Source organism: Ornithorhynchus anatinus, chromosome 11, assembly GCF_004115215.2.
Source record: "Ornithorhynchus anatinus isolate Pmale09 chromosome 11, mOrnAna1.pri.v4, whole genome shotgun sequence".
NCBI classification, from domain to species: Eukaryota; Metazoa; Chordata; class Mammalia; order Monotremata; family Ornithorhynchidae; genus Ornithorhynchus; species Ornithorhynchus anatinus.
This window is the reverse complement of record NC_041738.1, coordinates 30,659,327-30,803,505: the sequence shown is the minus strand read 5'-3', so window position 1 is coordinate 30,803,505 and position 144,179 is coordinate 30,659,327. Positions and strand designations below refer to the sequence as shown.

Here is a 144,179-nt window from a genome sequence, read left to right as displayed (position 1 = left end):
TTTCCACTGGATGTGTCAAAGACTCAGAGAGCTAGAAGAAATCTGGAGAGATGATTTAGTCCACCCCTCTGTCTCCAGGCCAGAGAGGCCTAAACAATCTCTAAATCATGCCAGCCTTACAGAAATATTTAAGAAAATCTCAGTCCCCTTCCTACAAATGTGCTTAATTATAATTGTGGCATTCAATGAGTGTACCAAGCACTATACTGGCCTCTGTTCTGTTCCCCAGCCCATCTCATATTTAGCAATGTCACTAGGTTTAGTACACCTCCTATCAGAGGTCAGTAACAATTTAAAGGACATGGAACCAGAGTTTTAGGTCTTATTTTACATTTTTATTAGAATTTTCTCTTGTCCACACATACTTTCTCTTAAGCTATAGGTCTGTATGTGAGGCCTATTTTGCCAGGTCGGTCTATCCAGTTTCCAAAGATCTCCAAGGAGAAAGAAGTCACAGTCTTCCTTGAAAACCTATTCCTGTGCTGAATGTCCTGAGGCGTCCCTAACCAGAGTGCTGCCCTAGGCCAGAGAACAGTGGGAGAAGGGAGAATTCAAAAACAAGCTGACATGCTGAGTTTTGGTTGGTTTTTTTTTCTGTTGAGAGGTTTTTTTTCCACTTTTCACACAGAATCAAGGCTTAATTCGGAATGAGTCTTCTGTGACAGGTTTAAGAAGAGGATTTTTTTTAGCAAAATGCTAACAGCGATTTCATTCATCATGCTTTGGAAAGGGAAATTTTCTGACTTCTCCTCCCTTCTGGGGTAGAAGATAGGCTGTGGTCTGTACTTCACCCTGAGTGTTACAGGAATGGATAGGGAGGGACAGTGGCTTAGTAGAAAGAGTACAGGCCTGGAGTCAGAGGACCTGGGTTCTAATCTCTGCTACACCATTTACCTGCTTTGTGACCTTCAGCAATCACTTAATTTCTCTGTGCCTCAGTTTCCTCATCTGAGAATGGGGATTCATGAGCTGTTCTCCCTCCCATTTAGATTTTGAGCCCCAGGTAGGACCTGATTAACTTGTATCTACCCCAGTGATTAGTACAGTTCTTGGAACATAGTAAGTGCTTAACAAATACCACAATCACTATTATTATGGTTTGGAGCAGGTCTCTAGGAGATGACCTGGGATCTTTACCACAATAATTTTCAAAAATGTACTAGTCACTCTGAGGAATTACAAACAGTTGAGGAAGGTCCTTTAGGAGAGGACAGAGAGGAACAGTAATCATGACTTCTCTAAGGCAGCGTGGAGAAGCAGCGTGGCGCAGTGGAAAGAGCACGGGCTTTGGAGTCAGGGCTCATGAGTTCGAATCCCAGCTCTGCCACTTGTCAGCTGTGTGACTGTGGGCAAGTCACTTAACTTCTCTGTGCCTCAGTTTCCTCATCTGTAAAATGGGGATTAAGACTGTGAGCCCCACGTGGGACAACATGATTTCCCTATGTCTACCCCAGCGCTTAGAACAGTGCTCTGCACATAGTAAGCGCTTAACAAATACCAACATTATTATTATTATTAAGGCAGAGTTCCCAGGGATGGGGGAAGGAAATGATTTATTCTGGAAACTCTGGCTAAACTTCTCTTCCATTATTTGCATACAATTAAATGAATAGCTTATCTGCAGGTAGGGGGAGAGGTAGGAAAACTCAGAATAAGGTTTGAGGGTCAGGCTGCCTACTTGGTTATCATGAAAATGCCAGTCTGGCTGGTACCCCCTTGGGCTGACTTGGGTCTTACCTCCCTCCAAATATCTCCCCATTAGCTCTGAGCTCACAGCCAGAAAGGGGTGAGAAGCCCTTGGTTTCCTCCAATCACTCTCTACCCCCTCCTCCAGGTCTGAAGCCTTCTTGCCACTACCTGATCAGTCTGGTCTTGCTCCAGTCAATGAGAGGAGCAGGGCTCAGAAACCTCAATTTCCTTCCAGTGTCACCCTGATAGGGAATTGCCAATTAGTCCTCAGCCTCAGTTTCTCCTCCTGTGAAATGGGGCTAATAATACTTATCACCTACTTCCAGCTTAGAGGTGTCAGAAAGATTTTATGAGCTTCCATTTCTGAAGCACTGGAGACCCCACCTTGGTAGATGTTCTTGGGGGACCAGTGTGTAATAAATAAATTTTATGACCAACACAGCTATCAAAGTATGCTCAGTTCTTTTGCAGTGAGGAAGCTGAGGGAATGGGGTGGCGGGACTTGGGGAGGGAGGGAGGAGAGGGAAGAGTCCTGGTTGAAAGCTGGGGTTTAAGTGATTGAGGATGAGACAATCTAAGAACACGCCAATCTCTCCGTGGATCTGTGGGCCTGGTGAGTGTAGATAATCCTCTGGAATGAATGCTGCTGAGGATGGGGAATTGAAAGGTTCAGCAGCGAGGCTGCAGATTCATTGTGGTGAGGATTTGTGGGCCTGAGTGATTGCTGATAAGATAGCTCCTTTGCAAGGTGGGGCACTGCCAAGCTCCAGATAAGGATCAATTCGGTAAGAAGTTAAACTTCATGGCCGAGGTAGCTTTATGCTAAAGCAGCACCTTGCATACAAATGAGGGAAGAGTCATTTATGGTCCTGAAAGGGAAGCTAAAAAGAGTTTTGATTGATTCAAATTTTATTTTCTCTTCTCAATAGACATCCTCACCCTTAGGCGGGGTGGGAAAAATGGATGCTATAGAGACTTGGGACTTTCCCTCTTGCGCCTTCCTCTCTCAACTTCTTCTGTTGAATCTCAGGACCCAGGGCCACAACTCTGAGTCAATCTGGAACTTCTCCCCCAAGCTCTCTCGGTGGCCTTGCTCTGCATTTCTGGTTAGCAGGGAAGGGGGCGGCAGGCCGGGGGGTAGGAGTGGGGGCGAGGGGAGGAGAAGGGGGTGGGTGTGCTCACGAGATTGCATCACTCATTTTTTTCTTCTGAGGTTTGACCAGAGATTAATTTAGAGGTCAAAATAAAAATGATTGGTGCCCACAGATTCAGCTTTAGCTTGGCTGGAATGGCTTCCCTCCATCCCCTCTCCCCCTCTCAGGCCAAGCAGCGTGGCTCAGTGGAAAGAGCACGGGCTTTGAAGTCAGGGCTCATGAGTTCAAATCCCAGCTCTGCCCCTTGTCGGCTGTGTGACTGTGGGCAAGTCACTTAACTTCTCTGTGCCTCAGTTCCCTCATCTGTAAAATGGGGATTAAGACTGTGAGCCCCACGTGGGACAACCTGATTCCCCTGTGTCTACCCCAGCGCTTAGAACAGTGCTCGGCACATAGTAAGTGCTTAACAAATACCAACATTATTATTATTATTATTATGTTCCTCAGATCAGTTGGACTGTGCAGGACCAACCCAACAAAAACTCTCCTACTCTTCCCCCTCCAGCTAAAATCCCCAGTGACCACTGGGTTCCCAGAGCCCTTGGTCTAGCTCTGGAGAAGCAACATGGCCTAATGGATAGGGCACAGGCCTAGAAGTTAGAAGGACCTGACCTGCTTTCTGGTCCTAGCTCCTCTGCTTGTCTGCTGTGTGACATTGGGCAAGTGACTTAACTTCTCTGTGCCTCAATTGCCTCATCTGTAAAATGGGGATTAAGACTGTGAGCCCTATGTGGGACAGGGACTGTGTCCAATCTGATGACCCTGTATCTACCCCAGTGCTCATAATAGTACCCTTAGTAAGCACTTAACAAATTACCATTCTAAAAAAGGGCCACTAAACACCACTTGTCCACTCCTCTTTACAAAGCATTATCGTCACTATCATCAGTGGTATTTATTGAGAGCTTACTGTGTGCAGAGCACTGTGCAGTGTTTGGGACAATACAACAGAGTTAGTAGACATGTTCCCTGCCCACAGTGAGTTTACAGACTAGAGGGCCTTCTTCAAAACTTCTTGAAAACCCAACTGCTCCATGAAGCTCTTCCTGATTAGCCCCATCTAGCTTCCACCACTCATCACTCCTGGAAGCTTGCTAGCATGCTGCCTAACTCTGCAAATCCCATTTACATGTTTCATTTCTGTGTTTTAATGTTCTGCCATCCTTTTTTGATATTTCTTGGTGTGTTCATGTCTCTGGGCTTATCCTGTTTTCTCCTCTATTGAGCTATAGGCTCCTCTGAAGACAGGGCCATATCGTCTCCTTGGCCTCTGGCCACTGAAGGTAGAAAGGTTCTTTGCACACAGTTGGCTTTCAGAATGTGCTGCTGCCTCTCTGACTTGAGTACAAGGCTGCTGTATCCTGCTCACTGGATCAGGTCCTTTGGCCTAGTGGAGAGAGCACAGGCCTAAGACTCAGACTGTAAGCTCATTGTGGGCAGGGAATGTATCTAGTATATTATTGTGTTGTACTCTCCCAAGCGCTTAGTAGAGTGTTCTGCACACAGTAAGTTCTCAATAAATATGACTGACTGACTGACTTGGATTTTAATCCCAGCTCTGCCAATTGTTTGTTGTTTGACCTTGGACAAGTCACTTAACTTCTCTGTGCCTCGGTTTCCTCAACTGTAAAATGAGGAAACTATAAACTGTTCTCCCTCCTACTTAGACTATGAGCCTCATCTGGGACAGAACTGTGTCCGACCTAATTAACTTGTACCTACCCCAGTGCCTAGAACAGTGTTTGACACATAGTGAGCACTTAAATACCATAAAATAAAAAAGGAGTCCAGGAAGCCTGAACCCACCTGAATCATCTCCAGAATCTAAATCCTGGCCAGAACAAAGTTCTAGGTTCCCTTGGGTGTGGGGGTCCCTGGGGGGGCTGCTGCCCAGAGGGCTCAGATTCTTGTGGAAGCTACTGCTGACTCAATCTTAGCATTAAGGCCACCCTGGGATCTCAGGAATGAATGCAGCCTCACTATCAATCATATTTACTGAGTGCTTACTGTGTACAGAGCACTGTACTAAGCCCTTGGGAGAGTACTATACAACAGACTTTATAGATACATTCAGTGCCCACAATGAGCTTTCAGAGACACCCCAAGCCTGCATCTACTCTAGCAAAGTATAAGATTGGTTCTGATCTCCCAAAATATCCCAATAATTGGTACCAAAGTATATTTTTAGGGCCTAAGTTAACTGGCTTTTTTGCTCATCTGCCCTGAGATGGGGTCACTGGGAAGGACGGCCCCAGAAAAGAAGGCCCGAGAACTGCTGTAAATGCAAGTTGAGCTTTTTTTATTCAACCATCCTGACTCCCTTCTGCCAGTAGATAAAGTCAGCAGTCAGGCACGAAACTGATGTCTCATCTCTCCTAAGGTGGGGAAACCTCTTCATTTCATAAACCCAGTTGGAAGACATGGAACGCAGCTTTAAACCACAATATTTCACTCATACTTTTTTCTAAACAGGTCTCAATCTTCTCACTGATGAGTGTGCGGACGGATCCCATCAACCTGCTTTGACTCTGGGCAGGTTATGACATCACTTGGCTGGGGCCTCATTTTCCCTTGTCGAGTCATTAATCTTCGGGGGGGATTTCTGATCTCTCAGGGAGTTTCAGGTCACACGCTCAGCACAGACTCCTGGCCACAAAGCAGTGTGGCCTAGTGGAAAGAGCCTGGGAGTCAGGGGACCAGGGCTCGAATCCCGGATCTACCCCTTGCCCAAAGTCACAAACTACTCTGTGCCTCACTTTCCTCATCAGTAAAAAGTGGGTTCAATACCTATTTGCCCTCCTCCTTAGGCTATGAGCCTTTATGTGGGGCAGAGACCACATCTGTCCTGATTATCCTGTATCTACACCAACACAAAGTACAGTGTTTGGCTACTGAATGAATAAATGGCACATAGTAAGAATTGCCAAAATTATTATTATTTAGGGGCTTGCTTGATACCAACTCCTCCTCACCTGCACAGAAAAGAAGCAGTAAAAGAAGCAGTGTGGCCTTGTGGATAGAGCATGGGACTGGGTGTCTGAAGGACCTGGGTTCTAAGCCTGGCTCCGCTACTTGTCTGCTGTGTGACCTTGGGCAAGACACTTAACTTCTCTGTGCCTCAGTTACCTCATCTTTAAAATGGGGACTAAAATTGTGAGCCCCATGTGTCCAACCTGATTAGCTATTATCTACTCCAATGCTTAGTACAGTGCCTGGCAAATAGTAAATACTTAAAAATATCTTAAAAAAAAAAATTAAAAAAGAGATTAGTCCAGTCAGCATCCTCACCTGATCAGAGACTCTAAAAGTGTAAAAAAATGCTGCTTGTCAGATTGTAGACACTGTCCTCCTGAAAAGTTTTCACGTGAGCTTGTCCATCCCCCAGCTCATTGCTAAACTCATGCCGGAATGGGCCAAACTGAAACCCCCGAAGGTCACCAGATGAAGAACACCTTTGGCCCACCTCCGATTAGGAAGATGACTTCCATTTTCTTATTGAATCTTTCTTCCAGGTTTTTCTTTTTCCTTTTAAATCAATGAGTTCGGGTTTCTTAAGTCTTTAAGGATGATGTTTTTTGAAGGGGTAAGTAGAGAAGCCAAGACGGTTTCTGTTTAATCAGTTTGAATTTTACTATGGGATCAGTTCAGAGTTTCACTTTGAGTCCATGGCCCGTCTGACAGCGAGCCTGAAGTGTGGGTTACCAGCAGCACGTTTCTCAGCTCCACTCACTGCTGCCCACGGCAGGCAGAGGGTCATAGCAAAACGGGCCAGGTTGTTTCCACTGGAGGGGAAATTCAGACAAAATAGCATTATGCTTAATGAGAACTTTATCAGCTGTTTGCCATCTCGAGTGAGGACAGCCAAAGAGGAAATGGGCTTAAGTTTTAACAGGAGAAATACGGGTAAGACCAGAGGAAGAACTTCCAGAATAGGAGAGTTTCTAAACATTAGAATGAGTTACCACAGGAAGGTGTAGAAGCTCCTTTTTGGGATAATCCCAGTACTCTACCAGTCTCTACTACCGGAGGTAGAGCCAGTCAGAGGCATATCCATTCCATTCCTAGCTTGGACAGGGGCTAGCAAGTGGAAGGCAATCTGCTACAAGTCAAAACTCACCTGGTCTGGGGAGCAGAGGCATGGGAGAGAATCAAGGATGAAGATTCAAATTTACTGTGCAGAAGGCGGCGGTGGTAAACCAATTCCATATTTTTACCAAGAAAACTGTGTGGATACACTATCAGAACAATTGCAGGTGGAGGTGGGGCGCTGTGGGAGAGATGTGTCCATGGCGTTGTTATGGGTCGAAGATGACTCGAGGGCATAAGACAAGTCCTGTTAGGGGGCATGACTGTGGACTAGATGACCTCTCAAGGTGCTTTTCATTTTTAAAACTCAACTAAAGCCCTCCACTTGTATTTATGTGAAGAGTTTTCTCTTTCAAGTTTCAAGAGGAAATTTAAAAAAAAATCAGTTGGGATTAAAGAATGATTTTCATCAGCAGAGGAGAAAGGATGACCAGCCACTTCAGCTTCTGGTCTGTCTAAAAAGCCCAGTGGTGTTGGTCAGTTTGTACTGTGTCCTTCTGGTGTGCTGGTCACCAGACCCAGATACCCCATTCTGGCTCAATTCCAGAGCACAGGTTGGGTGGCCTAAAGGGTGCCTTTCTTGTCCCCTGCTTGAAGCTATTGTGGTTTCAGGGGCTCACCTCAAGATAGCTTCCCATCTCCCAGACAGGCCCCAAACCTTATAGAACTATTTCCCAGGACTGGCAGGCCCGTGCTCTGTGTCCTTTCACCAGACTTCCATTCCCCATTGCTACCCTCGTCACTCTCCACTGAGCCTCACTCCTTCCCCTCTCCAGCAACCAGGATGATGAACTTGTCATTCCATCCTAGGGCTCACTTGCCAGCAGCCTTCTGGCTCCCTGGCCTAGATGCCCCTGACCTGGGTCCTTCTTGCTCTTTCCTGCGGGTTGTAACTGGGATACTGCTCCACTTGGAGCCTAGCTCCAATCCAAGATTCCTCCCGGCCCCTTTGCCCACCCCCCCACTCCACTCCTACTTGAGTTCTTCAGGCACTCCTACCCCCAAGCTATTGCACCCACTGTTCATCTCACCAACAATTATCTCCACATCCTTTTGGCCAAACCCAACCCCTCTCCTCCTGTGGGATGACTTCAAAAGCTTATCCTTCCATGAAGTCTTCCCAAGTTCACCTCACCTGCTCCGGTCGCACCAATCCCTCCAGCTCCCTCCCCCCATCCAGGGGTGGGGGCGTGGGTAGCACCTCTCAACTGCCCTCCCTGTTCACAGACTGTCTATTGTCAGGGGGGATGTGTCATCAGCACTAATCCACCTGTAGGCTAAATGAACTTCAAAAGAAAAAAAAAAAAGAAACAACTCAAAAGCCTCTATGCCATGTGAATTGAGGCCCCATCCTACACAGATGGAGGAAACTCCTGCCAGCCCCACAAAGCCTTCCTCCATGGAACACCCCCATCAAAATATGAAGATGCCACACCCATCCCCTGAAACAAGTGTCTGTTGACTGAATTGGCTGGAAACAAGCCTGCCAAAGATGGTGGTGCCACCTTCCCCCAGGGCAAGGACCGAGCACTCCACTGGAACTTGATGGGAGAGATAACGGCAACTGCGTCAATCTGGGGTTGGAATCGAGGCCCGTGGCAGCCCACGCTGGGGCTGAGATGCTTCTCCTGCCAGGGTCAGATCTTACCCTCTAGGGCCCTAGGTGAAATCAGATCTTTTCCCAGGCTAGCGGAATGGGGTTCTGCCTGCTAGTAGAATTAAGCAGTTCCAGACACCAGTATGCTGGAGCTTTAAAGAAATGCTCATCACACTGCTTATCCACCTACGGGGACAAACCCCAGTTAAATTCTCCACTCCTCCCATGTGACAAACCCCAGGTGCCAGTTCTATCTTCAGACCCCAGACCGCAAAGGAGGTGGGAATGTTAGGAGGGAGGAGGACCAGCCGGGGACAGGCTTCAGATTCAATAGGGTGGAAAAAATCACTATTTGGGGGACTTTCCAGACTGGATTGAAAATTCTGAGGACTTGACAGGGATGAACATGTCTTGGAGTTCAGCTCAAAAGGCTATAGGGGCCATGACTCCATCACCCATATAGAGATGGCACATGTGCTATAGGACTGTCAAACTGAGCTCCCTTTAGGCTGGGATAGCTGGGACAGGCAGCCCTGGAGAAATGCCCTCTGGAACACATTGTCCTCTCCACCTTGCTCATTTGTGCTCTTCCACCTTCCTTGGAGATCGTGTCGAAAAGGAGAGTTTGATCACCAACTTCTTGCAAAGGGTAACTAGTACTGATGTAGAAACTAGTTTGGTAAAAGTTCTGATTGAGTTATTATCTGATTTCTATAGCTAGATCTGTTAGCTCAGCTACACAAATCATCTATCAACAAAAACGCTCAGTTCACATCACTCCAATCCTCAAGAACCTCCAAGGGCTGCCCAACCACCTTCGTATCGAACAGGAACTACTTACCATTTGCTTTACAACACTCATTCAGCTTGCCCCCACCCTACTTCACCTCACTAATCTTCTAATGCAGCCCAGCCCGCACACTCCACTCCTCTAACACCAGTTTAATCACTGTGCCCCAATCTCATCTATCTAGCCACCAACCCTTCTCCCAAATCATCCCCTAGCCCGGAATTTCCTCCCCCTCCATATATGCCAGACCACCACTCTCTCCACCTTCAAAGCATTTCTAAGATCACATCTCCTCCAAGAGGCCTTCGCGATTAAGCCCTCTTTTCCCCACCTTGTTCTCCCTTCTTCCTCATCTCTGCACCTCAACCTGTGACCTTTGGACACTTGATATTCTCCCTGCCCCCAACTCCACAGCATTTATGTACATGTCTTTAAATTACAGATTATAAATTACTTATTTAAATTAATGTTAGTCTCCCCATCTAGAGTATGAGCTCTTTATGGGCAGGGAACATGTCTGCTAATTCCTGTACTCTCCCAAGTGCTTAGTACAGTACTCTGCACATACTAAGCACTCAATAATGTGATTGATTGATTGATTGATTGATTGATGGATAGGTCTGTCTGTCCTTTGGCTTCAAAGATGGTGCTAGTGGTGCCCAACTTGATCAGGCACACAGATGTGGCTCAAAGCCCACGAGGGACTCTGGCAGTTCCAGAATCCCTTGCACAAAAAACAGCCTCTTCCCAGCTCTCTGCCACAGGAAGAACCTGGTGCTGTTTTTGACTCTGCCCCTTGGTACACATCCTTCCAGAAGTGTCTGCTTGAGGAGAGTCACCCCTTCCCTAAAAACCACACCCCAGGCTGATCTCTCTGCTTTGATTCCCTCCCACAATAATACCGTATACTTCTGCGGTTGTCTTCCTATTAAAATAAGAATTGGAAACACTGAAGTGCTTTTGCCAACTTTGTTGCACTCTCCCAAGCACTTAGTACAATGCTTTGCATATAATAAGCATTATATATCAATAATATCATTGACTGATTGGTTTTGGAAAGCAAAGGCTTCCATGGGTTGGCCTGTAAAAGTAAAATACCTCGGTAATTCAAAAGAAAATATTTGGGGGTGAATTATCTCTATAATTTACTAGTGTTGATCTGACCTTTGGATGCTCCAACTTAGATTTGCTTTGCCTTTTCTGACTTGTTGACTTAGAGAGTACCCATTTAGAGTTCGAGTTTGGTATGTTTCGTTTTGTTTAGCTTTTCCTTTTTTCCAAATATTCTATTTAGGAGGGAACTCTTCCTCTTTTAGTCTTTCCCAGGCTCCTTTTCCTCATATCCAGTCCTTGTAAAATCCCCCAGGCTCACCCCCCTCCCCTGCCAATCTCCACCTTGCTATCCCCTTTTACAGAGCAACATAGGTAGTTGGCCACCCACACTAACTTAAAAAAAGCATTCTATATAAGCAAAGTCTTGTATCAATTATTATTGCAATATTTTTGTTCTTCTATTTTTATTGCTCAGATTAATCTGCTCTTCATGCCTTAGTACAATTTGGACATTAGTACTTAATATTCTCATATATACATATATATATAATAACACGATAATAGTAGTAATAGTTATTGTAGTAGTAGTGTTTTCTAAGCAATTACCAGGTATAGAACAAGTGAATTAAATTCTGGGAGAGAACACATTGGGAATTAGTCACAGTCCCTGTCCCTTCAGAGGCTCACAATCTAAGAATGAGCTTTTGAGGAGTACCACTGCTCTGGCCTCTCTCATTCAGTTTTCAGAAACCAAAGCAGCCCACTTCTGATGGTCTTCCTGAGAGAGTGTCAAAAGGAGTCTGCAAGGGACCCTTTCCCACTCTCCCCGGCATCTGTGAGTGGGATGGCTCAGCTGAAACTCAGAGAGGCCGGTGGGTTCAGTGTGGGGAGCTGTGCATTCTTCCTCACTGCCAGTTCCCAAGGGTGATGGGGTTGTTTCCCATTAAGACAGGGGCAAAAAGGGAGCCTGGAAAAATCAGCCTCAGGAAGGAGAATGGGATTGATCAATGGTATTTATTGAGCCCTTAATATGCACAGAGCACTGTAGTAAACACTTAAAAGGAGCATGGCCCAGTGGAAAGAGCACAGGCCTGGAAGTCAGAGGACCTGAGCGCTAATCCCGGCTCCACCCTGTGCCTGCTGTGTCCCTCTAGACAAGTCACTTACTTTCTCTGTGTCTCAGTTACCTCATCTGCAAAATGGGGATTCGATACCTGTTCTCCTTTCTACTTAGACTGTGAGTCTCAAGTGGGACCTGATTATCTTGTATCTATCCCAGTGATTAGTAGAGTGCTTATCACATAAGTGTTTAATAAATACCACAATTATTATTCATTATTATTGTTGGGAGAATAGAATATAAAACATTTGGGTGACATGATCTTTCATAGGCTTGAGAAGGGGCAGAGTTGGGAGGAAGTCTTGGCCTGGGCTTTATTCCAGCTCTGTCAAATGAGGACCTTGCAAGGGCATTCCCTTCAGTTAACTTTAGGACTGTGTCAAATGCTGATCTTGGGGCCAACACCCAACCAGACCACTCCCACCAGGCCCTGAGTCAGGGAGTGATGAAGGGAATGGGCTTTGAAAATAGCCCAGAAGCAGCGTGCCTCAGTGGAAAGAGCCTGGGCTTCGGAGTCAGAGGTCATGGGTTCGACTCCCAGCTCTGCTACTTGTCAGCTGTGTGACTGTGGGCAAGTCACTTCACTTCTCTGTGCCTCAGTTACCTCATCTGTAAAATGGGGATTAACTGTGAGCCTCATGTGGGGCAACCTGATTACCCTCTATCTCCCCCAGCGCTTAGAACAGTGCTCTGCACATAGTAAGCGCTTAATAAATACCAACATTATTATTATTAGTGGGTGGCCGAGGCTGCGGGGAATCCAGTTATACCCCCACCTTTCTAAACAGCATACTCAAAAGCAGCCTCATTTTAATTCAACAAAAGTGATGTTTCCAGTTTGTTCATTGACTTACGGTATCTGGATCTGCTGAGAGCCATTTGTTTGACCCTGGAAGAAATGGATTTTTGATCGGGTGATGCATGGTGTGTGCCCTCCTGATTGGCTTCTGATCCTGGTTCTGTCCAGCAACACTTCTATGTGGCAGGTTGACTCTCTAGCCAGATTATTTCGTGCAGCTTTCTATGAATGACCCCAAAACCCCACCATCCACCCCAGTGCAATGAAACTGGGAAAGTCTTATGATTATTTTGGCATCTTTCTTCAGAGGACCTCATTGCACCTATATTTTTTGTAATCACAGTGTCTCTGAGAAGCAAATTAAGTAATAATGTCCCCACTTTACAGATGTGGAAACAGGCACAGAGAGGTAAAGTGACATTCCCAAGGTCACACAGCAATTCAGTGGCAGACCTGGGATTAGAGCTCAGGAGTGCTGTTTCTCAACCCAGCTCATTCCACTAGAATTCACCACCTAATTCACCACCTAACTGACTCAATCCTTCAGTCTTTTCGACAAGCATAACTTGGAGATTCCTCGATGTGGGATGTTTGATGGGGAGGCTTGTCATGTGCACCAGTCAGTCATATTTCCTGCATGTAGGACACTGTACTAAGTGCTTGGGAGAGTATTTACTGACTCCCAACTTTGTAAAAACCCACAATTTCTGCTCCTCCTTGGTGGATTTCTGCATTGGGAAGATACAAGCAATTGGGTGATTGTTTTTCCAGACCTTGTCTTTCCTTCCATCTCCTCCAGTCACCCCAGAGAAGCAGTGTGGCCTAGAGAAAAGAGCATGGGTCTGGGAGTCAGAAGGATCTGGGCTGTAATTCTGGCTCAGCCATATGTCTGATGTGTGATCTTGGGCAAGTCACTTCACTTCTCTGGGCCTCAGTCACTTTACCTCATCTGTAAAATGGGAAGTAAGAGTGTGAGCTCCATGTAGGATAGTGACTGTGCCCACTTGGTTAACTTGTATCTACCCCAGCACTTAGAACAGTGCTTGGCACATAGTAAGCACTTAACAGGTACCATTTTTAATTATTAAGGAAATAAGTGTGAGCAAATGTTTTCCCAATTACCCATTTACCCATCTTCTTTATTGTCTCCTTTCTCTGATGGCTGTGTTGGTCCGATGCTGACTTTAAGCCCGTCACGATTAGACTGTAAGCCCGTCATAGGGCAGGGACTGTCTCTATCTGTTACCGATTTGTACATTCCAAGGGCTTAGTACAGTGCTCTGCACATAATAAGCACTCAATAAATGCTTTTGAATGAATGAAATTGATCTGCCATATCTCTCAGAGCTCTTCTTTGCTCTGCTGGGCTTTCCTTGCCTGTGGCATGCGAGTCTACTTACTTGCTTGCAGTGAAGCAGAAAATGACTAATGATAGGCTAACTCCAGAGAAAGAAATCATCTGAAAATGTGTGCCTTCCTCAGTGAGTTAATGAACAGGTCATCATTCTGGGACACGCCATGCTTTATTAAACACCACCTAATACATTAGTGAGGTCTATAAACAGCAACCTGATGCCTTGGTGATGTATGAATGAAGAAGAGGACATTTAGCGTAGCACAGGAGGGATATTACTGACAACCTGCTAGAGAATCAGATACCAGCAACTGCCTTGATCATGTGAATCAGTACTAGTAAGGCTAGTAAGGATTGGCCACAGGGTCGGGGGTGCTTTTCCTGGGGTGTTTTAGATTTCTGGAGCCCCTACAAAAGAACAGGAGACAGGAGATAGTACCCCCTGGGTTTCAGGGATTAAACTAGGAAGCATTCAAAATAGGAATTTTTCCTTTCCTGGCAAACATTGTACCCTCTTATTTTGGATGAGAAGATGTCCCTTGGCTGGAATGGCAGGATCTGGCACTTTAAGGAAAGAAAAAGGGAAAAAAAGAAAAAAAAACATGTTTAGCCTCCTAATCCAAAGCATTACCTCAGTGAGGCCCCTTTCAAGCATGAGACTCTGGGATTGGGGTCAGAGGTAGGAGGCTTATTCTGCTCCCCAGTCCTCTGGGTACAAAGAGGACATCAGGTTCTTGGCCTATCCCCCTGGCATCTCCTGCCACCTACCCAGAGATAATCCTGAGGAGGAGGGAAAGGGCTTATCGCACCGCCACTCCTGGTCTACAGCCTTTCTCTGGTTTCCAGCAGGAGATTTTTGTGGCTAGGGAACAATGCTGGAAGAGCAGTCCAAAGAACCCAAGGCCTCTGAGCAGGATCTGGCTGGGGCAGCCAGAGAGCAGGTGTCCCAGGTCAATCCTGCCAAAGCGAACTCTGGGAGAGGGCCTAAGGGGGAGGAGGAAGCTTGAGCTCTATCTCATTTCCCACAATCCTCAGACTCCTGCAGAGGGGAACTGGAGAAGAGGCAAGGGAAAGGGTAATGGCCAGAAAGAACAGGATCAGCCCTCCTGGGAGCCCCCAACCTATAATGATAATGATAATTGTGGTATTTGTTAAATGCCTACTACGTGTCAAGTACTGTACCTAGCCTTGGGATAGATACAAGATAATCAGACCCCACTTGGGGTTCACAATCTAAGTAGGAGGGAGAACAGGCATTGAAGCCCCATTTCGCAGGTGAGGGAATTGAGGCACAGAGAAGTTAAGCGACTTGCCCAAGATCACACTGCAGATAAATGGAGGAGTCTGGATTAGAACCCAGATCCTCTTACTCCCAGGCCCATGCTCTTTTCACTAGGTGACACTGCTTCTCTGCTCCATGATCGTTCCGCTTAGGTCACCCCACCTGAACTGGAGAGAAACAGGCAATCTAGAGGCAGCTCTCCTTTCTCCCACACAGATGGCCCCTGATCCTTGGCATTCCCAGATGTCTTTTCTCTCAGGGGGATCCTCCCTCTAGGGGCTGACACAGTCCAGCTGACTCTCCATTTTCCAGGGCTGATGGCCTCATTTGTGGATTATCCAGATCTTTATTCCTCCTTTCCCTACTTTTTGGTTCTCTCATTAATTCATCCGAAACCCCACCCAAAGTTGAGCAGGGGAAATATGAGGAGTGAAACTAGCCCCATTCATTTTGCTCCTCGTGGGCGGCTCAGGTGAAAATTAGAGGGGGAGAAGCGGGGGAGGAAGGAAAAATTGAAATTATTGTTTTAAAGGAGGTTTCTGGGTGCAATGTAGGTTTCCACTATTCAGGCCTACCCTCAGCCCCTCACGATCCCAGGTAACCCAAGAGCAGGCATGTGTGTCGGAGGCCTCGACTATAGGTTTTTCAGAGCCACAGGAAGATCGGAAAATCTGTCCACCTGATTCCTACTGCTCCCCACCGCTGCCCCACAGTAGGGTGACTAGGACTGGCCTCTCCTCCCCTTTCCAGCACTACCAAAGGGGGGCATCGCTGTGTGGAGACTCTCCATCGGTGCTGCAGACCCCAGAAATGTCATTCGCCCCTCTGACACTCAGCCAGGCACTTAGAGAAGGGGAGAGCCCCCTGCAGCCAGGCCTTCTGCCTCTGGCCCTAACTAATTGCAGGCAGCCACTCTCCTTCTCAGCTGCAATTCAGGTGTCATGAAGTTGGGATTGCCAGACTCTTCCAGTTCTGAAAGAAAACCTCCCTAATTATACCCTCCCAGACAAATGGGTGGCAGTGTCGTTGCCAGCGATTAGCTGCTGGCTGAAAAGGATTCTCAGAGGATCAGACTAGAATGCAGACACGCATACATACACACACAAAAAATCTCTCTCTCTATTCATCTCTCCAAAATCCCATTTGGAAGAAGAGAAGCTGCTCCTCTAACTTGGTTTATGATTTTTCTCCCCTTTTATGAATATGTAATTCTGGGTGTTGTATCGAAAGCATGAGTCACAGAAAAATAAAAGTTTTACAATTAAAAGGCAGGGAATCTGTAGGTGGGTCAAGGATAAGGGAAGGGAGAGAAACCTGGGAATTGTATTGTAGAAAGAGCATAAAACTTTGAAATTTAGGGAGTTGAAATGCCAGCGGTCTCCAATAGTTCATCCAGGAAAACTCTAATCAAAGTTTGCAATGGAGCTTTCTACAGGCAGTGTCAAGCACTGTTGTAAGCACTGGGATAGATCTGCGCTAGTCAGATCTATCCCAAACGGCTACCTTACTATTACGGGCTCTCGTTATATCCCGGCTAGACTACTGTGTCAGCCTTCTCTCTGACCTCCCTTCCTCCTCTCTCGCCCCGCTCCGGTCTATTCTTCACTCCGCTGCCCGGCTCATCTTCCTGCAGAAACGATCTGGGCATGTCACTCCCCTTCTTAAACAACTCCAGTGGTTGCCTATCGACCTCCGCTCCAAACAAAAACTCCTCACTCTAGGCTTCAAGGCTCTCCATCATCTTGCCCCTTCCTACCTCTCCTCCCTTCTCTCTTTCTACCGCCCACCCCGCATGCTCCGCTCCTCTGCCGCCCACCTCCTCGCCGTCCCTCGGTCTCGCCTATCCCGCCGTCGACCCCTGGGTCACGTCCTCCCGCGGTCCTGGAACGCCCTCCCTCCTCACCTCCGCCAAACTGATTCTCTTTCCCTCTTCAAAACCTTACTTAAAAATCACCTCCTCCAAGAGGCCTTCCCAGACTGAGCTCCTCTTCCCCCTCTACTCCCTCTGCCATCCCCCCTTTACCTCTCCGCAGCTAAAGCCTCATTTTCCCCTTTTCCCTCTGCTCCTCCACCTCTCCCTTCCCATCCCCACAGCACTGTACCCGTCCGCTCAACTGTATATATTTTCGTTACCCTATTTATTTTGTTAATGAATTGTACATCGCCTTGATTCTATTTAGTTGCCATTGTTTTTACGAGATGTTCTTCCCCTTGACGCTGTTTAGTGCCATTGTTCTTGTCTGTCCGTCTCCCCCGATTAGACCGTAAGCCCGTCAAACGGCAGGGACTGTCTCTATCTGTTGCCGACTTGTTCATCCCAAGCGCTTAGTACAGTGCTCTGCACATAGTAAGCGCTCAATAAATACTATTGAATGAATGAATGAATGAATGAATGAAAGGTTGGACATAGTCCCTGTCTCAAATGGAGCTCTCAGTTTTAATCCCCTTTTTACAGATGACAACTGTGGAACAGAGAAGTGAAGTAACTTGCCCAAGGTCACACAGCAGATGAGTGGGGAAGGCTGTGGACTCCCAGGCCCTTGCTCTATTCACAAGGTCAAAGGGAGAGAAGGCTGGAGCCCAAGAGCGCAGTTACATGGAGGCTTCGGGGGTCCTAGGGCTGGACCAGAGGGGTGCTCCTCTAGGAGTGGTGATGGAAGAGTTAACTCTTTGGCCTCCAGCCCTGGGATCCCTCACCCGGGCCCTGGCCCTCTGAAATTCCCTTGATGTTGCTTCCCTAGGGAGATGCAAGGCCCTGATAAAATCTTGCGCCTGGTTTTGACTTGCACGGGTGCCCTGAGACTTCCTGAGTGATGGGCCCATGTTGGCAGGGGCGACGATTGCCCAACTGACTGTCATCTGCCAGGGTGCAGGGCCGGGGCCACCGCCATGGGACCGCCAGCGCCTCCCCAGCCCGGATGACCTCGCCCTGCTCCGGCCACAGCTTCCGGGGAAACCGAGCTTCCTGCTTGACGCCGGGGGCTCCTCTGCCCTCTTGCCCTCTTGGTAACCCCCCGCAGGAGGATGCAGGCAGAACACTCCACCGCACCCCTTCCGCCTCTCAAAGTTAGTGTCCAGCCAACACCCAAGGGCCTAGCCTTCCTCTGGAGAGGAGCAGAAGAAGGGGGAAGAGGAAGAGGAAGAGGAGGAGGAAAAGGAGGAAGATTAGGAGGAGGAATAGGAGGAAGAATAGGAGGAGGAGGAGGAGGAGGAAGAGAAGGAAGAAGAGGAGGAAGAAGAAGAGGAGGGAAAGGAGGAGGGAAAGGAGGAGGAGCAGGAGGAGCAGGAGAAAGAGGAGGCGGATGAAGAGGAGGAGGAAGATAAAATTAAAAAAGATGGTATTTGTTAAGGGCTTACTATGTGCAAAGTACTGTTCTAAGCGCTGGGGGGCGAATACAAGGTGATCAGGTTGTCCCAAGTGGGGGTCACAGTCTTAATCCCCATTTTACAGATGAGGGAACTGAGGCCCAGAGAAGTGAAGTGACTCGCCCAAAATCGCACAGCTGACAAGTGGAGCCTAGATGAGAACCCATGACCTCTGAGTCCCAAGGCCGGGATCTTTCCACTGAGCCACGCCGCTTCTCTAAGACGAGGAGAAAGAGGAGAAGGCAGAGGAAGGAGGATGCGTGCGACCTATAGTTCCCCGGCGGGCAAATGGGCAAATTCCGGGAATTTTCCCAGACGCGCGTTTGGGTGGCTGGGGCAGCGGGGTCTCCGCAGCCCCGTCCCGCCCAGCTGCCGCTTACTGAGGTGGGGATGGCGACCCGCTGGTTCATTCAGCATCCCGACCCGGCCTTGGGGTGGAGGGTCCCGCCCGCCCCCAAGACGAGCCCTCCGCAGCGCCCCGCACCCCGGGAGAGGCCCAGCCACGGCTACAGGGCGCCATCTCCTGCACAGATGCTAGAACGCCCGCTCAGGACCCGTCATTGACCCCGGGAAAGCCGCAGGACCAATCTCATCGGATTTGGGGGGGTTTTTTAATGCTATTTGTTAAGCGCTTACTATAGGCCCGGTGCTCTGCCGAGAGCTGGGAGAGGGACCGGCTAATCAAGTTGGAGACGGTCCATGTCCCACACGGGGCTCTTGAAGTAACCGAGGCACAGGGAAGCAGCGTGGCTCAGTGGAAAGAGCCCGGGCTTGGGTTCGAATCCCGACTCTGTCATTTGTCCGCTGTGTGATTGTGGGCAAGTCACTTAACTTCTCTGTGCCTCAGTGACCTCCTCTGCAAAATGGGGATGAAGACTGTGGACCTCGCGTGGGACAACCTGATGACCCTGTATCTACCCCAGCTCTTAGAACAGTGCTCCGCACATAGTAAGCACTTAACAAATATCAACATTGTTATTTTTATTATTATTGTTATTACAGAGACGGTAAATGACTTGCCCAAGGTCAAACAGCAAAGTGGCTAGAGCTGGGATTAGAATCTAAGTCTTTCTGACTACTAGATCCGTCTGTTTTCGATCCAGATCTAACGGTGATTTTTTTAATGGTATTCGTTAAGTGCTTACAGTGGGCCAGGCACTGCGCTAACCGCTGGGGTAGATATACAGGCTAATCGGATTGGACAAAGGCCCTGCTCGGCAGGGGTTTCACGGTCTCAAACTCCATTTTACAGATGAGGTAACTGAGGCACAGACAAATTAAGTGACTTATCCAAGCTCACACGGCAGACAAGCGGCTAGAGCGAGGATAGAGAAGCAGCGTGGCTTAGTGGAAAGAGCATGGGCTTGGAAGTCAGAGAACGTGGATTCTAATCCCGGCTCCGCCACTTGTCTGCTGGGTGACCTTGGGCAAGCCACTTAACTTCTCTGGCCTCAGTTACCTCATCAGTAAAATGGGGATGAAGAACTGTGAGCCCTACGTGGGACAACCTGATTACCTTGTATCTTCCCCAGCGCTGAGAACAGTGCTTGGCACATAGTAAGCACTTAACAAATACCAACATTATTATTATTATTATTATTAATAACCTGGGTCCTCCTGACTCCCAGAGCTGTACTCTATCCACTAGACCTCACCGATTTTTACATTGCTTGGGTTCGAGTGGCACCGGACCTCTTTCCACCTCCAAGAAGGGAGCAGAAACTGCCAAAGATGGAACTAGATTTTTCCCTAAGGAATTGGGATCATTTTGATCCATAGCAGACCAAAGAGATATTATACTTTAATGAATGCTTTAGTCAATCAATCAACCCTTGGAAGGTGTGAATTGTGGAAAGCAGTAGTAGTTTATGGAGGGCTCACTGGGTATAAATCACTATAATAAACACTTGGAAAAGTACCATAGAAGACACACTCCCTGTGCACAAGGAGTTTACACTCTAACAGAGGAGATGGTCAAAAAAATGATGACCTATCATCAAGCACAATAAGTGCTCTTATAATCACAGACCAAAAATGAATGGGGATAATTGCTTGGTAGAAGACTATCAGCTTAGTAAACCCACTTGGAAAATATACATGTATAGGAAATGGGAAGCCCCAAATTAAAAAGAGTGAATTGGGAAATGTGCTACCTGTGAGACCTTGAGCAAGTCACTTATTTTCTTTGTGCATCAGTTATCTCATCTGTAAAATGAGAATTGACACTGTGAGCCTTATGCCGTACATGGACTGTGATTAGTTTGTATCTATCCCGGCACTTAGTACAGTGACTGGCACATAGCAAGTGCTTAACATGTAGCATAAAAAAAAAAGGTAGCAGGAAACCAAGGTCCTCTGATGTCCTTTCTGGATGCTCGATGAAAGATTTTTATCTGTAAACTATAAACTTGTGTGTACCAACTCTGATATATCATACTCTCCTAAGAACTTAGTAGAGTACTCCACACATAGGAAGTGCTCAATAAATTTCACTGACTGACTCATAAACAGATCTTCTCTCAGTGGAATCGTTACATTGCAACGGTACACTCTGTCTGTACATCCCACTTTAATCAAGGGAGTCCTAGATTTTGCAGGATATCCCAAATAATTTTAGAAAAAAAAATGCACTTGGATTTCTACCCTTTATTCACCTCCTCCTCAGCCCCCCAGCACTTATGTACATATGTACATATTCACAATTTATTTTGTGAATAAATGTAAGCTCCAAGCCACAGTGAAAATCTAAGCTCCATGTGGACAGAGCAAGTCTACCAATTCTGTTTCATTGTACTCTCCCAAGCACTTAGTATAGTGCTCTGCACACAGTAGGTGGTCAATGAATACCAATGATTGATTGATTGAAATATCCCAGAACTGGTCCTCCTTTGACAAACCTGGGCAACCTTCCTTGAACCAGCCCCCAGCTGCTCTTGTTCACTTTAAAGGCTTTAATTTCCATGACTGAATAGGAGCATTAATAGCCCATGCTAGGTTAGGAAATAGTCGCAACTGTGGTATGTGTTAAGAACTAACCTTGTGCCAAGCACTGCACTAAATCAGGTTAGACATTTTCCCTGTCCCTCATGGAGCTCACAGCTTAAAGGGGAGGGAGTCTTGGTATTTTATCCCCATTTTACAGATGAGGTAACTGAGACTAAGAGAAGTTAAGTGACTTTCCCAGGGTCATACAACAACCAAGTGGTGGAACTGGATTAGAACCCAGGCCCCATGACTCACAGCCCATGTGATGTCCACTAGACCAGGTTGCTTCCCACAGCATACTGAGACTTGTAGTATAGACATCTCAAAAGGCAAAATAATAATTTTTGCATTAAATTACATTTTCTTCTCTTCCCCCACAGTAAGTCTTCAGGAGTTTATACCTTTGCATCCTCTTATGCCCAAAGTGGTCCAGGAAATACCACCCTCTTCTCATTACAATAGAAATCCCAGGATTTATTCTCAATGAGGACCCAGGAGAAAAGGAATTCAAAGGACCATCCCATGTGCTTCTTAATGAGGCAGCCCAACACCCAGGCACTGAACTTAGACCACCCAGTTAGAGACTCTCCTCTGTGGCATCTGCAAGATGATTGGGAAGCCACCTCCATGTACAGTTTGAGCTCATTATGATTTTTGTTAAGTGCTTAAGGTATGTGCCAGACACTGCACTAAGCACTGAGGTAAATACAAGATAACTAGGTTGGACAGAGTACATGACCCACATGGGGCTCACAGTATTAATCTCCATTTTACAGATGAGGTTACTGAGGCACAGAGAAGTGAAGTGACTTGCCTAGAGTCACATAACAGACAAATGTTGGAGCCTGGATTAGAATTTAGGTCCTTATGAGTCTCAGGCCCATGCTTTTCCCACTGGTCAATGCTGCTTTGCCTAATGAACCTGACCAGCCAAAGCTTAAGTCATTCAAATTCCCAGTTAGGTCCACTCACCCGCTAGAGCAGGTCTTGGAGGACATAGACTAGCCTCCATTTTTCCTCATCTCCCACTGTCTTCCACATCACCCCAAATTGCTCCCTTTGCTCTTCCCCTCTCTCCCCGCCCCACAGCACTTATGTACGTATCTGTAATTTTATTTTCTTATACTGATGCCTGTTTACTTGTTTTGATGTTTCTTCCCCCCGCCCACCGCCCCCCATCCTGGCCCCCACACTGTGAGGTCATTGTGGGCAGGGATTGTCTCTCTTTATTGCTATATTGTACTTTCCCAAGCACTTAGTACAGTGGTATGTGAACAGTAAACGCTCAATAAATATGAATGAATGAATGAATGAATGAATGAATGAATGAATGAATGAATGAATGACACAGGTTGTGGTCCTTCTGATTTAGGGAAGGGTGCAGGGGAGGAGGATTCATTCATTCATTCAATAGTATTTATTGAGCGCTTACTATGTACAGAGCACTGTACTAAGTGCTTGGAGTGTACAATTTGGCAACAGATGGAGACAATCCCTGTCCAATAACGGGCTCAAGCATAGGCTCTATATGGGTCACACTTTCTGCTTCAAAAAAGGCGTGTTTAGCAAAGATCGATATCCTTGAGCATCTCTCTCATTGCTGTAGTGGTCATTATTCTTTGAAGACATTGTGAATATAGGCTTGTTCTTGTCTGTCCGTCTCCCCCGACTAGACTGTAAGCCCGTCAAACGGCAGGGACTGTCTCTATCTGTTGCCGACTTGTTCATTCCAAGCGCTTAGTACAGTGCTCTGCACATAGTAAGCGCTCAATAAATACTATTGAATTTTTATAGGCTGGGGCTTCTTTTGCTTTGTAGTGCTTCCTGCTCCAGCTTCTATTCTTCAGGTTTATGAGTCCTATTCCTGATATCATTATTATCATTATTATTACTATATATTTTTGGTTTTGCTGCCTGTCTCCCCCTTTTAGACTATGAGCCCACTGCTGGGGAGGAATTGTCTCTATCTGTTGCCAAATTGTACATTCCAAGTGCTTAGTACAGTGCTCTGCACACAGTAAGCGCTCAGTAAATACAATTGAATGAATGAGGATCCCCAAACCCATCCATCACATCCCTCACTGTTCAGGAAGAATGAAGCTGGAGGACATCACCTAGGGGTGAGGGCAGGGAAAGTCCTGGGCTCTGGAGCAGCAACAGTGGCAATGCAGATCTCAAAGCACGTAGTAAATATTTTTGATGATAGCCGAGAAATAAGTGGCACAGGACCCAACAAAGGCAGCAGCAATCCGTGGTGGGCAAGCCAGAGGAAATCGTAGCCAGGCCAAGAATTGCCAACTCCTGTAGCGCACAGTATACACCCTAGGGGCTTTCATTGCAGTCTGTACCTACCCCCGCCAACCCCACACACACTCATACCCCTGCCACACACATTCTGCTCGACCAGTTTAGTGGAACATTTTCCAAACTGCTTCCCCATCCCCTCCACCACCTTTTCCACAAAATGCCATCATCTTACCTGTTAAGATCTTAGGGTAAATGAAACCCTAGCCACTGAAGCATAGTTTAGTCAGAAAATTTAGTTGGAAAATATTTGCCAATTTATCATCAAATCCAGATCTTAGCCAAAATCCTCGGCATTTCATCCCTTAAAATGGGATCTCTACATCTCAGCCCCCTCCCCCTGGGAGGGCTGGGGTAATTTTAGAAATCACTGTACCTTAATCAGTTCATGGTTCTCTGACCAAAGGGGCAGGCTATTAGAAGAGAAATTCACAGAGAAAGAACGTTTGTCACCTCACAAAGCATAGCTTTGATTCTCTCTTTTGGGCATTAACTTCCTTCCAGAGACAATCCAATAAAAGAATTGTACTTTACACTTTCTGAGTTGGATTAGTCCTAGTTCACTTTGCATTATTCTCTAATGCCATTTTGGCTGGAGAGGAGCCAGTCAGCCTTAACTCCTGTGAAATAATTGCTAGTGACTGAGACCATTAAAACCACTTTCTTTGTGTCTTCACCAATTCTATTTCTTGTTCAGGAAGGTAACTTCACAACAACTGCATTTCAGCACTAGGAACCAGTTTCAGATAGCTGGGGTCCCACTGAAACACCACTGACTTTATTCATCCCCCCCTCCCAGCCCCTCAGCACTTATGTATGTATCTGTAATTTATTTATTTATACTAATGTCTTTCTCCCCCTCTAGACTGTAAGCTCATTGTAGGCAGGGACTTGCTCCCTTCATTCATCCCCCTCCCAACCTCACAGCACTAATGTATATATCCGTCATTTATTTATTTATATTAATGTCTGTCTCCCCCTCTAGACTCCCTGCTCATTGTGGGCAGGGAGTATTAATACAGGGCTCAATAAGTGCAGTAAGCACTCAATAAATATGATTGACTGAGTGATTAACTTGTATCTACCCCAGTGCTTAGAACAGTGCATTTAAAAAAAAGGAAGAAAGGAAGAAATACCAGACTGGAGAACAGGGGAGAGGTCAGAGTCAAAGGTAGTAATTTAAACTATGTAGTAATAGTGTTTGTGAACTTGTGTCTCAGTAACCTTTTAGCATGAGATCTGCCATTTGGTTATTCAGCCTTGTCAGAACAGACCAGGGAGAAATGTGCTAGTGAAAGTTGGCTTTAAGTCCTATAAAGCCACCACACGTGTACAGTCTTCAGTCCGCCATTTGCCTCAAGCCCTGTGTACCTTGGTTACACCAGCAGTGACAGGATCAAGGCTTGCTTGTCAGTTTTGATGAGATACTTCATCTATCAGAGTGGTGGTAGTAGTAGTCATGAAATTTACTAAGCTCAGGGACCCACGCTAAATAAGAGAGAGGATGCCAGCAGATGCACCTCCAAAATTGTGAATGTAAAGAGAAAGGAGCAAAGTACTGAGCCTCAAAGGTGAGAAAAGGAGGAGTCAGTAAGGAAGGTGAAGAGGGAGTCAGAAAGGTAGAAGGAGAACCTGGATTGAAACAAAAAGCCCTGGGGTGGAGAGGGGCATTTCTGGAACCAGAGTGCCCAGGCAGGTAGAAGGGATTGGAAGATGTCATTGCCCTAAGCCCCCACCCTTCCCCTATTCCAGTCAGCGCCCACTGGAGATGATTTTACATTGCAGCTCTTCTAATTGATTTCACCGGCCAGCCAGGTAAGCATTTTTTTAATATATTCCTTTACTCCACCCACCCACTCCTCTCCACCCTTCCCTGCCTCTCTACTCGACCCACACCTCCTGCAGCTCTTTGAAATCACCATCCTTGGGGTTTCCCTGAAATCCTTGTACCCTGTAACCTTGGGGTCCTGGACAGGAGATAAAAAGGCTTTCCTGGGGCATCAGGGGACAATTTCAACCAGGATGCATACAGGAAACCTTTGAAACCAAGATCAGAAAGATCAAGAGTTGCAGGTGCTTCATGCATCAGAGGCTAAAGAGAGATCCAGAAGAAAACCATTAGAAAACCATTAAATACCCAAAATAGATATTAATGTCTATCTCTCACTGTAGGCTGTAAACTCTGAGTGGGCAGGAATGTGTCTGTTATATTGTTATATTGTATTCGCCAAAGCACTTAATACAATGTTCTGCACACAGTAAGTGCTCAATAAATATGATCGACTGACTGACAAAGAACTGGAAGAGCCTGGCTGTGTTAAGTGGGGGAAGAGAGGAAGGACAGGAACCAATGGGAATTTTGGGAATATATAAGAAGGAGCATATCTAGTAAAACAAATACAATCCTGGATGTCAGAGGACCAAGGTTCTAATTCTGGCTTTGTCACTTGTTGGGTGTGTGACCTTGAACAAGTCCCTTAAATTTCTGGGCCACATCTGTAAAATAGGGATTAAATGTCTGTTTTCTCACCCTCTGAGACTGTGAACCCATTACAGGACAGGGACGGTTTCCACCCTGTTTATCTTGTGTCTTCCCAACCACCATAACTAATACCATAATTATTATTACATCTAGCAATCCCTTCTCCCAGCCTAGGCACTTCAATTTCAGGGTACCCCCAGGGCTTTCTTGAGAATGTTGCTGTCCAGTTGGGAGGGAACATCACCAAGGGTTTATTTGGGGAAAGGGAAGTGGAAAGGGCCACCTGAGAGTGAAGTTGACCTGTGTCCCCACCACCACTTCGGGCTAGTCCTGCTCCCTGTTGCAGAGCTCTTGTGCAGGAGGGGCCTTTTGTACCCCTTAAAGCAAGGAGCCTACGGACAAAGCAACAGTTCGAATACTTTTGGCAAGGAAGGTGAAATGAGTCAAATCTGGATGCATATTCTTGGAGGGGAGTGGGATTGGAAACACCTGGTGAAGGTACCCTGTTCAAAGGATTTAGGTGGGAGAGACTTTTTTTAGAATGGAGGAAGAGGAGGCTTGTGAATGTATAAAGGCAAAAGGGAGGGAGCCAGAAACAAGGTATCTGTATCTGTACCCTTTGGGCACTTGATATTCATCCCACCCTCAGCCCCACAACAGTTATGTACATATTTGTAACTTATTTTAATGTCTGCCTCCCCCTCTAGGCTGTAAACTCACTATACATTATACTCACTATAGATAGGAAATGTGCTACTTCTGTTGTATTGTACTCTCCCAAATGCTTAGTACAGTGCTCTGTACATAGTAAGTGCTCAATAAGTATCATTGATTGATTGATTCCAAGGACTTAGTATAGTATTCTGCTCACAGTAAGCACTTAATAAATACCATTGATTGACTGAAAGATAGATGCCGACGAAATTGCTTATCTTCCTCTCCCTGGTGACAGACATTTTTTAGGTTCCAACCTTGATTTTAGACCACATGAGACTTTTTATTTTTCAGGTGTATCCAGTAGTATGACCATGATGTGCTCCTTGAAAATGTGTCTCTATAATGAGGAGCTATACTGAGGGGTTTACTTTCCATTCCAAAACCTCTGAGAAAATACTATGAAATTTAGTTATGTGCAATATATTAGTTCATCAAGCATCACTAGATTATTGTTCAATTGTTATTAAAGTAATTTAAAGTGTAAGAATACAACATTAATTCATTAGAGGTTTTAGTTTTACCATGAGTCCTTGTTCTGTTGACTGTGTAGGGATTTTTCAACTTTGTTGAAGAATTTGTCTTCAAGAAAAATAGAGAAGCAGTGTTTCCTAATTGACAGAGCCCAGGTCAGGGAGTGAAAAGGACCTGGATTCTGATCCTGACTCTGCCACTTATCTGTTGTTTGACCTTGGACAAGTCATTTCACATCTCTCTACCTCAATTCTCTCATCTGTAAATGGGGATTAAGACTGTGACCCTCATGTGGGAGTTAGACTGGGTCCAACTTGATAAGCTTGTATCTACCCCAGTGCTTAGTACAATGCCTGGCATATAATAAGCACTTAACAAATACCATAAAAAATTGTCCAGTTTAGATTAAACAACCTTTTTCTTATCTTCATAAAGTACCTTATCACTAGTTAACTCCCACCCACTATCCCTTCCCATTTCTGAATTCCTCTTTCCAACAGGGTCTTATTCAATCATTTCTGTAATTTTACCTGCTGTCTTTAAGATTGGTGCAAGATTCCTTAATCCCAAATCTTAGCTGGTGGTGAAGAGACCATATCTGCTTCAATTGTTTTGGCATCGTGTAATGATGCACTGGATTGTGGAGATGAGGAACCATAATGGCAGCGTCTCCAGATTGTATGTACCATGGGGGTGACTGTAATCAATCAATCAATCAATCGTTTTATTGAGTGTTTACTGTGTGCAGAGCACTTTACTAAGCACGTGGGAGAGTTCAATACAACTCAGCTGATAGACGTGTTCCCTGCCCACACGAGCTGTAAACTGGTGTATGCCTGCATTTATTTTTCATTACTCAACTCTTCCTCCTCCCCACCTCCTACTCCCCTTTCCCACTCACTCTAGTCTCCCCAGGACTCTTTCATACCCCACACAGCTCCTCTGTGCCTCAAAACCTGAACCCTTTCCCATGAGCCCCCTGAGTTCCTCACCACCCCTCTTTTTTAACCTTGTATCCTTGTAGTTACCCCAATCCTTACTTGCCTCATGGAACAACTCCAGTCCCCACATCTAGCACCTCCTAAACTATGAGATTGGGGTGACAGTGGTCAGCAGTCTCCTCCTAGACTTCCTCCTCTGCCTGATCCTGTCTCATCCTAAAGACTTTAGGGTTCTCCAGTGGAGGGTAGGAGCAGTATAAGGTCCATCTGGAAGGAAGGGGCAGGGCAGTTGTGACTGGCCACCATTAAAGCACCCAGAACCTGTCCCTGCCCAAGAAGAGATGCGGGAATTTCCTCCTTTACATACTGGTGTCTTCTAGTTTACTGGACTGGGCAGGGTTGATGGACTGAGGAAGAGAAAGACCAGAGGGGCTGCTTGGAGTAAATTTGCCAAATAGCCTAGAGCACCTCATCCAGCTACACCTGCTCCCCTCACTCCTTTTTTAATGATATTTGTTAGCGCGTCCTCTAGACTATAAACTCATTGTGTGCAGGGAATGTGTCTGTTTATTGTTATAATGTACTCTCCCAAGCACTTAGTACAGTGTTCTGCACACAGTCAGTGCTCAATAAATATGATTGGAAGTGCATACTATGTGCTAGGCACTGTTCTAAGTGCTGGGGAAGATTCAAGGTAATCAGATTGGACACAATCCATTTCTCACGTGGGGCTCACTGCCTTAATCCCCATTTTACAGATGAGGTAACTGAGGCAAAGAGAAGTGCCACAGAACAGACCAATGGCAGAGCTGGGATTAGAACCCAGGTCCTTCTAATCCCAGGCCTGTGCTTGATCCAGTAGGCCATGCTACTTCTCAAATTGAGGCCTAATGGGGGCCAGAGTGGAGCCAAGATGTTGACTCTATTTTCTGTCCTCTGTCAGGAGGTAGTGCTTTCCCCGGGCCAGGCTGGACACTGCCAGGACCCCTGTCTCCCCTCTTTGGGCTCAGGGCCAAGCTAGAAGTGGTCTCAGGATAAGAATAATAGTAATAATTATGGTATCTGTTAAGCGCTTACTATATGGCCAAGCACTGAACTAAGTGCAGAGGCAGTTACAAGATAATCAGGTCCCACAGGATCACAGCTGGAGAGTTTCAAGTACTCTACCAGTCTCGACTATGGAAGGGAGAATCCAGCAGAGGCATATCCATTCCATTCCTAGCTTGGGCACCTGTGCTGGGCAGCAGCAGCGTGGGAGAGAGTCGAGGGTGGAGAATCAAGTTTACTGTGTGGAAGTAGGCAAGGTAAACCACTTCCATATTTTACTAAAAGCACTGTGAATACACAACCAGAACAAGTGCTGATGGAGGTGGGGCTTTCTGGGAAAGATATGTCCACAGTGTCGCTATGGGTCAGAAACAACTCGACAGCATAAGACAAGACATGGAGATCACAGTCTAAGTAGGAGGGAGAAGAGGTATTGAAACCCCATTATCCAGCTGAAGGACCCTAGACACAGAGAAGTAAGTAACTTCTCAAGGTCAGGTAAGTGGCAGAATTAGGATTAGGACCCAGGTCCTCTGATTCCCAGGCCCATGCTCTTTCCACTCGATCACACTGCTCCCCTAAAGATAAGGAAGGTTGAAGTTACACCAACTAGTAACCACATCACCTCACAGCCACGCCTTTTCACAATCACACTTTCTAAAAGCTCTGCCCCAAATTCTCACTCAAAATGAAAATTTGCTCCCTGTGAGTGGCACTTGATTACTTGTTATACTTTTTTTATCTTTGTGTCCCTTTTCCTAAACTATATTCCCTCACCAGCCTGGTAGCTCCTTGTGGGCGGAGATTGTCTTTAATTGAATTTTTCTCTGTATATTGCAAGCACCTAGTATAGGGTCCCACACATTGTAGGTGCTCAATTAATATTACTGATGATGATGATATTCAATGTAATATATACAGGTGACTCTTGTGAGAATTCTAATTCTCTACCTCAGCTCAAAAACTTGGGAAGGAATTGAATAAAAATTTCTCAACAGGAATCAAGTAGGTCTAATATATTGCAAAATGGATTCCTTAATAGAATTGTTTCCGTTTTGCTTCGAAAAATGTTTCATTTCCTCCTTGCCATTCATAATCCTATTTATTCATGTTACTAAACTAGATGCTTTCTCTTCAGTACCCAGCATTTATTTTGATATTTCAAAGTTATTTAAATGCTACTCTACTATCACTGAAGACTTTTTTGTAAAAAAAGATGATTGTACTTATAAATTTGCAATGGAGAGGTGGTAAGAGAAGTAGCAAAAATTCCATGTAATTTGGTACAAGGGAAGAAAGTAAATTTTAGGTCTCTCAGATTCAGCCAAATTCTTTATTTGAACCCAATAACGAAAACATAGTTTTTAATTTGTTCTCTCTCTCTCTCTCTCTCTCTCTCTCTCTCTCTCTCTACCTCCCACTCAGCACCCCATCCCTCTCTCCCTCCCTCCGTGTAGACAAACACACACTGCATGGAACCAATCCACAAAATCATGTTTAATTCAGACCACATAGTCTTCGTCTCTGCCCAGCTATGGAGTTTATCCATTTCTTCCAATATGTTGGTGTATAAAGGGACCCATAAATAAAAAGGAAAACAAAAACCCAGCACCTAACCAGAATAATCATTTAGGGAAATTTCAAAGAACTGAGAAAACAGGGATAGAAATAGAAATTGAAAAAAACAACATACAAACTTCTTCAGATACAAACTTCTCTTTTTCAGTTGCTATGCAGCGTTTGCCTTCCAACAAAGACTTTGGCTTTTTTTGCTTACTAACATTTCGTCATTCAAGTAGATACAGTATGTTCAGACCAGAGATTCTCTCAAACAGCTCTCTCCTCAGGAGCACAACCTCAGATAACTATTAATTGGAAATAGACAAGATTCGGTGTTTGCGCATTTTTCCATAATGATATGAACTATTAGCCAATGGGGCAACCTGAAGGAGAAAATAACAAAGGGAGCTTCATCCTAATGCAGAATGCCCACTGAAACTTAGGCACTGGGCCTAAAGGGGGCGGGAAAAAAGAACATTTTTTTGGCAGATACTGTGGGGAAACCTCTCTGAGCTTTTGTGGCTGCTGCCTTTTCCAGCAGCTCTACGCCAGGGTTTCTGACCCTCTGAGTCTCCACTCATGTTTCTCAATGGAACATCATATCCAAAGCAGGGGTGGAGAGCTACCACCTATGAGCATTTATTCTCTTTTAGAAATAGGCTTGGGGGGTTTAAAATGGTTTGGTCATTAACCATCTGGCCAAATCCGACTATTCACAGATTTATTTATAATAGGTCGTGTTGTGTCCTCCCTTTAACTGGAAGCTTCCGTGAGGGCTGGGACCATGTTTGCACTCTAATATGGAACCCCAAGACCTAGGACAGATGGTTGATGAGGATGAAGAAAGATGACCTCTTCGTCAGAGCATGGATATTTCTGACAATTACTCATATAGTCAAAACAGAAGCAGAATGGCGTAGTGGATAGGGCATGGGCCTGGGAGTCAGAAGGGTAAGGGTGGATATAAGCCAATCAGGTTGGACATAGTCCCTGTCCCACATAGGACTCACAGTCTCAATCCCCATTTTATAGATGAGATAAATGAGACACAGAGAAGTGAAAGGACTTGTCCAAGATCACACGGCAGACAAGTGGCAGAGCTGGGATTAGAATCCAGGTCCTCCTGACTCCCAGGTCCATACTATATCCACTAGGTAACATTGCTTCTCTAGAATTAATTTTTAGAATTAGAATGGTTTAGAATTAATTCCAAATTCCAATTTTTGCAGTATTTCTAGTAACTTAAGAAGTGAGATATGAGTTTCATCTTGAATTTTGTCCTCTCCATTCATTAATTTATTCATTCATTTAACTCCATTGAACAAGGCTAACTCTGAATGATACAGGGCATTGTTCTAGGTGCTGAGGGGATTAAAAAGAAATTCTAATAAGGACTCTGTCCTGTCTTTAGGGAACTCTACAATCCAATGGAAGGAGAGATAGGACAACACAAAAAAAATAGGTAGGCATAATGTCCCCACTCAGGGTCGCACCTGGAGAGTATCTAGTACTCTACCAGTCTTGCCTTTGGGAGGGAGAGTCAAGCAGAGACATAACCATTCCATTCCTAGCTTGGGCAGTACCTAGTGAGTGGAAGGCAATCTGCTACAAATCAAAACTCACCTATGCTGGGCAGCAGTGGCATGGGAGAGAGTCAAGGGCAGAGACTCAAGCTTAACTGCACAGAAGGAGGCAATGGTAAACCACTTCTGTATTTTTCCTAAGAAAACTCTATGGATACACTACCAGAACAATTGCAGATGGAGGCGGGGTGTTCTGGGAGAGATGTGTCCATGATGTCACTCTGGGTCAGAGATGACTTGACAGCATAAGAGAAGACAAGCCATAATGTGCAAGCAGTAGAAGCCTGATCGGGGAGGAATAGTTGTGATCCCACTCACTTGGGATAACCTGGGAAGGTTTCCTGGGGAATGCTGGCTTTGACTGGTGTTTGAGTAGAGGTTGACAAAGAGAAGAGAAGATGCCCCCTGCAGGGGAATGGCTGAGAAGCAGGAGCATCACGTGGAAGGGACTCCTAACTAGATTACTTCAATTGGAGAGGCGAGCACAAATCAGGGAGTAGGAAGAATCTATCGGTGGAGAATTTTGAAGTGTAATATTAGGCATTTTGGTTTTGATTTGATCGGCTCCAAAGGTAAATTTCTTAGTTTTCAACTGTCATCGAGTTGCTTCCAATCCATGGAGACTCCATGGATTCACCCTTTTCCGAACGTCCCATCTTCGGTCATAGAGTTGTTCCGGTATGTGCATCCATAGAGTTTTCTTGGTATAGATGCGGAAGTGGTTTACCCTTACCTTCCTCCATGCAGTAAAAACTTGAGTCTCTGCCATTGTCTGATCAACATTTTGATCATCTGCCTTTGAGCCTTTCCCATGCCACTGCTGCCCAGCTCAGGTCAATAGACTTTGCCTGATGCTTTGCCTTAGACCTTTCCTTATGGGTAATCCTATATAAGAATAATTATTATTGTGGCCTAGCTCTTAGCTTCATCAGTGATTGCAAACTCTCTTGCCAAGATAAGGTGTCGATTCATAGAAGAGAAAGGTAAGTTAGCTGCATTCAAGTCCCAAACATTTCAAGAAAATATTCAAACCATCTGCATTGTGCTGAAATATCAAATAAAAATGTGATTTGAAAATGTTTGAATTGACCTAATTTACAAGTTAAGAAGACTATAGATGCAAAACCATTCTTCTGAGTCTTCTTTCTCTACAAAGACACACATACACATACACACACAAAATTTACAAATAAAACACAAAAAAGTTTGGATGTGTGATTTTGTGACACCCAAAATAGTTAGTGATCCCAAGTTCCTTCAGAGATCTAGATGCTTTTCAGAGCCATGTCAAGGATGGCTGAAGGTTACATAGAGACTAGAAGGCATTAAGGTTCCATATTTACCTGTCCTTGAGCCAAAGGACTATATTGGTTTCTAAACAAAACAAGCCCCACAGCTTTCTAAATGGGCATGCGAATGGCAGGGGTGGGGAGGAACCATTCAGCATTGAAATGCATTGCAAAAAAATAAACATTGTTTTACCATTTTTTTCCCAACATGGTATTATGACTAATCTCAGGATGAGCCAGTTTTCTCTGTCCTCTGATTCAAATCGACTTCAAGCTAGTGGTATGCCTAGTGCTTATATTGTAGTACAAAGTGACTGTGGTTATCTCTTTAAATCAGTTCTTCAAGGTACTTTTTGCAAAGCTTAGATTGCTGCTGATTTTGTTAAAGTTTCACTAGTTCAGATGTTTAAATATTAAGCTGAACCTAGGAAAGTCAATATTTTTTTCATATTTTGCTTATTTTGCATGAAAAGGAAAACTCAGTATGCTTTTAACATTTCATAACTCAAAAACTAACATTTTAACAAACCATATAAACTTGAATAAACTTGAATAATTTCACTCTCCTAGTCATCAGAATGGATAGATGAGCGTGTAATAGTCCTGAACCCAGAACAAGAGTGTACTGTTTACTTACCCTTTCCTCCTCATGCCCTCCCCTTCTCCCCCCCCCACCCCCCCCTTAGCTTCCTTGGACATCTGGGCTGTCTTAGCCAACCCCTCTGCTAACTTTGCTCCAGTAATATGCATCTCCACTGCTATCAGAGTGGCAAAGTATCATCCAATATTTCCCATGTGAAGTGCTACTGACTCCCGAGAAAATTCCAAGACATGTAAACACATCTGACTCCCTTAATTGCTTTAAAGGATGCCCTGCACAAGCATTTTCTGGTCCCTTCATGCACTGCCCTTGACACTTGTGTTTAGGCAAGTGTCTTCAAACATTACATGTTGACAAAGCTGCCCTGTTCCATAGCAGAAAATCAAGAGTGAACTTTTCTGGCTGTCATTTTTTACTACTCAGTAGCTCCCTGAAGGATCACTCCAGGTAAATAATAATAATAATAATAATTGTGGTGTTGGTTAAGTGCCTATTATTTGCCAGGCACTGTACTAAGCACCGCGGGGGGGTGGGGGGATGCCAGCAAATCGTGTTTGACACAGTCCCTACCCTCCATGGGGCTCACAGTCTCAATCCCCATTTTATAGATGAGGTACCTGAAGCACAGAGAAGTGAAGTGACTTGCCCAAGGTCACACAGAAGACAAGTGGTGGAGCCGGGATCAGAATCCATGACCTTCTGACTCCCAGGCCTATGGTCTATCCAATATGCCATGGTGCTTCCCCAGTGTGCCTCGGTTTCTCTCCAAGATCACCTAAGCACTTTAAAGGGTCCCTGGTTGATTGTCACATACTGGACCAAAAGCTCTAATTAGGGTTAGAGTTAGCCAACTCTTGCTGATGTAGCCTGCTACCTATAATTGCAGTTCTAAGTGCTTCCCTGTCAACCACTTCCCAATCCAAATCAAAGTCATCAGCAGGTAGAGACTGATTGAATTTGACTACCAAAGGCTTAGGTGACATTGATGACCATACTTACACTTTTGAAGTGCTTGATTTTATTTCAGTACGCTTGAGGGAAATAATGAAGGGGAAATAATGAAGAGCAAATATTGTATTATGGGGAAACTGAGGTTGGAAAGGTTAAATGAAGTACACCAGGTTAGTGATAACACAAGGCTTAAACTTGGTCATCCAGACTCTCAGTTTTGCATCCTTAGTCGTTTTAGCCCAAACTGTAGTCCCCCTCCATGCAGATCCTGCTGGGGCTGCTCTCCTGCTTGGCAGCATGGTCTCCATCTCTGACACGAAGCTGTCCCTCTGTGTTCCAGAATTTCTTGGAAAATAAAGGGAAGTGGGAGGGCAGGAGCGGTGGGGGGATGACACGGAGGTGGGAAGGATCTTAGGTACAGAAAATGAAAACTCTCCAAAGGTTTCCTGGAATCCCAGCGCTGGAAGAGTCATCCACACATCCTTTAAATCCAAACAGGTGATGACTGCTCAGCCCATCCCATTCAGGCGGGTATCACACTTGGGGCCGTGAGGGAACTCCCCAAAGTCTGACCTTAGTCCTTACCCATTCCCACCCCCCAAAAAATGGATATCATGGGTCATGGATTCTAATCCCATCTCTGCCACTTGCTTGCTGTGTGGCCTTGAGCAAGACATTTCACTTCTCTGTGCCTCGGTCATCTCATCTGTAAACTTGGGAAGAAGACTGTGAACACTTTGCAAAACAGGGACTGTGCCCAACCTGACTTGCTTGGATCCGCCCCAGAGCTCAATACAGCACCTGTCACATTGTAAGTACTTAACAAATATTATTGTTATTATTATTATGAGGTGGGGGAATGAAAGTGGGAAGGCAGAGAAGGAGCATAACCTAGTGGAAAGAACACGGGCTTGGGAGTCAGAGGACGTGGGTTCTAATCCTGCCTCCACCACTTGTCTGCTATGTGACCTTGCGCTAGCCACTTCAGTGCTCTGTGCCCCTGTTCCCTCAACTGGAAAATGGGGATTGAAACTGTGAGCCCCACGTGGGACGGGGCTGTGTCCAACCCAATTTGCCTGTATCCACCCCAGCCACATTAGTACAGTGCCTGGCACATAGTAAGGGCTTAACACATACCACAATTATTATTCTTATTGCCTGCCGTGCGACTTTGGCCAAGTTACCTAACCTCTCTTAGCCTCAGTTACCTCGATTGGAAAATGGGGGTTAAGATTGTGAGCGTATGAGGGACCACCTGATTAGCTTGTCTCTACACCGGTGTTTAGTACAGTGCTTGGCACATAGTGAGCACTGAGCCAACACCATCATTATGATTATTGGCGGAGAGGAGGAAGGGGAGAGGTCCATCCCTGCCTCCTCCCCGCTTCAGGCCTCATGGGCAGCCCCGCCCCCAGCTCCAGGTGCGCCGGTGGGCACTCCGGCTGGGGCAGCTGCGGCGGCACCAGTGCAGCAGCACCGGTGCAGCCTGCAAAGCGGCCGGAGGGAGGGCGGCGGCGCATGCGCTGGCGCTGGGGGCTGCGAAGAGCGCAGCGCTTTCATCGCCGGGGCGCAGACGGGACGCGGGGAAGCGGCGGCGAAGCCATGGCCGGAGAGACCCAGGAGTCCGGGCCGAGCCGCGCCTCGCCCAGCCCGCCCAGCCCGCCCGGCCCCGACAGGGTGACGCTCAAAAAGGAGATCGGGCTGGTGAGCGCCTGTGCCATCATCATAGGTGAGAGGGACCGGGCGACGGGGAGGGGTTGCGGGCCACCAGCCCCCGGCCTGCCTGGAGGCGGGAGAGGCTGGGTGGGAATAGTGGGCCTGGGGGGCAGGGGGTCGTGGGTTCTAATCCCGCCTCGGCCACTCGTCTGCTGGGTGGCCTTGGGCAAGTCGCTTTACTTCCGTGGAAAGAGCCCGGGCTTGGGAGTCAGAGGTCGTGGGTTCTAATCTCGGCTCTGCCACTTGTCACCTGTGTGACTTGGGACGAGTCACTTCACTTCTCTGTGCCTCAGTTACCTCATCTGTAAAACGGGGATGAAGACTGTGAGCCCTACGAGGGACAACCTGATTACCCTGTATCTACCCCAGCGCTTAGAACAGTGCTTGGCACAAAGTAAGCGCTTAACAAGTACCAATATTAGTATTAGTATTATTCTCTGGGCCTCAGTTACCTCATCTGAAAAATGGGGAGTGAAACTGTCAGCCCCAGGTGGGACAGCGACTGAGTCCAACCCGATTTGCTTCTATCCGCCCCGGCGCCTAGTACAGAGCCTGGCACACAGCGCTTAACGAATACCACAATTATTTGGTAATAAAAATAACCCCACATGACGCCGGGTGGCCCAGGTGAGCCAGGTTGGTTTTCCCTGCTGCCAGGGAGAGGAATGGACACTCTGGACGGACCCGCCGCCTCCGGACCGGTCCTTGCATGGCGTGGTTTACTGGCAAGAGCCTGCTTGGGAGTCAGCGGTCGTGGGTTCTAATCCCGGCTTCGCCACTTGTTTGCTGTGCGATCGTGGGCAAACCTCTTCACTTCTCTGTGCCTCAGTTACCTCATCTGGCAAATGGGGATTAAGCCTGTGAGCCCCACGTGGGACAACCTGATTACCTTGTTTCTACCCCAGTGCTTAGAACAGTGCTTGACACATAGTAAGCGCTTAACAAATGCCATCATTATTATCATTTATTATTATATCTTCCTCGCCTGCACCTGTTCACGCCCCTCCTCCTCCCCTGCCCCGCGCCTGGAGCGTTTGGATTTCACCCCGCTCCCTTTTTCTGATCTGGTTGACAGGAGGAGAGACAGATGAGCTGGGCGAAATAGGACTCCGGGGTCCTTAGGAGGAGCAGAACACCCCGCTCCGGTTGTCGCGAACTGAGGGATGTGGTTTGAACCGCTAACCAGACCGACAGTGTCAGGATCATTTAAGAACGGGGATTAGGGAAAGTGGGAAATTCTAATCGTTCAACCGGGTTACGCGGCGACTCCATCATCATCAATGGTATTTATTGAGCGCCTGTTGTGTGCAGAGCACTGTTCTAAGCGCTCGGGAGAGTATACTACAACTGAGGTGCCTGACACGTTCCCTGCCCTCGACGAGTTTACAGTGTAGAGCTTCTGTAAACTCGAGAAAGCAGAGCTAATTAGACTTAGTCCCGTAGGAAACAGAGACTCTGTCCTATCTGATTACCCTGCGCTGAGTACAGTACTTGATATGTAGTAAGCGCTTAACAAAATACGACAGCTACGGGAACCCAGAGTGTGGGGGTGGCAAATTCGGAATCGGAAGAGGACCAAGCTCCCGCCGGAGAATTGTTCCTCTCCAGCCCTTCAGCAGCTCTTCCCGAAAACGGCTTTTAGCAGCTCTAATCTCTACCATCTAGATGTGAAAAGCCAGAGGAGGAGTATTTCCAAGCACAATGCCTTTCCAAGATTAAAGGCTGGCAAATCAGCTATTAGAATCAAGGCTCAGCCCCCGGGGGCCTTGATGCTAGAGATGGGTTTTGCCCCCATTAAGGACAACAGTGTCTGTGAAGGTCATCTGAACCAGATTCTCCAGTGCTGATAGTGTTTGCAGCAAGTGAGAATGCCTTCCAAGTCCAAATGCAATTCATTGCAATGGGTTCTGGAGAAGAAAGGAAAGGAGTTGCCATTTAATGGGGGATTTAAAAAAAAAATCCCAATGATTGTCACCCCCTGCAAAATTTGGAACTTCTAATGTGATCCCAATGAAATAATACAGACAGCAGCAGACCACACAACCCGGGAATCACTGAAAAAATCCTTTTCAACTTTTTTCCCTTTGGCAGTCAGAATTTAAAAATCCTACTCCCTGTGGAAGTACCAACAGAACTGATCTTGAAATCTGGAAAAAAACAATTTTCAACACTTGTATAATGTCATGGTTGCAACCAATCCCTTTTCTGCTTTTGCTAAGTTCGTTAGACTTCGAAACACATCCTGGCTCCTGTTGCCCTCAAGTTCTGCTGATGGAACAGTCTCTGTCCACCCATCCCAATCATGTGAAGCCCTCTTGGAATGTTTTTCAAGGGACATATCCCCTAGAAATTCTTAATAGGGAAAACTCCCTAGAAAGGAAACTAAAAGTTATGGGTACATCAGTGGAACCTGGAAATGACAGCACTCTAAATAGGAATATCTTGAAGAGGATTTTTCTGCAAATGTTGCAGGAATATTGCATCCTAGTAACAGTGTAGCATTTTGAATTGAGCAAAGGTATGGACTTCCTGACTCCTGAGACTTTCTGACAGCACCAGGCAAAGACTCATATCCATACCCAAAGGTTACACCTATTAGAGATAGGGAGAAGGTTGTGTTCCTAGGAATGACAACTGAAGAGTCTGCATGGACCTGGGAGTCAGAAGGACTTGGGTTCTAATCCCGACTCTGCCACTTGTCTGCTGGGTGACCTTGGGCATGGCACTTAACTTCTCTGGGCCTCTGTTCTGTCATCTGTAAAATGTGGATTAAGACTGAGTCCCATTTGGGGCATGGAATGGGGCCAACCTGATTAATTTTTATGTACCCCAGTGCTTAGTACAGTGCCTGGCACATAGTGCTTAACAAATAGCATAAAAAATAAAAATTAAAACAATCAAGCACAGAAAGTTATAGTCCCAAAAGCTAGAATCCAAATTTTATACTGCTTTTAAAATCATTCATCTGGGAGGAGGCGGGGAAGAAGGGAATATGAAGGAGCTGTGACCCAAACAATGTAGGGGGGAAAGGAAACAGGATTTAGTACCTTTGCTTCTATTCATTGTACACCTGAAATGACCTGACCCAGAGAATGGAGCAAAATGCCCCACTTCTATTGGTTTTCTTCATCTTCTCAGAGAGCTTTTTTTTTCCTTTGTCTCTGGGTTCAGCAGCGTTTCTAGTACTTCCCCTACTGAAACACTGGCCATCTACAAGGAGCTGACAGCCCCAAGGGGCAGCCAAAGGAGATATGGGCTAGCTGTGAAGCAACAGCATCATGGCTATGTGGAAGAAGAGGATAGAATCTTTAAGGAAGCCTCTAAAGAAAAAGGAGAGGTAGTCCTCAAGACCCTGGAACAAAAGGGACCTATTTGTTTCTAACAAGAACAGCGAGAGAAATAAAAAGGGTTTTTACCCTTAGATGGGTCCTCAGTACTGTGACAGGTGGAAGAACTTGACAGGGTAGCCAGAAAGGAGAACCCAGAGGTGAAAAGAGGTGAGTGCAGAACCTCACTTCCATGGAAGAACTCGAGTCAGAAGCGAGGCAGGCAGGCAAGCAAGCAGGTTTGGAGAAGAGAAGGAAAATCCAGAGGGACAAATAGCCAGGAAGGAGAAAGTGAAGTTGACCACAGGAGGGGGTTGGAAGGAGGGGAATCTAATATGGAAATAGAAGCAAAAAAGAGAGACGGGGTGGGGGGGGGTGTGGGAAAGGTGATTGAAAGCATCAGAGAAGCAGAATACAGTGGGCAGGACAATAGTCTGCTAGAAGGAGAATTCATTTAACAAATTGATTTGTGGAATCAGTTAAGAGTTCTCCTGGGTTCTCAAATCAGCTTCTTTGCAATTACTTCCCATAACAAGCTTCTCTATACCTCAGTTTTTCCAACTGTGAAATGAGAGTAAGGATACTAAAATTATACCAAGTAAAAGGTGTGACAAATAAAGAACCATCAAGTGGGACACTGGGGTTGGAGTCCCATAAGACAAATAGACCGGGGAGTGAGAGAGAGGAGGAGTCATGTGAGGAAGCTTGACATAGTGAGTTTGGGAGCATATAATAAAGTGCTCTGCACCCAGTAAGCCATCAATACTATTGATTGATTCTGTCCCTCAGGATAGTAGTGACACTGGCAAGAGAGGCAGGAGAGGGAGTATGATTGAACATGTCAGGGGAGGCACAGGTGGATTTGGGAATCCTCAACAGAGAGGTGAAAATGATAGTGGAATTCATTTCCTGAGAGTTGGGTCCTTCATGAACTACTATGCTTTGTTAACCCAGGTGCCTCAAATGATAGCAAATGAGCTCTGTATGCTCCCTGTCCTTCCCCACTTCAGCCTTAACCCTCATTCCAAGCAGGGGAGGCGGTAGGGAAACCCCGAGATAGAGTTGCCAGATTTTGCCCTGATGCATTAGCCTTCTAAGTTTCTCATTTGGGGTCAAGTCCAAAACTAATTCCAGCTTTCCCTATCCAACTCCATTTCCTCTGTAACAGCAAATGAATACAATTTTTGGTGATTCAGGGCTACTCATACCACCAATAATAATTGATAATAATAATTATGGTATTGGTTAAGCGCTTAACTATGTGCCAGGCACTGTACTAAGTGCTGGGGTGGACACAAGCAGATCGGGTTGGACACAGTCCCTGTCCAACGTGGAGCTCACAGTCTCAATCCCCATTTTACAGATGAGGTAACTGAGGCCCAGAGAATTTAAGTGACTGGCTTGAAGTCACATGGCTGACAAGTGGTGGAGTCGGAATTAGAACCCATGACCTCTGACTCCCAAGCCTAGGCTCTTTCCACTGAGCCACACTGCTCAATCAGAGAAACACCAATCATATCAGCAGAATGGCTTAGTGGAAAGAGCCCAGGCTTGGGAGTCAGAGGTCGCGGGTTCTAATCCAGGGTCCACCACTTATCAGCGGTGTGACTTTAGGCAAGTCACTTAACTTCTCTGTGCCTCAGTTATCTCATCTGTAAAGTGGGGATTAAGACTGTGAGCCCCACCTAGGACAACCTGATTACGCTGTATCTACCTCAGCACTTAGAACAGTGCTTGGAACATAGTAAGCACTTAACAAATTCCATTATTATTAATCAATCAAGAGTACTTATTAAGCTTTTACTATGTTCAATAGACTATAGGTGCTTGGGAGAATACGATGCAATAGAATTAACAGATAAGCTCCCTGCCCATAAGGAGCTTACAGTCTAGAGGGGAAGCTTACAGTCTACAGTTTAAAGTTTACACCAAGTTTATTTCTATCCTGCCGAGTGATATGGAGAACATTTGGAAAATCCAGTGTCTGGGGTTAAACTTCTTCCCTGGTGGCTTTGCAATCCACATATACAGATAGCACAACATGCACCAAAGCCTTATAAGGAACCTACTTCCTTTTGCCAGGTAGCCGAATGCAATTTCATAGGTCCTACACTTTGTCCCCAAGGGCACTGCATCTGATAAGCCATTTGTGGGGATGGGAATCACCCTCCCTGGATGAAAGATGATACAGGCAGGGGGCGGTGGAATTGGTTAAGGCTTCTAAGGCAGCAGGGCCAAGTTTAGAAAATGACTGGAAAAGACATGGCAGAGATCTTCTGAGGGGCAAAGTGTCTCACTATTAGTCTGATCCTATTAAACAGGCTCTTTTTAAGCTATCTGGAGGGTTTTAGTTCTCTCTTGTCCATCTCCAAGACATACCACCTTGTGATTCATAAAAATAATTAACTAGGAATTAGAGCTTCTATTTTCCAGCAGGTGTTTATTGAGCACTGTACTTGGAAGCAAAAAGTAAAGGATTTTAAGGTATAGTAGGATCAGTCCATCCCAAAGCAGGATCTCCCCCTCTCTTCCCTCATTAATATTACCTTCCAGTGAAAATTTTGGTTCTGTTTCTCATAACGCTCAGCAAGCTCTTGCTTTTGATAGACAAGTGCAGAGAACCCATTCAAACTAAGCTTTTAGAGAAGAGGGTCTGAAAGGTTGGGCTAGACTGCTTTAAAGGACACCTCTGCATGGAATCCGGATGCAATTTCAAAGGCTAAACACAAAAAACTTTCTGTTCCAACCCAAAACAAACACACACAAAAAGAGACCGTTTTTTCATATCCTCAGAGGGGAACACTGGTAGTAGCTACAAATCTCTCTAGCAATCCATCTCCCCTACAGGAATTTGGAATGTGCCCCCAACCTTCAGAAGCAGGTCTCTCTGGCTTGAATGCAATCACATACAATTAGAACCACCCGACTCTGTGTCTCGACTAATGATAGCCTGCTCACATATTCAGTAACCCTTGAAGCAGGTCTTCATTTCATGTGGACTTGTCATTTTTTTCTTTTTTAAATGGATAGGTGGGGATCCTCCCTCATGTGCTTCTGCTTCCAGTTAAAATTAAATGTCCTATATAATGTATTGTATATAAACACATTTTTGGGCCGAAATCCAGTCTTTCATCATGCCAGTCTATTTAAACTGGGTCATCTGACCAATTTAATTTAATTGAAAAGACAGATTTTTTTCCATCCAGAAGGCATTAAAGCATAGATGATAATTTGGGATTGCCTTTAAGTCATTTTCCTTACTGCACAGTTTGAAACAGTCTTCTAAATTTTGTTTTCTTGGGACACTTGGTCAGTTGCTAAATATATCTCCTGGAGAGCAATTTTCCTCAAATGTACACAACCAGCCAGACTGCTATTCATTTGAACTATAGGCAGTATATGCTGTTTTCTCCATTGAATTAAGCATGCTTTTGGGAGCCTGGAATTTAAGCATTAGATTTTTCCCTTTGATTCTGGGCTGTACTGCCCATGTGAAACTAACTCAGCAGACACAGTGCTCTGTGTAAGTGCCAGCACATTCTGCTTTTGATCACTTAAAAAAAGGCAGCCCGTGTGACAAAAATTTTAAAACATTAACCTGGATAATACTCTTCCAAATGTTGAAATGGTAAGCATTATAATAACACAACACCAACTGAAGAAGTCTCAGTGTCTGGGTTTCTTTCACTCCCGAAGGCACGCAGCCCAAGGATACCCAGGGAGAAAAGTAGACGAGCCTAAGTTTACCCTCATATCATAATCCTTCAGGAAAACACTGTGCTAGGCTATTTGGATTCACCCAGATCTCCAGGGGAAAAATGTCTGAAGAGATTTGGAAACAAGAATAGATCTTTCAGGTTTGGGAAGTGCAGGATGTGAAGCTGGAGGGAGAAGCAAAACCGGCTGGCAAATATTTTCTGTGGGCCATCTCTTTTTCCAGCTTCCCTGCAGGTCTGTTTTTGGTAATGGCCACTCATTCTCATTCTTTCACAGGCTCCTCTTCTGCCTCCCAGCCCCAAACTGCCGAAGTCCCCCAAGGCTCAGTTCTGGGACACCTTCTATTCTCCAACTACATCCAGTCCTTTGGAGAATTTATTAGCCCCCTTGGCTTCAACTACCATCTCTATGCAGATGATTCCCTAATTTATCTCTCCAGGCCTGATCTTTCTCCTTCTCTGCAGTCTCATATCTCCTCCTGTCTTCAGGACATCTCTACTTGGATTTCCCTCAAACACCTCCAACTTAAGATGTCCAATATAAAATTACTTCTCTTTCCACGCAAACCCTGTCCCCCACCTTGACTTTCCCATAGTTTTAGACAGCACCGCCACCCTCCCTTGTCTCATAAATTTGTAACCTTGGCATTATCCTAGTTTCATCTCTCATTCCACCCACATATTCACTCTGTCACCAAATCCTGTCAGTTCTACGTTCACACTTTGCTAAAATCCACCCTTTTTTCTCCATCCAAACTGCTATTATGTTGATCCAAGCATTTATCCTTTCTTGCCTTGACTATTGCATCAGCCTTCTTGCTAACTTTCATTCATTCAATCGTATTTATTGTTTACTGTGTGCAGAGCACTCTATTAAGCGCTTGGGAAAGAACAATAAACATTGACCATACCTGCCCAAAACAAGCTCCCCTGCCTTCTGTCTCTCCCCACTCCAGTCCGATCATTTTTCTGTAAAACCATTCAGACTGTATCCCTCCACTCCTCAATAACTTCCAATGGTTGTCCACCACCCATTTGCAGCTAAAGGTACCATAGCATATGTATGATTTTGCTGTAGCATCATAACTCAGCAGATGATTGGGTTGCTAGTCACCTCATTCTTCAGGGGAAGCAGCATGGCCTAGTGGAAAGAGTGTGTGCCTGGGAGATGGAGGACTTGGTTTCTAATCCCTGCTCTGTCACTTCTCTGCTATAGGACTTTGGACAAGTCACTTCTCTGTGCCTCAGCTGCCTCATTTGTAAAATGGGGAGTAAGACTGTGAATCCCATGTGGGACATGGACTGTGTCCAATCTGATTAGTTTATTGCACTTAGAACAGTGCTTGGCACATAGTAAGTGCTAAACAAATGCCATCATTATTATCGATTAGACTGTAAGCCCGTCAAACAGCAGGGACTGTCTCTATCTGTTGCCGACTTGTTCATCCCAAGCGCTTAGTACAGTGCTCTGCACATAGTAAGTGCTCAGTAAATACTATTGAATGAATGACTCTACCCCAGAGCCCAGTAGTAAGCACTGGCACATAGTAAGTACTTGACAAATACCATTAAAAAAATACCATTCTTCGCTCCCTGTTTTGACTGGTTTTTTCTTGGGATTCCTGCTGGGCTTGTTCAACTTGTGCAATATCCTAGGTGGCTCTTTGGTCAGAGACCTTCACCACTGAAGTCCTTTAGCTATTACCCTAGAGTCCAGGTCTTCTGATTTGCAGAATGGTGCTCTTTCCTCTAGACCAACCTCAGGTCTAAGGCTGCTCTAATCAAATCCCTTCAGACTGTAAGTTTGCTGTGGGCAGGGAATGTGTCTACCAACTCTGTCATATGGTACTCTCCCAAGAGCTAAGTACAGTGCTCTATTTACAGTAAGCATTCAATAAATGCCATTGACGATAATGCTATGCCTGCTTTAGTGTGTTACTCCATTTTTTTTAACAGTATGTGTTAAGCACTCTCTAAGTATCAGGCACTGTACTAAGCACTGGGGAAGATAAAAGCTAATCAGGTTGGACACAGTCCCTGTCACATATGGGGATCACGGTCTTAATCCCCATTTTATAGATGAAGTAACTGAGGCACAGAGAAGTAAAGTCATTTGCGGTCACACAGCAGAAAAGTGGGGGATCCCGGATTAGAATCCAGGTCCTTCTGGCTCCCAGGCCCATGCTGTATCCACGAGGCCACTCTACTTCTCATTGCTCCATGGAAGCAATACTCTCAAACTTGAAGGGCACAAAAATTGTGGAGAGGAAGGCCGACAATTCCCTAGGAAAATAAAGTCTTGTATTGCTGTATGATGCAAAAGAAATGGCAGTCATGCCCAAACTTGCAACACCAGGCCATGCAACTTATTTATTTGGGAATAATAATCATGTTGGTATTTGTTAAGCGCTTACTATGTGCAAAGCACTCTTAGCACTGGGGTAGATCCAGGGTAATGAGGTTGTCCCACGTGAGGCTCACAGTCAGTCCCTATTTTACAGATGAGGTCACTGAGGCATCAGGAAGCTTGCTGCCCCCCATTTACCAGGGTTTTGAAAGGGCCATTCTCTGGGGAAAAAAAAAAAGAAATCCCATGCGGTAGGATCAGATTCAGAGCCATTAAACACTACCCTCTTTTTTGGCCAAACTAAACATTAAAAAAGGAAGAAATCATGAGATTTTACATTTCATCAACCCCTTTGCCTTCCAAATCGGCTGCTTGCTTGATGCTATGGAAAAGACACTGCGGGAGGGAGGGAGGAAGGGAGGGAGATGCAGGAAAAGAGCCATAGTAAAAGAATTCACCTTAATACATATTTAATGATGTGAGCATCCTGCCCACCTGGGAAAAAGGGCAATAATGAAACGCCAGACTCTCCCTTGCTAGAGATTCTTAGCTGTTAGCTCAGATCAAGTCTGGTTATTCCTTTTTAAGGAAACCAAGAGGGTTACTTAATAATAATTGTATTTGTTAAACGCTAATGATGTGCCAAGCCCTGGAGTAGAAACAAGAGCTCACATGGGGCTTTTAGTCTAAATAGGAGGGAGAACAGATATTGAATCCCCATTTTACAGATGATAAAACTGAGTGCCAGGGAGGTTAGGTGACTTTCCCAGGGTCATACAGCAGGAAAGAGGCAGAACTGGGTTTAGAATCCTACTTCGCTGTCTCATGGGCCCATACTCCTTCTGTTAGGTCACTGTGCTTCTCATTAGACTCTGAGGTGAATGTCAGGATATGGCAGACTGCAATAGCAAACCCAATCTAATGGAGTTGTCCCAAGATTCATGCTGTTTACTAGTGTAGTGTAATTTGTTTCCTCTGAGGTTATAACCTCTCCCACAGGGCTGCGTTGTTTTTTTTTTTAACCTTACATTCCACGATGTCATTTGGTCAGGCAGTAGTCTATTAGTGAGTGGTCTTGCTTTTAGTTCCCACTCTGCAGGTAGGGCAATGCCTGCTGGGGCTGAGACGTTAGTGGGAAAGGGCCTGGCTGAGGAACTCTGGCCCATCTGAAGAAGCTTCCTAGGGCAATTGGCTAGCTAGGTGGACAGGCCAAGCCAGAATCCTGAAAAATAGCTGGACAACAAAGGCGGTGAACACCGTGCTAGCTGAAAAAAACAACTATCTGAAGGTCTGCTGCAGTCACTTTGTCTGAAAGTGAGACTTGCTTGTCAAAACCTATGTGGGTCCCACACATGGTAACCACTCAGTAAATGCCAATGATTAATTAATGTACTGTATATGTGTTGCGCCCCTGCCCCAGAAAGGAAGTGACTGACAGGGATGGGAGAACATGAGTGAAGCCGGGCAAACCAACGTCACCACAATGAATCAGTAAGATGGGCTCTCGGTCCTGAGGTAATGAGACTGAGGCTTATCCTCCATTCTCAGTGGGAGACACGATCATTGTCAATCAAGCAGCCTCTGTAGATAAAGCAGTGAGAAGCACTGAGGTAAGAGTGGCCCATAGCTCCACTCCCAAGGAGGTCACAGTATTGGGGAGTACACTGGGACAAGGTGCCAAGTACCTTGGGCTCTTTCCTTGTCCCCACCTCTTAAGTCTTCAACGGATTCCCCCCGACTGCAATTCTGCAAAATTTTGCCCTTGCCCAGCACTAGTTAGGGAAGCTCCATTTCCTGTAGGACTGCACTACCCGTGGAGACTCTAGATCCTGTCAGAGAATAGCCAATTGAAAAGAGCATGGGCCTGGAAATCAGAGGACCCGGGTTCTAATCCTGGCTCTGCCACTTGTCTGCTGTGTGACTAGGGCAAGTCACTTCACTAGTCAGTGCCTCAGTTTTCTTATCTGTAAAATGGGGACTAACTACATGTTCTTCCCCCTACTTAATGGCACTTATTGAGCACTTACCGTGTGCAGAGCACTGTACTAAGTGCTTGTGAGAGTACAAAACAACAAAGTTGGTAGACATTTTCCCTGCCCACAAAGAGATTTCAATCTAGAGGTGGAAAAATTATGGATATGTATTTGTCCTGTGGGGCTGAAGATGGGGTGAATAATAAGTACTTAAAGGGATATAGATCCAAAAATACATAGACAACACAGAAGGGAGAGAGAGTAAGGGAAATGAGGACCTAGTCAGGGAAGGCCTCTTGGAAGAGATGTGATTTAATAAAGTTTTGAAGATGGGGTGGGGGGAGTGAGGAACTGTCCAATAAGAAGGGGAAGGGAGTTCCAGGCTATAGGGAGGATACAGACAAGGGGTTTGTTGGTGAGATAGACAAGTTCGAGGGACAGTGAGTAGATTGGTGTTAAAAGAGTGAAGTGAGCATGCTGGCTTGTAGTAAGAAATGATCTATGCAAGGTAAGAGGGCCTGAGCGGATTGGGTGCTTTAAAGCTGAAAATATGGGGTTTCTGTTGGAATAGGTGGATGGAAACCACTGGATGTTCTTGAGTGGGTAGACCTAAACTGAATGTTGTTTTAGAAAAATGATCTGGACAGCAGAGTGAAATAGGCAGTTTTCTCATCTGTCAAATGAGGATTAAGTCCTACTCTGTCTTCCTCAGACTGTAAGCCTCACCCGGGGCAGTTATTGTGTCCAATCTGATTATCTTGTATCTACCCCAGCACTTAGTACAGTGCTTCGCACAAAGTAAGAGTTTAAACAAGTATCACTAAAGAAAAAAAGCATGGACTGGAGTGGGAAGAGACAGGAGGTGAGGTCAGCAAGGAGTTAGATGCAGTAATCAAGATGGAATAGGATAAATACTTGGATCAGCATAATAGCTATAGAAAATAACTATATAAATAAATATAGGTAGATGATATTTAATAAAATAATATAATCTAGCTATAGATAGATAATAGTTTAAATGGAGAGGAAAAAGCAGATTTTAGTAGTGCTGTGAAGGTATAACTAACTGGATTTGGTGACATTGAATGTGTGGGTTGAATGAGAGCGATGAGTCACAGATAATGCCAAGGTTACAGGTTTGTGAAATGGAGGATAGTAGTGATGTCTTCAGTGATGGGAAAATCAGGGGAGGACAGGGTTTGGGTGGGACAATGAAGAGTTCTGTTCTGGACATGTTTTAGACTGTGAGCCCATACAGGACAAGGGCTGTATCTGGGATGATTATCTTGTATCTTTCCAGTGCCTAGTACAGTGATTGGCACCTAAAAAGTGCTTAACAAATACCACAATTATTGTTATCATTAATAGGAGAGTTTGCACCGAATTTCATAGGCCTCATGAAATGGAGATTTGAGTAAGTATTCCATTAGTTCAAGCCATCTAAGAAAACAAGGAAGCTTTTGGATGGAAAGAGGGATTTGAGACCTGTTTCTCGAGACCGCCTATAGAGTCCATATCCTCTAAATAATAAATCAGTACCCCCACTTTACTTTTCCTATTTAGATGCAGGAATAGAGTGACCGAGCTAAGCCTACGGGGGGTGGAAAATGTGTCTCCAATTTGTCAGCAAGTTCAAACGGAGTGAAGCTTAAAATGTTTGGTGATGTGCCAACTAATTCATTCATTCTCTGAGCAACATATTCACCTCTGAGATCTAAAGTGGTTTAGACAGAGGGGGATCGACGGGCATGGGGAGGAAATTCAGCTTTAATTAGAGATTCCTGGCAGGAAGCCTGCAAACACACCAAGCCACTGAATACTACAGTTTTTTCTAATTGAATCTTCTTGCCCACAACAAGCAATGTTGTTTGACTACTCACTGCTGGATTCTGGATTTGGCTACTGTTGTTCTGGGAAAGGCAGGAAAACTCAGCACCCTCTATATCTGCATCTTTCATCTATGGAAAAATGAAGAATATGCTTTTAATTTTATAACAGGGAGTACAGTGCCGGTGATAGTGAGTTCATCAGTGAAGTCACTTACTGTGGAATATGGACACTTCTTCTCCCACAGTCTGAGAGTGACTGGAAGTATGGGCTTGGAGTATCACAGCTGCTAGTGTAATCCTGATGGTAAATAGAGAACAACTTGGAGAGCTTCTTTTTTGTATGGTATCTTTAAATGCTTACTATGTGCCAAGCCCCACTCTAAGCACTGAGGTAGATACAAGGTAATCAGGTTGGACACATTCCATATCCTTCAGTGTGCTCACAGTCATAATCCCCATTTTACATATGAGGTAACTGAGGTACAGAGCAGTGAAGTGACTTGCCCAAGGTCACAACACAAACAAGTGGCTGAGCCAGGACTAGAATCCAGGTCCTTCTGATTCCTTTCTGACTTCCAGGCCCATGCTCTATCAACTAGATTATGCTGCTGCTTTTCTGATACAGTAATTAAGGCCTAGGAAACAACTCAGGAAAATAGAGCACTGGGTTAATCAGAAATGAATCCACGTCCCTTTCCCTTTCACTGAACCAGATAGACCGACACCTGGCAGTTCACATAAATGCTAATTTTGGAATAGAGGCAAACTCAATCTTGCTAATGCTTTAAACAGTAGCATACCTATATAATATACTAGGCAAGGCAATCAAGTAAACACAGGGCTGTTGAGGTCTGTAGATGGCCCAGAACTAGGGTGACCTATGCTTTGGATTGGCCGGCACCATCTGGAAATTCAGGCTTTCTGGGCACCCCAATTCCTAATGTGGGAGGTTCCTGCTTGAATTGTTTTGAGGAAAAGTAGTCCTAGAATACCTGGATTCTGTGAGCATGAAATTTTCACAGGAAACACTGGCAGGCAATAAGAACCCACCTTGACGGGGGAGAGGAGTGTTGCAATAACGTGGCAGGGCAACATTTGCTAGAGGAGTAAGCTCTGGTTTCTTATTTTAGCTTTATGATAACGCTATCTACAACAGATCCTAGGGGACAAGTTTAAGGGTATCATGCTGGGTTTTTTTTCCAACCTTCCTTCTAGACCGGAAGCTCCATCAGCTTCATTCATTCATTCATCCATCCAATCATATTTATTGAGTGCTTACTGTGTGCAAAGCACTGTACTAAGCGCTTGGGAGAATACAATATGCATGCAAATACCTTGCCCCCTCCTACCTCACCTCACTATTCTCCCACTACAATGCAGCCCACACACTTCACTCTTCTAATGCCAACTGACTGTACCTCGATCTTGTCTATCTCACTGCTGACCTCTCATGTACATCCTGCCCCTGGCCTGGATCATTCTTCATCATATCCAATGGACAATCTCCCCTCCTTCAAAGCCTTTTTGAAGGCACATCTCCTCCAAGACCTTCTTGCCCTCTATTCCTTGTCTTCCACTCCCTTCTGCATAGCTCTGACTTGTTCCCTTTCCTCATCCCCCCTCCCAACCCCACAGCACTTACGTACATATCTGTAATTTTTTTTATGTTAATGTCTCCCCCCCCTCCCCGCGCACCAGACTGTAAACTCTCTGTGCACAGGGAATGTGTCTTACATTGTATTGTACTCTCCCAGGCACTTAGTACAGTGCTCTGCACACAATAAGTTCTCAATAAATACAATTGATTTATTGTGGGCAAAGAATGTGTCTACCAACTCTGTTATATTCTACTCACCCAAGAGCTTCGTACAGTACACTGCACATAGTAAGTGTTCAATAAATATAATTGATTCCCCAAAACTGACAATGGCTGCTTCAGCAGTAGCCCTATACTCTTAAAAAAAAAACCAATATAATCCTCTACTGTTGCTCTCTGATTCTTCAGTAGAGAATTACAATCAGAAACCTCTCTCTCACATATGACATCAGAATCCCAGAAGGATTTATTAATACCCCTTAATCAAACCCTTGAATTTGTTCTGTTTCATTTCCAAAGAACCTATTTTAACATTGATTATCTCATTGTACCTTCAACATCGCTGAGAGAGAGAATGGAGTTGAAATGATTATCCTTATTTAAAGATGGGTAGCTGAAATTCAGAGAGGCAATTTTTCTAAGGATTGTTCCACTATACTCAAACCTCTCTAACCTAGTAATATTTGAGTGCTTACTGTGTGCAGAGCATTGTACTAAGTACTTGGGAGAGTACAATATATCAGAGTTGGTAGACACACTCCCTCCACAGCGAGCTTACAGTCTATTTTTTGTTGGCATGTTGCAAGGCACTTAATCTGACTGCCCTAATAATCAAAACAAGTCAAAAAGCCCTAAGTCAGGGCTTATATGTTACCTGAAGTCCTAGAATTAGAAGGAATCTCAATGGTTTACTGTCCAAACCCTTGCATTTAGGATACATGGCAATATTTTCTCTGAGCTTTATTTTTTTAAAAAAAAAACCCTCAAAAAAAGATGTGAAAATGAGCAAGTGACATTCTTCAAGAAGTTGTCCATTTAAATTCTACTTCAAGGTCCAATTCCCTTTGCACCAATTCTCTTAAGAGCAAACACTACATTTTAACATATTCATGAATACCTCCACCCAGCATTGAGGTCAGGGCAGATGTGATGCAGTTCAGATAGTAAGCCTTATTAGGAAGGATCCTAGAGTATCTCAGGTCCCTGCCTTCTACTCCTCCTCAAACCCTGTAGGCCCAGGGAGGTGGGTCAAGGGAAATTTACTTCTAGCTGGTGAAGGGGATGGAATTGATAACCGGCATTTGTTCTTGGCTATTAAACTCCTAATAGAGCAAGTGCGGTAAAAAAGGGAATGCAAGTAATAGTCTCTTCCTCAGCAGATGAAATGTTTGCGGGTTAAGCAAGAGCCTTTCCTTTGAGAACACAAGATGTATGGTGCCCATAAAGTACTTGGCAGAAAGAGAGACACTGTACCTGAAATTTTCACCCTTAGATCTGATGAACATCTTTACTGACTTCTGCAAATTGTATCATTCATTCAAGCCCAGTTACCTGTGCATTTTCCAAATGGATTCTGGAGCCAAATGTATCTGTAGTTCATCATCCCTATAGTTCAGATTCCCAAAGCAGCTGGAAAGTCTGTTCATTCCTTTTCAGCCATCCTAAATACAGCATTCAGAAAGAATATCAGTATCAGAGGAATAAGAGGAAATTAAGAGACAAGTGGGGTTTGGAAGTTACTTGGATGATGGTAACAGAGGTCAGCGCTTGGCACATAGTTCTTAACAAATACCATTAGTATTTATTAAACTGTGAGATTTGTGGGCCTGCCCAAAGTAAAATGGTAACTGGCAGCATTAAAGGTATTCCAAACAAGAACTGCTAGATATTTGAGGGGGAAGACTAGATGATCCTGGTGCATTGTGCCACTGAGGAGGTCTGTATCATTGTCCTTTGATAAAGTCACCATTTTCAGCAATAGATGTTTCTTAGGGATTGTAAAGTGGAGACAGGTGAGATTAGTTATTTTAATCCACTCTGAATGGGGACAGTTTTTCCTCTGATTCTGACAGTTACAGGGTTACAAAGGGGAAGGAGACCAAATAGGGAGGTGTTGGAGAATGCAGAATTACAGTTCTCAGATGCAAAGTTGGGCCAGTTGGGAGGTGCCTGAGGAAACCTCAACCCAGTGTCACCCAGGGAGGTATCTGGTCTGGTCACCATTGGCCTGGGATGTCACCTGGCATAACTGTGCCCTGGCCACTGTGTTGACCTCTCAGGATGGGAGGGGGTAGAAAGAAAGTTCCCCAAGCTTCCATGCATGAAATAAGGTGTCCTGGGTATTTTTCACTAATTCAGTGTCCACAAAGAACAAAGTTGCTATTTAAAACATTCCAAAGGAAATTTCAATCAATCAATGGTATTTATTAAGCTAAGTGCTAAACACTATACACAACACGTGAAGGAGTGCAATAGATGCTACTGATTGAATGCTTTAAAACACTAAATCACCTTGCCCCCTCCTACCTCAGTTTGCTATTCTACTCCAATCCAACTTTCACACTTCTCTCCTCTAATGCTAAACTTTTCACTGTACCCCGATATTGTTTATCTTGCCTTCAACCTCTTATCCATGGCCTGCCTCTGGCATGGAACATCCTCCCTCATATCTGATAGGCAATCACTCTCCCCACCTTCAAGTCTTATTGAAGGCACATCTCCTCTAAGAGGCCTTCCCTGACTAAGCCCTCCTTTCTTTTCTTCCACTCCCTTCTGCATCTTCCTGATTTTCTGTCTTTGTTCATCCCCACATCCCAGCCCCACAACACTTCATGTGTAATTTATTTATATTAATGTCTCTCTCTCTAGACTGTAAACTCACTGTGGGCAAGGAATTTGTCTGTTATATTTTTGTATTGCATTCTCACAAGTGCTCAGTACAGTGCTCTGCATACAGTAAGCTCTCAATGTATAAGATTAACTGACTGACTACGTACATATTCCCTGCCCTTGAGGAACTTATAATCTAATGCTGTATAATGTCAATGCTCTGTACAGTGTATTAATAATAATAATAATGATGGTATTTGTTAAGCGCTTACTATGTGCAGAGCACTGTTCTAAGCACTGGGGTAGACACAGGGGAATCAGGTTGTCCCACGTGGGGCTCACAGACTTCATCCCCATTTTACAGATGAGGTAACTGAGGCACAGAGAAGTGAAGCGACTTGCCCACAGTCACACAGCTGGCAAGTGGCAGAGCTGGGATTTGAACTCATGACCTCTGACTCCAAAGCCCGGGCTCTTTCCACTGAGCCACGCTGCTTCTCAGTGTATTGATTTTATTGACAAATTACATCTACATGCTTCAAGCACTGTAGAATATTTTGGGAAGAACTGACACAATCATTTAACATTACATGATTGAGATACTCTTAATGATTGCATGGAAATAGAGTGTGAAAGAGTACTAAATGAAGTATTATTTCCCACAGGAAATAATATTAAGTGCACTGATGCATTCCCAAGATTCAAAAAATTGACCAAAACCATATAAAATATTCAAAAATTGATAAACCTACAATAGTTGTGTGACTGAATACCAATGTAAAAATATACCAGTAATGGAAATATTATGAATTAGAATTTTATATGAACATATATAACTTTTATATATAAATTTTCATAGGATTATCTTTCACACCCCATTCAGCAAAAACAGATGAACGGTCTATTGCTCTGTCACTAATTAGTATTAAACAGAGAATAACTGAAATGGGCTTTAATCTCTATTCAGTCACAATACATCAAAGGTTGAGTGGCAGAAGAGATGGAGGCCAAGGTATACTTTACAAGGTTGCAAAGCCAGAGTGCAGTTTTGAAGTGAGGGCTACATGAAATACTGGCATTAATATGCACTAAATGCTACAAGAAGAGTCTTATAAGAGGAGATACAAGTGAGGCATAGGCTTGGCTGTCGCTCGCCAACTTTCCACTGACCACGTGAATTCCAGCAACCAGCACAACCCTGGTGTGTGAGAGCATCACCCTATGAGCAAGCCACGTGGGGGAAATGAATAGTGGTCTTTGATAGAAGACTGAAACATCAGTGACTTCTTTGGCATGAAATTTGATTCCATCAGTTATTCAATTCATAGTAACTGAAAATTGAAACATGTATATTACAAGCTACAGCTTATGAAAATGATTGGCAAACTTCTCTACATCAGTAGGCAGGTTTTCAAAACTTTGAGTAAAAGAAAATACTATTTTAATATAAAAAATGCATCTTGTTTCAGTTTGGGTTTGGATTATTGCATTGATTGGCCTCTGTTTTATTCTTGATGGAAGATGAATGTGCAAATATATATATATATTATATATATATATGTGTATATATATATATGCACACACATACATATTCCCACACTATGATTAATAATCATTTTTAATTTATATCTGTGCCATGGTGCTGCTGCTACTGCTGACTTGCACTGAGCCCCACAGATCCCAGAGACAGCCCTGCCTGACCTTCTCTCTTACATCATATTTCCCATTTCCTGTTTATTCTGCCTCTTGTTCCCAACTCAGAAGTGTGTCATTGTGTACTTTTAAGAATATGGAAAGAACATGGGGCTGGGCATCAGGGGATCCGGGTTCTAATCCTGGCTCTGCCATGTACCTGTTGGGTGACCTTGGGCAAGTCACTTAATTTGTCCATGCCTCAGTTCCGTCATCTGCAAAAATAATAATGTTGGTATTTGTTAAGCCCTTACTATGTGCAGAGCACTGCTCTAAGCGCTGGGGTAGATACAGGGTAAGCAGGTTGTCCCACATGGGGCTCACAGTTAATCCCCATTTTACAGATGAGGTAACTGAGGCACAGATAAGTTGTGACTTGCCCACAGTCACACAGCTGACAAGTGGCAGAGCCAGGATTCAAACCCATGACCTCTGACTCCCAAGCCCGGGCTGTTTCCACTGAGCCATGCTGCTTCTCTTAGGCATGCTGCTTCAATACCTGTTCTCCCAACTTTGACTGTGAACCCCATGTGGGGTCTGATTATCTTGTATCTACCCCAGCACATAGTATAGTGGATGGCACATAGTAAGCTGCTTACTAAATACCACAATTATTATTGTCATTATTACTCTTGGGGTTCTCTGAGTAGTCAAAATGATTCAATAATTGCAGCAAATGTTAGGGCAACATGGAAGGGAAAAGAATTCACTCAACCCTGCCTTCTTGGCATTTTCAGTTTTGAAAGTTTGAGCAGGCCCATCCCATTTCTCTCCAAGGATATTGCACACATATTCCTTGGTGTAGAATGAGGCTTTGCTAATCTTTTGCAGTGCATGCCTTCTGATGTGGTAGTATTTATCAAGTACCCACTGGGTTCAGTGCACTGTACTAACTGCTTGGAAAAGTACAAAACAAGCAAGTATTCTCTACTCACAAGGAGCTTACATTCTATTGGAGAAGACTGACGTAAAAGTATTTACAGAGTAATTGAAATAAATAATTGAATGTACATTTGAATAGACAGCATTTTAATAGAAGTAGGAGGCGGGCAAGGAATGAAAGATTCCAAGCTGGAGTCAAGTCTACCCCCTCCATCTATGCTTTTGACCCAGGTCTTCTTCCCAGGCTAAGCCCTACTTTTCCTCAGGTCCCTTCTGCATCACCCTGACTCACTACCTTTACTCTTTCTCCCTCTCCCTGCCCCACAGTACTTCTGTATATATGTATACTTCCATAACTTTATATTGGTGCCTGTTTACTTTTACTGATGTATGTCTCTTCCCTCCCGCCCCGCCGCCACCACCCCCCCCCCCCCCCCCCCCCGCTGCCCCAGACTGTGAGCTCATTGTGGGCAGGAATTATCTCTCTTTATTTGCTGTATTGTACTTTACAAGCGCTTAGTACAGTGCTCTGCACACAGCGCTCAATAAATATGATTGAATGAATTGAATGAATGAATGAACACATTCATGCTGAGTCCCATGACATTCCTACTGCTTCCAGAAGCACAGGTGATGTGTTATCCAGGGTGAGGACCAGGGCTGAAAGCCAGAAAATATGGACCTTGTGGCCGTCAAGAGAAGTGCTTGGTACTGTGCTTTACATACAGTAAGCGCTCAATAAATACGATTGAATGAAAGACTTTTACCTTCCCTGACTCACTTTGCTCAGCTGTAAGTTATACACAGTAAGCACCCAATAAATACAATTGAATGAATGTATTAAGCACCTACCATTGTACAGGTGTAAATGGAGATCTGTAAATACCAGCTTCTTGGACTCTCATTAGCTCTGTCTAAAACAGGCAGTACCGAGATTGACAATCACATAGTCGATGGCTTACATACAGCCTGCTAAATATTTCCAATCAAAAGACACCATAAGAGTAAGAACCTGGCTGGAAATTTGCAACAGCTACGGTGGCTTCTCCCACAGCAATTGGCTGCATTTCTTTAGTGTAAAAGTGAACATCAATTCCTCCACACTAGATAGGATTGCTGCCCACTCACTCAGTTTTCTAGTTAGGTGGTCCTCCTCAGCCAAGCTCTCTGGTTAATGCTCTTTCAGGCATGCTTGAATTACCATCCTCAACATTCAGTTTCTTATCCACCTCCAACTTCTTTCAGGTGCAGTTTTCATAGCAATTCTGAGGTTGGCAGGCAGGTAAGAGAGTAGAGCGAGAAGAGGCAGAAAATATACTGCCAAATTGGTCAGAGTGTCTATTTTCTGGTTTGAGAGTGATTTCCTCATAGATTAAGGTTGGAGCTACTCAGAAACAGTTCACGGATGGATTCAGAAGACTTAATTATAAGTTTATTTTCTTCCGTGGAAGGTAATTTGACTAAAAAATTTCCAATTTCTAGAGATCATCCTCATTTTCAGGTTTCCTGTCTTTTTCCCAGGGCAGAGCTCAGGCCTGAGAGCCAATAGACAGGGTTTATAATATTGTCTCTGCTACTTGTCTGCTGTGTGACCTAGGGCAAGTCACTTAACTTCCCTGTGCCTCAATTTACTCATCCGTGAAAGAGAGATTAAATGCCTGTTCTCCCTCTCCCTTTGATTGGTCATCTCACTTAGCACCGGAAGTATATCTGATCTGATTGAACTGTATCTGCCTCAATGCTTAGTACAGTACTTGACACATAATAATCACTTAAATAGCGCTATTATTATTATTTGAAAGGACACTCCACTCTAATGCCAACCTACTCACTGTACCTCAGTCTCATCTCTCTCATGGGTGACACCTTGCCCATGTCCTGCCTCTGGCCGGGAACATCCTCCCTTTTCACATCCGACAGATTCTCCAACTTCACTCCTCCTACTTTCACTCTCCCCACCTTCAAAGTCTTATTAAAAACACATCTCCTCCAAGAGAACTTCCCCAACCTAAACCCTCATTTCCTCCTCTCCCATTCCCTTCTACATTGCCTTTGCACTATGATTTGCACCCTTTATTCACTCCTTGGTCAGCCTCATAGCACTAATATATGTATCCATTATTTATTTACAGTAATGTCTGTCTCTCCCTCTAGACTTTAAGCTCACTGTGGGTAGGGAACGTGTCTACCAACTCTGTTATATTGTACTCTCCCAAGCCCTTAGTACAGTGTTCTGCACACTCAAATACACCTGATTGAGTAAATGACATTAACCTGGTAAAACGGAGTGCCACACCAGGATAGAGGACCCTAGGAAGGAGGAAGACCCTCCAGGAGTGCTGCTTATGACTCCCAGAACTAGTTAAATGATCTGGGAAAGTAGAAGCCACTTACTGATCTTGAACAATAGCCCTTTCACCCAACTCCTGGAGTGAAATAATCTCCATTAGGCCAAACATCCTCTTGTAACAAAGGAGTAACTGGATGTGAATAATCTGAAGATCTGAGAGACTCTCACTGGACTGAGGAACTCAGTTACCATATTTATGCACACAATTTCTCCTCTGTCCTACAATTTTTGAAGTTAAAATTAAAGATGTTTGGATAAACAGAGATAAGGGCTTGCTCCAGGGTAGGAAAAAGGGTCAGAGCCCCAGATACAAATACAGGTTAGTGCTGGGGAGTAGGTTTCTTCCCTGAGGCATGCTAAAGAAGGGAGAGTGGTTAATTCATTAAGTGCTTGTTGTATCCAGCGCTTGGGAGAGTGCAATAGAAAAGACACAGATTCTGGTGCCTTCTTATCTTCCTATTCCTTCTCCTTTCCTTTCCTGTTTTTTGTCCTCTTTTGTCTCCTGCTTCCCTTATTACTACATTTAATTCTTATATGGTCCCATGTAGAAGCCCCCTCCTGTTTTGTGTTGCAAAAGGGGGACAAATAAGTGACTAAATGCAGAAACTTGGAACTCCTTTCCCTTCATAGCCCAGCCTAAAGGGGACTAATCTTTGAGGAAAGTCTACAACAACTCTGGGAGTTCATTTCAGAAAGAATCAACTATTTTGTGGATACCTAGGACTAATATTGGTGGGGTAAATGCTCTGCCATTTGACTGACTGGAGTAGAATTATTTACTAAAGTGCCTGCTGGGTGCAAAGCCCTGTACTAAGTGATGAGGAAAAAAACCCAAGGACTCACAATCAATCCATTGTATTTATTGAGAGCTTACTGTATACAGAGCACTGTACTGAGCATTTAGACGGGTACACTATACCTTAGTTGAGAAACAATGTTTCCTAGTGTGTAGAACACAGGCCAGGAAATCAGAATGACCTGTGTTCTACTCCGGTCTCCACCACTTGTCTGATATGTGATCTTGGGGAAGTTACTTAACTTCTCTGTGTCTCAGTTACCTCATCTGTAAAATGGGAATTAAGACTGTGAGCCCCATGTGGGACATGGACTGTGTCCAACCTGATTATCTTGTTTCTACCCCAGCAATTAGAACCAACTGATCCTGGCATATAGTAAGCGCTTAACAAATACCATAAAAAAAAAGAGTTGGTAGATATGTTCCCTGTCCACAATGAGACTTAGAGTCTGGAAGAATAATTTAAGAATAAGAGGAGGAGGGTTTTGGTGACAGACCCATAAGGAAAGATGAAAACTATTAAAATACAAGAACAGCCTAATAATGATAATGGTATTTAAATGCTTAGTATATATCAAACACTGTTCTAGGCACTGGGGTATATAGAAAGCTAGGCAGGTTGGACAGTCCCTGTCCCACACAAGTCTCTCAGTCTTAATCCCTGTTTTACAAATGAAGGAACAGAGGCACAGAGAAATTAAAGGACTTGCCCAAGGTCACACAGCAGACAAGTGGCAGAGCCCAGATTGGAACCCAGGCCCTTCTGATTCCCAGGCCTGCGCTCTATCCACTAGGTAATGCTGCTTCCCTGGACTAAAAGACAAGGCTCAGGGAACCAAGAGTCCAGCAGTAAAAGAGACCAGCCAGTTGGGGACCTCATGGTGTTGCCATCCACATCATCCAGAATCTGGTCCAATACAAGCCTTCCCAAATTTCATGCTGTTGGAGCTTGAGTCCCTTGGAATCCTACAAACGTAGGGCATGTCTGACGGATCTCCCATGTTTAGACTATGAGCCTGTCAATCGGCAGGGATTATCTCTATCTGTTGCCAAATTGTACATTCCAAGCACTTAGTACAGTGCTCTGCACATAGGGAGCACTCAGTAAATACTATTGAATGAATGAGAAGGCCCAGGGGGTGGAGGGCAAGAGGGATTCCCTGGGGTTTTGTTCAGCAGGTTGGTGGGATGAGTTCACTGAGCTCTTCAGCGAGAACCAGACTAGAAGCTGGGTCAGCTAATCTCTCAGTTCTGCCCTCATGCAGCAGCAGGGAATGGCTGAGGACAAGCAGTTCTATGGTCCCAAACTACTACCGTAGTCACAGTAGTAGTAATTGTATTTACTGAGAACCCATGAATTGCTTGAGTAAGGTACAACAGATCATTTCCATACACCCAGGTAGGTGTAGGAGATTCAGGCAAAGTGAGACTTAGACCTCAACTTCCATGTATCCTGCAACTCCTACAACCTACCTCCCTGATTTGCTGGAGAGCCAATCAGGGACTGCTCAGAGAGGGTTTCTCTTATGTGTCCAACCTGATTATCTGGTATCTACCTCCACATTTCCCTTCTCAGGGTCACACCTAGGAGTTTCCAGTACTCTTGGTTATGGGAGAGAGAGTCAAGCAGAGGCATATCCATTCCATTCCTAGCTTGGGCAGTGGCTAGCGAATGGAAGGCAATCTGCCACAAGTCAAAATTCACCTGTGCTGGGCAGCAGCAGCATGGGAGAGAGTTGAGGGTGGAGACTCAAGTTTACTGTGCAGATGGAGGCAATGGTAAACCACTTCATATTTACTAAGGAAACTCTATGGATCCACCACCTGAACGATTGCAGATGGAGGTGGAGCGTTTTGGGAGAGGTGTCCATGGTGTTGCTATGGGTCAGAGACAGCTTGACAGGATAAGACAATAACCCTGCACTTAGTGCTGTGTTTGGAACATAGAAAGTGCTTAACAATTACCACCATTTTTAGGTGGTGCTAAACTGGTGGTGCTTCATCTTCTCTGTCCATAACTCCAGGTTCCTCAGAATTTCTAGGCTCGGATGAACAGTGAGCGATCCAGTCTTCCCAAATCCAAAAGTTATAGTGCTGAAGGAACTCTAGAGTTCATCTTATCCATCTCCCTTATGCTTGTTCATGGTTTTCTAAAACGCTTAATAATAATTGTGGTCTTTGTTAAGCACTATCTGCCAAGCATTGTACTAAGCACTGGAGTAGGTACAGCATGTGCAGATCAGACATAGTCCCTATCCCACGTGGGACTCACAAGGCTGAGGGAAAACAGTACAGATGAGGAAACTGAGACATAGAGAAGGTAAGTGACTTGTCCAGGGAAGCATAGCAGCCAAGCAACAGAACTGGGATTAGAACCCAGGTCCTCTGACTCCCAAGCCTGTGCTCTTTCCACTAAGCTACACTCTATCTTCAGAAGTAGGATGCCCAAATTCTCAATAATCAATCAATCAGTGGTATTTATTGAGAAGCTACTGTATTTAACACTGTCCTAAGGATTTGCAAGAATATATTCAAAGTAAAAGACATGGTTCCTACTCTTAAGGAGCTTGCACTCTAATGGGGAAGGCAGACATAAATTTTTCTCAGAGGGAGCAGGAGGAAGAGCAAGGATATACAAAGTATGACATAAAGAATGACAGAATGAGTGGCTGGTTAAATAAGTAAATGTACAAATGGATATACATATGTATATATATATACACATTGTTTTGAGAATGGGTGTAACTACTAAACTGCTAAGGGTGGCTTTTAGGTTGACATGACTTGGAGTGTTTGGAATTAACTGGGGAAGGCTCACTGGAGGAGTTAGCACTTTAGGAAGACTTTGAAGATGGAGAGATCTGTAGACTGGGCGATTTGAAGATGAGAGAACTCCAAGCAGAGAGAACAGCATGAATTGAGAACAAGGAACAGTGAGAAGATGAGCTATGGAAGATGCGAAGAGTATGTGCTGAGGAGTTGTGGGTAAAGCTGGAGAGACCTGGTGGAAAGCCTTGAAACCAATGGTTTCTGCTTGACGAGGAAGAAAATAGTCAATGAAGGATTTTGAGGAGTACAGAGACCTGTGTGGAGCAATGTTTAAGGAAGATGAGCCAGACAGTAGGTATATTATAGACTGAAGTGAAGGGATGCTGGGAGTCCAGTCAGGAGACTCATGCAGCAGTCGAGTTTTGGGGGCAGACTATGCAGTTACCTACTATGCTATTCAACTAGGGTCCTTTCTTCTCTTTCTGACTTTCACAAGTCATCTCTTTGCTCAACTGTTTTCTGCTTCCCTTCCTTTGGCTTAGGGCCCCAAAATGACTTGAAGCTGCCCTGGTTATACCCAGCTGTGCTTTCTTCTGCAGTACCATATCCTCTTGTTTTTCCTCTATGGCCATGAAAACTAACTGATTAGTGTTTTCATGAAGACCTTTCCCAGTTCTTAAGTGAAACAGAATTACACTTAAATGGCAGAATGCCCATCTGAGTGTTTCTTTTTTCCTGAGGACATTGAGAATCAAGACAAATTTAACTCTTCAAAGATTATAGTCCAAGGGAAACTCCTGTCCTTATCAGTCAATCCATTAATTGTATTTATTATGCACTTATTGTGTGTAGAGCACTATACTAAGCATTTGGGGGAGAAAACTGATAGACATGTCCCCAGCCCTCAAGGAGCTTAAAGTCTAGAGGGGGAAACAGACAATAAAATAAATTATGGATATGTACATAAGTATTGTAGTCACCATTCACACATAGGGAATCCAGTAACATTGTCAGTGAGAGCTAGAAGATTGATGGAATGGGGCAATAGATAAACTCTGTTTCTAGCTTTGACCCTTGGAACAATTTCTAAACAGGTTGGATTCTTTTCATTCTACCTGCCAAACACAGCCCCCAGTAGCATGGCTAAACACTTGAGGGATGCAGCCATTTTAATACCTCTAGGCAAAGTCATTCCCAGTTCTGCAGCAAAAGAGAGAAGGAATATTCCTATTTGGACTCCCTTGGAGTCCAAGAGCAGAATTTGCTGTTTAAATCTAGGACCCAGCACCAGATACTGATGTTACTGCTATGCTATTGTACCTGTGATATCCTTCCATTATTTCTGTTTTTATATATTGATCAGTGGCATTTATTGAGTACTTACTACATGTAGAACACTGAACTGGAAGAGTACAGTACAATAGAGTAGGTAAACCTAATCCCTTACCACAAGGAGCATACAGACTATACAGGAAGATTGACATTAAGATAAATTATAGTTGGATACATACATAAGTGCTATAGGCGTGAGGTGAAAAAGTGCTTCAGGGGTTCAGAACCCAGTGGCTGATACAGAAAAGAGGGTAAATAGGGAAGTAATGGCTTAGTCCGGGAAGGCCTCTTGGAGAAGATGTGATTTTAGCAGGGCTTTAAAATGGGTGAGAGTGGTCTGTCAGATATGATGGGGTGGGAGTTCTAGGGGCAAGGGATCAGGGGAAAGAAAGATGAAATAGAAATGCAGAGAGTAGGTTGGCATTAGAGAAGTGAAGGGTACAGGGTTGGTTGTTATAGGAGATTAGTGAAGTGAGGTAGGATGGGGAGAGCCTTAAAGCCAGTGGAAAGGAGTCTCTGATACGGGGATGGATGGGCAACCTTTGGAAGTTTTTGAGCATATGGGCGATGTGGACTGAGCTGGTTGGTTTTTTTTAGAAAAATGATCTGAGCATTAGAGGGACATATGGACTGGAGTGGGGAGAAGCAAGGAGGTGAGCAAGGGAAGCTGAGATAGTCAAGGCAAGGTATGGTAAGTACTTTGGTCAGCGTGGTACCAGTTTGGATAGAGAGAAAGGGGTGGATTCTAGAAATGCTGTGAAGGTAGAATGGGCAGGGTTTCATGACAGAATGAATATGCAGTTTCAATGAAATAAATTAATCAAAGATAATGTCAAGGTTATGGACCTGTGAGACAAAAGCGATTTTGTCTACAGTTATAGGAAAGTCTTGGGGAGAACAGGGTTTGAGTGGGAATATAGGAGTTCCGTTTTGGACATGTTAAGTTTGAAGTATCACCAAAACATCCAAGTAGAGGTGTCCTGGAAGCTGGAGAAAATGTGAGACTGGAGAGAGGGAGAAAAATCAGGCCTAGAGATGTAAATTTGAGAATCCTCCACATAGTTGAAGCCATGGAAGCGAATGAATTCTCCAAGTAAGTAAGTGTAGATGGAGAATAGAAAGGGATCCAGAACTGAGCCTTGAGGGAACCACACAGAGAATGAGAGGCAGAGGACATGATGGTGAAAGACACTGAGAAGGAGCTACCAGAGAGATAAGAGAATTATGAGAAGACAGTGTCAGTGAAGTCAAGGTTAGACTGTAATGTGAGCTCACTTTGGTCTGGGAACATATCTACCAACTCTGATATATTCTTTTCTGAGCGTGTGGGACAATGCTCTGCACACAGTAAGCATTCATTAAATACCAGTGATGATAAAATATTGTTTACAAGAGAAGGGCTTGATCCACAGTGTAGGAGGTAGCTAAGAGGTGAAGAAGGTTTAGGATAGAGTAGAGGCCATTGGATTTGGCAAGAAGGAGGCTATTGATGACTTTGGAGAGTGATGTTTTTGTGGAGTTCAGGGAATGGAAGCCAAATTACAGGGGGCCAAGGAGGGAATCGGAGGAGGGGAAGTAGAGGCAGTAGGTGTAAATTCATTCAAGGAGGATAGAAATGAGCCCTCTTCTCTTTCCCTCCATCCACCAGTGAGATGCTGTCCAGATATCTTTGCATAAACTCTCTTCCTCTCACTGTGCAGCACCCTTAAATTCTGAATAGACCACTATCACTATCTCTGGAGTTAATAAGTATCTTCTTCATAATGATCATCATCAGTAATGACTTAATACCAACTGGGTCCAGAGCACTTTGTAATAGCTGCTTGGGTGAATCCAGTAAGAGAAGAAGACACAGTCCCTTCCCTTGAAGAGTTTAGAATCAAATAATAATAATAATAATGATGAAATATGTGTTTATATGCCAGACACTGTACTAAGCACTGGAGTGGATACAAGCGAATTAGGTTGGACATGGTCCCTGTCCTACACAGGGCTCACAGACTCGATCCCCATTTTACAGATGAGGTAACTGAGGCACAGAGAAGTTAAGTGACTTCTAGGTCACACCGCAGACAGGTGGCAGAGCCAGGATTAGAACCCATGACCTTCTGACTCCTAGACCCATGCTCTTTCCAGTACATCATGTTGCTTCTCCAATAAAGGAGATGGAGGACAGACCTAAATTAAATATCTAAGAAGGACCAAGTACTGTTCTAAGCACTAGGGAGATACAAGTTCCACAAGTTGGACACGGTCCCTGTCCCTGTCCCCCAACAGGGATCATGGTCTGAGTATCCTAGTCTTGAGGAAAACAGGTATTTAATTCCCATTTAACAGTTGAGGAAACAGAGTGACTTGTCCAATGTCCCATAGCAAGAAATCGGCAGAAGTAGGATTAGAATCCAGGTCCTTTGACTCCCAGGCCTTGACTCTTTCCACTAGACCACACTACCTCTACACATATTCCTCCAGGACATGAAGCACACAACTATTCAGTATTCAGGACCAATCCAATTTTTAAAGATCGCTAAGGATGGAGATTCCAAACCCTCATTGTTAGTCTAATATTTAATTATCCTGCAATCAGGAAGTTCTTCAATATGTCTACCTGAATACTTTCTTACAGCAATGTCATCTCCATTTCTTGTTCTTTAGTTCCTAATGGCTATGGAAAACAACTGATCAGTGCCTTCCTCATACCGTCCCTCCCTGAATACTTAAAGGCAATACTTAAATCACCATACAGGCTTCTAGACTACACAGTCCTAATTTACTTTTCTTGTTTTACCTGTTTTCCAACACTTGCATCATTATTATTGTTCTTCCCTGGATTCTTTTTAATTTTTTGCACCCTTTTTAGAGGGAGGTGACCCCATTTGGTTACAACCCACTCATAGCGATCTAGGGGACCCAAGATTTCCATTTAGGATGAATGTTGAAATTCTTCTCCTTACTTTATAATAATGAAAAAGCCGGGCTATTGCCTCGTTCAAAATGTGTGAATAAGATTGACAGGGAAACTATGGTAGGAATAATAATAATAATTGTGGTGCTTAGGCGCTTATGATGTACCAATCACCGTATCAAGTGCTTGAGTCAATACAAGATAATCAGGTTGGCCACAGTCCCACATGGGGCTCAATGTCTAAAGAGGAGGGAGAACAAATATTGAATCCCCATTTTACAGATGAGGAAACTGAGGCAAAGAGAAGTTAAGTGACTTGCCCAAGGTAACACACCATAGGCAAGTGGAGGATCTGGGATTAGAACCCAGGTCCCCTGACTCCCAGGAAAGATTGAAAGACTCTGACTGTTGCTGTCCTTTCTAAAGCGCTGTGGAACTGAGTGCTTCCACCCCAAGCCAGTCTTTGCATTACAACCTACTCAGATCAAATGTGTTCATTAGTCAGGATTCCCCAAACAAAACAAAGGTTTTTAAAAGTAAGGACCCCCTCATGTCCCTTCTCCTCAAGGCCAGGAACTTTGCCTAGAAGTCCCATCAGAAAGAACTTGGCGAGGATTGCTTGTGCTGAGTTTAGGTTGTACCACAGTGAGGAGATCTGGGGAGAGCGGGCAAACTGCTCTAGATTTTAGAAGGAAAGAAAGTCCCGTCTCCTGCAGATGAGTGTGGGAGACCCACCGAATATTAACACGAGCTCAAAGGAAACACCCTTTGCCAACTTTCAGGCTCTCTCCAAACTCCTGAGTTCTGAACGAACCCAACTAGAGACAATTGGCTTCCAACTTCATTTCGTCTTGGCAAAACCACAACCTCCTGTTAGCAAGAAAAAGGGCTTTAAAAGGCTTAGAGAAAAGAGTTCAAAGGCTCTTTGGAGATCAAACACCAATTTACCCAGCATTTGAAGAGTCGGATGTAAATAAATCGGAAAAGTTCGGATTCCATTTCACACACAGGTGTTGGGGCAGAGATGCCAGATGTGGCATTTTCACTATCTTTGGAAGATGCTGGAAGGACTTGGCTGAGTTAATAGTCTTTTCTGCATTTTTTTCTTAACATTAATATATTTACCTGTGCCTCCTGAAGTGGGATTAGCCAAAGGCAACATTTCTTTATAAATTTCCAATTTGTGCCTGAATTCAAGAAATTATAACATATCCTAATCTTCCCAGGCCTCAGTGTCTCCTCCTGTAAAATGACAACCCCACACCTACTTTAATACCAACAACATCATCCTCTCAGCACTTTGCTTCAGAATGGTACAAGGATAGAAAGAGATGCAGTACAATTTTGAAAACATTTAATGCTTTGGGGATGGGGGCAATTGCACTTTGCAGTGGTTATGTGTATTTTTCCTTCACATTCGAAGACACATTGATGAAAATCACCAATGAGAGAGAGAGAGGGGGGAGACGGTAGGGGGGCTGATAAGGCCAATGTGGAACCTGTAGTCCTAGCCACATTGTACACACAAAAAAAGGTTGTTCTCTGTTGTGTTGTCAAGCATAATGTTAGTATTGAACATGAACTGCACTTTTTTTTAGGAAATGATTGGGGCAGCAGAGTGAATTTGGGGTGGGAGTGGGGAGAAACAGGAGGCAGGGAAGTTAACGAGGAGGCTTTTGCAATAATCAAAGAGGGATATGACATGTACTTGGATCAGCATGATAGCAGTTCAGATGGAGAGGAAGGAATCAATTACTGAGATGTTGTGAAGTTAGAACCAACAGGTCTTGTGACAGACTATGTGGGTTGAATGAGAGAGATGAGTTGATAATGCTAAGGTTGTGGATTTGTGAGACAGGGAAGATGGTGGTGTTGTCTACAGTGATAGGAAAATGGGAGGATAGGGTTTAAGTGAGAAGTTGAAAAGTTCAGCTTTGAGGATGTCAAATCTGAGCTCTTGGTGTGACATCTAGGTAGAGATGTTCTGAAGGCAGAAAACTACTGAGAAAGAAAGAAATTAGATCTAGAGAGGTAAAGATGGTAGGTGAGTCCATGGAGCACCCAGAACTGAGCCTTGAGGGACCCCTATAGTTAGAGGGTGGGAGGCAGAGGAGAAGCTGGGGAAAGACACAGAGAAGGAGCAGCCAGAGATAGGAAGAGAACTGGGAGAGATCAGTGTCAGTGAAGCCAAGGTTAGGAATTTCCTGGAAACGGATGTGATCCGCAGTATCAAAGGCAGATGAGAGGTCAAGGAGGATTATGAAGCAGTAGAGGTGGTTGGATTTGGCTAGAAAGACATCATTGGTTAGGTAATTTTCCATGAAGTGAAGGGGGCAGAAGCTAGATTGCAGGATGTCAAGAAGAGATTTGAAAGAGAAATTTTAGAACAGGGACCATGTTTAATTCCCAACTGTGTTTTCTCTCCCAGAACTTAGTTCAGTGTTCCACATACAGTAAGCACTTTTTAAGTATTTTTACTACAACTAGAAGAAATAGAGGCAGTTGGTGTAAATACATTTCTCAAGAAGTTTGGAAAAGAATGATAGGAGGGGAATGAGACAATAAAAATAACTAGAGTGTGCCATGGGGTCATAAAAGCTTTTTTTTTTTTAAGGGGATAGATGGAAATGTTAGAAATCAGTGTGGAAATTGGCATTGGAGAGTTCATAGCAAATAATGCAGGCTTCTACTCACAGTGGGCACTCAATCAATACTACTGATTGATTGGATTATTTGTTTCATTTGTGTTCCCATCTCAGGACATAGCTCACTGGCTTTTGTTCAGTATAAATTTATACTCACCCCACAGTACCCATTTTTTTTTAAGGGGAGAAGAGATATGATTAAGTGGGAGTTTTATGGAGAGAGGGTAATAAGATCTCTGTGCCATGTCTTTTTTATTATATTTGTTAAGCTACAGCACAGGCCTGGGAGTCAGAGGTCATGGGTTCTAATCCTGACTCCACCACTTGTCTGCTGTGTGACCTTAGACAAGTCACTTCACTTCTATGTGCCTCAGTTACCTCATCTGTAATAAGGAGATTAAAACTGTGAGCCCCAAGTAGGAGAGGGACTGTGATCAACCTAATTTGCTTGTATCCACTCCAGTGCTTAGTACAGTGCCTGATACATAGTAAGCACTTTAACAAATACTACAGTTATTATTATTACTAAGCACTGGGGTAGATACGAGATAATCAGGTTGGACACAGTCAACGTTCCACATGGGACTTAGTCTTAACCCCCATTTTACAGTTGAGGTAACTGAGGCCCAGAGAAGTTAAATGACTGCCCAAAATCACACAGCAAACAAGTGGCAGAGCTGAGATTAGGATGCAGGTCACCTGAATCCCAGGCCCCCGCTCTTTCCACGAGGCAATGCTGCTGCTTCTGTCTTGGGTTGACCATATTTGTACACCAAATGGTGTGGCCAGGTGCAGAATAACAACTACCAGGCTGGTTTGAAATCTTGCTGCAATCCTAAATTGAGATTGACCACGTGCCCCTGAAGAAAACTAGCTACCAAATTGGCTGAATATAAATCTCCATTAGCATTCATTCACCATAATAAAATCACATTAGATGTCACTGTGTCTGGCACCATCATTTTTTTTATGGTATTTAAGTCCTTACTATGTGCCAAGCACTTTACTAAGAGCTGGGGTAGGCATAAGCTAATCACGTTGGACACATTCCCTGCCCCACATGGGACTCACAGTCGTAATCTCAATTTTACAGATGAGGTAACTGAGACACAGGGAACTGAAGTGACTTGCCCAAGGTCACACAGCAGACAAATGGCAGAGCCAGGGTTAGTACCCATGACCTTCTGACTCCCAGGCCTGTGTTCTATCCACTACACCATGCTGCTTCTCATCATTATAACCACAGGCCTACAGTATCCCTTTCCTGGATGCCAATCAATTAATCAATGGTATTCTTCCTCACATTCTAGCCAGCTCATGCTGTTTCCAGGTCTTACTCCCTGGAGCGCAATGGGGCTCTAACCAGCCTGCCTGGGAAGTGTGCTTTTCATCCCTGCTTCCCAACAATGTCCAGTATTGCTCCCCAAGAACTCAGCATTTTGTTATAAATTCCTCTAAGCCAGAGACTAGATCCTTTACTCTTCTGGTCATTTCAAGAGCCTAGTATAGTGCTCTGTACACACTGGGCGTTCAAATAAATACCACTGCATGAATGAATAAAAGTTTCCGGAATGGATGCACTTGTTTCCTCCATTCCTGCCCTGATTTACTGCCCAGAGACTTCAAACTGGGACTGGGCTGGAAGCCAACCAGCCTTTGCCTCAAAGGCCTTGGGCCTGGTGAGCCGGGCATTGGAGGGAAACAGCCACCAGCCTCCCTGCCTTGTCTTCTGTTCTGTCCCAAGTTAGTCAGAATCTCCGAAAGGAAGTCAGAAGGGCAGAGAGCAGGTAGGTCACAGATCTGGAGTGGGACAGAGGCAAAGTCACTCAATCTCCTACCAGGATGCATTCTTTCTTGCCAGGCCTCAGAGGAGAACAGTGAGAGGAAGGTGCTACTGCAGCCTTGAACTACTGCTTTCCTCATGAAACTAGGAATACCTAGGGGTGGGAAAGAAGAGGAAAACCAAGTCCAGAATTGAGTTGTTTGGGTCTCCAGGGTCCCTTCCTCCAGCATTACTGAGGGAGCCCATTAATGATTGAACAGGCTCAGGGTCACAGTTCCTTAGCAGCAATCTAGAACAAGGTAACTGGGAGGCAGGGGAGGAACTGTGGGGTGGGAATAGGGAGCCCCTCAGTTAACTGAGAAATTCCTCAGGGACAAATAACCTGAGCAGGCTCAAGTCATCTCTTTTCAGTCTTTTGAAGTCTCTCTTTCTCCCCTTCACTTGCCCTTACCCCCAAGATTGCCTTTTCTTAATCATTATAAAAACTGTGGTATTTGAAGGCACTCATTATGTGCCAAGCACTGTACTAAGCATTGGAACAGACATAAACTCATCAGGTTGGACAGTTCCCCTATCCCACTTGGGGCTCAGTCTCAGAGGAAGGGAGAACTGGTATTTCATCCCCCATTTTACAGGTGAGGGAACTGAGGCACAGTGAAGTTACTTGCCCTGAGTCAAACATCAGGCAAGCAATGGAACTCGGATTAGAACCCAGGACCTCTGTTACTCAGGCCTATGCTCTGATACTCAGGCCCTCACCGCATCCCCTTTCTTCATCTAATGAGAGATAATGAATCGCCCCACTCCTAACTTTCAGGTCAACCTCCTGGTTGGGGAATAAGTAGTATCTGAGGGGGTATAGGGGCATCTTACTTTCATGAGGAAAGCAGTAGTTCAAGGTTGCAGAAGCACCTTCCTCTCACTGTTCTCCTTTGAGGACTTGCAGGAAGAAACCTCTCCCTGAAGGAGGTGAGTAACTTTGCCTTCCTCCCACTCCAGATCTTTGACCTGCCTGCTCTCTGCCCTTCTGACTTCCTCTTGGAGATTATCCTTTGCTGAGGGATCTCAACCTCAACAAACCCCTCACGTTAAAGATAGAAATTTGTCCACGTTATCAAAGCTTCCCCTGACCGTATGACACAAGTAGATCCTTTAGTTCTACTGCCCCAATCATTCCTACTTCTCTCCATGATTAAGATCTTTCTTCAGAACATAATTCAGAGAAGCAGCATGGCTTAGTGGAAAGAGCACGGACTTGGAAGTCAGAGGAGATGGGTTCTAATCCTGGTTCCACTACTTGTCTGCTGTGTGATCTTGGTCAAATCATTTAACTTCTCTGTGCCTCACTTACCTCATCTGTAAAATAGGGATTAAGAATGTGAGCCCCACGTGGGACAACCGATTACCTTATACCCCGGTACCTAGAACAGTGCTTGGCACGTAGTAAGCGGTTAACAAATACCATAATAATAATAATGATCTTCAATCCCAGTCAGACTGTCATTCAGGTTACTCCAAGAGAGTATCTTATAAGTGGACAGATATAGTTAAACTATTAATCAGTCGTATTTATTGGGTGCTTACTGCATGCGGGGCACTGTGCCAAGCACTTGGGAGACTACAATACAACTATATAACAGACACAATCCCTGCCCACAGTGAGATTACAGTCTAGACAGGGAGACAGACATTAATAAAAAATAAATTAAGGTTATGTACATAAGTGCTATGAGACTGAATGGTGAATAAAGGGAGCAAGTCAGGGTGATGCAGAGGGAGTGGGGAAAGAGGATTTAGGGAAGCCCTCTTGCAGGAGTTGTGCCTTCAATAAGGCTTTGAAGGGAGAGAGAGTCATTGTCAGATAATGAAAAGGGAGGGAGATGAGAGATGGGCGGTGAGACAGGCAAGATTGAGGTACAGTAAGTAGGTTGGCATTAGAGGAGCAAAGTGTGGGGGTTGGGTTGTAGTAGGAGGGTAGTGAAGTGAGGTAGGAGGGGCCAAAGTGATTAAGTGCTTTAAAGCTGAGGAGTTTCTGTTTGATGTGGAGGTGGATGGGCAACCTCTGGAGCTCCTTCAGGAGTGGGGAAACATAACCTGAATGTTTTTGGAGAAAAATGGTGCAGTATGGACTGGAATGGGGAGGGAGAGGAGGCAGGGAGGTCACTAAGGAGACTGATTACCGTAATCAAGGCGGAATAGGATAAGTGCTTGGATTAAAGTGATTTTGATGGAGAGGAAAGGATGGATATGGGTTTGGAGTTGGGTTAGGCTGCCTCCTACTGAACTCTAAACTGCATCATCAAGGCTGCCAGAAGGCCTTCAAAATACCTAACCAGTCTTAGGGAGGTTTCTTATACTAATTCTGTTGTATTATACTCTCCCAAGTGCTTAGTACAATACTCTGCATATAGCAAGCTCTCAATAAATGCTATCGATTGATTATAGACTTGCATGGCTATTATTGGCTTTATCCACTTGTGTTTACTATTCTCCAGTCTTTCATTTATTAAATATATCCATTTGTCAATCTGTCAATCAATGGAATTCATTGAGCACCTACTGACTGCAAAGCACTATACTAAGCCCTTGGGTGAAGATGCCAGAAATAAGACATACTCCCTATCCATGGGGGCTTTGTAATCTCATGGGAGACATACTCCCTATCCTTGGGGGACTTGTAATCTCATGGAAGACACAGACAAAAAGAAAGCTATGAATAATGGGAACATATTGAAGAACAAGAATATAACATGTAGTGTGAATATGTCAGGAAGACATAGATGAATAAATAATTGAATATATACTTGAATATCCATCTATATACGTGCTAAGAGTGAGTATAAAAACATAAGCTGTTTGTCTTCCCCATTATATTGAAACCTTCTCCCAGAAGGCAAAAACGGCAGGAGGGAGAAGGGAAGAGTCCTTCCTCTCTTTCTCATCTCTCCTTTGGTTCTCTGTCCCTGGTTTCTCTTTCCTTCCCTCAGCTTTGCCCCTATCTATCATCCCCAAAACACTTCTGCATATTCCCCAAACAGCTAGTGCAGTGCTCTGCATCCAGAAACCACTCAACAAACACAGTTACTGCTGATGGTTTTTATGCTCCTCAACAAATTCCCTCTTGCTCTCTCTGCCTGCCTTATACACTCTCACTCACTTTTTCTCTCTCTTTCTCTCTCCCTCCCTCTCTCTCTCTCTGTCCCTCTTTTTCCTTCTCTCACTCTCCCCTTCCCCCTTCCCTCTCTCATTCCTTCCTACTTTCTCTCTGTGTCAAACTCCGACTAAAATAAAGCAACAGCAGACTTAGCAGCCTGATTGAGGAAGACTGCAGCCTTTGCCAAAGTCTCTCCTGTAGAAAAGGCCGTCTATAATTATTTAGGCTGAAGGAGAGGCAGGCAGACAGCTCCATTTAAAGGGCTGGAAGGTTTAACCAATGGCATTACTTCTGTGGGTGGCACAATGCTTCCAAGTTCCTCATTCATTACTTCTCACTCAGTGTTTCCTTTCTGGATTGAAAATGCCTGCAGAATCCCTCTGGCAGGGTGGCATCAGTCCCACCCACTTTGGACTCTGTGTTTCAGAGTGACTCTTGTAATCCTGAGGAATGTAGCAGGTGCTGGTAAGAAGGGGAGAAATGCTGTTTGCTTCTCTCCCCTTCAGCAAGATATCAAACTGGCAGAAGCCTGGGGCTGGGAGGATGAAGTGAAGGGGAGGGAAACAGCGTGGCCAAATGGAAAGAGCGCGGGCCTAGTAGTCAGAGGACTTGAGTTCTAATCTCTGCCACACTTCTGCTGTGGGACCTTGAGCTGTCATTTCACTTCTCTGTGTCTCAGTTTTCTCATCTGTAAATTTGGGTTTCAATATTTGTATTCTCTCCTACTTAGACTGTGAGCCCCATGTTGGACGGGAGCTCCATCTAACCAGATTATCTGGTATCTACCCAAGGGCTTAGTAGAGTGCTTGGCACATTGTAAGTACTTAACAAATATCACAATTACTAATACTAGTAATAGTAGTAGTAGTCAAATTTTTCCAGAAATACTGAACGGTTGAATGGACCCAGTCAACTAGACACATAATAGCCTGAACCAGTCTTTTCTAAGTAGGATCTGACTCAATCATATTTACTGAGTGCTAAATGTGTGTAGAGTAATAATAACAATAATAATGTTGGTATTTGTTAAGTGCTTACTATGTGCCGAGCACTGTTCTAAGCGCTGGGGTAGATACAGGGTAATCAGGTTGTCCCACGTGAGGCTCACAGTTAATCCCCATTTTACAGATGAGGTAACTGAGGCACAGAGAAGTTAAGTGACTTGCGCACAGTCACACGGCTGACAAGTGGCAGAGCCGGGATTCAAACTCATGACCCCCAACTCCCAAGCCCGTGCTCTTTCCACTGAGCTACGCTGCTAATCTAGTAAAGTACAGTACTAACTCTTGAGAAAGTTGGTAGACACCTTCCCTGCCCACCAGCAGCTCACAGTCTAAATGGGGAGGCATAGTAGATATTTACATAAGTGCTATGGGACTGAGGGTGGGGTGAACAAAAGGGTACTAATCTAAGTATAAGGGCAATGCAGAAGGTGAGAGGAAGTAGTGCAAATAAGGGCTTATTTGGGGAAAGCCTCCTGGAGGAGTTGTGACTTTAATAAGGCTTTGAATGTGGGATAACTGATTGTCGGATATGAAGCAGGAAGGAGTTCCAGGCCAGAAGCAGAATGTGAGCAAGCGGTCGATAGCGAGACAGATGGGATTGAAGTAGTGAGGACATTGACATTAAAGGAGTAAAGTGAACGTGTTGGGTAGTAGTAGGAATTCAATGATGTAAGATAGGAGGGGGCAGTGGTAAGAAGCTTCTGTTTGATGCAGAGGTGTAGGAGCAACTATTGGAGGATCTAAAGGAGTGGGGAAACATGGACTGAAGGTTTTTTAAGAAAAATTATCTGGAAAGCAGAGTGAAGTATGGGAGGAAATGGGGAGAGACAGGAGAGTGGGAGATCAGCAAAGAGACTGTTGGAGTAGTTATGGCAGGCTAGGATAAGTTCTTGGATCAATGTGGTAGCAGTTTGGATGGAGAGAAAAGGGCTAAAATATTTTAGAGATGTGTGGGTAGAAATGACAGGATTTGGTGATATTGAATATCTGAGTTGAAAGAGAAAGATGAGTTAAGGGCCTGTGAGACAGGGAGGACAGTGGTGCCCTCCACAGTGATGGGAAAATCACGAGGAGGACAGAGTCTGATTGGGATAATGAGGAGTTCTGTCTTGGTCATGTTAAGTTTGAGGTGTTGGCAGGGCAACCAAATAGAGATGTCCTGAAAGCAGGTGCAAATCAGAGACCTTGGAGAAGGTGAGAAGTCAGAGCTGGACATGCAGATTTGGGAATCATCTACACAGAGATGTCAATTGAAGCCACGGGAGCAAATGAGTTCTCCAAAGGAGTGAGTGTAAATGGAGAATAGAAGGAGACTCAGAACTGAGGTTTAATAGACTCCCACAGTTAGAGGGTGGGTAGCAAAGGAGGAGCTCTTGAAAGAGACTGAGAATGAACGGCCAGAGAAATAAGAGGAGAAACAGGAGAGGGGAGTGTCACTGAAGCCAAGATTAGATAATGATTCCAGGAGAAGGGGCTGGTCCTCCCATCAAAGGCGGCTGAGGAGGATCAGGGTGGAGTAGAGGCTGTTGGACCTGGCAAGGAGATCACCAGTGACCTCCAAGAGGGTAGTCTCTGTGGAGTGAAGGAGAAGCCAGGATGGAGGGGGCTGAGGGAGAGAATCGGAGGAAAGGAAGCAAAGGAGGGAAAATAGTCCTGTCAAAACACCATCTATTATCAAAGACAAAATTCTGCAATGTGCAAAGACACAATTCTAGTCCCAATTATCAAGGAAGTCATCAATTCAGTCAGAGGCATGAAAAACGACCGAGCTTCTGGACCTGGTGGCACACCCACTAAGATCTCCTAGCAGAACACAATGCTTTGCATTAAGTAGGTGTTTCATTCATTCAATAGTATTTATTGAGCGCTTACTATGTGCAAAGCACTGTACTAAGCACTTGGAATGTACAGTTCGGCAACAGATAGAGACAATCCCTTCCCAGTGATGGGCTTATAAATACCACTGACTTGACTGATGGAGGGGACTCCCTTGTTCAAATACAAATACACGTCTTCAATTTATGGAACAGTTAAGGAGATGCTATCAGATCTTAAAGATGCTCACCAACATGATCTTCGAGAAGAAAGTTGAAAGGGAAAAGACTGCAGCAACTACTGAAGCATCTTACTGCTCTCCAGTGCTGTTAAGATCTTTGCTTGAGGCCTCCTGGCCACATTTTCCCAGAATTGTAATATGACTTTGGCCCACAGTAAGAAGCAGTGATACTTAGTGGATAGACCATGGGCCTGGAAGTCAGAAGGACCTGGGTTCTAATCCCTGCTCTGCCACTTGTCTGCTGTGTGACCTTGGGCAAGTCACTTCACTTCTCTGTGCCTCAGTATCCTCAAATGTAAAATGGAGATTGAGAATGTGAGCCCTATATGTGGAGAGGGACTGTCCAACCCGATTATTTTGTATCTTCCCCAGGGCTTAATGCAGTATTTGGCACACAGTAAGCACTTAACATATACCACAAAATCATTATTATTATTATCATTATTATATGGCCCAAAGAACATGATCTTAGCAGCTAGTCAGATATAGGAAAAGTTCAGGGAGTAACCTCAAATCTTCGCTATAGTTTTCATAAACCAAACATCTCTGTAGATCTGGGAGGGCAGATAACATTATAACACTACTGTTGGTTGGCCAGGCTATGCCCTGGATGATCTGACTTCCTCCATTCAAGAGACATCTAAGTTTCAGTGGCTTCACTCAAGGTGCTATTTCAATAAGGATTCAGTAGGCTTTATGCCTAGTAATGCGCAATTTCCACCTGATGCTTCTTCACTTAGAATTATTTTCCTGATAATGGTATCATTTGCTGTTAATACCAGATCTGAACTGATCCAGGCCTTCAGAGGAAATGACATATCTTGCTCCCACCAATGGAAAGCTAGAGCAGGTGTGTGAGAGGGTGAGTCATCCTATGTGATAGAAACTCTGACAGTAACTATGAAAATTGATTGAAGGTTATGCCTTTCCCACGGTCACATAGAGTAACTTGGGGAGATACCATGAAAATGATTCTTTCTGGTCATGGCTATGCTTATAAGTGCTTTCCAAATAAAAAGTTTTGTCCCAGCCAAAAAAACAGTGTCTTGTATTTAGGTACATTTTATAAGTCCACTAAGTGCTTTTTTTTCAGTAGTCTTTTCTATCTCTGAAACGAGTACGTACTTTAAAGCTAAGGTGCTGTCATCTTTTGCAAATATTTCCTCACTTAACTTCCAGTGGGAAAAGTCCAACGTATGGAAACGCTTTCTAACATATTCGGAATGCTAGCACAACATTGGTATTCTTTGCCAAAATAAGCTGCCAGTTAAGACACCATGTCAATATTCTTGAAAATATTTGTATGCTGGCCAGAATTTCATCAGCTCAACTAGGCCCACCAATTAGCATGGGCCTCAGAATGGACAAGACCAGTCACTGTTCTCAAAAAACTTTCGTTCTACCTTTGTCATTTGTATTAGAGCTTGCATAAGAGGAGGCTAAGCAAGAGATCTGTCTTACAGTATCGTGACACTTAGGTCCAATGGTTGTTGACATTTCTGAGCCTCTTTTTTTTGAATGTTTAATCCCAGGGCAGAGGAGTTAAATAGTCACTTTGGTCTATTGCTTGCTGCTGTAGGTCATTGTAGAGAGAAGGGGCCAAACCACTGTGGTGGGATGTAGTAAATGGGGGCTTAGGAGATCCCACATAAATAACTTCACTCATGGGGCCTCAGTATTTCCATCTGTATTATGGGAATGATCCCTGAAACTTCCCTGTCTCCCAGAGATGCAGTGAGGATACATGAGATCATGGACATAAATGTGTTGTACTCTCCCGTGCCAAAGAGCAGCTTCACACTGAATTTGGGCTGAACCTCCTTCCCCTGAAAGGGTCTCCCAGAACTTTTAGTTACTTTCCAGGTAAAGGGAGAGGATGTGACTCAAAGGATGTACCTGATTTCTGATCATTTCATTTATAAGGCTCCTGATTGATTTTGTCATTCCTGAAAACACCTGTATGTTTTAGTCATTTGGATAATAAAATAGTGACCATCTTTCCCCAAAGTCACACCCCTGTGCTTAGATATCTATATCACCCCAGTTTCAATACTGTACCTTTCCAGGATACTTGGAAGGTTTCCTGACTGCGATTAGATGGTTGGATGAAATAGCTATTCTAGCTTGGCATGTCTTAGATCCATGCAAGGCCTGGAGACCCTTCTAGCTACTAAGAGTGCAGCTATAGTCCATTAACTGCTGTCCAAGTATCTCCGTTCTTCAGTGGAGTCAAAATCATTTCGTGGTTTGCCTCTGAAGATCTGCTATTACACTAGAAGGTGTTTCCCACTGAAAAATGAACTTTCACCACCATTTGAAAAGGCTAATTTTAAAAAGCTTCAAAGTTGGACCTGCCCTAATCCTATTAGACATTCTTAACCTTGTCAAATCCAGTTGGAATGCTAGGATTACAGCTCATAATGATTGATCATGTTGTTACTTGCTAAGAATTTCAACATATATATTTAAATGAAAGTCAGGCAATAAAATCACTTTTTTTCTTCATCAGCAATCCATAGTAGATATTAAAACTCCCCCATATTGGTCTTGGAAATATGAGTCTGTGCAATATTGGAACATAATGCATTACCATCTCATGGTATCAGGGAATCTGGGGTAATATCTTATTAGTGCCTCTGAGTTGAAAATGAAATTAGCAAATTTAACTCATTACAAGGATTTTAATGAAAACCTATATCTTTTTTTTTAATTTTCCCCTTCTGCCATTTTAAATTACATAGAAGTTCTCTTTCCTTTGCCATGTTTCATCCACTCTGAACCAAATCTCTGTTTTCTGAAAATACATAATTTAGATCAGCAGATATATAATTTTATTTGGAAAGTGACACTCTGTTATAATTAAAAGTGCTCTCTGCCACTCACAAAAAGGGTTGATTCAATATAACATTGAACGTGTTATCACTATTGAAGAAGTCTGGATTTTATATCCAGACTTTATGACACAAGTTTTAAATCAAAATGTTAATGGGAACCAATTTTTTAAGGGTATTTCTTAAGCACTTACTATATGACAGACCTAGTACTAAGAGCTGGGGAAGATATAAGCTAATCAGGTTGGCCCACATGGGGCTCAGAGTATTTATCCCCATTTTACAGATGAGGTAACTAAGGAACAGAGAAGTAAAGTGACTTGCCCAAAGTCACATGGCAGACAAGTGGTGGAGCTGGGATTAAAACCTAGGTCCTTCTGACTACCAAGCTTGTGCTCTATCCACAGGCCACCGTGCTCCTCCATTTTTTTTCCCTCCCCAAAGGAACTATGATATAAATGGGTGATTGTTTCCTGAAATAAGGTCATAGGTAAGCCTGATGAAGGGCGGGAACTGAATCTGCCATAGTGCTTGGAACAGTATTTGATCAATCATATTTTCTGAGTGCATACTATATGCAGAACACTGTACTAAGCACTTGGGAGAGTACAGTATAACAGAGTTGGTAGACACAGTCCTGCACACAGTGAGCTTATAATTTTGAGGGAAAGACAGACAATATAAATAAATTAAGGATATGGATCTAAGTGCTGTGGGGCTGAAGGAAGGGTGAATTAAGGATGCGAATCCAAGTGCAAGGTTGACACAGAGGGAGTGGGAGAAGACAAAATGAGTGCTTTGTCAGGGAAGGTCTCTTGGAGGAGATGTGCTTTTAATAAGTTTTGAAGGTGGGGAGAGTGACTGTCAGATATGAAGAGAGAGGGCATTCCAGGCCAGAGGCAGGACATAAGCAAGGGCTCTGCAGGAGGTAGATGAGGCTGAGGTAAAGTGAGTAGGTTGGCAATAGAGCAGGAAAGTGTGTGGGTCGGGCTGTAGAAATCAGGGAGATGAGGTAGGAGGAGGCAAGGTGATTGGATGCTTTAAAGCCTATGATAAAGAGTTTCTGTTTGATGCGGAGGTGGATGGGAAACCACTGGAGGCTCTTGAGGTATTTGACACAAAGTTAGCACTTAACAAATATCATTATTATATCAAAATAACTGAGAATTGTGTACTCAATAAATTATAGATGAGCAATATGCTACATTCATGTATTTATATTTCCAGGGGGGTACCGCGATTGGGTAGCAGACTTCTATGTCGTCAAAAATAAAATGGATGTGTTGACCCTCCCTGATGACTCCTCCTTCACCCTCACCCCCTTTAAACTTTCCTGACCCATCACAATTTTTAAAATTGTTTCCCCTTTTCCTAGAGCTCCCATGCATCCCATGAGTCAATCACTTGCATTTATTGAGCACTTACTGTATGCAAAGCACTGTACTAAGCATGAGTAGTAACTACTAAGCAATCCAGTAGAATTGTTGGATATGTTCTCTGCCCACAGTGAGCTCACAGTCTAGCAGGGGAAACAGACATTAATATAGATAAATTATAGATACGTATACAATTGCTGTGGGGCTGAGGGAGGGGTGAATAAAGGGTACAAATCCAAGTGCAAGGATGATGCAGAAGGGACTGGGAAAAGAGGAAATGAGCCTAGTCAGGGAAGGCCTCTTAGAGGAAGTGTGCCTTCACCTACCACGGTCCCAGAACCAGGGTTATTAAGAAGCTTGGTGTTTTAAGTCGACACCAATGTGTTGTAAAGCTGAAGCGGTGTGAATTTGGAAACAAAAGTGCCATTCATCTTAACACCATAAATTGAAGACTGCCTGTAGCAATTTCATATTGAACTGTAGCAAATTGGTGGGTGGGGGTGCAATGCATTGTGAAATACACGCCAAGATTATTACATACGTGACACATTTATGGCCAAATTGGCCACTGCATAATGCCAATGTAGTGCCATAGCACCGTAACCCGGCTGGCTGTTGACTTGGTAGCCACTTGTGGCTTTGCTGCCCACAGTAGCCAGCTAGTTTTCAGGATTCCTGCTGAGGTTGTCCCCTCTCAGAACATTGGTGCCACTTCTGGGCCTGCGGTCCCTGCTGCCGCCTTGGACCATTTGCTGCCCTCACCCCCATCCCTACATCTCTGCCTTGGCCTTGGGTGGCCCGCTGGTGCAGGCATTTGCAGTGGCTGGGAATCTAAAAACAGCAACTGTCTCAGCATTAGCAGAGCCCCTCTATCCACATCCCTCCTGCTCCCCTACATCTTCTCTGTGGCCGATGAAACCAGCTGATAATAATGGTATTTATTAAGAGCTTACTATGTGTTGAGCACTGTGGTAAGTACTGGAGTAGCTACAAGTTAATCAGATAGGACATAGTCTCTGTCCCACACAGGGCTCCCAGTCTAAGGGAGGCAGAGCGGGTATTATATCCGTATTTTCCAGGTGAGAAAACTGAGGCATAGAGATGCGTAGTGGATAGAGCATGGGCCTGGAATTCAGAAGGCCATGAGTTCTAATCATTATGGGCAGAGATTGTCATTCTTTATTGCTGTACTGTACTTTCCCAAGTGCCTAGTTCAGTGCTCTGCTTACAGTAAGCGCTTAATAACTATGATTGAATGAATGAATGAATGAATGAGCTAATCCTGACTTTACCACTTGTCTGCTGTGTGACCTTGGGCAACTCACTAAACTTCTCAGTGCCTCAGTTACCTCATTTGTAAAATGGGCATTGAGACTATGAGCCCCATGTGGGACAGGGACTGTGTCCAAACCTATTTGCTTGTATCCACCCCAGCGCTTAGTACAGTGCCAGGAACGTAGCGCTTGTACTTTCCAAGAGGTTAGTACAGTGCTCTGAACACAATAAGCACTCAATAAATATGATTGAATGAATGAACAAATGTGACTGTTATTATTATTACCTGTCTAAGGCTGTACAGTGGGCCGACGTTAAAGCCAGGACTCACATCCAGGTCTTCGGTCTCCAATTAATGATGTTTGATTGAACTCTTACTGTAGGCAGAGCACTGTACTAAGCGCTTGGGAGAGTACAATACAACAGAGTTGGTAGACATGTTCCCGGCCCCCAAGGAGCTCATAGTCTAGTGGGGAGCTCACAGTCTAGAGTTCCCAGTCCTGTGCTGCTTTTGGCTTTCTGGAAGGACTGAAGCAGTGTGGTGTAATGAACAGAGAACTGGCCTGGGAGTCAGAAGGTCATGGGTTCTAATCCTTGCTCTGCCACTTGTCTGCTATGTGATCTTGGGCAAGTCACTTCACTTCTCTGTGCCTCAGTTACCTCATCTTTAAAATGGGGATTGAAACTGTGAGTCCCTGGCCTGGGAATCCAAAGGATCTTGATTCTAATCCCAGCATTCCCATGTGTCTCCGTGGGACCCTGGGCAAGTCAACTAACTTCTATGTGCCTCAGTTACCTCATCTGTGAAATGAGAATTGAGACTGTGAGCCTCATTTGGGACTGGGGAGTGGTCTGGAACGCCCTCCCTCCTCAAATCTGACTGACAATTACTCTCCCCTCCTTCAAAGCCTTATTGAAGGCACATCTCCTTCAAGAGACCCTCTCAGACTAGGCTTCCCCCTTTTCTCTTCTCCCACTTCCATCTGCATCACCCTAACTTGCTCCCTTTGCTCTTCCCCATTCCCAGCCCCACAGAGCTTATGTACATATCTGTCATTTATTTATTTGTATTGATGTCTGCTCCCCCATATAGACTGTAAGATCATTTTGGGCAGGGAATGTGTCTGTGATGTATTGTACTTCCCCAAGTGCTTAGTACAGTGGTCTGCACACAATAAGCACTCAATAAATACAACTGAATGAATGAATGAATGAATGAATGAATGAATAAATGAATAACAAGGACTGCGTCCAACCCGATTTTCTTGTTTCCTCACCAGTTCTCAGTACAGTGCCTGGAATATAGTAAGCACATAACAAATATTACAGTTATTCACTTTAGAAGTAATTCTAAAATGCAGAAATGAGGATTTTTTTAAATAGTCTCATTCTTAGCTCAAAATTGAACCATCAAGTTTCCCAGACTGGCTCTTTGGCAAAAGTTGCCAAGTTAAGAAAACTGTCTTTTTTGCAAGTGCACATTGTGAATTCCTTCTCAATCTGTCCCCAGAGCATTGAACTGAAGATAGTTTTAAATCATCACTCAGAGGCAAACAGTTCCCCTCCTACATAACAGTGGCTTTGTTCCCCTCCTACCCCCTTCTTCCCCTCCCCCAGTTCATTCTGAACCATCACCAAATCTCCTGAGTTTGCACTTAGTCAATCCTGAGCCACTTAGCGTCTTCCCAGATTCTTCAGGGTAGAGCTAGAAACCTCAGGGCTGGCCCTGTTCTTCCCTTCTCAGGATGCTCCATTATCTGTGCTGTGTTTTATCTGTCACCGACCTTCCCCGCCCCCCCTACTTTCCGGCCCTTTTGTTCTGGGCTCTGTCTAGGTCTTTGACACCTGGGATCTGCCCTCTAAGGCTAAATTTCTTTAGTCAAGGGGGCTAATCAGAAGGAACCGGGTCAAACAGCCCCTGCTTGTTTGGTTTAATTTCCAGGCAGCCAACACTGAACAACCCCTTCATGGTTCACATTCTCCCTCCCTCTTTACCTTTGGTCTCCCTCTTTCCTAGTGCCTCCACTTCCTCCTATCAACTCTAAAGACTGTCAGGACCCAAGGAGTCCTCCTCTCCCATCTTACTCTGCCTCAAAACCTAGGGCCACCAGCTCTTTGCCCTCCCACCAGATATTTGGGCGGAAAGGTGTAGACGAAGATAGATCCCCACTCCTTGGAAACCAAAAGAGTAGGGGTTTAGAGGTGACCTCTGCTTCAGAATATGGCTCCCAACCTGGCCCAAGCATCTCTGAGGTGACCTGGGCTCCCTCTGACAGTTGCCAGTCACAGTGGCTTTCTGGCGAGAAACGTTATACTTTTCCTCCGGAAAATGGATCATACAGAACCATTCTCCTCAGCACAGAAGAACTGTTCCTGATCTCTAACGTATTAGCAATAATCTTTTCTTCCCACCTCCGAGATACTTAGATTCCAACCCCATCTGGTATTCTCCCCACTTTCAAGGAATTTAGTTATTGTGGATCAAAATCTAAAAGAAAAATCATAAGCTTTATTTAAGCTGCCTCACCAAGTCTCCCCGAAACACACAGTCATCCAGCCTTCTCAGTGGGAAGAGCTTGAGATGAGAAGTCAAAAGATCTGGGTTCTAGTCTTAGTTGCATCACGTTCCTGCTAACATTTCTTATGCCTCATTAGCGTCCTCATTTGTTATGAGGATCAAGGAGTCATTCTCCCTCTCTCTTAGGTGGTGAGTCCCATGTGAGATCGGGACTGTATCAAATCTGATTATCTTGCATCTTACCCCAGTGCTTGATCCATAATGCTTAAACATTATTATTACAGTCCCTCTAGACTGCAAACTCACTGTGGCCTGAAAAAATATCTATCAACTCTATGTTGTACTCTCCTAGGTGCTTAGTACAGTGCTTTCCTTTCCTCTCCATCCAAACTGCTACCAAGTTAGTACAGTCCCTCTTCCTATCCCAACTGCATCAGCCTCCTTTCTGACCTCCCAACCTCTTGTCTCTCCCCACTTCAGTTCATACTTCACTCTGCTGCCCAGATTCTTTCTACAGAAAATTTCTGGGCATGTCACCCCTCTCCTCAAAAATCTCCAGTGATTGCCTATCAACCTCCGTATCAAACAAAAGCTCCTCACTATTGGCTTCAAAGCTCTCCATCACCTTGCCCTTTCTTACATCACCTCCCTTCTCTCCTTCTGCATCCCAGCCCTCACACTCCGCTCCGCTGGTGCTGCTAACCTTCTCACTGTGTCTCGTTCTCGCCTGTCCTGCCGTCGACCCCTGAGCCACATCCTACCTCTGGCCTAGAATGCCCTCCCTCCTCAAATCTGCCAATCACACTTCCTCCCTTCAAAGCCCTACTGAAGGCTCACCTCCTCCAAGAGGCCTTCCCAGACTAAGCCCCCCTTTTCCTCAGCTCCCCCTCCCCTCCCACGTCACCCCAACTCGCTCCCTTTGCTCTACCCCCTTCCCCCCGCAGCACTTGTGTATATACGTATAAATAATTCTATTTATATTGATGCCCATTTGCTTGTTTTGATGTATATATCTATAATTCTATTTATTTATATTGATGCTTGTTTGCTTGTTTTGATGTCTGTCTCCCCCATTTTAGACCATGAGCCCCCTGTGGGCAGGGATTGTCTCTCTCTATTGCTGAATTGTACTTGCCAAGCACTTAGTATAGTTCTCTGAATCCAGTCAGTGCTCAATAAATATGATTGAATGAATAAATGCTCTGAATCCAGTCAGTGCTCAATAAATATAATTGATTAATTGTATTTTCATTACCACTATTATTTGTGGAGGGAGTGTGATAGGCTGGAGATGGTCAGCAAGGCTAACAGGACCTGAGCTTCCGTTTGCATGAACACAGACCAGTTTCCATCTACCCTGGATAAGAGGTAGATATAAAGACAGAGTTGAGGCCAATCATATGAGGGAAGCCTGTAGCACCTGCTTCCAGTTGGTCAGTCAGCTGTATTTATTGAGCGCTTACTGTGTGCAGAGTACTGCCCTAAGCACTTAGGAGAGTACAGTACAACAATATAAAAGACACATTGCCTGCCCACAGCGAGCTTACAGACTAGAGGGGTAGACAGACATGGATATAAATAAATAAATTACAGATAAATAACTACTGTGGGCTGGAAGGGGAGAATGAATAAAGGTAACAGACACAGGTTTTTTTCTAATCTCACATATCTTCTTAGCTCATCATTAAATTCCATTACTCATCAGCTGAGGATGGCATGGGTGAAACTTTCCATTTGGAATTATAGCATACCCTGGAAGCCCTTCATTTCCAACATTTAAGTCCATTTGCTTGCTGAGTATACTTCTGTGCTCTCATTCAAGCGGGCAACAAGGTAACGGGATGAATGACCCACCCAGAGTTGGAAAAGAATCCTTCCCACTATCCCACTATTAGAGCATTGTGTCCAATTTTGGTCCCTGACCTTTGGAAGGATGTGGAGGTCCTGGAGGGAATCCAGGGAAGAGTGACCAGAATGATTAAAGGGAGAGGAAAATAGGTCCTGGAAAGAAGAAAGGTTAATGGAAGTGGGATGGATCAGCCCAGAGTTGGGTGATTTAATAATTATTTCTCAAGGCTTAGAGAGAGAACATAAGGAAATATTTCCTACCAAGGGAGTTCCACCCTTGCAAGATTATCCCCGGTTGTGGAATCACCTCTCCACATATCATAAAGAAAAGAATAGTCAGCTACCTGTCCAGAAGGTCTAGTTATTTCACCTGCCTGAAGGCAGGAGGCTGGACCAGATGATCATTTTCTAATGTTGTTTGCTTTTTTAACCATGTGGCAGAACCCCGAGGAAACCAGGCTCTTGGTTTCCTCAATCATGCTGTTCCTTCCTTCCTTTACACAATTCTTGCTTCCTTCACAAATGAGAGTAAATCACTGCCACACTAAGACAAGGACACTGACCCTGAGAGTGTCCATAGAGGATGCTTGCAACAGTCATGTGATGGTTGCCCTTCTGAATATTCACATCCTCCCGCTTTCCAGACAGGGAATCTGAGTTTTAGAACTGTAAGGCTGCTCAGTTTTATCTTTCACCTGAGAGAGAGGGAGCTGGAATGGGTGGGAAAAAGGGAAGTTAGAGGACATGAATAATATAAGCAGAAAGGGATCTGACCTTAGGAACCTCTCTAAGATGAAAAATAAGGAAAAGCCTCACAGTTAAATTAAACTTGTTTGAGGGCTGAAACAGTGTCTCTTACTTCTGTTGTACTTTTTCAAGAGTTTCATACAGTGTTCTGCATGCAATGGGCACTTGATTACCACTGATTGAATAAATACTATTGTCTGACTCAGGTGTAAGTCTCTCCCTGCCCCCCCCCCCCCCATTGGTTCCTTTCAGGTCAGTCAGCCCAGACTTGGAAATGACCCCTGACCATAACACCTAAGGCAGGTATTGATTTATGCTAGTGAAGAACTAACTTCTGCTGTCATTTATGGAACTGCCAGCATCACCTAGAGATTGGGGAAGATGAGCTGGGAAAACAGATATGACTGGATATGTTTAAGTCCTTCTGGAGGAGGCTGTCTCTTGAATGATGACTATCTAGGTAGCAAGATTCTGACCTCAGGATCCACATTTTTTCCTCCCATATTCCAGAAAAAGTCTGGGAGCATCAGTTACCTTAAAAATGTACTTTTCATTCATTCAATAGTATTTATTGAGCTCTTACTATGTGCAGAGCACTGTACTAAGCGCTTGGAATAAACAAGTCGGCAACAGATAGAGACAGTCCCTGCCATTTGACGGGCTTACAGTCTAATCGGGGGAGACGGACAGACGAGAACAATGGCAATAAATAGAATCAAGGGGATGAACATCTCATTAAAACAATGGCAAATAAATAGAATCAAGGCGATGTACATTTCATTAACAAAATAAATAGGGTAATGAAAATATATACAGTTGAGCAGACAAGTACAGTGCTGAGGGGATGGGAAGGTAGAGGGGGAGGAGCAGAGGGAGATGGGGGGAAAAGAGGGTTAAGCTGTGGAGAGGTGAAGGGGGGGCAGTAGAGGGAGAAGGGGAGCTCACTCTGGGAAGGCCTCTTGGAGGAGGTGAGTTTTAAGTAGGGTTTTGAAGAGGGGAAGAGAATTAGTTTGGCGGTGAGGAGGGAGGGCATTCCAGGACCGCGGGAGGACGTGGCCCAGGGATCAACGGTGGGATGGGCGAGACCTAGGGACGGTGAGGAGGTGGGTGGCAGAGGAGCGGAGCGTGCGGGATGGGCAGTAAAAAGTGAGAAGGGAGGAGAGGTAGGAAGGGGCGAGGTGATGTAGAGCCTTGAAGCCTAGAGTGAGGAGTTTTTGTTTGGAGCAGAGGTTGATAGGCAACCACTGGAGGTGTTTAAGAAGGGGAGTGACATGCCCAGATCGTTTCTGCAGGAAGATGAGCCTTTCCTCTCTGACAGAGAAAAAAAAGATATACAGCATTCAAATTGAGGGTTGTATGATCACACTGCCTTTTAACTACTGGATATTCTTTTGATAGATGTTTTATAGCCGGGAGGAGAAATCAAGGGTGAATCAAAGTGAAGGTCAGGGTCAGGGCCTTTAGCATAGGTGAAAACTAAATCTGGTCCCTTCTTTTCCTCCCATCAGACTCTGGAAAGCATCCCACATTCAGGACAGTAGCTGAGAAGAAGTGTGGTCTAGTGGATAAAGTCAGAAGGTTCTGGATTCTAATCCAGGCTCTGCCCCCTGTCTGCTGTGTGACCTTGGGCAAGTCACTTTACTTCTCTATGCCTCCGTTACCTCATCTGTAAAGTGGGGATTATGACTTTGAGCCCCATGTGGGACAGGGACTGGGTCCGACCCGGGTGACTTATATCTACCCCAGCGCTTAGTACAGTGCCTGGCACAGAGTAAGCGCTAAATAATACCATTTTTTAAAAGCTGAAAGGGGAAGATGGGTGGCAGCCTAGACCGATTCCAGAGCTTGAGTTGTGTTAAAATTTGGAGGAAAGGGATTTACAGAGCCAGACGGAATCGGTTTCCAAGTTATTGCCCGAAGCCACGAAAATGACCTTTCCACTTTGGGGTTATTAAAAGCTGCGGCTTTAACAACCAGGTCAGACAGGAGTCGTCTGGAAAAAACCACTGAGGGGGTGGCTCTGCTCAGAGTAAATGTTCCCAGGGCTGGGAACTATATAAAGAGGCAGACGGGGACTCTGAGCCGGCTTGAAGTTTGTGTGTGTGTGTGTGTGTTGGCTAGTCTATTTAAATTCTTTCTGGTAGCGGCATCTTGCCCTTTTGGTAATCCGGCTTCCTCCCTAAGAATCCGAAACGACAAGCGTGCGGATTCTTGGAATCCAAGATCTGGCAGGGATCTCCAGGTGTCATGTTGTCCATCCCCTTGCTGGTAGGCACCAGCGCCCCAATACCGGACAGATGGGTGGGTGGGGGAGTGGGGGAAGCTCTCCGATTCCGAACGGTCCCCGGGATGAGACATTCCTCCTTCTCCCCGACCGCCGGTTGGCACGGGCGACGATGCTGTCAGAGGAGGAGCTGCCGCCCTGGGTGGTCCCGGGCCTCTCTGCAAGAGGCGAGTTGCAGGAGCGGGCCAGCAGGTGGCGCCAGGGGCCCGCGTCTCGGCCTGGGGCCGCCCGGGGCCTCGGAGGGCGGGCGGCCGGACTTGGCCGTCGGCGAAATCAGGCGGCGGCGGCGGCGGCGGCGGCGGCGGCGGCAGACCCAAGTCTACGAGGCAGAGGGAAACCCTGGACGCCCAGGGGGCCGCCACTCTGGGTCCTCCGAGCCTAAGTCCGAGCGGGCTAGCCCTTAATTGACCCTGCTTTGGGAGGAGGAATGTAGTGGCTTGAAAGATGGAGAGATATGTATATATGTGTGTGTGTATATGTGTATATAGGTGTATGTGTGTGTGTGTGCATGTATATGTATATATGTGTGTGTGTATATATATGTGTGTGTGTGTATATATGTGTGCATGTGTGTGTACATGTGTGTAGGAATATGTGTGTGTGCATATTTGTGTGTGTATATATATGTGTGTACATGGGTATATATATATATGTGTACATGTGTACATGTGTATATGTATGTATGTGTGTATATACGTATATATGTGTGTATGTGTGTATGTATACACGTGTGTGTGTGTGTGTTTAAAGGTTTAATTCTGCCCTTTTCTACCCCCACCTCCACCCTGCCCCACCAACAGAGTCACCCAAATGGCTGGACCAGCCCAGCTCTAGCTGGAAGATATCTTATCCGCATCAATCAATCAATCAAGGGAACTTCCTGTGTCCAGAATAATAATGTTGGTATTCGTTAAGCGCTTACTATATACCAAGCACTGTTCTCAGCGCTGGGGTAGATGCAAGGTAATCAGGTTGTCCCATATAGGGCTCACAGTCTTCATCCCCATTTTACAGATGAGGTAACCGAGGCACAGAGAAGTTAAATGAATTGCCCAAGGTCACACAGCTGACAAGCAGCGGAGCCGGGATTAGAATCCACAACCTCTGACTCCCAAGCCCGTGCTCTTTCCACTGAACCACGAGTACTAAGCTCTTGGAGACTAAACACAATAGATTTGGTATATACAGATCCTTGTCCAAAAAGAGCTTGCGGTCAAATGAATGGGAAAATTTCATTCAGTTGTATTTACTGAGGGCTTACTCTATGCAAAGCACTGTACTGAGCACTTAGGAGAGTACAATACAACAAGAGTATAAGGGTATGTACATAAGTGAAACAAAGAAAAAGAATGGTGTAATGGGCAGAGCACGAGTCTGGGAGTCAGAAGATCATGGGTTCTAATCCCAGCTCTGCCACTTGTCTGCTGTGTGACCTTGGGTAAGTCATTTCAGTTCTCTGTGCCTTGGTTACCTCATATGTAAAATGGGGATTAAGACTGTGAGTCCCACAGGGGATAGGGACAGTGTCCAACCCAATTTGCTTTTATATTTGCTTAGTACAGTGAGTGGCACATAGTAAGCACTTAATAAATACCATAATAATTATTATTATAAGTGCTATGGGACTGGAGGTGGGGTGAATCAAGTGCTTATCAGAATTTTGTATATTCCCCTTACTCCAGGTGGCAAGAGAAACAGAATGGGTTAGTGAACAAAGCACAGACCTGGAAGTCACAAGGACATGAGTTCTAATCCTAGCTCCTCCACATGTCTGCTGTGTGATCTTGGGCAAGTCACTTCACTTCTCTGTGCCTTAAGTACTTTATTGGTAAAAAATGAAGATAAGAGTGGGAGGCCCATATAGGGCAGGAACTGTGTCCAGCCTGATTAACTTTTATCTACCCCAGCACTTAGAATAGTGCTCGGCACATAGTAAGTGTTTATAATAAGTACCATAAGTGTTATTATGGTCAGAGTGCCCCCATCCAAGGCCCAGTTTTGCTCAGTTAATTGAACCTTCCTCCCTCAGACTAGTGAGGCCCATCACAACAGTCCTTCCCCTTTCCACCCTCACCACCCCCACAGATCTGCTCATGTTGGTCCTTTGGTGTCAACTCCAAAGGGGCAATAGGGGCTGATGCTCCATAGGTAGGAGTGAAGCCCCTTTTTTTGCCCCCAGCAGTTTGGACAGGACTCCAAGCCTTATTATAATAATAATAATAATAACAATAGTATTTGTTAAGTGCTTACTATGTGCCAAGCACTGTTCTAAGCACTGGGGTAGATGCAAAGTAATCAGGTTGTCCCACATGGGGCTCACGGTTTTAATCCCCATTTTACAGATGAGGTAACTGAAGCACAGAGAAATTAAGTGACTTGCCCAAAGTCACACAGCTGATAAGTGGCAGAGCCAGGATTAAAACCCACAACCTCCGATTGTCAAGCCCATGCTCCTGCCACTAAGTCATGAAGACCTGAGTATTTCTAATCAAGACCGCCCCCGCTCCGTGCCCCCCACCCCTGAAAAAAAAAACCCAAAACCCACATAAGATGTTTTGGAGTTGTAAGTTTTCAGAGGCTCACAACAAGACACCGACTCCAATGGCTTGGTGTTCGTTCTGGGAGAAAGGGATGGGGAGATTCTGTGAAGGGTTTCAAACAATGGCACCGTGAAATCTGGCCTTGCTGGAATAGCTGCCTTTTGTGGGGAGATGAGGAATAAAATGGAGGCTGAGAGAGGGATTAGCAGTCAATCTATCGTATTCATTGAGCACTGACTGGAGAGTACAATATAACAGAGTTGGTAGATATGTTCCCTGCCCAAAATGAGTTTATAGTCTAGCGGGAGTTACTACAGTCACTACTCACTCGACTACTTTCCCCCACACCACCCCACTCCTCCTCCCCAGAGACAAGTGAGTTCATAATCGCCAAAATTTGGTTTGAAGATTACGGAACACCAGTTGCAATCTGAGTCCACCTTTCCACGTGCTTCTGCAGAGAGGCTGAGCTTGAGTCATCCCATTAGGGATCATTAGGAAGCACTGTGGCCTAGTGAAAGAGCCCAGGCCTGGAATTTAGAGGATTTGGATTCTAATCCCAGTTTTGCCACTTGCCTGCTATGTCACTTAATTTCCCTGTGCTTCAGCTTCCTCACCTGTCAAATGGGCATTAAATACTTGTTCACCCTTCCCATTAGACTGAGAGTCCCATGTGGGATAGGGACTGCGTCTGACCTGATTATCTGGTCTCTACCCCAGTGCCTAGTACAGGGCTTGGCACATATAAGCACTTAAGAATATCACTTACTATTATTATCATTATTATTATTGCATTCCCCCTCCCACAGAGAGTATGGAAAAGAAGACTCCACAGCTCTAGAAGAGCCAAGTCTGAATAGGACACCTGGCCTATCTAGTAGTCCAGGAATAGGAAGGTAGGTCATTATCCAGGAGAGCTCACCCTGTGCTGCTCCCAGGTAGCAGCCTCAGTTTGGAACCTTCCTGGACTTCTACCAGATGGATCTAAATTGGTCCAGTCTCTTGGGAGGATGGAGAGGCATCCACAGGCCCCAAGACTTTTCTGTAGCTCTTCTGGACCAGAGAATCCATCAATCATATTTATTGAGTGCTTATTATGTGCAGAGCACTCTACTAAGCACCTAGGAGAATACACTATAACAGAGTTGGTAGTAACATTCCTGGCCTAAAACAAGCTTACAGTCTAGACAAGAAGACAGACAATAATATTTATTTGTATCCATGTCTGTCTCCCCGGCTCTAGACTGTAAGCTCACTGTGGACAGGGAATGTCCCTGTTTATTGTATTGTATTTTCCCAAGTGCTTAGTATAGGGCTCTGCACACTGTAAGTGCTCAATAAATACAATTGAATTAATGAAGAAATAATATAAATTGTACCTATGTACTAAGTGCTGGAGAGTTGAGGGAGGGGTGAATAAGGGAGAAAATCCAAGTGCAAGAGTGACCCAGAAGGGAGTGGGAGAAGAGGAAATGAAGAGCAGACCCCCTCCCCACCTGCTGCCCTTTTTCCTCTCATCCCCCAGCTCTGAGGGATCAGACCTACAGTAGAGGGCAAGCCAGCACTCCTGTGCCTATCTGAGGTAGGAACCGTGACTACTCCCTCATCTGAGCCCCAAGCATGTCATTCTGTGCTCTGTGTCCTTTGGCTGAAGCTGGTTAAACTAACAGGCTCTCAGACACGCCTAGCGCAGAGGAGCAGTAAGCTGGGTTTTTCCCAGGGGTTGGCCTCTCCATTGACCTTCCTTCACTGGAGGACCAGTGCCACGTGGGGCTCTTGCTGTCAAGGTTATTGTCTCTTTACTTTCTAGTCTCTTTAGAAATTCTCTTTAATTTCTAGTTTCTAATTAAGTCTCTTGGTCAATCATCCACCTCCTCCATCCTCTTTAGTGTTATCTCACAGCTAGCTGAATTAGTGAAAGAAATCATTCACAACTGGGCATCACTGGAATCTTTTGGCTGATCTGAAGAGTTTTCACTTCCCCTCAGAAATTCTCTGGGGAGCATTCTACAGCCTAGAGCAATAACAAGAGCAAATAGGATGAATATAGGAGAAGAGACCTCAGAGAACATGTGAGCACAAGCCTCAGAACCTCTCTTGCAGGGGTCCTGGAGGTTGTTATTAACTCCATGGCAGCCCCTCTCCATCCTTATATAAATGATGTCTAAATTCAGGTCAAAATTCATATGTTCATTTTCAGCCAGTTGGAACATTGAACTTGCCTTTTAAATCTATTTCAGTGGTGATATTTGTTAAACACTTATGTGTCAAGGACTCTACTAAATATTGGGTTAGATACAAGAATCCAGTTCCTGTCCTAAGTGGTCAAATAAAACTCTCAAAGTAAAAATTTTCCCACACAAAAATTCACACCCCCACCAAATATATTCAATATGTCCACCATGTAACAGTATATCATCTCACAAATGAGTTTTACCACTAACCATTTCAATTACGTGGCTTCAGAGAAAACTAGACCTTCAGCAGATCCATTAGCCCTGTGAGTTATGTAGTCTGACTCATTCATGTCAAGACCTATCCATTCAGTACAAATTGTTGCCAATTAATTCCGAACAAAGATTAAAATGTCTTGTAACATTTCAGATATAGATAAGCTATATGTAATATTTAATTTTGCCATTATTCTAACCCAATCCCCCCTTGTGATGGCTTGCTTGCTGCTTTATGAATCCATTATGTACGTTTAGAAGTTGTTCTTCGGTATGTGGATGACTCCACCGAAGGTGTCCTTGGGAAATCATCTGAGTTTGGGGGGAATTTAAGTGAATGGAGAAGGTGCTGAGTCAATTTACCTTACCTATAGTCCCTAGGGCAGACAAGGCATATGGGAGGAAACAAAAAACCTGAGTAGGTCTGGGAGTCAGAGCCCCAGAGCTTAAACGTGGACAGTAGAGACTACCATTAGAAACGTCATCTCGATTCAGCACAATAAATAAGCTAGACTATGCAGGCTGTGGGACTGTGGACAGCAGCAGCCCGGGGGGTGTCAACAACTCTGCTCTCCCTGCCCCTAATCTACTCCTGCTGCCTCCTCACCCAGCTTCCCCCACTCTCTGCTTCCCCACCCCCCGACTCCAACCCCCAGGACTCTAGGGAGGCCTCAGGTGTCAGAGGGGTGGATGGATAGAAAAGAACAAAATGCCATCTGGCATCCAGTGTTGGTGTTCCCTGAGCAGAGTGGAGGTGGAGTTAGTGGTCCATTAGACCTTTCGGCACAGGGCAATCCTACTCAGTGTTAAGTTTTCCCCAGGCTGGTGGAGACAAATGAATTTTCCAGTGGAAATCCTCTTCAAAAAAAATCTACTTGCTCCATCCTCCGCTGTCTCTTCCTGTCTCTTCCTCATTTTATAGGTCCCATCCAGTGCATTTACTCTTTCCTCAAGTGGGTCTCTATTTTGAGATAGGTGAGTATGTAGTATTCACAGTTGCTCAACCTTGTAAATATGCTCAGTTCTCCCTTTAGCACAGAGACTGCAATCTTGCAGAAGACCAGCTTAAAGAGAATTGCACTGTAGTATTCACCCTGTGTCCACTGCTGCATACATGCTCATAACCGAGGTTGGGAAACAGCATGGCCTAGTGAATAAAGCCCAAACCTAGGAGCCAGAGTTCCTGGGTTCTAATCCTGGCTCCACCACTTGCCTGCTTTATGACCTTAGGCAAGTCACTTCACTTCGCTGTGCCTCAGTTTCCTCAACCGCAAAATGGAGATTCAATCTCTATTCACCCTCCTCCTTAGATTGTGAGCCCCATTCATGTATCTGACCTGATTAACTTGTATATACCCCAGAACTTAGAACAGTGCTTGACACTTAGTAAGCCCCTAACAAATACCTTAAAAAAGTGTTTCAGTACCACAGCCTATCCTTCCCAGATGGACACGTGGTATCCAAGAAACTTTTGCTAATTCTTCCATCCTGTTCTATCCAAAACATGTAGTGCAAACATTCATACCGCAAAATTGATTTTACACACAAAAATGTAACAACTGCATTCTTCCCCAGTCCCACCCCCCCAACTCTCCAATTTTCCCTAGCTCACTCTGTCCAAGAAGTAAAATAAAAACCCTCTTTACAATTTAGCTAACATAAATGATTCCTAGAACCCTCTGCCTCCTCTCTTCAAACCAGGTCTCTTTTCTTCACATCCTCGTCCAATCCTAGCCAGTCCCCCATAATTCCAGGAGTAAAGTCCCTGGCTCCAGTCACCCAATCTAGCAGTCCACGTGCCCAATATGGGCTACTAAAATATATCTATCATTTTGGATGATGTAACTTTTGGGAGTTTGTGTGCATAACTTAGTTTGCCGGGCTTCCCCAGTTAGATGGTAAAGTTCTCAAGGGTGGAGACAGTGTCTTCCACTTCTTTTATGCCCAGAAAAGTCAGCTCGCAATGTTGACAGTCAGTTTCATAAAGGATAGTTGGTTTCAGTTTCTACACATTTAGATGATGGCAATTACTAGAGAAAGAAAAGGAAAGGATTATTATTAATGATAACTGTGATCTTCATTAAGCGCTTACTAAGTTCCAAGCACTGTAGTAAGTGATGGGATAGAAGGAAGATAATCAAGGCAGACACAGTTCCTGCCCCTCATGGAGTTCCCAGTCTAAGGAAGAACAGGTATTTCATCCTTATTTTTCAGATGAAGAAACAGAGGAACAAGAAAGTTTAAGTTATTTGCCCACAGCCACACAATGAACAAATGGGAGAGATCTCCAGGCTCTCAATCTTGTGCTCTTTCCCCAAGTCCACATCCCTTTTGGAATCCTCTAAAAAGACACTGTCCTAGTAGAGGCCTTCCCCTACTAAGGTTTCATTTCTCCTATTCCCTCTCCCTTCTGCTTCACCCTTGCACTTGGATTTGTACCCTTTATTCACCCCACCTTCAGCCCCACAGCACTTAGGTACATATCCATAATTTATTTTAATATGCCTTCCCCTTTAGGCTGTGAGCTCCTTGAAGGGAGGAGAGATTTCTACAACTCTTATATTATACTCTCCCAAGTGTTTGGTAGAGTGCTCTGTACACAGTAAATGCTCAGTAAATATGATTAATTGATAGAATTAATTGAAAGAGCCCTGAGTTGGAGAACCAGGAGACCTAACTTCCTGCTCCTGCTAGTCCTGTGGCCTTCTGGGTGACCGTGGAGAGGTTCACTTAGCCACTCAGGACTTCAGTTTCCCCACTTAAAACTCACAAGAATTCCATGATCCCTCCTGCCCAATTCACAGAATTAGAAAGAAACACGAATGAAAGTCTGCATCTTTGGAAAATTATAATGTTATTTCTTTTTGAATAATATTTGTAGAATGTTTGAAGTCATGAGTAAATATGTAAATAGCATAATTTTTCTTTTTAGAATGCTTTGTATCAGGTGCATATTCAGCAGGTTGCTTCTGAAAATCAACCAATGATATTTATTGAGCACTTACTATATGCAAAGCATCATACTAAGCGCCCGAGAGAGTATACTATAACAGAGTTACTGGGCATGTTCCCTGCCCATAATGAGTTTACAGTCTAGAAAAGTTTGAAAAGCCTTTAGTAATGAAACGAAAAATGGGTACAAAATGAAATAATAGTGGGTAAATTCTTAGGAAGAAAAGAGTTATAGCAAGCTCGGGTACAATAATTATTCTTATTATCGAAATGCTTCCCCTCCCTTGGGCTGCTCCTTAGCTACAAAAGTTACTTCCACTGTCAAAACTGCTGAGGCAAGAATCTGCATGATGGGTTCCTAATTTAACCTTTCATTCGGATGGAGGGACAAAGTCATTTTGGGGCCCCGCAAAAAAATATTCTTGCCGCTAACCTGCCACCTCTTTTCTCTCTCCCTCCACCCCCTCCAGGGAACATCATTGGCTCTGGGATCTTCATCTCCCCCAAGGGCGTCCTGGAGCACACAGGCTCGGTGGGCCTGGCGTTGATTATCTGGGTGCTTGGAGGTGGCATTGCTGCCCTGGGATCTTTCTGTTATGCAGAGCTCGGAGTTGCTATTCCTAAATCGGGGGGCGACTATGCTTACGTCACAGAGATCTTCGGGGGCCTCGCTGGGTGAGTGTGGCATTACGGTACGCTGCTTCTCCTTGGTTTTTAACACATTTCAAAATGCCTTGAATATTCTAGCAGATCTTGGGCTAGGAGAGGCCAAACCCAATTCCCCCAGAGGGCGCACCGCGCCTGAGAAACTAGGCCTTTCCTGACATTCCCCTGGCATTGCCAGCTCTTGTTCACGGGTCCTTGTAGACTCTTAACTAGCACTCACGCAAGTTCAGCTCAGTCTTCCACTTGCTGTGCAGTCTTAGGCCTCTAGCATCCCCTCTCTGGGCCTTTTCTGCCTCTGGTGTTGGCGGGGAGAGGACCTTGACTTGACTAGCTTTCCTCCCAGGCCTTCACAGAAATGCTCTGCTCGAGGGCAGAGACAGGACCTTGGGGCCTGAAAGGGCGAAAGCCACAATCACAGAGGGATCTGGGTTTCTTCCATCCTTTCTCCAAGGCAGGACCCAGCCAAGTGTCTGTAAACAGCTTCAAGTAAATCAAATTAACTGTGGTGGCAATTAGCAAAGCTAAAAGTACTTGTGCAGTGTAAGCCCACCTCATTCATTTTCATCATTGAAAACCCAGAAAGGCCTCCTTATTGACACTCTCTCCCCCACCCCCAAACCAGGCAAGGAGAAATAGCAGCACCTTTCTTTATCCCTGGGGGAACCTTACCTGCAAAAACTCCCACACCTAAGGTCCGAGACACTTCATTTCCCTTTGCCTCAGGTACCTCATCTGTAAAATGGGGATTATATAAATAAATCAGTTATGAATATGGACATAATCCTGGCCCCACCACTTATCTTCTGTGTGATCTGGTGCAAGTCACTTCACTTTCCTAGGCTTCAGTTCCCTCATCTGTGAAACAGTGATTAAATCCTCCTCCCTCCAATTTAGACTGTGAGCCCCATGTGGGACAGGGATTTGTCCAACCCAGTTATCTTGTATTACCCCAGTGCTTACAATAGTGCTTGACACTTAGTAAATGCATAACAAACACAATTAAACAAAAAAAAGTGCTCTAGGACTAAAGGTGGAATAAATAAAGGGTAAAAATCCAAGTGCTAGCACTATGCAATCAATAGTCATAGGATGGGATTTGAGTGTGTTCTGAATGCAGCACACAGTGCGAAGCTCTTGAGAGAGTACAATAGAGTTGGCAGGCATGATTCCTGCTCACAGGAAGCTTACAATCTAGACAGAGAGAGAGAGATTTAAATTACAAGTAGAGGAAATAACCAATATAAAATGGGGATTAAATCTAACTCCCTCATACTTAGATTTTGAGTCCCATATGGGTCAGGGCCTCTGTTCAACTTGATTACCTTGTTTCTACCCCATCACTTAGTACAGTGTGTGGCAATTAGTGTGCACTTAACCAAGTACCATTTTTAAAATGGGTAAATGTAAGGATATGTACATAATTGCTGGGGGTAGAGTGAATATCAAATGCTTAAGAGGTACAGATCCAAATGCCTAAATGATACAGATGGGAGGGTGAGTAGGGTAAATGAGGGCTTAGTTGTGAAAGGTCTTTTGGACATGTGATTTTAATGAGGCTTTGAAGGTAAGAGAGTGGTGGTCAGTGGTTTTGAAGTGGCAAAGAGTTCCAGGCCAGAAAGAGCACATTGTCAAGGAGTCAGCAGCAAGACAGATGAGATGCTTAACTTCTGTAAAATGGGGATTCAATCCTACTCCCTCCTACTTAGACAATGAGCCCCATGTGGGACAAAGACTATGTCCACCCTGATTAACTTTTACCTACACCAGGGCTTAGTACAGTCCTTGGCATCTAGTAAACATCTAATAAGTACCATAATTATTGAATTAAGATAAGAAGGGGCAAGCTCACTGAAGGCCTTAAAGGCAATAGCAAGAAGTTTCTGTTTGATGTGGAGATGGATGGGCAACCATTGGAGATTTCTGAGGCTGGGGGAGACATGGGCTGAATTTTTTTTAGAAAATTGATCTGGACATCAGGGTGGGGTGGAGTGGAGAGAGAAGTTGGGCAGGTCAGGGAGGAGGTTAAAGCAGTAATCAAGGCAGAATAATGAAAGTACTTGGATAGGATGGTAGCAGTTTGGATGGAGAGGAAAGCGCAGATTCTAGAGATGTTATAAAGTTAGAACCAACAGGGTTTGGTGACAGAATGAATACGTGGGTTGCATGAAGAAATAAGTTGAGAATAATGCCAAGGTTTTTTTTTAATGGTATTTGTTAAGAGCTTACTGTGTGCCAGGCACTCTACTAAGCACTGGGGTAGATGTAAGCTAATCAAGTTGGACACAGTCCCTGTCCCACATGGGGCTCACAGTTCTAGTCCCCATTTTACAGATGAGGGAATTGAGGTACAGGGAAGTTAAGTGACTTGCCCAAGGTCCCACTGAAGACAAGTGACAGAGCTGGGGTTAGAACTCAGATCCTTCTGACTCCAGGCCCATGCTCTATCCATTAGACCACACTGCTTCTCAAGGTTACAGGCTTATGAGACAGGTAGAATGGTGGCATTGTCTATAGTGATGGGAAAGTCAGGAGGAGGGCAAGTTTTGGGTGGAAAGGTGAGGAGTTCTGTTTTGCACCTGTTAAGTTTGAGGTATCAACAGGACAGCCAAGTAGAGATACCCTGTAAGCAGGATTAAATGCAGGACTGCAGAAGAGGAGAGAGGTCAGGGATAGAGAGGTTTATTTAGCAATTATTTGGGTAGAAATGGCAGTTAAAACCACGAGAGCAAATGAGTTCTCCAAGGGAGTGGGTGTAGAGGAGAACAGAACTGATCCTTGAAGGACCTCCACAGTTCAAAAGAAGAAGGGAGAGGAGGAGCCCATGAAAAAGACTGAGTGAGCAGCTAGATAGATTGGAAGAGAACCAGGAGAGGAGGAAGTCAGTAAAGCCAAGGTTAGATAATGTTTCCAGGAGAAGGGGGTGGTCCACAGTGTTGAAAGCAGCTGCGAGGAAAAGGAGGATTAGGATAGTGTAGAGCCCAGTGGATTTGGTTAGAAGGAGTTCCTTGTGACCCTAGAGAGTGCTTTTTCCAGGGAGTAAAGGGGATGGAAGTCAGATGATGGTCAACTCTTGAGCAGGCTATTGAGGGAAGAGAATTGAATAACTCTCCTTCCTGGTGGCTTAATCATTCACTTAATCCAGGAGACCTTGATCTATTTCAGTATGTATGGCCTAGTTGAAAGAACTCAAGCCTGGTAGAGGCCCTGGGTGATCCCAGTCCTGCCACTTGCTTGTTGAGTAACCTTGGGCAAGTCACTTAACTTTTCTGTGCCTGGGCTTCCTCATCTGTTCTCCCTCCTATTTAGACTTGTGAGCTCCGAAGGACATGGACTGTGTCTAACCTGAAAATCTTGTATCTATCCCAATGCTTAATTCAGTAGTTGGCATATTGTAAGTGCTTAACAAATATCACAGTTATTATTACTTGCATAATTGCCTCCATCACAAAAGTCCCACTCCTCCGATTTTTCAGGTAGAAAGAAAGATTCTTTCTGTAAGGAGAAATAGGAGTGCAGGTCCAGATAGGAAGAAGAGAAGTTTCATAACCCAAATGGAAAGCCACAGGTAATAGATTCCTGCTGGCAAATTTCTTCCCTGAGATATACAGAACTCCTGGTAGGAAGAGAAGTGATGTAGCAGGGGAGATGTTAATTCACTGAGTGCCTATGGTTTACAGCACTTTCAAGGGTACTTGAAAGTATACTCTTTCAAGGGTGCAGTATCAATCAGTGGTATTTATGGAGAGTTTACTAAGGTGCAGAACACAATAGAAGGAAGGAATACAGTCTCTCTTGCCTTTCTCTTTCTTCTCCCCTCCTTCCCCTCCTTTTTTCTTCTCTTTTTTCTTCCTGCTCCACATATTAGTAGACTTAATTCCCTGTGTAATAACCCCTCCTGTTTTTAGGTTGCAAAAGATGCAAAAAACATTGAGCCAATTATGAAAGTAAATATAGTTTTCCACAAGAGGAATCTCTCCTCCACTCTTTTTATTTTTTGAAAGTGTACTCTGTCACTTTCTGTGAGTTCTGGTTGCCCAGCTGCCTTTTAATGCTAGTGGCTTAGGGCAACGAGCTATCTCAGGAGATCCCACACATCCTTCCTATTTCTCCATACTTATTTTTCCATCTCACCTTCCTCCAGCCTAACTTCCAAACTCTGCTTCGCACTGTTCTCTCCCAGGACATCACTAGACTTTTACATGGGTCATTCTTCCATTTATATCCTCATCTCCCCCTTCCCCCCCCTCCCCCGACCACCTCCTTCCCAAACCCAACTAACTTGGCACTTATTTTTATTAGGTTTGGAGCCAATAGCTCTGCCTTTTTGTCATAGATTAGAAAGCATTCTGCTGCCTCCTGTCATCATTATCATAATATATTGTCTGTGCATGTGCTACAATGGGGCTCAGAACATAAAGTTGTTTTGTGGGGCACACTGCCAGTTCAGGCATTGAAAGGCTACATGAATACATCTGCCTTACTCCTCTCAGGTTTGCTCTCTTCTTTCTAAACCCTTGAACCTCCAAACGGTGGGGTTGTGGCCTCATCTCCAAAATTTGAGTGCCAATCCATAGCTTGACCACAATTTTAAATACAAAACTGAAACCATGCCTCAAGTTCCCAGGTAGATTGACTGCCTCCACCTTTAGTGTGTTCTATGGTATCTCCTTTGGTGACCTGCAGTCTATCTCCCTTTAGGACCTCTGGGATCACTCCACAAGTTCCCATAATCAATCTTTGAAAAAAAAAATCCCCATCAATATTTCTTCATCTGTTGATGATGAAGCAGCAGCATGGGTTAGTGGATAGAGAACAGGCCTGGGAATCAGAAGGACCTGGGTTCTAATCCTGGCTTCACCACATGTCCGCTGTGTGACCTTGAGCAATTCACTAAACTTCTCTGTGCCTCAGTGACCTCATCTGTAAAATGGAGATAATAGTGTGAGCCTGATTAACTTGTGTCTACCCCAGTGCTTAGAACAGTGCTTGGCACATAGTAAGCGCTCAACAAGTACCAAAATTATTATGATGATGATGATGGAGTTTCCCTTGGATAATAATAGTCCTGAGCTCGTCGTCTGAATTCAGGGTGTTACAGGCTTCAGTTTTCTTATGTTGTCCCTCTCCCCTGCCTCAGACAGAGATAGTGATGCCCCTTGCACCATTCAATTTCTCTTCTCAATTCCCAGCCCTTGCCTGCTTCCCATGGCCCTCTGCTCTACAGCCCTCCTGTATGGTTAGGCCTGTGAGCCCTGGGAAGGCTCAAAGCCAAGCCAGACTGCCATCAGAGTGGCATCCAGTTCCTTTGCTGCTCTACCCATTCGGATCTCAAATCCAGGGCACTGCCCTGCCTGGATAATAGCTTGTTTACATATGTTTCTGGCCTGTGTTACATGGGCCACAACTTCTAGCAGCTCCAGGAGCCTAAATCCACCTTGCTTGTATGAAAGCACCAGTAAGTCAGTTGTAATTATTGAGTACTTACTGTGCAGAGCACCATACTAAATGCTTGGGAGAGTAAAAAATAAAGCAGACACGTTCCCTGCCCACAATGAGCTTACAGTCTAGAAGGAGAGAAAGAAATAATAGAAATAAATTATGGATATGTACCTAAGTGCTGTAGGGTTGAGACGGGGGATCACTGCTGGGCAGCAGCCCGCTGGGTAGGTCCAGGTTGCACCAGTACTGCCCAGGCACAGGCCAACGGTTATACCAAAGTTTGGGCTTCCACTCAGGCTGGCTTGCACACGAAATACTCTGGTGGTCTTCCCTTTCTCCTTCTGGAAGAGCAATAATAATAATAATGTTGGTATTTGTTAAGCGCTTACTATGTGCCGAGCACTGTTCTAAGCGCTGGGGTAGATACAGGGTAATCAGGTTGTCCCACATGAGGCTCACAGTTAATCCCCATTTTATAGATGAGGTAACTGAGGCACAGAGAAGTTAAGTGACTTGCCCACAGTCACACAGCTGACAAGTGGCAGAGCTGGGATTCGAACTCATGACCTCTGACTCCCAAGCCCGTGCTCTTTCCACTGAGCCACACTGCTTCTCATCCCAGTAAGACATTCTCCTTTCTGCAGCATTAATTTCCCCTCAATGTTCTCTCCACCTGCTCAACCCACTCACTGACTCAAAGCCTCTATCAGGCCCCCAACAGATTTCCAGCCAGTGCCTGAGGAAAAAACTCTAACCTCTGCACATTTTCAGACTCCTGCCCTCTTGATTAGGGCTGGTCTCCTGCACTTCTTTGCAACCCAAACTCTCTGCAAGCCACTTCCTGAAGATGCTTCCTCAGTCTTCCTCTCTTCCTCACCAGCAGCAGCTGCTTTAGTCAATTCTAGTATTCTTATGCAATATAAACAAGTGGAGTTTAGGTAAATTTGTAGACAAGAGGTCCAAAATAAGTGGCAAGAAGGGAAATTGAGGTGTCAAAGAGAAATTGTAGAAAAATTATAAGGCTCAAAAAGTGCTTGGATATTCTTATCCTCATTTTATAGTTGGTGACACTGAAGCAAAGAGTGATGAAGTGACTCATCCCACTCAGAAAATGAATGCTTGAGGCAGCATTATCATATTTGTTAAGCCCTTACTATAAGCCAAGTATCATACTAAACACTGGGATAGATTCAAGATAATCAGGTCAGACACACTCTGTCCCACATGGGGCTCAGTGTAAGGAGGGAGAACAGGAAACCACTTACAGAGAAGTCAAGTGGCTTACCCAAGATTAAACAGCAGGAAAGTGGCAGAGTGGTTGTAGAACCCAGGCCCATGGTCTCTCCACTTGACCCTGCTGCTCGTGTTAATTGATAACCCAATCTGGGCTGTGGAAGCAGTTTTGAAGAGATAGTAGTGACTTCTCTTTAGAGGAGTGCAGAGCCCCAAGGGTAAAAATGCCTTCTCAGCTGGCCAGGACAGTTATGACTCTCTCCACTTTACAAATGGCACCTTGAGCCTTGGGTAGATCCCAGGCCTAAACCAGGCATGGAAAGCAGATAGGCTTTCTGACTTGCCAGCTTTTTTCCAAACCTGAGTGCCTCTTTCAGTGACAGGCCTCTCCTGATAAAACACAGCTTTCTAATCGTTCGTCAAAAGGTATTCTCTTTGGGTTTCTTTCCCCGCACAAATCAACTTCTTCTTTCCAAGCTATGGTTGCAGACAAGCAGATGAGCAGGACTTTCATTTGTCACTGTGCCTATTGCTGACATGATGTAATTGAACGGGTCATCATTTGCATATTTATGGATTTTCAGGGTACCACAGGCAACAAAAGGATCATTACCCAAAATTGTAAATAATAATGGGCCCGGTGTGGCTCCCTAAGGGGTTTCTGGGAAGCTTCACATATTTAAACACTAACCAGGGGCAATGCCATCTCTGGGCAAATGGACAGAAACTAAGCTGTGGAACCAAAGACTTTAAATGGGATTTAACCACTATTAAACTCCATCCAACCATCTCTCTATTGAGGAGAGCAAGCCAGTGGCAGCCAGCTAGCTGTTCCAGTCCACTTCAGGAGACCACTTTTGCTCCTTGGTCCCATATCTCCAGTCTGTGTAAGGGGGCAAGCGCCTCTGTGGAGTTAATGGAAAGGAGTTTTTTTCTCGTTGTTTCTACCTCATGAATTCTAGATTGTGAACTCAAAAGAAGTCAGATATATTAACTGCCTCCATAGCAGAGAGAGAAGTGAATAACCTGATAATTGCAATGTCTCTTAGTTATTCTGTGTCTTGTAAACCCTGGCATTGTGCACACTAAAGGCCAGAGACAGAAGTAGACTCTTATCGCTTATTTTTATTTTTCCAGCACTTAATACAGTGGACTGCACAAAGTAGACTCTCAATAAATCCCAGTTAATCCCGGCTCCTCCACTTTTCTGCTGTGTGACCTTGGCCAAGTTGCTTTAACCTCTGTGCCTCAGTTCCCTTATCTACAGAATGGGGATTCAATACCTGTTCTTCCTCCTACCTAGACTGTGAGCCCCATGAGGGACCTGATTATCTTGTCTCTACCGTAGCACTTACAGGGCTTGACACGTAGCAAGCCCTTTAACAAATACCACAATTATAAATGCAACTGGATGAATGGAATCCATTTCCTGCTGTTGGTTTTAACACTTGCTTGAAAATAAGGGCAAAATCTACTAGCCCAAAGACTTTAGTATCGGTCCTCTCCACCAGCTCTCAAGGATCCTGGCAGAGAAAGAAATTAAATCAACCCTTTCTGTTGTTCATTGAGCATCCCTTCCTTTCTCCCACTCACCCAGCTTCAGGCCACAGAGACAGTGTTTCCCCCCAAATCCCTGACTTGGTTCTGTTTACCTCTCCTGGGTGCCCTGCAACCCATTGCCCTACACACTCCACCTCTCAGGGCCCAGTCTCTCCATTCCTCATATTTGAGTCAAGACTATGAGAAGCAGAATGCCTAGAAGAAAGAGCCTGGGCTTGAATCAGAGAACCTGGGTTCAAATCCTAGCTCCAACAATTGACTGCTGTGTTACTAGGCAAGTCACTTAACTTCTCTTTGCCTCAGTTTCTTCAGCTGTAAAGTGAGAATTAAATCCTACTCCTTCTACCTAGACTGTGAGCCTCACATGGGACGAGGATTGTGTCCAACCTGATGACCTTGTAACTACCCCAGCACTTAGATCAGGGCTTGGTGCATTGTAATTGCTTAACAAATATCATTAAAAAAATGTTCCCTGGATCACAGACTCTGTCTCTCATGCCACGCTCTCCAACTGATGGCTTGTCTGGGTAAGAGAAACCCTCTGAGGATCAGACCTGCCCCTGCGGGGACTCTAAGAGGGCAGAGCTTCCAGAACTAATAGTTTCCTGAAGCTGAGTGATCCTTGCGACCCCTCCTAATCACCGTGCTGGAGAGCAAGAATTGACTCCCTTAACACAATGGACTAGAACCAGTCAACCAATGGTAAATGTTATAAATAAACGAACTGGGGATTAGTAAATGTCTCATCAGCCCAAACTGGAGAGAATCTCTGATCTAAATATATTTATAATTTCTTTTCCAAAATGGGGAGAAATAGATTAGTCCCTAGAAGTAGCAGTAGAATGCTCATTATGGGATACCCCAATCTCTAAAGAGTCACATTTTAATTTTATTTACAAGCCTTCCACCATGCAAAGAGGCCCAAGAGATTGTATTTTCTCCTATGAAAGGGTCACTGTTGGAAAAACTCATTATGTTAATGAGGCGCTAAAAGGCTGAGTGAGCAGAAAAGCTCAAGTTATTTGACCTTAGGGATGTGAAAAGATGGGGACAAGTTCTCGACCAAAGTCACCAATACCAGCTGCAGAGTCCACAATCTCAAAGCAGGGTAATGGGGAGTCCTGGAGCAGGGGAACCAGACTGAACTCACCTGGATCACACACAGGCTGACCAGGACCAGATCTAGGCAGAGAAGTTTTACCAGTGTTTCCAGGCTGTGCCCTTCAATCAGAAAGTCCTCACCTTCAGCAGCCCAAGTGCAGACCACTTCTGCTTTTCAGTCCCCTCTCCTGCTTATTCACTTGCCAGGACCTGAATTCTGTGTTACCAGACCACTGGAAGTCTCCCAGGTTGATTGCTTGAGGGGTAGCAGGACCAAAATATAGCAATTGCTTGCTGCTTTTCCAGGGAATCCAACCCCAAACCAGATGGCCCTCCAATCTTGGATGAGATGGCTGAGGGGATCTGGAAGTGGAGGAAACAGGAAGAAATTCTACAAAACCTGACCCAAGAAAAACTCCACTCTTCACCTGCGTCTCAGTGTTGCTTGGTTTGGCCATGTCTTCAGGACCATTTTTTTTTCTTATGATACTGGTTAAGCACTTACTATATGCCAGGCCCTGTACTAAGTGCTGGGGTAGATGTGAGCCTATCAGGTTGGACACAGTCCCCGTCCCATATGGGGCTCACAGTCATAATCTCCATTTTACAGATGAGGTATCTGAGGCACAGACAAGAGAAGAGACTTGTCTGGGTCCCACAGCAGACAAATTGTGGCGGCAGGATTAGAACCAGGCCCTCCTGACTCTCAGGCCCTGGTTCTATTCACTAAGCCACTCTGCTTCTCAATTTTCTCTCCTACCTTCTCCCTGACTGATGTTAGGGGTGGAGTTGCCAGGAAGGTGAAGGGCTAGATCCTTACCTCTCTCTCCCCACTCCAGCCAATCATCATCAACAAAAAGAGGGCATTTTCCATAGAATCTCTTTCCTAGAGGTTAAGGACAGTGTCTGAAATGGTTTAGGTGAGGGTCACCTAGAGAGAGGGGAATGGGACGACTTTTGAGAACTCCTTCAAGGAGTCTGTTCTGGGACAGGGTGGCCTCCAGTGGCCAACCCCAGCCCTTCTCAGCTGAAGCAGTCTTTCACCACTACTTCTAGGGAGGGAACTGAAGTGAGGGGTCAGAAAGGTGGAATGCCAGCAATCACCAGGACACTCTGCCACAGACTAAGCCAGTCATGTGAATATAAATAGGCTCAGAAGGAGTCAGACCAATGATCCATCCAGTCCAGAAGTCTCTGCCTAGGGATGCTTGGAAGAACAGTTCAATGATTGCCCCTGTGGACATTCAACCTTTTGTGTTTCTAACAGTCCTAACATTCTGTGACCCTCTTTCCTATCTTCCCTTCCTTTTGGGAGCATACAGGTCCAACTGTATCAGCTACCTTAGTTACTGTCCCTAGGCCAGAGCTCCTCCCAGCTGTTGTACTGGAGCAAGGTTTGCAGGCAGGAATTCTCTCCTTGATCATTTGGCTCCAGGATGCCTTTCTGCCTTCTCTCAGCAGGCCCCAATTCTCCCACAGAGTCTTTAAAGCCTATGTCTTTGAGGTCCTTCTGGGACTCCATCCTTATGCAGCCACAGCAGGGGACTTGAAATGGCTTAAAAATAAACAGAATCAGTGGTCTTCCCTTTTTAGAAAGCATCAACCAAGGGATGAAAGCTTCATTCACTAGTTCTTATTTTGTACAAGATGTGCTTAGATCTAACTCATGGAGGAATGGATTCCAGGCAGAGGGTCTTGAAAAGATAGGAGTGGTCAGGCACAGTCTAAGAGATGCTTCTGGAATCAACAACCCATCCAGGGAAGTGTTCCCAAAACACAATTCCTTGCAAAGTCTTCTGGTTACATTTAAAAACTCCACTTGCTCCATTCCCACTTTGGACTGAAACCTGCCACCAAGGACAGCTCATGGCAAGGGTGTCTTCCTCCGACATTCCACGGCAGAAGTTTGGGTTCCATTGGAATTTAGGGCAGATTTAGTCAGTTGAGCCAATTCCTAGGGAAGCCTCTGACTGTATGCCTCCCTGAGACACCTTCCAGCTTCATTATGCCATTATTTTACTAAGGCACCTTACCAGATGGAGCTGGGGGAAGAGAGTATTTTGGAGTGGGTGGTACAAGCAGAAATGACCATCCTGAGCTAAGCCCAAACTGCTGCATGGTACCACTAGACTATGCCCGCCTAAGAACTTTAGCTCAGTGAGGGCAAGGACTCAATTTAACAGCAGTTTGGGCTTAGCTCATGATGATCATTTCTGCTCCCTTCCCCAAATAACCCAACCAAAATACCCACAATGAGGTCAAGCCTTGCCAATCAACTGTCTATCAGCTACTTCTCTCGTCTACTGACCTCAGCCTCAGATGTTCTTTTCTTTAAAAAAAAAGTCACTATTCTATATTTAACTTAATTGATTTTATCCACCTGTCATGTACCCCGGCATGTATTGACTACTATCATCTCTACTGAATTGCATGCATGGCCATTAGCCCGCCCTGTCCCAGCTGGAACTGAGAGCCTTCCTCTCCCATACCTAATGCAAAGGCAGGGAGCCTGACCATCCCAAGCCCAATCACTGGCCATACACTGAGGAGCAGCATGGCTTAGTGGATAGAGCATAGACCTGGGAGTCAGAAGAACCTGTGTTCTAATCCTGTCTCTGCCACTTTCTGCTGTATGACCTTGGGTAAGTTCCTTAACTTCTCTGTGCCTCTGATACCTCATCTGTAAAATGGGGATTAAAACTGTGAGCCCCATGAGGGACAGGGACTGTGTCCAACCCAAATCGCTTATATCCACCCCAGCGCTTACTACACTGCCTGGCACATAGTAGTTCACAATTACCACAATTATTGTCATTGGCTATTATAGGGCAGGGGAAGGGAGCCCAAGAGGAGCCCTTCAAAGCAGACCGCTACAGTTGGGAAAAACCTCTTGGTTGAACCTCCATGGACTGCATGACAGTCCTGTTTCTTGAAATTCCTGCTAGGGCACTGGCACAATTTTTGAGCCAGCGAAAGGGACATGATTACATTGCCTGCTGGTCTTAGAGATTGATAATCCGATTCATGCCCTCTCATTCCATCTGCCCGTACCACCAATCTCCACCCATTTTCCAGGGTCTCCAGGCTTCCAAATCTTGGGTCACCCAACAGCTAGCCTTTGGGTATTACATGACTCCCTTTCCCCAGGTCTTTTAGAAGAGGAGACAAGCATCTTCTGTACAGTTGTGGTATTGATAAATCTGTCAGTGGTATTTACTGAGCACTTACTGTGTGGAGGGCACTGTACTAAGCACTTGAGGGACTGTAGTACAACAGAGCTGGTAAATTGTTCCCTGTCTACAAATAGCTTATAGTCTAGAGAATAGTCTATATGGTACCACTAGACTGTACCCTCCTAAGAACTTCAGATTTGGTTATCACTGAGGGCAGGAATTCTGTCTGTTCTCTTTTACTTGGGCCCCAGTTATCTAGTTTAGGGCTTGAGAGTGCTCCATCCAGCCTTGGATTTAAGGGTTGTACCAAGGTGACATTTGAAAGCAGGGACTTCTTATTAACTTGCCCCACTTTTAATAAGTCACATAAAATCCAGTTCTCCAATCTGTTTCTTGCTGCAGTGAGTACACGTCGGGTTGAAAAAGCCAATTAACACAAATATAAAATATTGAAGAAGAACATTTGATCTCCAGCAATCAAATCCAAGGTGATGTTGGGCTGAGCGGATTTGAGTTCGAGTGCCCAACACAGTTGACACTCATTAGCCAAAGGCCATTTAAGCAAGGGAAACTCAGTACCACCCAAGGCCTGCACACCTTGATTTCCAAATGATAAGATCCCAGAAACCATTTGGGATCCAGTTCACTAGCTCTGGGAAAGTGGGGCCAGCATCTTCAGATAAAGGCAAGAATTCCAGTATGAAAACGGACTGTTGGGGAGGGCAGGAAACGGTCACCTCTAAAAAGATGAGATTAGGTTGAATGTACTGTCAAGCGAATGCATTGATCTTCAGGCATAATATCTGCACTGTTTGTCTTCTAATTTAATTTCAGATTTTTGCTGCTATGGAGTGCAGTACTAATCATGTATCCTACCAGTCTGGCTGTTATATCTTTGACATTTTCCAACTATGTGCTACAACCAGTGTTTCCTAATTGCATTCCGCCATACAGTGCCACCAGGGTTCTCTCCATGGCCTGCCTATGTAAGTATGCCGCTTAGTTATAGGTTATTTATCTTGCTGCTGAGTTCTCTAATTGGCACGCAGTCTAGTAACAATGGGCCAACAACCAGTGGAGGGGACACTGTTCTGTTAAGGAGAGGCAAGCATAAAGTCCTTTCCATAAGTCCTTCCCTATCACACTGCTATCAAGCAAAAACTATAGCATTTGCAGAAAAGAAGTGGGGTGGTGGGACTAACATGGATTTCCTTTAGGGGAGGGATTTCTACCATGGCCCTGCCCATCTCAAAGCACATTATGTTCCTTGCAGTTCCCCACAACAATGCCTTGCCCATCCGAAAAGATCCTAGATCAAGATCTCCCCGAACAGTGGAAGTGATAGCTGGCTTGGGGTAGACCTTCCTGCTAATTCTTGAAGACTGCCTATGGCCAATGAACAGCTTGTCACCAGGCGTCCTTCTCCCAGGTCAAGTGGAGCCTAACGTACTCTGGCGTATTCCAAACCTTCTCTATCCCCACCTCTTTTATTGCCATTTGCACAGTTATGCCCCATGCCGATGACTTCAAAATTGAGTCTGGAACCAGTTTGACTCCCTGGCAAGCAATTCCCTCCTCCTGCCTCATCAGCCCCCACCATCTCTCAGTGTCCCGGACCAAACTCCCTTCATAGCACTCAATGCCCTAGAGTAATATTCTGGGGATCTGGGCCTTGACTCCCCGAGCATGGGCTTGGGAAACAGAAGACATGGGATCAAATCCCGACTTTGCCACTTGTCTGCTGTGTGACCTTGGGCAAGCCACTTAACTTCTCTGTGCCTCAGTTACTAAAAATGGGGAGTAAGACTGAGAGCCCCATGTGGGACAACCTGATTACCTTCTATCTACCCCAGTGCTTAAAACAGTGCTTGGCACATAGTAAGCTCTCAGCAAATACCGTAATACCATAATAATAATAATCATTATATAATTATTATTACTATTATCCTGCCTGGCTTTCCCAGAACCAGCAGGGCCCAGAAGTCCTAAGCCCTAAGAAAAAAAAAGGGAGCAGGAGTCTGTTTTCACCACCTGCCCTAAGGTGAGTGAAACCATAATGGCAGCTGCCTCAGCAAAACATCGTCTTGCCAAAGCCAGTGCCGGGTCAGTTCCCCCCTTGGGCCATGGGTCCCCACTGGGGTGGATGGGGGTGTACAATTGCAGTCAATTTCAGTGTGGAGGAAACAATGCCAAAAAATACCCATGATCCCGCATTATTTACTCTAGTACTGATTTGGTTGCTAGAAATTTTTCAGATGTAGCTTGGAGCTATTTCTTGCCCCCCCCCCCCCCCCCCGGCCCTGCTGGTCATAAATTGTTTAGAAGAAGAATGACCAATGCTCTTGCTCAAGAACTCTCAAGAAACATTGTGACTAGCCCAGTTTCTGTCTTCAGATTCGCTCTGAGCTCCAGAAGCACAAACACAGTCACAAACCAAAGCATTAACAAACCTTAATTAAAGCATCGGGGGCACGCTTTGGCTTGAGGACAGATTTAATCCATCAGAGGATAAAAAGGGGAAAGTTTTCAAAGGGTTTGGTGCTCTAAATTGGGCTATGAGGGATTTTTGTAAGATCTCTCTCCACCTTAAACGTGGTCCGTGTACAGCTAGAATAACCACCTACCCTTTCTATTCCAGGCTTCCGTGGGTCACATCCACATTCTACCATGCTCCACCAATCCTCCATCTCTCCAACCACTTTTTCCATTTCAACTTTCCTGATTCTGTCTCCCTAGAGAAGTGAAACATTGAAAAGATGATTTAGGTCCTTTAGGCAAACAACCCACTTTCACCCAAATCATGAGAGATATTCCAATTTTGGCCTAAATAATCCAGACCACTGTTCTGATCCTTCATTTCAGCAGTCATCCTATGTCAATTTGACCATAGTTTAAAGGCCCCAAAGATTCATCCGTTAAGACCATAGTTTAAGGTCCCAAAGACCCTTCTCAGCACAGGGCCCCAAGGCTTAGCCATCTGACTAGACCATTCCCCTCTTTGAGACCTCAGCAACCCACTCTCACTTTCACTGAAGAGGCAAATTATGGATGAAACTTTACCTGAGATTGTTGCAGGGAGGGGAGAAAAAATTGCAATTTCCACATTCCAGGTATTCAGATGACAGCTCACCAAGACCCTCCATATTCCTCTGGGTGTCATTCCTTGGGGCCATCTACAAAACTCAAACTGCAAAGTCCAAACTGGTAGAGCATTGTGGAAGTCTTGTTCCCCTCCTGATCTTTGGCTGATTTTTTGCTGAAAATGAGACCACACCTAAGGGCCATGGAATCTTGAAAGGGAAGTGGGCCACCCTCTAAACCCAGAGATCTAGGTAGAACCACAGGGAAGGCGTCAAGCAGTCAGAAGCAAACCAGAAGCCTCCTGCCAAGTTTCCTCTAGGGCAATCCTGGTAGCATCCAGTAAAGAAGTCCATCCCTCTTCTCCCTTTTCCACACCCTGCCCTCTTCCCTCCTGGCCATGCTCCCAGCCAGGACTTCAGTGCATGGGCTCCCTCCGTCACTCAGTTTACCCAGGGAAAACCCCCTCTCCTTCCTCCTAGTGCTTCTGACCTGGGTCAACAGCTCCAGCGTGCGGTGGGCCACCCGCATCCAGGATGTCTTCACAGCGGGAAAGCTGCTGGCCCTGGCACTCATCATCATTGTGGGCTTCGTCCAGATCTTCCAAGGTGCGGAGTGGGCACGATGGTGGAGCTGAGAGAGGCGGGTCTTCCTTGTCCTGTTGGGAGGTTGAACTGGGGGACCATTTCCCCTTTCTTTAGTTTTGACCCCAGCATAAGAATGACAGCCTTACATCTGGTTCCCCCCAGTGGCCCTTGGGGAAGAGTCAGAAACACTGGTATCCCGCTGCATGGCCCTTGGTTTCCTGCTGGCTTAGTGACTAGACTGAACATCAGGCTGGGATCATGGGCATTTTGGGAGTATCTGGTTGTGACTGAGGGAAAAGTCCTTCCACTTTTCCCCTCCCCATTTGCAGAAGGAAACACCACCGGGAAATGGCTCCAATCTCCCGGCTCCTGCCCTCTGCTCCACCCCCAGAGGTAAAGTGACAGACCCCTTGGGCAGGAAGTTGGGCAGAGACAGATGGGATCATTTTCACCAAGGGAAGGTTGTTGCTCAGAATTAATCAGTGAAAAAAGATCCAAGGATTTATTGAGCACCTCTTCTGTGCAGAACCTTTTACTAGGCATGATCCCAGCTCTAAAAGAGCTTAGAGTCTAGTCAGGGAGACAGATACTGAAATAATTTACAGAGAGGAGAAAGAAGAATTAGCCCTTAAATAATAGGATATTTGTCGTAATGTACCGAAGTGCTTCAGTTGCTGAGTATGTAACATCCCAGCTCTCGGGAATGTGCACAGCCCCATTTTGTTCAGCCTCCTAAACCAGAACTTGTTTTTGTTTTTACGAGATGTTCTTCCCCTTGACTCTATTTATTGCCATTGTTCTTGTCTGTCCGTCTCCCCCGATTAGACTGTAAGCCCGTCAAACAGCAGGGACTGTCTCTATCTGTTGCCGACTTGTTCATTCCAAGCGCTTAGTACAGTGCTCTGCACATAGTAAGTGCTCAATAAATACTATTGAATGAAGAACTTAATGTTGTTTCTCAGGCCCTGAGACTGTCAAAGAGGGCACTTGAAGAAGGAGGCTGGGAGCTACTACAAACCAGAAGCTCGGTAGAATTTTTATCTACCGGTGCCCACATCCATCGGCACAAATTCAGGTCAAGTCCTGCCCAAGTGCAGGTGGCTTCAGCAGGAAGTCTCATTCATGGCGGGCAAGCTGGATCTGTTTGAAGTCAGCCAATCCTTTGTATTTATTGAGCACTTACTGTCTGCAGAGCACTGTACTAAATGCTTGGGATGAGGTGGCCAAGTGGTTAAGAATATGGACTGCTAATCCACTGTGCTCTGCAAGCAAGGGTTCAAATCCCATCCTCGTTGTGGGTGTTCTTAATTCCCCCTCCCAACCCCACAGCAGTTATGTACATAGCTGAAATTTATTTATATTAGAGTCTGCCTCCCACTCTAGGCTGTAAGCTCATTGTGGGCAGGGAATGTGTCTGCTAATCGTTATATTTTACTCTCCCAAGCACTTAGTACAATACTCTGCCCACAGGAAGCACTTAATATATACGAATGAATGAATGAATTGGGAGGGTACAATATAACTGAAGGCATTCCCTGCCCAGTGACAAACATGCACCAATCTGTGGTCCTTGCTGCTCATCAATGCTCTCAGAAGAGCTCAAAGAGCAGGAGAACAAGGGACCTCTCCCCTGAAAGGGATTGGATGGTGGAGTTTTCCCATAAACCTGGCAGGGGACCCGGCATCCTTAAAGAAAACAGCTCTCTACCTTGGCAATCACACTATAACACCAGGATTAATTGTCATGTCATTTTCAATGCCTGCTTGTTTTCAATGGGGGACAGGCAAGAGAAACACTGCTCTTGTTCAGCAGATTTCTAAGATGGTTTATCACTTGTATGTTGCTTAGGTCTTCAAATTTATATTGAAATGTTTCTCAGAGGTTATCTATCCCTAACTCATGTATAACCCCAGGCTGTTTGCTTGCCTACCTAGGTCACGATTCAGAAAAGACAGACTATGATACCCTAACAAGGCAGGTGAAAATAATAAAATAATACATGCAGTATTTGTTAAATGCTAATACTAAGGCATTTATTAAATGTACAGTGGTAACTGCTGGGGAAGATACAAAATAAGCAGATCAGAGAGAGTTGCTATCCTCATTGTGGGCAGGGAATGTCTGTTATATTGTTGTAGTGTTCTCTCCCACTGTTTAGTGCAGTGCTCTGTCCTCAGTAAGTGCTCAGTAAATATATTTGACTGATTACTCCCCTTTTATCAGACGAGGAAGCTGAGACCCGGAGAAGTTAAGTGATTGGCCCAAATCACCCAGCAGGCCAATAGCAGAGCTGGGGTTAGAATTCCTCTAGGCCCCGCTGTTTTCTCTGGGAGATGTCTATCCTCAGAGAATGGTATCTTATTCCCAGGAAGTTCCAGGAGAGAGCATTGTGATGCCAGATCAAGGCCACCATAGTTAGGAAAGATCTGGGGCTATGTCCTTGAAGCCCAAGCAAACAGTCAGGGATTGAGTCCTGAGGGGAATGATGGACTAGGAGAGAGAGAGAGACTGGATTCAATGTTGGGGGCTAATTCCTAAGGACTTCTAGCCCCATGTCTTCACTAGCAAGTCCTCACTGGGAATGTGGGCAGCTGGAGGAGGAGTGTAGCAAGTGCATAGTCCTCATCGCTCACCCTCCCAGCTCCTGATGGGGAGCTCCCTCTACCCCTGTTATCTTGAGGGGAAACCAAGTCTGAGGATCCCAGTGCTTGCCAGCACCTAGCTGTCATGAAGAATGGAGCAGGACCCAGAGAGCCAGTCTTGGGGGACATAATAAATTTAGCAGGGTTGGGGGCGCTGCCGCACTGGAGATTTAAGTGCCTCGCACTGGTCTACTTTCCAGCTCTCCACCACCCAGGTCAGCCAAGCTGTTTCCCAAGAATGTAAACTCAAGATCCAGTAGATCCAAGAAGAGACATAGAAGTCACCACTTTTTTCCTCAATCCAGCTCCTCTGAGCTGCCCTAGTACCTGAATAAAGCATTGTTGTGAAACACATGACCCATCTGCCTCTCAACTTCTTGTTTCTGTTTTCCCTGTAGGACACTATGAAGAATTGAGACCAAGTAACGCCTTCAATTTCTGGATGACCCCCACGGTGGGGCACTTAGCATTAGCTTTTCTCCAAGGGTCGTTCGCTTTCAGTGGGTGGAACTTCCTGAACTACGTCACTGAAGAAATAGTAGATCCCCGCAGGCAAGTTTCTGGTCACCATGGCAATGGGGGACCCCCACCCCTACCCCTTCCCATGCTTGGCTCTCTAGGGCCAAAGACTGAGGAGTGGGACATTTAAGGAGGCAGAAGGGGAAAGGCACAGTGCAGAGTCAACAAGGCAAATGAGTGGGCCAAGAGGGCCCCTGGAGTTAGTAGAGAGAGTCTGGAAGCTGGCACTGTCACACAGAGGAACTCCCCTGGGCAGGGAATTTCTCTTGCACAAAATGGTTATTTCCCAAGACCTGCTGAGCTAAGCTGAATCTGAAGTAGAGTTGGAGCCACTGTCCAGAAATGACTCTTCCTCCTCCAGCTGAAATGCCAGTTCTGCTCGCTTACTAAAACTCCACTTGTCAAGATATGAATACTGGTTACTCTAAAGATAACCACTGCTTCAGAAAAATGGGCATACTTAACAATCATGGTACTTCCCCTCCTCATCCCACATCACTCCCTGGCGGAACTGGGTCAAATCATTCAACCTTGTACTGGGATGAGCATAGTACAAGGAATTGCTTCTAACCGCTCCCCTCAAGGGGTTTCTAGTCTGATGTGGGTTTCTGGTTTAGCATCATGTCACTATTATCCTGGGTGAAAAGGCCACATGAGATCTGATTGCTAATCAAACTGGCTTCCACTGCAACCTTTCCCATTGGCTCATTAGATGGATGGATATGTTGCCAATCAATTAATGAAGTTAATCTGAACCATGCCGCTACATCTGTGTCATTACAACTTTAATGACAAAAGATGGCTTTGACCAATAAAGAGCTCCTCTAAACTAGCCTTAACAGATCTCTCTTTGGGGATGCTGTCCGCCATTGACACTTCACTGGAAATCACTTATAATAGGACAGCCTCAAGGACAAGTGGAAGAAACCAAAATATCTCCCATCTTTACAGACTTCCTGCCAATCACACAAAATCCCAGATACTTTATTCTCTGAGAGGAAAATGTCCCAGAGTCCTTCCCAGAATCCTGCCTAACAAGCTAACCAAACCACTGGGTTTACCAAATGCCATATTCTATATAGAAAACTGAGGTAACTTTGGCAGCAGCTGTGCTGAGTAAAATCTTTAAGGCCAAAGAGTGACATTCTGCCTAGAGGTGGGAATCATTTTTGTCTCTGCCCCTTAAATAGAAAAGATTTCCTGATAGAACTCCCCAGAGCCCAATGCTATAATTATGCCTGAGCTGGTGCCTCCATTAATTTTGTTACTTTGCATGTTGTTTCACATATTATTATAGGCTCTTTAGTGTTCAATAAGTGAAAATCACCTTAACTATCTCTCAAATATCCTCTCTCCTTTTGCCAAAAGTCATTCATTTCAATGATTACCAGGTGGGCCCAGGCCTGCCTGAACACATCAAGCCTCCACCGGGCTTTGCTGAGAAGTCAGATGAGACACATGAGGACCCATGCAGACCTGACAGGCGTCTGGTCTAGGCCCTTTCGCTCCATATAACTCATTTTGTCACTTCCTTGGGGGACTCTCCAAACTCCAAACTGACCTTGAGGTTAGCAGCCCCAGAGAAAGGTTTGGAGGATAAGGTGGAAGAATCTGGGGTTGGGGGCCAAAATGAGGTTTGGGATGAACTTGCCAGTGATCTAGGTTCTCTCCTAGCCCCCTATGACCGTGGCTTACCAGATGTCCAAGCTAATCATTTATTGAACACTTACGGGGTGCAAAGCACTGTACAGTTTGGGATAGTACAATACAGAAGTGCCAGTAGTCACAATCCCTGCCCACAAGGAACTTTCAGTCCTAAGCAGTTTCACAGCCAGTCTGCCCCCAGCTCCCTTCTCACACCTGGGTGTCTCTGCCCATTTACTTATCCCCTCACCCCTCATGTCAGAACGGCAGTCAATTTCTTGCATTTGCAACCTGTGGATGTCAATGCTGACCGATCCTCATCATTTTCTTATTAGGAACCTACCTCGTGCCATATTCATATCCATTCCACTGGTGACATTTGTGTACACATTCACCAACATAGCATACTTCACTGCCATGTCTCCTCAAGAGCTCTTGTCCTCCAATGCTGTGGCCGTAGTAAGTACATCCCTCCCTCCCATCCCCGCAGATCTAAAACATACTTTCGTTACCGCTCTGGGCCGTGCAGTATTTTTTTAGTTTCTCTGCCTTCCGTTTGTTTTAGACATTTGGTGAAAAGTTACTGGGCTACTTCTCCTGGATCATGCCTGTCTCTGTGGCCCTGTCTACATTTGGAGGAATAAATGGTTACCTTTTTACCTCATCAAGGTCAGCCAGAGAGTGCTTTTGGTCAAAGTCGTTTGATTTGTTGGGTCTGGGTGGGGGCTCCACCCCTGAAGGGGAGATAGGACGAGGACCCCGGTGAAGGCCAAAATGGTGGCCTGGGTTTAAAATTGCCATGGGAGGATAGGTGAGGAGAGTTGGGATAGCTTAAAGATAAAGTTGACGTAATGATGAGTTATTCCAGAGAAAGTTTGCCATCTCCACCGATGACAAATTGAAAAAAAAATAGGTTGACACTGCAACAGGAAGGATGGTGGCAAAGAAAAGGAGAACATCCTGGTTGCCAGGGTTAGTATGGACATCAGAGCAACTTTCAGGAAAATAGGTCTTCACAGGGCTGAATTTAGCCAAGGAAAGAAAATGTTCAGATTTTTTGCCCGGTAGAGGGATGGGTTTGGGGCAAGAATGATTCGTCTTTAGCTATCCAGGAAAGAGAAGAAAACTATCTTCTCACCATTGAGAGAACTGTAGTTGGAAAGAGTGACTGACCATTACTTGGGTGGCTAGTTTTTTTTTCCTGAGGAAGGAAAGAAGAAAACAGTGAGGTTCCACCCAAAGCCCCTGGGCCCAAGTCAGAGCTAATCTGTACCAGGTGTTCTCCTGGACAGGGTTTTATTCTGGCCAGGTCATTCTGGCTACAAGGGTGAACCAGATGGTTTTAAACTTATTGCCCTCAAAGCCCAGGGGAAAAACTAGATCTGACTAGTCTCCACCAGGACCAGGGACAACTGACCAGAGCAGTCTCCAAGCCGAGGAACCCTGCACCACAGCTGTCTGACCCTGCTAAGGATGCAATGAGACCACAGGGCTGGAGTGAAAGGCAGGCACCGGTGGGGCAGCTCCTCACTTTGACCTCCACATGCATCTACTGCTTTACAGGTTATGTTTCTCAGGAGCCCGGGAAGGCCATTTGCCCAGTCTGCTCGCCATGATCCACGTCAAGCAGTGCACCCCGATCCCCGCTCTCCTCGTCTGTGTAAGTGTGTTTACACCTGCCATTCCCCTAGTTGCCCAAAGACCCTGACCCTGACTTGAACTCACATCCCATGTCTCTCCATGCAGGGGGTATTCTGTGGCCAGACTCTTCATTTGTATTTATTGAGCACTTACTGTGTGGAAAGACTGTGGATGATAACTGTGTCATGTGTACAGTGCTCACTATGAGCCAAGCATCATGCTAAGCACAGGAGAAGGTACAATATAAACAGATCAGATGTGGTCCCCATCTCTTATGGGGTTTGCCCCGGGACCGAGTTCTGCTGACAGACCGAAGCAGTAGGTTGAGGCAGTAATCAGGTAAAAAGGGCCCTAATTGCTATTCTCCAATTGCTTCAATTCCTTACTTTGTTTTGCTGCTGGTGGAGATGAGGCCTATAAACACTAATGAGCCAAAAGAGGGATGCTGCCCCTGGAGGGAATGATGTAGTTTTTGCATTAATTGGTCCCCTAGACTGTAAGCTCATTGTGGGCAGGGAATGTATCTGTTTATTGTTGTATTGGACTCTCCCAAGCACCATGTACAGTGCTCTGCAGACAGTAAGCTCTCAGTAAATACAATTGAATGAATCTGTGCAGTTGCACAGAGGAAAAACCCCAGAGAGCACGGAATTGGTGGCCAGGGCCATGGGTTTTTTAAGAATTCTTTCAAAAATCAGTGGACTCCATCCTCCCTTGGCCAATCAGGCAACCACTTTTGGCTTTTGTTGAAAGGCATTTAGAGGAATTAAAGCCCAGTGACTCCCCAGAGGCGAGCCATTGAGTTTGGCATGGGGCCTCACACTTCCTTCCACTAGCCCAGCAGGGAAGCATCCAAGGTGGTGATGAAATATTAATTTCCTAATGAATAGGAATAGAAAGCTAACACAGCCAACGGCTGCAAAGAAAATTAGCTTCACCTTTAGACAAACCTAATTAATTCACCTTCTAATGAAAAACAGCATGCACAAAGAGCTGTTCCTTAAGCCAACTGCCACTCTAGCATAGCCTCCTTTTCTCCCAAACAGGACAGGGAGGATGAAGATTCCCTTGAGAACTGTTTTGCAGGTAGTTCTCAAATCTTTATCTCTAAGTATTCTCCATCTGGTCAGCCTAACTGCCTTTTGTCCCTTCACCGTGTGTTCATCTCCACTTTGGAATGTGTTTGTTTATTGTTATATTGTATTCTCCCAAGCACTTAGTACAGTGCTCTGCACACAGTAAATGCTCAATAAATATGACTTAATGAACTCATCCCTTCCCCTGCTGCTCTCTGTCTCTAAGAGAACACACATATCTTTCCACATTAAAGTCACCCAGCAAACTCCTTCCCATTCTCTTTCTTCTAAACCATGATCCCCAAGCAGAAGGAAAACTGAAAATAACAGTATTGGCTCAGTGGAAAGAGCACGGGCTTTGGAGTCAGGGCTCATGAGTTCGAATCCCAGCTCTGCCACTTGTCGGCTGTGTGACTGTGGGCAAGTCACTTAACTTCTCTGTGCCTCAGTTCCCTCATCTGTAAAATGGGGATTAAGACTGTGAGCCCCACGTGGGACAACCTGATTCCCCTATGTCTACCCCAGCGCTTAGAACAGTGCTCGCCACATAGTAAGCGCTTAACAAATACCAACATTATTATTATTATTATTATTACTTTTCTCCTTGGGCAGGTCAGTGATGCTCGAGCAAGAAGTAGCATACCAGATAGTACTACAAGGGTTCATTCATTCAATCATATTTCTTGAGTGCTTACTTTGTGCAAAACACTATACTAAGCATTTAGGAGAGTATAATACGGCAAGCGTTAAAGCAGCTCCCAAAGGGGTCAGACCCATTTGGCATGGACCTGTCCACAGAGCTGCACTGTGCATTAATAAAGCACATGGCTCCTGCTCTCTGGGAACTTCTCTGACATAGGGGAGGTCAGAAGGTACAATCTGAGAGCCCCGTATAGAATCTTATCATTGCATCTGGTGCCAGGGCCATTTTTTCTCAGGGTAGAGGTTGGTCATTGGCCAGCAACAGGCAACCACGGCCAACTTCCCTTGCTGACACTATTCCTGGGCAAAGCAACCTCTCTGCTCCTTGGAGGGGTTGCCCTGAAGATCAAACAGCTCCAGATCCTGTCACCCAGGTGTTTGGAAAGCCTTTCAGAGATGTAATTTTATGCCATGACCTAGGCAGCTTGGCAGCAGCAAAACCATCATAACTGCAGCTCACTAAAGCACAGGAACTCAAGGGATGAGCCAGGGGAGAAGTTTGAGATGGTCTTTTCTCCAGCCTAAAAGGCTCTTTGACACCCACACCTCAAGCTGGAGAGGGACTTTGGACTATCCCTCCACTAGCTGAGTGGGTCAGTACTCTCCCAAGCACTTAGTACAGTGCTCTGCACACAGTAAGAGCTCAGTAAATATCATTGAATGAATAAATGAATAAATGAGACATATTTCTAAGTGACTTATAGCCTCACAAGTGGCAATGGAGCAGCAGAGAAGCAGGCTGATCCAAAACCCTGAGATCTGTGCACAGAGAGGGTCCATAGAGGCCCGGAAAACAAACTACACTCTTCAATACCTGAATTCTGTGGGTAATCTTCACTTTCCACAAATTTTTTGGAGAAGTATGAAATAGCAAAGAGATAATAAACAGTTCAATTCACAGACACCCAATCCTGGATATCCCACAGTTTTTGCTTAAAGGTGAGTCAGCCCCCATTCAAACCAGTTTTCTAACATTAGCAGAGGGTGGTCACAGCAGGAGCTAGAGAAGTGAATTGCTTGGTTGGCATTCAGCAGCACTGTTCACCAAAAAACAAAAAGTCCCAAGAGGAAGCTGAAGCCTGGAAATTTCCATCATCTTTCCGCCACTGCCGAGGCCGGCGAGGGTCTGAAAGGACTCGTGATGCAGGTCGGGGCAGAGCAAGTCTTTGGGAGGAAAGTATAAGAAAAAACAAAGAATTTCTCCAGGATGGTATGTACAAATCACCTATCCCACTACTACTGTCTTCGACATCAGAACGGCAACCCCAACTCTGCTCTCCAGACAGCAGGTGGGGCACAACTTTCAGAGAACTCTGAGTTCTGGCAATCCAGTCCACTGGAATAATAATAATAATTATAATAAATGCTCAAGTGCCTACTATGTGCCAACCACTGTGGTAGATGCAAGTTAATCAGATTGGACACAGTCCCTATCCCACATGGGGCTCACAGGCTTAAAATACGCATTTTACAGGTGAGGCAACTGAAGCACAGAGAAGTTAAGTGACTCTCCCAAAGTCACCCAATAGACAAGTCACAGAGCCAGGATTAGAAACTAGGTCGTTTGGAGTCCCAGGCCCATGCTCTTTCCATTAGGCCTTGCTGCTTTTAAGCCATTAGAAGCAAGCGAATGCTCATCCTCTTCCAAGATCTTAGTACAGGGCTCTGCACATAGTAAACGCTCAATAAATACTATTGAATGAATGAATCCTCTCCAACAGTCTCTCTTTAATGAGAACAACTTTGTCATGCTCAGGTTTCATAGGGTCCTTTGTGCCTAATGAGTATGAGCCCAGACTAATAACAATAATAATAATAATAATGGTATTTGTTAAGCGCTTACTATGTGCAGAGCACTGTTCTAAGCGCGGGGGAGATACAGGGGAATCAGGTTGTCCCACAGTCACAGTCTTAGTCCCCATTTTACAGATGAGGTAACTGAGGCACAGAGAAGTGAAGTAACTTGCCCACAGTCACACAGTTCACCCCCCACATCCTATCCGTTACCAAGACCTGCTGGTTTCACCTTTACAATATCGCCAAGATCCGCCCTTTCCTCTCCACCCAAACGGCTCCTTACTGCTACAGGCTCTTGTTATAACCCGGCTAGACTACTGTGCCAGCTTTCTCTCTGATCTCCCTTCCTCCTCTCTCGCTCCGCTCCAGTCTATTCTTCACTCTGCTGCCCGGCTCATCTTCCTGCAGAAACGCTCTGGGCATGTCACTCCCCTTCTTAAACATCTTCAGTGGTTGCCTATCTGCCTATCTGCCTATCAACCTCCACTCCAAACAAAAACTCCTCACTCTAGGCTTCAAGGCTCTACATCACCTTGCCCCTTCCTACCTCTCCTCTCTTCTTTCTTTCTACTGCCCACCTCACACGCTCCGCTCCTCTGCCGCCCACCTCCTCTCCGTCCCTCGGTCTCGCCTATCCCGCCGTCGACCCATGGGCCACGTCCTCCCGCGGTCCTGGAATGCCCTCCCTCCTCGCCTCCCTCCTCACCTCCGCCAGGCTAATTCTCTTCCCCTCTTCAAAACCCTACTTAAAACTCACCTCCTCCAAGAGGCCTTCCCAGACTGAGCTCCCCTTCTCCCTCTACTCCCTCTACCGCCCCCCCCTTCACCTCTCCACAGCTTAACTCTCTTTTCCCCCCATCTCCCTCTGCTCCTCCCCCTCTCCCTTCCCATCCCCTCAGCACTGTACTCATCTGCTCAACTGTATATATTTACATTACCCTATTTATTTTGTTAATGAAATGTACATCGCCTTGATTCTATTTAGTTGCCATTGTTTTTAGAAGATGTTCTTCCCCTCGACTCTATTTATTGCCATTGTTCTTGTCTGTCTGTCTCCCCCCATTAGACTGTAAGCCCGTCAAATGGCAGGGACTGTCTCTATCTGTTGCCAACTTGTTCATTCCAAGCGCTTATGTGCTCTGCACATAGTAAGAGCTCAATAAGTACTATTGAATGAATGAATGAATGAAAGCTGACAAGTGGCAGAGCCGGGATTCAAACCCATGACCTCTGACACCCACCCAAGCCCGGGCTCTTTCCACTGAGCCATACTGCTTCTCTAGCAGGAACTTGGGTAAACCTTCCCATGGGGAAGGGGTGCTCCAGCTTCTCAAGTTGCTGTTTCAGCTTCTCCCTGTGGGAGTTTTCAAAACTTGGACTCCTTGGCCAAACACTCAAAGGGTTGTATTGATTTGGCATTTTATGTTTTTTATTCAGATTTGAGGACATCTTTAAAATGCTTCCTCTGCCCTCTTCGGCAGCTCCCTAGTCTCCGGTGGAACCACAATGCTTATTTGGGAGTGTTCTGCTCCAATTCCAGTTCCGTGACGCTGGGTCTGACCATCATGCAGTCATCCATTCATTCATTCAATCATATTAAATGAGCACTTACTGTACTAAGTGCTTGAGGGAGTACACCGTAACAATAAACAGACATATTCCCTGCCCACAAGCTTACAATCTTTTTGGTGGTGGTTGTGATGCTGGAACCCCCTTTCAGGAGCAACGGATGATCCTTGGTCCTGAAACTTCAGGCCTAAGAACCTGCTCAGAGGAATGGATTATAGTGCTAGTGGTTTGTACGGTGCCATGCCCACTCTCTTATCTCTGCCGGTCATGTTTCCTGCAGGGGCATTAAATGCAACAAGAAAGTAGGCAGGTGGAGTTGGAGCAGGTGGCAAAGTGCCTGTGCGGTATTCACCCCCATCAATCATCTGCTAGCAGAACTGAGATTAGAATCCAAGTCTGCTGATTCCCAGAGCAGACCTCTCCCACCAGAAGCAGGGCAGTTCTTGTTGTACCCACATGCCAGTAGCGATCTTTGTACTCCCAACTCAGAACTAAGGTAGAACCTCTTCTTCTTCTGTTGAGCCTGCAAAGGGCACTTTAACGAAGTCTCATTCACGATCCCCATTTTTCTGAGAAGGAAATTGAGACGCAGAGAAGTCGTGACCCCAAAGTCACCCCAATACTTAGTGGTAAAACCAGAATTGGAACATCGGCTTCTGAATTACCAATACGTGACTTCCCAATCAAGTCACATAACCCTGAAAAACCAAGAGCAGCCAGCACCCCCTGCCCCCTTCTGAGTTAGCTTTTGTCAGCCTTTATCATGTCAGGAACTGGACAACCATTGCCAAGGACACAGAAGGTTGACCTTAAGCTAAGGGTCAAAGTCGAGGGCTCCTGGCAGCCGGAGCTGGACTGCTTCTGCACCTCGCTTTTATGCTTTCTTGGCCTACCGTTTACATCCTGTCCACCCCTACTTTTTGATTCCAAGAATCTCAGCCCCAGTCTTAGCACTCAACCAGCCTCTGCCACATGCCAAGCCTGAGATCAGATGCTTGGTTATCGAGATCAACAAGGAAACCCTCGGCCCGGCCCTTGGGAGCCTGTGTTCTCAGCCTGAAACATTGACTTGAACACCCACAGTGTGTAAGAAGAAAGCCTTGAGTCACAAATGGATGTGCACACACACACACACACACACACACACACAGTGGTTTTGTGAGGGGTCAACAGGAGCACCACCGAATACTGATAATACCTGGCAGCCATACTTTCCATTTCTGGGCCAGCCCAAAGCCTGTAGGATCTGCCTCTAGCCCTAGCCCTCTGGGGTTCTATTTTGACCAGCACATCCACTGTTCCTTTCCTTCCTGACAAGAATCTGTCAGTGCTGAGGCAGAAAGCAAAGCAACAGCAGCATTTTCTGAGCTCTGCTTTATGAAGAACACTAAACTAGGCATTTAGGAGAACACAGTAAGCATAGTAGAGCAGGAGCAGTAGTATCTACTGAGCACCCACGGGGTGCAGAGCAATAGATTCAGAGGCGGGGGAGTACAAGACAAGAAAACATTCCATTCCCTCCCTACAAGGAGCTTACACTCCAACAGACAAAAGAAGAAACAGTGGAGGGGAACCCATAACTGCAGCATTGTGGGTGGCAGTGGAGGCAGCCCAGAGGATGACTGATAACCTAGTTTCGATGAACCAGGTGACAGTGCAAATAGCACGGACCTGAAAGTCCAAAGACCTGAGTTCTAATGCTGGCTCCACCCCTTGTCTGCTGGGTGACCTTGGGTAAGTCATTTAACTTCTTTATGCCTTGGTTATTCCATCTTTAAGCTAGGAACTAGGACCATAAGCCCTTTATGGGTTAGGGACCGGGACCAACCTGATTAACTTGTACAGTGCCTGGCACATAGTAAGCGTTTAACAAATACCATTAAAAAAGGTACATGCTCCTCTATTTTGCCCTCCCTCCATTTTAACTCTCAACAATGTCTCCCTTTCTGCTTTGCTGCCATGACAGGATAGCTGAGAGGGGGAGTCAGAGCCCCAGGCACCTATCTATGACCTTCAACATGACAGGGAAATCCCAGGGACTAAAGTTATAGGCCTTGGGTGACAAAATAGTTTTTTTTCCTAACTATGCAGAAATGGTTTTCTACTTCTCTTCCAGTGTGGGACCACTGCCATCATCATGCTTGTCGGTGACACGTACACATTAATTAATTACCTTTCATTCATTAACTACCTCTGCTACGGAGTGACGATCATAGGGTTAATTGTGCTGCGATGGAAGAGACCCAAACTCTTCAGACCCATCAAGGTGAACACTCTAAGCCTCCTTTTCTTTCTTCGTCAAATTGCTGTTGCTCAACCCTCCTTTAAGGAACAGTAAAAACCAAGTGGGAAGACCAATCAACCAATCATATTTATTGAGTGCTTACTATGTGCAGAGCACTGTACTAAGCACTTGGGAGAGTACAACATAAACAGAGTTGGAAGATATATTCTCTGCCCACACTGAGCATACAGTCTAGATGGGGAGAAGACCTTACAAGCAGCTTCCCTGGAGTTGGCCAGAGGAATGGAGGGTGGACAGAGCAGTGTGCTAGGGTGACCTAAGGAGACCACTTCCTGTACCCATAGGCCTCTGATATTCTCTCTCTCTCTTTCTAGGTGAACCTCCTTGTTCCAGTCACTTACTTGGTATTTTGGGCCTTTCTGTTGATCTTCAGCTTATACTCTGAGCCTGTGGTCTGTGGCATTGGCCTCATCATCATCTTGACTGGAGTGCCTGTGTTCTTTCTGGGAGTGTATTGGAGAAACAAACCAAAGTGTGTAAATAGGCTGACAGGTGAGCCAACTCTCTGTGTGCTTGGGAAGCAGTAAGGAAAAAGGTGGATTATGACTGATACAAAGTAGGGCTGGAGGGGAACCAGCAGCCAGTTGGGCTCTCCAGACTAGTCCACAATTCAAAAGCTGGGATCTGTTTATGTTGTTCCTCATGCCATTGCCCCTAATTTAAGCTTAGGGAGAAAGCCCCAGTGATGAATGGGCTTGATGAATCAATCAAGTGATGGGGTTTATTGAGTAAAACTTACTCTGTGCAGAGCACTGAGCTAAGCACTTAGGAGAGTACAATAGAGTAAGTGGGCACAATTTCTGCCCTCAGCTTGATGGGACTATTTTGCATGAAAATGAGTTTCTTCGCTCTGGGCCTGGATTTTAATGGGAACAACCAAAAAGCCACTCATTTAGAGGTTGCCCCAGCTGGACTTTACCAGAGGTAGAGGTTCAAGTATTTGGTCCCAAACATGAACTCTGGGATAGGAACAAGAAAATGAAAAGCAAAAACTTGAACTGCTGGGACTTCTGCAGCAACCTCTAGGGAGAGGGCTGCCTGTCTGCCCCAAGGCCCTGGAAATGGTTTGCCATCTGGGCACTGATTACCAGCTGAGGCTGGAGATGAGGTTGGGCCATTCCCTGTTCCAAGGCCTCCTCAAGACTCCCCAGAGAACTGATTCCCTCTCTTAGAAATGAGAATCAGACTCTTGGAGGCCAGAACACCAATGGCCAGGGCACTCCAGTACCACAGCTTGTGTTTGCTAGTTTCTTGATCAATGAGCACCGCTGAAAAGGCAAACAGACTCCTCAGGGAACCCTGGTTATGTGTCAGTGTGCACTGTAACTGGCCCCACATAAGGGTGCATGCTGCAGCTCCCACAAAAACTGCATTCCCATCCTTTCCTCCTCCCCCAGTCAATCATATTTTTTTGAGTCCTTCCTGGGTGCAGAGCACTGTACTAAGTAAGCACTTGGGAGAGTAAATTATGTCAGAGATGGTAGACATATTCCTTGACCACATGAGTTTACAGTCTAGATGGGGAGACAGACATTAATAAAAACAAATTATGGACATGTCCATAAGTGTCTTGGGGCTGGGAGTGAATAAAGAAAGCAAATCAGGGTGATGCAGAAGGGAGTGGGAGAAAAAGAAATGAAGGCTTAATCACCCTCCCCTTCCGTAAGACACCGTTGCCCACTAGGAAAGTCCCCTCCTTTAAGATGATCTCCATGGATTTGCTTAAGACTGTGTGGTAATTAGGCACATGCTGCGTACCTTCAAACAATCGGATTAACCATTGGTGGGGTCTTGTCCTGTTGTAGAGTCCATGACATGCTGGGGCCAGAAACTGTGTTTTGTGGTGTACCCCCATGAGGGAGCTCCGGAAGATGAGGACAGCACCTGCAATCACATTTCATTGCCTGAAAATGACAAGACTTTGAAGATACAATAAGGCGGGCTCTAAAACGGATGTAGATTTTTGTTTACACGTTGATTTTTTTTTCAAAAGGTTTTTCTGGAAAAAAATGGTTTTTAGACCTTGATAGCAGAGCACCGAAAATGAGACACCCAGATAAATCCAGCTTAGTCCCATGTCCTTAGCTTTTCCCTAAAAAGAAATTATATAAATAAAATAAGGATGCCGTTGTTTATTTCTGGTGCCATATTCAGTACATCAGAAAGGTGACATTGGAAATACACATATAAGCTTACAGACACAGTCCAGGCCCTAGCTCTGCCAAACCACAAATTAAATGGGCCAATTGAAAAGATCCTCCCCACCCCTCACCTGACCTCCATCATCTGGGAGGAAATTCAACACAGTCCAAGAAGATTGGTGAGGGGAGGGAAAGATAACCAAGATTTTCACAGTGACCTCAAAGTTGTCACTGAGTACTGGATTCTCCAGGGTCACTGGCACCTAGAGGTTTAGTGTATAATAGGAACATTAGAACCATGAACTGTGTCTGCAGCAACGAAAGAGAAATGGGAATGGACATCGGGAATTCTGATACAATCTCTGTCTGTGGAAAATACTCACCAGCAACTCAGTAACCAGAGAATAAGCTGCTATAGAGATGGATGTAAACATACGCAGCTCCATATTTCCATTGAAAGGATCAGAACCCTACTGTTTTTCATTGAAAATGTGATGGGGAAAAACAATTGGCATTCTTGGACTCTTCTTTAGCTAGCTGGCTGATGCCAAATCTGCAGATCACTGCCCCCAGCCACCTTCATTCAGTGCACAACTCACACCCACGAGCTGGCCAAATACAGGCCAGTGGCTCAAAGATGATGAAACATCACTTGGCTTGTATGAGAGAGTCTTCTCCAATCAATGGTATTTATTTAGCACCTATTGTGTGCAGAAAATTGCACTGAACATTTGGGAGAGTACAGTAGAGTAATTAGATATGATCTCAGCCCTCAAGAAGCATATAATCCACTGGGGAAGACAGATACTAAAATAATGTACAGAAAGGAGAAAGAAGGAAGAAGAGATATATACATGAGTTAGTACTTCAATTAGAGGATATGTAAGATATGTGTATACATATATATTTGTGTGTATATATATAATGTATGTATGTATGTGTGTGTATATATATATGTATATGTATATCTTAAATACCATCTAAAATATATATAATCAGACATTTATATGTACACATATATATATATATATATATAGATGCTATGGGCAATTAATCAATCAATCTTATTTATTGAGCACTTATTGTGTGCAGACCACTGTACTAAGCTCTTGAGAGAGGACAACACAACAGTATAGCAGATTCATTTCCCGACTGGACAGTTGAGAATATATCAGTTCTCAGATCCAGGGTTAGACCTTGCAGGTGGCTTACAGTGCCCAGTGCTTAGAACAGTGCTTGACAAATAGTAAGTGCTTAACAAATACCATCATCATCATTACTGATAAACAGAGAAACATCTATAGGAGGATCAATGGTATTGATCACCCAGTATAATTCACTGTACTAAGCACTTAATAATAATAATTTTAGTATTTGTTAAGCACTTCCTATGTGCCAGGCACTGTACTAAGCACTACAGTGGATATAGGCAACTCGAATTGGACACAGTCCCTGTCCCACATGGGACTCACAGTCTTAATCCCCATTTTACAGTTGAGGTAACTGAGGCACAAAGACTTGCCCAAGGTCTCACAGCAGACTAGTGGCAGAGGTGGAATTAGAACCCAGGTCCTTCTGACTCCCAATCCTGTGCTCTATCCACTAGGTCACACAAGTTCAATGAAAGCACAGGGGAGCTTGCACTGTAATGGGGGAAATTGACATAAAAATATTTACTGATAGGGCAATTGGAATAAATAATTGTACAGTTGATTAGACATAGCTATATAAGTGCCAAGAAAATATAATAAATATGTAAGGAGTAGAGGTGGCTGATGTGTTGATATGACTCAGGATGTTGGAAGTTAATCAGGGAAAGCAGGATTTTAAGAGGGCCATCGACATGGGAAATGCTGTGATCCATCAGACTGGGGAGGGAGGAGGGCAGAAAGGGTGTTCCAGACTGGTATAGATGAGGGAGAAGCAGGAGAGTCAAGGGCAAGGCCCAGTTAGAAAATCATCTTGGAAGGAATGAAGAAAGCAAGCAAGGAATGAAAGAAAACAAGAGGATTTTGAGGAGAGAAGAAATGTGATGTGAGCAGCACTTCAAGAAAATGATCCCTGTGGTGGCATGAAGCATATCTTGGAGTAGGGATAACCTGGAGCCAGTGAAGCCAGGGTGGACTGATCAATAGTCTAGCCTCATTATGACAAGAGCTTGGACCAAAACCATAGTACTCTGAGTGGAGAAGAATTGGGCAGAGGTGTTAAATGTTGCATGAGAAGAACCCGCAGGATTTAGTAGTGGATTAAATAAGAGAGTTGAAAGTCAAGGAGTCAAGGATGACACCAAATTTGGTGACTTCTGTGACAGGCAGAATGGAAGGGTCATACCCAAAAATGGGAAAGTTAGAGAAGGAACAGGTTTAGAAGGTAAGACGAGTAATTCAGTTTTAGACATGTACATTTGAGGTGCAGGTGGGACAGCCAAGTGGAGACTGTAAACTCTTGTTGGCGGGGAATGTGTCCATTTATTCTTGTGTTTTACTCTCTCAAGCACTTAGTATGGCATTCTATACACAGTAAGCGCTCAATAAATACAATCAAATAAATGAATGTGTATGTATTGGAGGCAAGCGGAAAACTGGGACTGTAGGTTATATATGAGATCGGGATTAGAGAGGTCGTAGCTGAAACTTGATGAGTGGATGAGCTACCAAAGACAATGGGTGTTGAGCAAAAAAGTAGAGGACCCACAACAAAACCTTTAAGGGTGCTGACAATTAGAGGCTGAGAGGAAGAGGAGCAGCCCACAAAGAAGGGAGTGGTTAGAGATGGGAGAACCAATTTATTAGTGTGTTAGAGAAACCTCAACCAGGGAGTGGTCCACAGTGGCTAAAGCAGTTGAGAGGTCAGGGAGGATTAGGACAAAATTCAGACCTTTGAATTTGGCTATAAAGATGTCATTGGTGACTTTAGAAAGTGTAGATTTGGTGGAGTGAAGGGGTCTAAAATCTGACTGTAATGAGCCCAGGAAAGATTTGGTGGATAGGAAATAAGCTATACGGCCACCCTAGGTTATTCACAAAATAATAATTCATTCTGTGGATCTTCCAAACTGGATTCTTAGTTTCACCAGTTACAAACCTGCTTCGTCTCTGACCTTCCATTCTGCCATTGCCCGCAGTCTGCAGCTGTCAACTCTGTTGAGTTGTACTCTCCCAAGTGCTTAATGCAGTGCTCTGCACACAGTAAATGCTCAGTAAATACCATTGACTGATTGTCTGATAGCAAGTGAAGCTCCTGGCAGGCTCCAGGTTCCTACATAAGTGCTGGAGCTACCTACCCACTTGTGCAGTTCCAATTTGGTATTATCAATTGTTTTGTATTATCTATGTCCAATGGTAGAAGTGGATCAAAGGCCATCTGTAACATAGGACCATTATTGCTTGGTTTCAAAAGGAATTAATTCTTCTGGAAGCAAAGGCAATGTTATTTTTGTTGGAGATTTTGTTAGTCTGTTAGAGAGCTGGAAAAACCAGTGTGTCAGTCCCTTCCTTACCATTATAATAATAATAACAATGGTATTTGTTAAGCATTTACTATATGCCAGTCACTGTACTAAGTGCTGGGGTGGTTACAAGCAAACCAGGTTGGTCGCAGTCCCTGTCTCACATGGAGCTCACAGTCTCAATCCCCATTTTACAGCTGAGGTAATTGAGGCACAGAGAAGTGAAGTGATTTGCCCAAGGTCACACAGCTGGCAAGTGCTAGAGCAAGGATTAGGACCCATGACCTTCTGACTCCCAGGCCTGTGCTCTGTCCACTACGCCATGCTGCTTCTCACCATGCACACATTAAGACCATTTTCTTGGGCTGTTTCACTTCCTTTTGGTAGAGGCTGGTTCATGGTCATGATTAACATCGTGAAATTTAGGACACTTGTACTAGTTCCTTCACCCTTCCAAATAGGTAATGTTGCTCTGATGCCAAAAGAAACTCTTTGGGGATGGGAGAGAGAGAAGGGAGTAAATGCAAGGAAAAGGTGAGACTTGCTTAACTGTTATAGCCACAGCAGACTACAACAGCACAAGCATGACCATGTGCCATCTCAATGAAGCCTGGGATTCTGGGTAAAGCTTGGTGGCTCTCAAACTGTGTCAGAAAGACCAGTTCCAGGAAAACCACTTTTCCCTGCTCACCATTGGAGAGAGGTGCTAATGTCTACTCAAATGGCCACAGATCAAGTACCGAGAGGAGGAGCCCTAGCATAGCAAACTGAAAAGTTCTTATTCTGGGTGATCCCCACCCTCAACCCAGGAAATTGAGAACTGACTGCAGAACTGAGGGCTGAGAGAGCGAGGCTGGCCCTGTCCTGCGACCCTCCGCGGGCTGTGATGCCAGTGGGGACAGAGTTTTCTCAATCAGGAACTTCTTCTTGCCTGGCCAGCTAATTAAACACCAGAACCAGCAACTAAAGGAAAAGGATGATTTTGTGTCCCTGGAGAGATTTATAATTAAGACAGTCATCTGTCCATAGTGGTTTAGCAGGCAGGGGACTGAGCTAGATGACCTAGTCTTGGAGCCTGCTTCCCTTTGCTCTGTGGTCTCCTGGCTCACTCCCAAATCCCAACCTAATCGGTGTCATCAAAGTCTGCCTCTGGAAAGTCTTTTCATCATCCCTTCCTCCCTACCTTGCCCCCACACCCAACCAATGTCCACAATCAATCTTCTTACTGAACTGAGTCACTGAGCCCTGCCCCAAAATAAAATCCCACATCGTCTGTGTTTAGTTACAACTTATTTTCTGAAAAGGGCAGAAACACCCCTCTCTCTCTTTCCTCGGAAGAGGCAATAAATAGCCCTTCCAGGGGTTTCACAGCCCTGACAAGTCTTTTCTTCCTCCTGCTGCTGCAGTTTCAGTCACCTACTTCTGTCTTGCCCTTGGACAGAAGAACAGCGAGTTCCCACCTTTCAGATAACGTTCCCTCATGAACTTGGAAGACTGCAAAATTGTCCTTGAACTCTCGTCTGAAGGTGGAATAGTCCCAATTTCTTCAACTTCCCTCCTAGGTCGACTCTCCAACTATGGTATTTCATCATTTTGATTGCTTTTCTGTATACCTTACCCTCATCAGGCCTCACACATTCTTATTAAACCAAGGGCTCACTCCTTACTAGCTGGTCAGGGCAGGATCCCTGGGGATCCCTGCCTTTAGTGTACAGGCCTGGGAGTCAGAAGGAGCAGGGAGCTAAACCAGGTTCTGCCACTGTTCTGCTGCTTTAACTTGGGCAACTCATTTAATTTCTCTGTGCCTCAGTTACCTCATCTATAAAAATGGGGATTAAGATTGTGAGCCCTATTTGGGTCAGGTATTGTGTCCAACATGATTATATTGTATTTACTCCAGGGCCTAGAATAGTGCTTGACCCATAGTAAGCACTTAACAAATACCAGTATTGTTATTATTATTATTATTAGAGTAGAATTTTCTGAACTGTTGGAGGCTTTACTCACTGACTCCCACTTGGGCAGCTGGTGTATTCCAGCCTAGTCCACTGATTAAAAAGAACTACAACCCCCTGTGTTGGGGGTGAGAGACAGGAAAGAGAGAGTCTACTGATGGGTGCAAAATGGAAAATTAAAGCCCCATTCCCCTGGACCCAAAAACTGAAAAAAAAACCCAGTTATTTAAAGCAACAAGAAAGGAATTAAATTGTCCTAATGCTGCCATAGTAAAGCAAACAAGGATATTTAAGAGGCCTAGTTTTCTGGAAAAGAATAATCTCTGGGTAAAAAAGCATGGATACAGAGCAATGCTTCCCACTGAGTGTGAACAGCCCACACGTGCACTATGGGAAGCTTCCACGTGTGCTCCGAAATTCTATCTATTACGCTGCTTTCTTCGATTTCACTAAGCATGCCCAGCTATTCTTCCTACTATCTGTATAATGAAATAAAAACTATTAATGCCCAGAGTGACAGTGAGGACCATGATTCTGGAGACTGCAATCTAACCACATGTAGGGAAACAAGCGATAGCACCGGGCAGCACTAGTGCACCCACGACCTCAAAACATTGTAAGATGATGATCTACAAGACCCTCCTGGCCACCAGTGCCACCTACCAAGGATACCATGGTCTAGTGGAATGAGCCCAGGCCTGGGAGTCAGAGGACCTGCACTTACCTGCTGGGTTACCTCAAGCAAATCATTTAACTTTCTGTGTCTCAGTTCCCTCACCTGCAAGATGGAGATTCAATACCTGGGCTCCCTCCTAGTGAACCCCTTGTAGTACCTGATGATCGACCTACCCCAGCATTTAGTATAATGCTTTGCACAGAGTAAGCATTTAAAAAACACAATTATTATTATCATTACAAATATTATACCACACCCAAAGCAGGATGAAGCCCACCATCAAGTCTTTCTGGGGAGTCAAATTCCAAATGAAATCAAATGTACTGCCTGAACATTCATATGAATAAGAAAAAGCCAGAAAAAACTGAAAATCCTGGAGCGGCACAGAACCTCTGAATGGTATCAACAGGAAAGAGCTAATCTAGTTCAAAGCAAAAGGGACATCTGGCCAACAGTGCAAGTCATATGTCACTGTGAATGTCTCATATAATGTTCTCACCCCCTTTGCTAACATAAATTCAAACTATCCCCGTACTGGCTGTTCAAAGAAAGCTAACAAAAAACACAAGGTTAATACCCTCCTAGTGGATGAGAGATTTCTACTCCACTTATAAAAAATAACCAAAAATCACATTTGCTTACTATGGAACTGTCTGACACAAGGCAGAAATTTCCAGGAAAAGAGAGAGACAGAGAGAGAGAGAGACAGTCCAGGGAGTGAGTGGTAGATGTGACAGGGCAGGAAGGGGCAACATGAGATCGAAGGGATAGTCGGTCTAATCAGCCACTCTGGCACTCACAGAAAAAATCTCAACACCAATAGCCTCATCTTTGAGAAACACATACAAACACACCCACACACATAGACTCCGACTCCCTGGACAGGCCTGGCCCAATTTCTGCTTTCTTCACTGAAACTCAAACTAGAATAACTGTCTACTGGATCCATGGGGGGAAAGCTTCCCTTCCCTGGCAGGGATCACTGTGGCAGGAGACCCCATTCTCTGGAAACTCAAGCAGCTGGCCATCAATTGGGCAGGCTGGCTGGAGAGCCGGGGGAAAATCTCTTACTTACAGAGCTGAAAAAGGTGTCAGAGTTGGGTAGTGAAGACATTTCCTCCCTCTGCCTGCAGTTCCCAGGATAATTCTTGAGGGGATAGGGGAAAACTTGACTCAAATTACTCAGAAAATGAAACAAGCTGGTCCAGATGGGTGGTCTTGACTACCCAAACCCTGGAAAATTACCCATCCTCCACTCTCTTGGTGCAGCACAGAGACAGCACTTGAACCCACTGATGGCAGAGAGCTCTACTGCCCTGGTCCAGCCCTCTCAGTGAAGCAGAGAGGTAACTCAGAGGCCTTCCAGATGGAGAAGCACCATGGCGTAGTGAATAGGGCCCTGGCCGGATCTGGGAGTCAGATCATCGGTTTTAGTCCTGGTTCTACCACTTGTCTGCTGTGTGCCCCTGGGCAAGTCACTTTACTTCTCTGTGCCGCAGTTACCTCATCTGTAAAATGGGGATTGAGACTGAACCCCAAGAGGGACAGGGACTGTGTCCAACTCAATTTTCCTGTAACCACCCCAGCACTAAGTAGAGTGTCTAGCACATAGTAACCACTTAACAAATACCATCATTATTATTATCATCATCATTATTATTATTCAGGGCACTGAGGATGGTGCAAAGCAACCTCTAGGGTACATGGGGAACCTTTGGGAAGACTCTTGCCCACCTCTGTCATGTGTCTTTTAGACATATGACTCTTTTTTTCTACCTCCCTTTCCAATTTCAAGGGACAGAGATCTCGTTCAAGATTTGGCCTTCCCACCAGGACTCCCACCTCCAGATGACTCTCAATCTGGCATTTTGGGCTAATCCCCGGAAGCCATACTCAGGGTGTTGCTCCAAAGAGAGGGAAGCAGATGCTGATCAGAGCCACTGATCAAACGGCGGCTGCCCTACCCAGGGCTTTATGGGCAGGGAATGAGTTTACCAACTCTGGTATATTGTACTCTGCCAAGTGCTTAGTACAGTAGATGCTCAGTAAATAGCACAGCGATAGATTGACTCACGCAGAATGGGCTTTCATTTCTGCTCTTTGGATTCAGTGATTCTGCGGCTTCCCGCTGCACTCTTGTCCACTTACCTCTTTGTCCCAAGTTCCCCACCCATTCTCCGCTCTCGTGCAAGGGCAAATGGACCTATCGGGTAGCCACTTCTGCATCCGAAGGCAGAACGCAAACCTGAGCCATTCCCACTGAAGCGATAGCCTGATAGACCCCTTCCAGCCAGCATCAAGTCCATTGATATGGTTCTCCTTCTAGATGACATTACTCCTCCAGGTTTTCAGTCAGTGTGTGCATGCAGATGCACGCACACCCACATACAAACCCTCAATAGTTTTCTGCCCATCTCAGATTCCATACCAGTCTCTCAGTACCAGCTTCAAGAGAGCTGGATGAGAGACTCCCACAGCCTGCCACTTGACTTAATGGATATGGCACAGGCCTGAAATTTAGAAGGACTTGAATCCTAATCCCGGCTTCACCACATGTCTGCTGCATGACCTTGGGCAAGTCACTTAACTTCTCTGTGTCTCAGTTACGTCATCTGTAAAAAATGTGGGTTAAGAGTGCGAACCCATTGTAGGACAGGGACTACATCCAACCTGATTAACTTGCATCTACTCAGACGCTTAGAACAGTGTGTGACAAAGAGTAAGCCTTTAACAAGTACCATTATTATTACCTCAGCAGGGCACAGGCAGCCCCTGTTCATTCGTTCATTCAATCATATTTTTTGAGTGCTTACTGTGGGCAGAGCACTGTACTAAGCACTTGGGAGACTACAATACAACAATAAACAGACACATACCCTGCCTACAAAGAGTTTACAGTGCCCCAGGTTACCAAGAGGGCTGGGTCCGGGGCTGAGCCAAATCATTTACTAAAGCAGCAGCACCATTCCGCCTCAGAGACTTTCTCCGGCAATCCTCCCTGCCGGGGATGCGTCTGCTTCTGAAGCATCCATCCAAGAGTATCTCTACTGCCAACTCTTCCTGAATCACTTCCTGCACTCCCAGCTTCCCAGGCCCCACGGTGAGTGACTCATCTAACCAGGAGCCACCTTGTGCTTGCCTATGATTAACCATCTGCTGACCTCTTCATCCCTCCAACTCTCTGCCCCTGGATTCCGCATGCTGTCCTTATGACCCGCTACCACCCCAACAGCCAGAGAGCAAGCAACGCTGCCCTGGCCTCTGATGGACCAGACCACTGATCCTCCCAGCCCAACTCTGGATTTGGAGTTGAAAGGCAGAACCTTTCCACCTCACTCACCTCCTGTCTCCCCACCTCATCCCCATTCCCCCCAGCCAGATCCATCTAGGCCTCCTGCTCTTCCCTTGCCCTCTGAAGTGAGCCGATATAAGGAAGCAGCGTGGCCTGGTGGATAGAGCATGGGCCTGGGAGTCAGAAGGATGTGGGTTCTAATTCCAGCTCTGCCACTTTGCTGTGTGACCTTGGGCAAATCACTTCACTTCTCTGTGCCTCATTCATGCAATTGTATTTATTGAGCACTTACTGTGTGCAGACTACTGTACTAAGTGCTTAGGAGAGTATAATATGACAATATAACAGCCACATTCCCTGCACACAACAAGCTTGCCTCAGTTACCTCATCTGTAACATGGGGATTAACTGTGTTCAACCCAATTTACTCGAATCCACCCCAGCACTTAGTACAGTGCCTAGCACAAAGTAAGCGTTTAACGAATACCACAATTATTACAGTTATTACTGACTCACACAAATGGGCCCCATGAGAGCTGTTCAGCATCACCAGATGGAGTGCCACTTTGGGTTGCCAAGCAGAGCCCGGCAACATGGAAGCCCCATCCTGCTTGCCCTTGTCGCCGCCACTCATTTACACTGTCAAGTCACTATGGTTCCCCGATCTAAGCAGCAGATTGTGCTGGGCCCCCACCTTGACTCAGCCAGATGGGCTCTGCCAGCTTCCCTCCTTCATCTGGAACTAACAGGGTGACCCCGGCAGACAGCATGAAGCAGCATGGCCTAGTGGAAAGACCACCGGGCCTGGGAGTTAGAGGATCTGTGTTCCAATCCCGACTTCAGCACTTATCTGTGGTGTTTCTTCGGGCAAGTCATTTTACTTCTCAGTGCTTCAGTTACCTCATCGGTAAAATGGAGATTAAGATTGTGAGCCCTATGTGGGACAGGGACTGTGTCCAACCCAATTATCTTGCATCTACTCCAGAGCTTAGTACAGTGCCCAGCACATGGAAAGTGCTTAACAAATACCAAAAAAAACCACAAAAAAAGTAAGTTGGATGGCTCTGGGTCCTCCTGCCACAGAGACCAAAGCTAGGCTGGCTTTCTGGGGCCTCTTTTATCTCCTCAGTGACTGCTGCTTGCCTCTGCTCCTCCTCCTCCTCACTGGGGTCCCATGGGTAGCTGCCCTCTCCCCTCCCTCCTGCCCCCACTGTCCAACATTACCTCAGTGATTTACAATCAGCATTATCTCAGCTCCACTGCCCTGCCTCTTCCTTCATGGTGGCCATGGGAGCACAGGAGGACAATCCATCTTGGTTCATAGAGGAAGAGAGAAGGGTGAGATAGCTGAAACAACCAATGCAGAAGAGAGGCCTTGGAAATGGAAGTGTGAGGAGAGGCCTAGAGACCTCAGGGAATGAAGAACAGGGTGGTACGCCAGACATTACTGACAGTCAACGAGGCCCTTTCCTGTTCTATCCTGAGAAAGCTCTCCTGGGACCATGTCTCCCCTCCTTACTCCTGTGGAGTAACAAGGAGCTAAAGTTGCCAGCTGCTGTCACCTGAGAAGCAGCATGACCAAGTGTAAAGAGCACGGCCTAGGAGTCATAGGACTTGGATTCTAATCCCAGCTCTGCCAATTGCCTGCTGTATGATCTAGGGCAAATCACTTAACCTCTTCGAGTCTCAGTTTGCACATATGTAAAATGGGCTGAAATACCTGTTCTCCCTCCCCTTTAGACTGTGAACCCTATTAGGGACAGAGATTATTTCCAACTTGATTATCTTTTATCCCATTCACAGTGCTTCACAAATAGTAAGTGCTTACCAAATGCCTTTATTATTATTAGCTGTTGTTTGAGGTGGCCAGGGAGCATATGAGCTGAAGGCAGTCCAATGAAAGCCACCTTTTGTCATCAGCTGGTTGTGTCATCCCCTTCTTTCCATCAGTGCCCAGGCAATGCAGGGATCTAGGTTATGTCAGGGCAAAGACAGATATGCTAGAAATCCCCTATTCACTGGCACTGGTCAACATGCAAGCCAAGCTCCCTGCACCTCAGCTCTCAATGCCCATTTTTCACTCCTATTCCCAATCAAGCAGTCCTAGGCCCAGCCCCACTGAGCAGCAAGGGTTAAATAAAGTAGTAGTTTTAAAAAAACTCATCTCCCTCCTGGCTAGATGGGGCAAGAGGGGTCCATGGAGCCTGTCCTGGGAACAGAAGTGGCCAAGGCTTGGCCCCCTCAGTAGGCTTTTCAAGATGCCCTCCTCTTGCACATGTCCCGCTGCATCCCATCACTCTAGTCCCCAGTTTCCTCTGCAGCCTGGTTGTGGGCCTCTCTTTTTGTTCCTGATGATGCCATTTCCCAGTTTGAGGTTGGATTTGTTTCAGCTTTACTATACTCCAGCTCAGATGGAGAGCTAAGCTGCCCTAACACCACAAGCTCAGGTGTCACTATATGTGCGTGTGTGTGTGCTCTCTCTCTCTCTCTCCCTCCCCCCTTGTATCTCTGCAAAGCCAAAATTCACTTGGAATTGCATAATTTTCCTTCCCTGCAGAGCAGGAAAGGCCTGAGCCAAACTCTTGAAGTAATCTATTCTCCTACAAGACCCAGTAGTCAGGGGGACCACAGTGATTTTTGTCACTGTCAGCCAACTTTTTGCCTTCTGCCTTTGCCACAGTCATTCAGTGCTTCCAAGGGCAGGGTGGCACTGGGATGAAGGAGCACAGTTTTCCAACCGCGAAGGGACTCATGAACAGGAGCTGCGACTTCTAGCGGACCAATCCCCGAGAGTCACTTTTCAAGAGGGAGGAGCGGCAAATCCAAGGAATTGCACTCGAATCCTTGGGCCAGGCCTTGCTCAGAGAGAAAGACTTCACAGATTAATAGCTTCTTTTCCTCAAACTCTCCCCTTAAGAGAACCAGAGGGTCGGTTTGGGGGTGGGGGTGGAGCAGGGGAGTGGAGGAGGGAGAGAGAGGAAGGGTGTCTAGTGGAGAAACTGAGGCAGATGAAAGCAAAATGTTTTATAAATGCTCGACATCAGTGGCAGAGCTGGGGTCACAGTCTAAGGGGTTGGGAGAATAGACATTTAATCCCCATTTTACAGATGAAGAAAAAGACAGAGAAGTTAAGTGGCCCAAAGTCATAGAGCAGGCAAGTACCAGGGCTGAGATTAGAACCCAGTTCC

At 45.1% G+C, this 144,179-nt stretch overlaps 1 protein-coding gene, 1 long non-coding RNA gene and 1 other non-coding gene across 3 annotated transcripts; all 3 read left to right on the top strand.

Moving 5' to 3' along the window:
* Positions 1–32,272: 32,272 nt before the first annotated feature.
* On the top strand, positions 32,273–32,410 carry LOC114815269. The gene has a single exon (XR_003763033.1). It is a non-coding gene; the product is annotated as a small nucleolar RNA SNORA7 (small nucleolar RNA).
* Positions 32,411–36,760: 4,350 nt separating this feature from the next.
* Positions 36,761–131,611, top strand: SLC7A10 (solute carrier family 7 member 10). Its single transcript, XM_029074589.2, has 11 exons — positions 36,761–36,950; positions 99,214–99,418; positions 112,750–112,901; positions 115,476–115,601; positions 118,622–118,775; positions 120,722–120,845; positions 120,952–121,055; positions 121,950–122,046; positions 129,288–129,437; positions 129,791–129,968; positions 131,282–131,611. The coding sequence occupies exons 1-11, from the start codon at positions 36,824–36,826 to the stop codon at positions 131,410–131,412; spliced, it is 1,548 nt and encodes a 515-aa protein (XP_028930422.1). The 5' UTR covers positions 36,761–36,823; the 3' UTR covers positions 131,413–131,611.
* On the top strand, positions 115,924–118,577 carry LOC120638706. Its single transcript, XR_005660591.1, has 2 exons — positions 115,924–115,973; positions 118,424–118,577. It is a non-coding gene; the product is annotated as an uncharacterized LOC120638706 (long non-coding RNA).
* Positions 131,612–144,179: the final 12,568 nt, after the last annotated feature.

Excerpts from the sequence above, each read along its gene's own strand:
- SLC7A10 (XM_029074589.2), top strand. The coding sequence starts at position 36,824 with ATGGCCGGAGAGACCCAGGAGTCCGGGCCGAGCCGCGCCTCGCCCAGC. Across the intron at positions 118,776-120,721 it reads GAAATAGTAGATCCCCGCAG|GAACCTACCTCGTGCCATAT; the intron begins GCAAGTTTCTGG and ends TTTTCTTATTAG. Across the intron at positions 120,846-120,951 it reads CCTCCAATGCTGTGGCCGTA|ACATTTGGTGAAAAGTTACT; the intron begins GTAAGTACATCC and ends CGTTTGTTTTAG.